At 45.0% G+C, this 139,871-nt stretch overlaps 15 protein-coding genes and 2 long non-coding RNA genes across 18 annotated transcripts in view; 8 read left to right on the plus strand and 9 right to left on the minus strand.

The window, feature by feature from the left end:
* Positions 1,661–3,193, plus strand: LOC8066431 (transcription factor ILI5). The gene is made up of 2 exons (XM_002452507.2): positions 1,661–2,079; positions 2,312–3,193. Exons 1-2 carry the CDS (start codon positions 1,963–1,965, stop codon positions 2,465–2,467), a joined length of 273 nt encoding a protein of 90 aa, XP_002452552.1. The 5' UTR covers positions 1,661–1,962; the 3' UTR covers positions 2,468–3,193.
* Positions 14,172–18,300, plus strand: LOC110434646 (AP2-like ethylene-responsive transcription factor AIL1). The gene is made up of 9 exons (XM_021459174.1): positions 14,172–14,615; positions 14,755–15,383; positions 15,534–15,616; positions 17,097–17,105; positions 17,191–17,279; positions 17,351–17,424; positions 17,498–17,548; positions 17,656–17,732; positions 17,817–18,300. The coding sequence occupies exons 2-9, from the start codon at positions 14,830–14,832 to the stop codon at positions 17,975–17,977; spliced, it is 1,098 nt and encodes a 365-aa protein (XP_021314849.1). The 5' UTR covers positions 14,172–14,615; positions 14,755–14,829; the 3' UTR covers positions 17,978–18,300.
* Positions 19,326–22,779, minus strand: LOC8075708 (HVA22-like protein a). The gene is made up of 6 exons (XM_002454235.2): positions 22,521–22,779; positions 21,579–21,605; positions 21,364–21,486; positions 20,849–21,089; positions 19,722–19,873; positions 19,326–19,573 (listed from the first exon to the last, which is right to left on the minus strand). Exons 1-5 carry the CDS (start codon positions 22,580–22,582, stop codon positions 19,748–19,750), a joined length of 579 nt encoding a protein of 192 aa, XP_002454280.1. The 5' UTR covers positions 22,583–22,779; the 3' UTR covers positions 19,326–19,573; positions 19,722–19,747.
* On the minus strand, positions 30,796–33,050 carry LOC110434410 (transcription factor TCP14-like). The gene has a single exon (XM_021458380.1). It carries the CDS (start codon positions 32,454–32,456, stop codon positions 31,260–31,262), a length of 1,197 nt encoding a protein of 398 aa, XP_021314055.1. The 5' UTR covers positions 32,457–33,050; the 3' UTR covers positions 30,796–31,259.
* LOC110434835 (serine/threonine-protein phosphatase 7 long form homolog) lies at positions 69,129–70,443 on the plus strand. Its single transcript, XM_021459580.1, has 5 exons — positions 69,129–69,389; positions 69,476–69,670; positions 69,763–70,150; positions 70,241–70,292; positions 70,409–70,443. Exons 1-5 carry the CDS (start codon positions 69,139–69,141, stop codon positions 70,441–70,443), a joined length of 921 nt encoding a protein of 306 aa, XP_021315255.1. The 5' UTR covers positions 69,129–69,138.
* LOC110435100 lies at positions 70,151–71,181 on the plus strand. Its single transcript, XM_021460465.1, has 3 exons — positions 70,151–70,333; positions 70,409–70,807; positions 70,887–71,181. The coding sequence occupies exons 2-3, from the start codon at positions 70,487–70,489 to the stop codon at positions 71,043–71,045; spliced, it is 480 nt and encodes a 159-aa protein (XP_021316140.1). The 5' UTR covers positions 70,151–70,333; positions 70,409–70,486; the 3' UTR covers positions 71,046–71,181.
* On the minus strand, positions 71,599–73,824 carry LOC110435087. Its single transcript, XM_021460452.1, has 6 exons — positions 73,716–73,824; positions 73,379–73,579; positions 73,026–73,298; positions 72,738–72,959; positions 72,312–72,648; positions 71,599–72,227 (listed from the first exon to the last, which is right to left on the minus strand). The coding sequence occupies exons 2-6, from the start codon at positions 73,577–73,579 to the stop codon at positions 71,686–71,688; spliced, it is 1,575 nt and encodes a 524-aa protein (XP_021316127.1). The 5' UTR covers positions 73,716–73,824; the 3' UTR covers positions 71,599–71,685.
* On the plus strand, positions 74,939–78,018 carry LOC8066432 (cullin-3A). The gene is made up of 2 exons (XM_002452508.2): positions 74,939–75,301; positions 75,772–78,018. The coding sequence occupies exons 1-2, from the start codon at positions 75,132–75,134 to the stop codon at positions 77,810–77,812; spliced, it is 2,211 nt and encodes a 736-aa protein (XP_002452553.1). The 5' UTR covers positions 74,939–75,131; the 3' UTR covers positions 77,813–78,018.
* On the minus strand, positions 78,714–91,581 carry LOC8075709. Of its 2 annotated transcripts, none has more exons than XM_021460064.1 (8): positions 91,444–91,581; positions 82,288–82,372; positions 82,165–82,217; positions 81,409–81,764; positions 80,960–81,171; positions 80,077–80,333; positions 79,806–79,984; positions 78,714–79,417 (listed from the first exon to the last, which is right to left on the minus strand). In XM_021460064.1, exons 2-8 carry the CDS (start codon positions 82,368–82,370, stop codon positions 79,292–79,294), a joined length of 1,266 nt encoding a protein of 421 aa, XP_021315739.1. In that variant the 5' UTR covers positions 82,371–82,372; positions 91,444–91,581; the 3' UTR covers positions 78,714–79,291. The 2 variants fall into 2 exon arrangements, with proteins under 2 accessions (XP_021315739.1, XP_002454281.1); XM_002454236.2 differs by lacking the exon at positions 91,444–91,581 and adding an exon at positions 83,004–83,417.
* LOC8066433 (sphinganine C4-monooxygenase 1) lies at positions 84,813–92,071 on the minus strand. The gene is made up of 2 exons (XM_002454237.2): positions 91,444–92,071; positions 84,813–85,678 (listed from the first exon to the last, which is right to left on the minus strand). The coding sequence occupies exons 1-2, from the start codon at positions 91,675–91,677 to the stop codon at positions 85,136–85,138; spliced, it is 777 nt and encodes a 258-aa protein (XP_002454282.1). The 5' UTR covers positions 91,678–92,071; the 3' UTR covers positions 84,813–85,135.
* On the minus strand, positions 94,720–99,630 carry LOC8066434. The gene is made up of 5 exons (XM_021459901.1): positions 99,523–99,630; positions 98,638–99,338; positions 97,167–97,283; positions 96,706–97,070; positions 94,720–95,252 (listed from the first exon to the last, which is right to left on the minus strand). The coding sequence occupies exons 2-5, from the start codon at positions 99,334–99,336 to the stop codon at positions 94,961–94,963; spliced, it is 1,473 nt and encodes a 490-aa protein (XP_021315576.1). The 5' UTR covers positions 99,337–99,338; positions 99,523–99,630; the 3' UTR covers positions 94,720–94,960.
* Positions 101,984–103,885, minus strand: LOC8066435 (probable galacturonosyltransferase 9). The gene is made up of 2 exons (XM_002454239.2): positions 102,625–103,885; positions 101,984–102,515 (listed from the first exon to the last, which is right to left on the minus strand). Exons 1-2 carry the CDS (start codon positions 103,822–103,824, stop codon positions 102,237–102,239), a joined length of 1,479 nt encoding a protein of 492 aa, XP_002454284.1. The 5' UTR covers positions 103,825–103,885; the 3' UTR covers positions 101,984–102,236.
* On the plus strand, positions 105,032–106,023 carry LOC110434517. Its single transcript, XR_002452019.1, has 3 exons — positions 105,032–105,453; positions 105,535–105,689; positions 105,776–106,023. It is a non-coding gene; the product is annotated as an uncharacterized LOC110434517 (long non-coding RNA).
* LOC8066436 (putative NAC domain-containing protein 94) lies at positions 105,609–110,114 on the minus strand. The gene is made up of 3 exons (XM_002454240.2): positions 107,881–110,114; positions 106,881–107,185; positions 105,609–106,548 (listed from the first exon to the last, which is right to left on the minus strand). Exons 1-3 carry the CDS (start codon positions 108,065–108,067, stop codon positions 105,874–105,876), a joined length of 1,167 nt encoding a protein of 388 aa, XP_002454285.1. The 5' UTR covers positions 108,068–110,114; the 3' UTR covers positions 105,609–105,873.
* On the plus strand, positions 106,466–110,245 carry LOC110434516. The gene is made up of 5 exons (XR_002452018.1): positions 106,466–106,600; positions 106,905–107,126; positions 107,824–107,968; positions 109,978–110,042; positions 110,110–110,245. It is a non-coding gene; the product is annotated as an uncharacterized LOC110434516 (long non-coding RNA).
* On the minus strand, positions 127,451–131,372 carry LOC8066437 (aquaporin NIP2-1). Its single transcript, XM_002454241.2, has 5 exons — positions 131,038–131,372; positions 130,656–130,880; positions 128,709–128,903; positions 128,543–128,604; positions 127,451–128,085 (listed from the first exon to the last, which is right to left on the minus strand). Exons 1-5 carry the CDS (start codon positions 131,182–131,184, stop codon positions 127,821–127,823), a joined length of 894 nt encoding a protein of 297 aa, XP_002454286.1. The 5' UTR covers positions 131,185–131,372; the 3' UTR covers positions 127,451–127,820.
* Positions 135,736–139,871, plus strand: part of LOC8066438 (ATPase GET3) — a 5,715-nt gene continuing 1,579 nt past the window's right edge. Inside the window, exons 1-6 of the mRNA XM_002452509.2 lie at positions 135,736–136,140; positions 136,244–136,306; positions 138,940–139,050; positions 139,160–139,234; positions 139,322–139,390; positions 139,476–139,541. Of these exons, the coding sequence (XP_002452554.1) occupies positions 135,760–136,140; positions 136,244–136,306; positions 138,940–139,050; positions 139,160–139,234; positions 139,322–139,390; positions 139,476–139,541 (765 nt within the window). The 5' untranslated portion in view covers positions 135,736–135,759. The remainder of the gene's footprint in view (positions 136,141–136,243; positions 136,307–138,939; positions 139,051–139,159; positions 139,235–139,321; positions 139,391–139,475; positions 139,542–139,871) is intronic.

Below are 139,871 nucleotides of genomic sequence, written 5' to 3' on the forward strand. Positions count from 1 at the left end.
GAAATCAAACTAGCTAAGTCGGTTTTGGGGACTTTCTCATATCACAAATTGGACTTCACCATTAAATTCCTCATGTTGTGCGAACAAACTTCATATAGAAAAGCCAAGTTTGGATTATGGGAACACTGGCTTAGGCCAATTTCCAAATTGGATTTGCTAAGTAGGATTTTGGGAATTCTTCGTAATACAGATTGGACTTCACCATTGAATTCCTCCTATTGATACGAACAAAGTTCATATAAAAAGCCAAATTTAGAGTACGAACAAGAGAGTTACGATTTCCGGAAGATGCATCCTAGAAAACCAACCTAGGTTGATTTTCAAAGTCGCCTAAGCCGGTTTTGGAAACTTCTTAAAATTGCAAAATGTACTCCCCTATTATGATCCTCTCGTTGAGATGATCAAAATTCATATGTAGAACAACTTGGAGTCCAGATTAGGAAATTACGACTTTGCAAAGATTCAACCCACACAAAACGACCTAGCTAGATTGGTTTCCGAACCAGACTGAGTAGGAGTTGTTTTGCACGGATTAGGAAGGGACCCCCTCAAAATGGGATAAAAACACCCTCTTCTCTCTATATATGAGAGGGTCACAACTACTTGAGTCATCCAATCGATAAAAACAAAAACAATATACTATTTTAGCATTTCTAAATCCTATTTGTTCTAGCCCCATTTTTGTGTGTTGTGCTATGCATCTCTTTGATGAGATTTGTGGATGAACTAAGTGGGCTTTCCAACCCTAGGGGTACCCTAATGCGTATCTTCATGAAAAGGTCTTCCAGGGAGATGTTTATGGGTTTTTGGATGAAGAACACAAAGAAACCGCCTTGTGCTAGTTATGGAGTCAGCCTAGGCTATTTTTCCTGCCTTCGCTGCATATTTTGGTTGTTTGAAGTACGTGCAATCTAGCACTCATGGTGTGTGGCCAATATTACGTCATGCAAGAAGGCGTAGTATTATAGTTCATCACCAATGGGTAACGTCTATCGAATTACAACATCAATATTATCAATCAACACTCGACACTCAACATGGGTAGCTAGGGGTTGCTAGCTCGATCAAGCGAGGGCAGAGGACAACCTCTTCTTCTCTTTCCGTTTGTAGTGTACCCTCTCCATCCCAATAAAAGTATCACTATAGGATTGATTCGCTTCTTAATAAAAAGATCAAATATATAAAAACTTTAATCGAATATATATATATATATATATATATATATATATATATATATATATATATATATTCGATTAAAATTAGTGCGTGTATATATATATATTATATTCGATTAAAGTTTATATATATTTGATCTTTTTATTAAGAAGCGAGAATATCACTTTTTATGTATCCAGTAAAAAAACACATTCAGCACCGGAGCTTGGGCGCGTGGCAAGTGGCGGGTGGTCATAGCATATTATTATAGCTATCTGGGGCCCACGGGCGGCCTACCGGTGGGCCATGCATGCGAGAGAGGAGCTGCCGCGGTGATTAGACAGAGAGAGACATCGCGGCCCGGCCTCCCTCGTTGCAGTCGAGCGAATCGACTAGTCTACTACACAGTAGTACACACCACCACCATTGCTTCGTCTCCGATCCCTCCGCTACACACAAAGCAACCAATCTGGATCGATCCACCCCGGAGCCAGCTCTAGCTCGCTATAAAGGCACCCTCTCCCTTTCTGTCTCCCTCACAACTCACTCCGGCCTCCTCCTCCAGCTTTAATTCGCAGAGCGACCCCCAGTCCAGCGCGCGCGGGTAGTCCACACACACACACCTTCGTTCCCAGTTCCCACCAATACACAGCGATTGAGCCGCGCGCCAGTGGACGCACACACGCGGTAGCTTTAGCTTCGTTCTCAAGCTTAGCCCGGCCGATTCTACGCGCGCGGAGTGTTCGTCTCGTTCGTTCCGGCAGCAGGCGGCGAAGTACGACGACGACGACGAGCTAGAGAGCGAGGATGTCGAGCCGAAGGTCGTCGTCGTCGCGTGGCAACATCTCCGAGGACGAGATCAACGAGCTCATCTCCAAGCTCCAGGCCCTGCTCCCCAGCTCCCGCCGCCGCGGCTCCGGCCAGGTGCGTCGTTGCTTGCCAACTGATGACCGCTCAACTCGCGTTTCGCGTCATTATTCATTTGCTCGACTCGTTAACCATGCACTACAGCTAGCTAGCTTCTTAGTCCATAAACAGTGATGTTAGTTAGGTTGAGTTAAGTAGGTGGTTTCCGGGGCTGTGCCTGCTCTGTTTAACTGTTTCCTGTTTAAAACGAAACCTCTAATGCGCGCGGCGCGGATGAAATGTAATGCAGGCGTCGACGACGAAGCTGCTGAAGGAGACCTGCAGCTACATCAAGAGCCTCCACCGGGAGGTCGACGACCTGAGCGACCGGCTGTCGGACCTGATGTCCACTATGGACCACAACAGCCCCGGCGCGGAAATCATCCGCAGCATCCTCCGCTCCTGATCACGTACCTCCTACTGCGGCGCCGGCGCCGGGCCGGGGGCTGCGCGTGAGAGCTAGCGAGGTCAACGCCGGCCTCGTCGCCGACGACGACGACCGCAACCGTTCTCCGCCTGATCCGGCTGGCCACGTGCGGGAGCTGAGCTCAATTAGCTAGGGTATATATATATCTTTCTCTCTACAAGTATGTGTATCTTTCTCTGCCTTTTACCTGTCTCCCTAGATCTGAGATCATGTGGCTAGCTCCATATCAAAATGTACTAGCTACACGCACACGTATGATGGTCTCTGCTAAGCTTCACACTGGGTAGGGTACTACTAGCGCACTAGGGCCTAAGCAAGCTTATCCCCCGGCCTCCTCACTTTAGCTCCTCGCACTCTCTCGATTCTCGTCGATCTTCTCGTCGTCGTGTCCTCCGGTCGATCCATATGCATGATGGCTAGCTCCATGTGATCTCTCTGTGTATGTCCTCCTCCTAGCTCGCACGTACCGCCTCACCAGCTTCTTATTTTGATGTTCCCCTCACTTGTACTGTTTCCTTGTAAATTTAGTCGGTGGCTTGGATCGAGTTGGCTAGCTCTCTCTCTACAGGCAAGAGACAACCGACCGACCACTACTACCCTAGAGCAAATTGATTATCCATGCATCATGATGATGTACTGTTCAAGCTTTTTATTAACGACTTTAATTACTTGCTACGTACAGTACGTTGTACGTCCTTACGAGAATTAAGTGCTTTATTTTTCACACTCACCATGCCATTGTTAAGAAATGCAACCGACCGCTGTGTATGTACTGTATCTGTATGCTTTCATGGCTGCTTCCTGGCGCTGTCCAGTTTTTGTCCGTACGACTGGACACCTTGAAGCGCCGCGTTTACTCTGGATAATCGATCGGTTCAGACGATGCGGCACAGTGCCTCGCCTCTACCTGGCAAGCGGTATGCCGGTATGCATGGCGCCCATGGCCCCCGCTCTCGGCACCGCGCCGTGCACTGTCACACTCATATACTTGCTGCGTACGTCCCCGGCCCGCCGCCAGGCGTCGATCCATTGTATATATGTTGCGATATGCTACTGATACTAGCTATAGTAGCGACTAGCCGATCCAGTCCAGTAGCAGCCGATGGACGACTGTGTGCGTGCAGGCTAGCGAGACCGATCGGTGCATGGACGCCGACGGAACGCACGGCACCGTGACAAAGCTCTCTGAGCGCGCGCGCGCGTCGACCTCTCCCCCCACTTGGACTTGTCCCTTCTTTTAATTCTCCACAAGCCTGAAAGGAATCGGTGAGCGGATGAGGAAAAGGCTCGCGACCTCGCGTCAACGACTGAGTAGCTAGCTATAGCTACCTACCTACAGCGCAGTATATAGCGCTGTCTTGACATCGATCATCCTTAGCCGATCGACGTCGATCACCCGTCATTGCCCTCCGCGACACGCGCCCCCACATGCCGCGGTCGTCGATCGATCGATCGGCGACGGCGAGAACCCCGGCCGGGACGAGAACGAAGTCGCGCACGCTAGCTAGCTCCAGTACGTGTCACCAAAAAGGCGCCCGGCTTCCTTGCCGTCTTAGTGCTATAGGAGCTGTCCATCGTGTCTCTGCGACGACTGCGCGCCCCCCCTGTGTGTTTAGTGTTTACTGTGTGAAATCTCTGGAGAGTTTGGCTGCGCACCAGACAAGCGCGCGGCTAGCTAGCTCTAGCAGCCATATCCATCGTAGCAAAGGAACGTGCAATTGGCCAGCCCAGAATGCACACGACTCTTTTCGTATGTGTGTGAACAGTGCCTCTTCTTCTGCAAAGTGTTATTTATGGACGCATGTGAGCTACCTCGAAAGCAATTATGTCCGTTTACTTGCTCAGATGATGGCCGTTCACGCACTCGGCCGGCCGGCCGGCCGGCACCATGGCTAAGGTCTGCAAGGAACAACGCCCCATGCCGCTAACAGTAGTACGCGCGCCGAGCAGGCTAGGGACATGCATGACGCGAAGCAAAAAGAAGTAGTAACACTAAACACCTCTGTTTTCAAAGTATATGAGATTCTTAATTTGTCTATAGAGTGTTTGGTTCATTGCCAAAACACGCCACGTGTTGCTATATATAGATCACGACGCCTAAGCTAAGCCTATGTTTGCATCCTGTGCCGTGCACCGAGCCTTTCATAGTATCATTCGGTTAATTTTGAGCGCCACGTCTCGCCAAAAGTCTAGTGACGGATTCATTGGGAGCCTTACAACGTGGCTAGAAGATTTGGGTGGACTATTATTGTATTATACACTAAAATTAGTTTATATACAATAATATTAACATCTATTACATCAAATAGATAAACTATAATTTGTATCGTAAATATTGCTCATTTGAAATGGTTGAAAATATCCTATGTATAACTATTTTAGGTTTAACCATCTTAAAGAGATAAATTATAACCGACATATATTGTTCCTTATTACTAATTTAAACTTAAGCTTTTGATCTAGGACAGCTCACATCAATTGGGGACTGAATGAGTACCGTCATTTCAATTTCTTTGAGGGGCCATCGAGCACGTAGTACGTACTTGGCCAATGAACGGCCATGGATGATGATGAATCCCCTCTATCTATCTATCTATCGGGAATTACTATTAGTCTGTTGCAGTGTTAGTTGAACCTAGGTAGGGTACGGTGTAGCTAAACCTATAGTAGTGTGGTAGCGGCAGTACTTTGCGTTTGGTCGATCTATGTAGAGGCTAGTAGCGAGCTAGGGAGCGGTGCAGTAACTACCACTGCATTGTCAGAAGCAGTGGCGGACCTAGGATTTAGTGAAGACTAGGACCAAATCTTAGCGGCCTAAATCCAAAAAGCTATAGCCTAAAGTGTAGTCTATTGAATAACACTGCGTATGTGTTCATACTTGTTGATCGATTTGAATATATTTATATACTCATATTCTAGATCTTACCACGCGAAATTTTTTCAAAGAAATCCATATTTGTTTTAAAAAAATATTACTAAAATGCCACCACTGTAGTATATAGAATAAGTATAACCACATACTCTATGTATGTATGCATACTTAATATACATATCATCCTAAATGGTCTAGTATAATCACATACTTTGTCTACATATATTTCGTCCGGTCATATGCACCCTAAATATACAGATATAGACATAGGAGTAACTACACGCTATATCACATATTAATAGTTCGCGATTTTTTTTGGTTTTTGCTACTATAGCACTTTCGTTTGTATTTGACAATTATTGTCCAAACACGAACTAACTAGGCTCAAAAGATTCGTCTCGCAAATTACAGGTAATCTGTGCAATTAGTTTTTGTTTTTGTCTATATTTAATACTTTATGTATGTGTCCAAAGATTCGATGTGACGGAAAATCTTGAACAATTTTAAAAACTAAACCAGGCCTCAAGAATTGCTCCCAAAATTTTTTGGCCACGACTAGGGCCATGGCCCTACTGGCCCTAGTCCTGGGCCCGCCCCTGGTCAGAAGAGGTCCATCCTCGATTCATCAGTGACCATCGTTTCTGATCGACCAGGGGCAGCATGCATATGCATGGCATATGTGTACTCCTAGTAGCTGCACCAGCCTGTGAATAAAAACTATCGGGCGCTCGTACGGACGCGCGGTCAAAAAAATTCGAGGACCATCTGCACTGCTCTGCGGAGCCTAGTCAAGATCTGACCACTCAAAGCTAACGACTGCCAGAGGCATCTTTTCACATGAGAAAGTGGCATTGTAATCTCTGTCTGGACCATCCTACTCTACTCCACTCCATATGTTGCCATCGGGCGCATCAACAGTGCCCTCCGTGAAAGTTTCAGGCTGCAGAGGTATTTTCCCAAAACTTTCTTCGTGCACCAGTCCTCCTCGTCCTGGTCTCACATCACAGAGGCTCACAGTCACAGCTTTAGGCCTTGTTCAGTTCGCAAAAACTTGCGAAAAAGGGCATCGTAGCACTTTCGTTTTTATTTGACAAACATTGTCCAATTATAGAGTAACTAGGCTCAAAAGATTCATCTCGCGGTTTACAGATAAACTGTGCAAATAGTTTTTGTTTTCATGTATATTTAATGCTCCATGTATGTGCCGCAAAATTCGATGTGACGGAGAATCTTGAAAAATTTTGCGAACTAAACAAGGCCTTATATGTTGAAGCGAAGAACGAAGATGGGGACTCCCCGTTGCAGATTTGCATGTTGCGTGTGTGTCATCCGCTGCTGGGAGTATACCGAATCCGCTTGCATCTGCGAACGATATTCCTGACACATGCACCTCTTGCTCTGCAAAAGTCTCGGCGCCAGCTATCCCTGCAGCTTTCCAACATGCACCTCTTGCTCTGCAAAATGATTGCCCCGTTCTTTGACCCAACACGGCACTAGCACACGTCCACGATCGACGCGGCGCGCGAGAGTACTTGCGCCTGCTGTATGCAATGACAAAACTGCGACGACCTGTGTACAGTACCTGGTAATCATGTACGGATTATATACACGTTCTAACGCAGACGTGCAGCGCTGCATCTGCATGCATATGCATGGCAGCATGGGCGTGTCGTGTCCGTGTCCGCCTGTGCAAATCCACCGCGCGGCTACCTCTAGTACTCTATCGGATGCAAGGACAGCGGCATGTGCCGCGCGGCAGTGGTTGTACGCGGGGGCGGGGGCGAAGGTGTCCAGCGTCCCGCGTCTGCGGTTCGTGGAAGTGGCCGGGCCGGCGCGCGCGTCCCTGCGCAGGTGCAGCAGCATCGTGGGGTGGGAGCAGCCAAGCCAGCGGGTGGGAGTGGAGGAGAAGGACCGGGCGCTTTCGGCGGCCCCACGCCGGCGGAGGGGACTCGTCTAACGGCCGGCAGCCCCTGCGGCCAACCAGAAACCACCGCCGGGCCCCCGCGGCGGTCACAGTCACAGCGAGCGGTTGGGTGCCGCCGAGGCGACGGTTAAAAAAGGCTGCGGGCAGACACTCGCGCAGGTTTGGTTGACGAGTGCGCAATGACGGGGTCGCCCCTAACCGGTGCGGCAACAGCATCGGTAAAAGGCTACTTGAGCTCCGTAGGGATAGGGGCGGAACTGCCAAGCGCAGCCAGAAACGACCAGTGGAAAAACTAGCGCGCGGCAGTTGCGCTGACGCGATGGCAAGCTACCTAGCGGGTCCGGTAGGAAAGGCTACCCTGATAAAGTTCCGCTGCAGTAGGCAGTAGAACGAACGGGTACAGATTTGCACGTACGGATGACCGGTAAGCTGCCCAAAAACCAAAAAAAAAATTCAAGTTTCCATCGCATCAAAATCTTTCATCATATGTATAAAACATTAAATATACATAAAAATATAGATAAAAATAAAACTAATTGCATAATTTATCTATAAAATCGTGAGATAAATCTTTTATGTCTAGTTAGTCTATGATTATATAATAATTATCAAATAAAAAAGAAAATACTATAGTATTTTGAACCAAAAAATCTAGGAACTAAAACTAGCCAAATGGCCTGCATAAATTGTGTGAGTAGGTACCCTCACTATGATAGTAAATTTTTCATACTTAAAAAATATGTTTTAAATAGTTTTGTTTCTTTCGCCTTGTTTAGTTGGTAATTTTTTTTTGGTTTTGAGTACTTAGCACTTTCATTTGTATTTGACAATTATTGTTTAACCATTGACTAACTACACACAAAAGATTTATTTCACAAATTACAGGCAAATAGTGCAATTAGTTTTTGTTTTTCATCCATATTTAATACTTCATGTATGCGTCCAAAGATTTGATGTCACAGAGAATCTTTAAGTGTTTTTAAACTAAACAAGGCCTTTGTTGATGAATCCATCTACATGAACTCCATATGTAACTATCGTTGATGAATGTTTTTTATTAAGAGAAAATTCATCGGCGGTCCCTTAACTTGGCTTAAAGTGTCATCTAGGTCTATGAACTTTAAAAGTGATATCTATAGGTCTCTAAACTTGCCAGAGGGTGTCATTGAGGTCCCTAAAATTTCAAGGTGATCACCGTAGGTCCTTAAACTTGGCAAAAGGTGTCATCTAGGTCCCTAAACTTGGCCGACAGTGTCATCCCGGTCCAAACGTGATCTAACCCACTCTATATTTTTGTTGATGTAAATTATTTTACATAATTATAATGTCATGATAAATATAATATAAATAATGATTGATGATTTGACACATGGTAGATATACATGTAACTTACAATCAATATGACGCACCAACTTATAGAGTGAGTCACGCCAACTTATAGAGTGAGTTACACCTTAGTGGACTGGGATGACAAAACTAAGTTTATGGACCTATTATGATCACGTTAAAAGTTTAGGGATCTAGATGACATGCTTTGCCAAGTTTAAGGACCTACGGTGATCACCTTAAAAGTTTAGAGACCTGAATGACAACCTCTGCCAAGTTTAGGGACCCACATATATCACTTTGAAAGTTTAGGGACCTAGATGACACCTTGAGCCAAGTTGAGAGAGCGCCAGTGAATTTTTCTCTTTTTTATTTAAAGCTATTTTTGTATCTATTTCCCTCCGTCCCGGCCTCTTTCATCTTTTTTTATCCCACTACTATCTTAGTTGTGTAATTTCTATTACTGCCGAGTTAATGTAGGTTTTAGGTCCATTCTAAATAAAATTATTGTTCAAGACTCTTACAGATTGTTTAGTTACTTAGCCCTGTTCTGAATTTAATTTTTGTGTCTCACCTTGCACCACTGATGATGTGTGATTTTCAGCCCTGCTACCCATGCCACTTTACCATATTATCTTGATGTGATCACTTCATTTCTACTCGTGATCAGTTTCCTGCGAAGGAAAAAAACCGAATCATATCTACTGCTGTGTTATGACCATTCTCACGATGGAATGCATGGTATTAAGGGCCAAAAGTGTGTTTTGTGACTTGTCCACGAGAATATGTTTCTCCTCCTGGCCACTGTCATGAAAGTCGTATGATTGGAGCCATAATCGTTGGAATCGACACATTCTTTTTAGTTGGCCCATCCATCCATGTCCGTGGAGATTCAAACCTTTTTCACCACAAACACAAGGAAAAAATGACTTGTTCAGCATAAGGCACTCTCAATACAGAAACTATCATAGTTTGTATAAACATTAAATGTAGTGTCACCTTAGCATTTTATTGATGTGACAAGGTAGTTATAGAAAAGAAAGAACAAAAATCATAGAAACTGGATCTAAGTTAAAAGGCATGTCTACACGAGAACCAAGACATGAAGTGATATGATTGGTTGGGAATAGAGATAGAATAAATATAATTGGATAAAAAATATTATGTATAAATTATTTATTGGGACTATGATATAATGACTATGGAAATTAATAGGTATAGAAACTACATATAGTTTCTAGCATTGAGACTATCCTTAGAGCCATACCAGGAGGGCATGTTGGAAAGGCGTAGAGCACAGGTGAGGAGAAAGAAGTGGCGTGTGGATTCAAATTGCTTCGATGATTTTTCAGCTTCGTTCACTTGTCTTATAAGCCATACTTTTTTTGACAGCCATGTTTTTCTCTCGTAATAAATTAGTGAATAATAGAGTATTTTTTGTGTAACTTTAGAGTATTTTTTTAATAGCAGAGGTAGTTTTTTTTTCTAGGAAAACAAAATTAATAGTTGTATTGGTAGAGAACTTGTTCCTTTTTTTCATGTTGTTAGAGTTTTCGTAACTTTCTTTTTTTTCTAATACCTCTTGTGATAATTAAGATGGAGATTTAGTTAGGATTATTTATTAGTAATAGCAAGAATATACAGTATTTTGTGATGGGAGGGAGTATGTACAGCCAGCAATCTTGAGGATTTTTAAAGTTTGAGTAGCAAACGCATCTTCTCGTCCCTTCGCCTGCAGTGTTCGATGACCGAGAGGCTAGTCGTGCTCGTCGTCAAAAACGGTACACTGACGCGTAGTTTGTCACGTTCTCTTGTGGCTTGTCACTTGTCACAGCACCACTACATTACCTTAAACCCAAGCCCTGCAACGGCAATGGCAACGGCAACGGCCTGGAAGTTCCATGCCCTGCTGCCCGCCCAACCACGACCTGAGCGTGACCGCTTCTCGGGAGATCCGGTTGTCAGATCCGGCACCAGGGGTCAGGGCATCACCCCGAGGAGATCTTTGACCGTGCCTGCCAGACTCGGGTCTTGTTTAGTTCCGAAAAGTGAAAAGTTTTTGGTACTGTAGCACTTTCGTTTATTTGTAACAAATATTATTCAATCGTGGACTAACTAGGATCAAAAGATTCGTCTCATGATTTACAGCTAAATTGTGTAATTAGTTTTTATTTTCGTCTATATATAATGTTACATGTATGTGCCACAAGATTCGATGTGACAGAAAATCTTGAAAACTTTTTGGTTTCAGGGTGAACTAAACAGGCCTCGTTCTGGAGAAGTGAACACAGGTGCCACAGGTTCTCTGGTTTCTGCCCCTTTTCTGTGCCTCTCGCTCTGGGCCGCTTCCGTGCAGCGCAGCGCGGGGGCGAGCAGCCGGACATGGGCGGGCTGCTGCGGTGCTTCCGCACGATCCCCCTTTTGACTTCTGGTTTCCTCGCCCGTTTCGCTCCGTAGCGTCCTAAACGCAAGCAGGGACATGTGCCCCTGGACGAACCAAACTGTCCTGCTGCTTCTCTGCGTGTTTGTTTGTTGGCCGGCCGGAACAGAGGGAGTGACCACTGAGGCACCAAACGAAATTATACTCTCTTTTTTTTTCAAAAAAAGGGAAAGAAATTATACTGGGTGCAAAGAAAAACAGAGAGCGAGAGTGGTTTCGAAAGCACAGAATTTTTTTTTAAAAAAAAATGATTAGAAACACGATAGCAACCACTTGGGTTTCAGTTGCAAAACTCACAGCTGCATGTGCTGTATCTTCTTCCCTGCGTTCCCCGCAAGCCGCATACGTCGCTGAGGGCCTGAAGGGGATAGCGTGGCCATCAGCAGTCCGTCGTCATGTGGTTATAAGGGCCTGCGCGGCTGCGGTCCGGCCCAAGAGCTGCATGGACCAGATTCGCCCCGCGAGCATCTTTCCAAAACCCAAACTGATGTTTCTTTTATACCATATATTTATTATATCTGCTTCCACCTTTGTGCTGCTCAAAAATAAACCTATAAATAAGATATAAGCAAAATACTCTATTATTATTTTCTAAATACTCAACCTTTTTTTTTCATCCAAATATGTATACCCTGGTGGTGTCTTGTCTTAAAACTCTATCGAAAGAAACACAACGGTGAAATAATGATTCAGTTTTAGATGATCGGTTTGAAAACTATAGTTTTTTTTATAACTTTCTAGTGATCTGTTTGGATATCCTAAAGACTGAGAATCTAACTTTTATTGTTTTTGTAGAATTTGGATTTCTAAATAAAACAGTGAGGCATGTTTGAACTTTTGGATTTGGATTATAGCCACAGATTATAATCTATGTACCAGATTAGGGGTTGCGAAAGGGTCTGTAGATTAGTGGTTACAGGAGCTTGAGGGCATGAGTAATATTCCAAGGATTTATAGCCCTAGTGGCATGCATGATAGAGAGGAATGAGAGGGATAAAGGGGGCATGGAGAGAGAAGAAAGGAATGACCAAACAAAACAAGAAGAGAGAGAAAGAGTCGACTAGGGCTTTGGTTACGCGAAGAAAGATTCAACTAGGGCTTTGGTTGCGCAAAGAAAGAGTCGACTAGGGCTTTGGTTGCGCGACAGAGGGATTTGAGTTCGAGAGACGGATGAAATAGATAGGAGAATTGCTCAGGTACATCATTAGTACGAGAAAAGTAAATTTCAAATATGTCTATTATGGGTGATATGAAGTCATTGGTTTTGCCTTCATCGAGTTTATCTTCGTGAGTGCATTTTATCTTCACAAAATCATCAAAACACCTACTTGAACATTGCTACTAACCTTGGGTATGGCACTAGGAATTAGGTCCTGTTTGCATCTCATGGTCTAAATTTTAACCATTGAACTTTAGTAGTCAACTAAACTCCAGGCCATGAGATCCAAATAGGGTTTGCGTCTGATATAAGTCTTAGATACCGATTTATATATCATTACCCCCATAACTAATCTTGTCATTAGGCAAACTGTTATACTTTGATGGTATATGATATTTATTCAGTTAAAAAAAACTTAAGAGAATGATCAATACAACTATACAAGGATTTATATAATCATTCTCAATTTTACGTTTTATTGCAATCACATGCATTTAATAATTTGAAATGCTGCTTTTAAAAAACATTTTATTCCAAAAAAAACACTATACATAGTGTTATTTTACACGTTGAACGGTAAGTTCATTTATCATTTAGCCATTATCTAGATAAAATGACCGTTTAAATGGGTAAAAATACCCGTTTAAAAATGATAAAATGGATGATTATATATAAAAAAACATACTGCTATGTACCATTTAAACATTGTGTAAACATGCTAAAACAACTGCTTCAGAGAATATGAACTATAGAGCGTCTTACGCATAAGTTACACTATTGAAAACAAGAACCAGTACACAAAAGTTTATTCAAACAAGCAAGAAAGTTACAATCAAATTTGTCGAAGGCTTTACCTCTGTCGCGTTTATCGTAACCATGGCAACACTATATTTTCCTCCATCATGTCGCCGGCACAAATGAGTACAAACGATTAGCCAAGTAAGATCTAAACAAAATCGGCTGGTTTTCGAAGTTTGGCAATGGTCGCTCTCGGGATCGTAACCATATGACCGCGCTACATGTCCAAAATCAGATCCGCTCATGTGCCGCCATCCATTGAGACAACCCATAAACCACACACTAGTGCCAACTGGACCACCATACTGGCGTGACGAAGCAAGCGCTAGAGGATTATTACTCCAAAAAAACGTCGCTGACAACACAACTCCTTTCCAGGTAAACAACACAACCAGGAGCGAAGTCGAGTAGAGACGAAATTGGGCTCCCGCCCCCTTGCGCCGATAGTAATTTTCAAGGCCCAATGACTACCGAGCTCCAGCCTAGAATTCTGAAAGAGGCCGAGCAACCAGCCTACTACAACCACCAGCTAGCAGCAGTCCACTCACGTTGTCACGCACGCACTGGCGAAGAAAAGAGATGTTGGGAGAGACGGAGGAAAAGAAAAAAAAATATTTCAATTTTTTAGTACTTCTTAATTATTCACAAAAAATGTTACTTCTTAGTTTTAGCTGACCTATTATTTCTTTTAATTAACCTTGCTCTCCGGGAGTCGGAGGGGTTCGCCAAAACAAAACGGCTGCTGGCGGTGTTGGCAAGCGGCAGGATCACGCACTCACGCACGACCCCTAGAAGCGTCCGCCGCTCTGAGCCGTTAAAGGTTGATGAAAACGTTGCCTCGAGATACGGTCTCGCGCATGTAGAACGTTCCAGTCCGTCCGCCGTTAGCAGGCCCGTCATGACATCCAATCCAACGGCGCAGATCGACCTGGCGAACCGGAAGCCGCATCCTCACCGTGCGCGCCCTCACGACACGAGCCACTCCGTCGTGTGGGGCCTCCGGGACAGCCCCATGGCACGGGCCGCCCGCCCGTCCCTCCCCCAACAGGCTGGCACGCATCACGAGGGGCGTCGTGCACGAAGCAAACGGCCCCGCCCTCAATTAGCTCACGCTTAATATCCCCCGTTAACGCCAAGGAAAGTAGGAAACAAATTATAAACACCCCTTAATTACCTATTGCCTTACGTCCTCTGCAATAGCCCCAGTGCCGCGGCTGCCCTCAGCAGCTATCCCAGATTGTGCTCTGCTGCCGCGGGGCGATTAGATAAATCCGGCGGAGCAAGAGGGGGGGGGAAATTATCCTGCGATTTTTTTCTTCCTTCCTCTCCCTCTCGATTTGCCCGAGAAAATTTTTCGTTGTTTCCCGCATCACTCTCCACTAAGCCGCCGCCTCCCCCGCTGGTGCTGCTCGTCGCTTCCTGCCCAATTCGGCGCCATTCGCGTCGCCCGGCCCCCTATTAATTCCCTGCCTCGGTAGTCGCTGGCCGATTGCCTCGTGAAATTTCCTGTTTCGTTGCCTCTCGGGGTGTTAAATACCCACGCTGCTAGGGTTCAATCGTCGTCAGGAGGCTTATCACTGCGGCCTACGGCGGCGGCGGCGGTTCGAGGTACTGGTTTTCCACTGCTTCCTTGGTTTCTCCGATTCTGGATTATACTTAGGTGACTTTGTGGTTTGTCCTCGCTTCATCGGATCTAAGTATGTGGTTTTTGTTTGTAATAATGTTTTTGCCATCCCCTTTCTTGCAGAGTTTGTGGATAGTTTGCGAAGAGATAGTTAGGGTTCTGCGAATTATTATTATTATTTTTTGTCTCCCGTGTCCGATGGAGGAATCGGACGTAGGAGTTAATCCTGGGAAGCAAATGGAAGAGGATAAGGCTGCGGGAGTATCGGGAGATGAGGGTAAGATTGAGAGGAGTCACTCTATCAATCTGAATAGGGCGCCCACAGTTGCTGTGGAGGCGAGGAGCACTCAGGGGAATGTTGAGACGCACGGCGCAGTGGTGTCGGGAACTAAGGATGCAGGCACCGGAAAGGCAGAGCAATCCAGTGGTGATGGTCAGGAGAAGTTACCCAAGTGTGAGCAAGTCGACTACGAAAGTGAGATTGAAGGCTGTGTAGATGATGAGAACCCTGTCAAGAAGGCTGCTTTAGTTACTTTGGTTGGAAATGAATATTGTGGTGGTGATGATGATGAGAGAGTTCAAGTGCTCACCATTGTCAAGAAGGATGAACCTGCAGATGACATTGGCGACTGTATTAATCCTGGGACAGTTGCAGGGTACAGTGAAGTGAAGGGTGCTGTAGGTGCTTCTGCCGCCACTTCTGCAGTGCGACCTGCTGGCTCCCGATCATCCAGTTTCCACGGTGTGACCAGGTGAGTGTGGTGTATGTCCTTGTAATTTGTAATAGCTGCTAACGGGAGACAAACAATGCAATTGATTTATCACTTTGGTATCTTAATTAAATACACCTTGTCTGCTAAGCATACTGGGACAATTTGCCAAAGCATCATCAATTTGTGCAGGCATAGATGGAGTGGGAAATATGAAGCTCATTTGTGGGACAGTTCTTGCAGAGTAGAGGGACGTAGAAGGAAAGGGAAACAAGGTATCCATTTATTTTTAACCATCTAACCATCAGTATGAGAACTTTAATCTAAATGGGATTTACTGTTTATATACCGAACCATTACCTTTTCTTAGTAATATTGATTCCATGGCATTACCAGATATAGAAATATGGTCATGTAAAGAAAATAGGTTTCCTTGGGAGCTAATATTGTGCATTTATTTCTTTGCCATCTTCTCATTTATTGATCATTGAGAGAGAATCTTGGGCAATATTTTCTGTAGCAGTGAGAGAACAGAACTAGATTCTTGTCCAATTATAGAAGAGCTACGAATTTGATAGCTCTCTCCTGGCCACATTTCATTTAGTACAAACTATGCCCTTCTGAACCAATACTAAAAATTGTATGTAGTTATGTATGCCATATCATTCTTCAGTTAGTGTCATGATTCTTTTGTTGTCAGTCAGTTTTTATTTTTTTTATTTTTTTGTGTGCATTATATGACTTTATCATTGTCCTAGTTCAACACATGCGTGTTAAGATATTTATGTGCCCTATATTGGTTGCTTCACTTACTATTTCTGGCACTGCACACTTGAGCTGCGATTATTGGATTAGCAAGCTCCTGCAAAAGTAGGTCAGCTTACATTTAGATGCAATAGGCGAAAAGTATGTGATGTGCCTAGTTGATCTCACATTTTGTCACCTTCTAAACATCAATTAACTTGTACTGTTGATATACATTGTCTTGTAGTGGAAGCAGCCAAATATAGCTACAAAATTGGTTGCATCCTTTATTAAATTCCTCTAAACATTAATTAACTTGTACTCTTAATAGACATTGTCCTGTAGTGGATCAGAATCATTTTGTTGCTAGTTATTTAAATTGTTTTTACCTAGTATGTCATATCAACTGTTTCTAGTATATATAGCTATTTTCCCCCTGGATTGTATATATACATTAAGAAACATCAGTGATGGTACCTACTGTTTTTTTTCCTATATAGTGGTTACCATGCACGTGCTGTATATTGATTCAGTAGCAATGGAAAAAATGATATGATAGAGCAATTTATCAATAACTGTGAACAAAAATAAACAAGTAAAGCCTTATATTTTAAAAATAGCTCAGAAATTGACAAACCAAAATCCTATGCGCAATAAAACCTACGAATGCACATATCTAAACCGATAAGGCGATAAGGTACATATTCTTATTTGTTTGCATCCATTCATCGAATGCTTTATTATGAGAACATAAAGTATTTAGAAATTACTCAGCCCTGTTCTAAGGAGTGCACTCTTCAATGAATCTGCCCTATGAACTAGTAAAGCACTAAAGCTAGTACTTCCCTGAGACTTTTTCCATCGCTGAAGAGATAAAGTACCACCGTCAAAGATGATACTGTTTCTATGACAATTTATTATTTTATTTCATTCTGTGTGATGTGTATTTAGTTATCTGTGACTTATACTAACGGTTTCTTGCAATGGTGTTCTGATGTGGCGGTGCTTCAGTTTATCTAGGTAACTATTGTTAATTCATTTATCTTTGTCTTGGTTCTTGTGTTTAAGGTTTTGATTATTTCCCCCTAAATTCTGTACCTTGCAGGAAGTTATGATACTGAGGAAAAAGCTGCCAGGGCCTATGATGTTGCTGCTATTAAATACTGGGGCGGAAATACCAGACTAAACTTTCCGGCAAGTTTTTTCCTTTGGCTTCAGTGATATCTTTCAGTTACATGGTCTTATACATGTTAGAATTGTTCCAGATTGAACAATATGGAAAGGAATTGGAGGACATAAGGGATTTGTCTCGAGAGGAATGTGTAACATACTTGAGAAGGTATGTTATCAATCTTCCTCATTTATTTCACTGTAGAGAAAAGGCTACAACAGTAATTTGTCTCATCCTGCAGGAGGAGCAGCTGCTTTTCAAGAGGAGCTTCTATTTACAGAGGAGTGACAAGGTTACCTGTCTTTTATTTGTTTTGTTGAGCTTGCTGAGACTTCAAATCATTACCTTTTTGTTCTGTATGCTATACTGAAATTAAACTAAAATCTTATCCTATGGCAGAAGGCAGAAAGATGGGAGATGGCAAGCACGCATAGGACTGGTTGCTGGAACTAGAGACATTTACCTGGGAACATTCAGTATGCAACACATGAACTGTGATTTACACATGCTGTTGAAAAGTAACTAATTTGAGTTCACTGATGGTTTTTATTTTGTTTCAGAAACGGAGGAAGAAGCTGCAGAGGCTTATGATATTGCTGCAATTGAGATACGTGGCAAAAATGCTGTGACTAATTTTGACCGAAGCAACTATGTCGACAAGGGTATGCACTGTATAGAAGGAGAAGGCTTGAGGCTGCTCGCATCCAAGCCAGAAGAATGACTTCAAGTTCAATGCAGTGATTGTTGATGGAGCAGATTTGGCCAGACATATAATGGAGCTTAGTTGGTACATACAGATAGAAGAACTGGTTTCAGTTTGTCAATATTCCTGCTTTACAAGGCTTAAGATTACAGTAAATCGACCCACTAGCAACAATTGTGCCAGGAAGATTTTGAGCTTGTGTATCATAAGGCTTTGTAGCATAGATCTTTCTGAAAATGTTAGCAAGTCCATGTTTACTGTTTGATAGCATCGAGTTATCAAATTGCACTTTCCAAATCTTTCTGAAGAATGGTCCTTGTGTATGATCAAGCGTTTTACCTCGGCGTTTGCCACTGCTTTGCACTTTCTTCATAAAAAAATGCCCCACAAGCAGCGTTTATGTTCGTTCAATGTTCACGTTTACTTTTCTTTCAGCGGCTGTTTGCATACCCACCCATGCTACCTGGCGATGGCTTGTCCTATTTTGCTGGCACGGGGTTGGTTGTTGGCGGCCGGTACGTGAGCGTTTTTGTGGAAACAGCCAAAGCGGACATCCAGGAGCGCGGTCCGCGTGAGGAGCCAGGGCCCAGGAGAGCCTGTGGTGCTGGTCGCGGGCCAACGATATGGAGTGCACCGATGCCGTGACCTCGAGCTGAATTTCATGAGCGATTGGTTGGATAAACCGGATGCTGGCCACGACGTCGGAACAGACCGAGAATTTCCATGATTCCATTTCCATCATCAATTCACCGCCACTTCCAACCAGAACTACTGAACTAGCGATTTCACAATGCACAAATCGGATGAACCAAAAAACCTGCATTGGTTGATCTCTCCAGCGACCCTGTGAATCTCTTTACGACTTCGGGAGTTTCTGCCACCTACTCCCAGCGGAAAGTTCATGAGCTTCCGTGCTTCCGCACCCCAAAAAACACGTAAATAATCACAAAAAAATACAACAAAAATATGGATGGATAATAGATCTTGCAGAGTTGCACCGGAATACCAAATCTGATAGGAGTACAGGATACGCTGTCCCTACTCCCAATCTATTGAGAGCCTTGTCTCAGAACTCAGATGGTCGTTGCTGCAAGCTTGATGCTGGATCTGTGACCTCTCGAACAATTAGGATTGTGGACACCTTGTAGCTCAGTGGTAACTCTGGCAGGGGCCACTGGCCAGGCTGCCCACCTAAGATCGACACTTGGATGTCACACCGTAGGCAGACTGCTCCGACAGCCTCATCCACGTTTGAGCGCACGGTCAGTGCTCCTGTCAGCTTTAATAAAAACATAACACCCGGATAGTCAACCTCCCATGGCAGTGCCACATGGTTTACACCTATATCAGATAAGAGACGAAGAAATACCTAGATCAACAACTACCTTCATGAAACCATTGAGGCACATAACTAGAGTCCAGTGTCACGAATACATAATTTTGAGCAACATGAAATATTCATGACATGACCATTATATGAAGGAGTTCCATCGCTACAACATATTTACAACAATCATGCATGGTTTTACAGCTACACAATATTATCGACTCGGTAGGTGCAAAATGCAGTGCTAATATCCAGACATCTTCCTCCAAACTGATCCTAGCACATTCCTGCATTGAGTATAAATTATCAAAGCACAAATACTTAGAAAAGTTACCTCGCAAAGGTCTGAACGAACACATATTTTTTTTCAAGAAAATGGGACATACAAAACTTAGAAACATTGATGGGGGGCATAAATGACGCAGCTAAGCTCACCTGGAGAGTGAAAGAAAACAGGTTGCCTAGTATTGATATTCTGGATTGAAGAAAGGATTCACCTCCCTTGCTTCAGATTCTCGTTGAATCCTGGCTCTCCTTTCAACCTCTACCTCCTCCAGAATTGAGCGCTTTGGGTTTGAACTCTTAAACTGCACATGTGAACAGTGAATATTTATGTTCCTAAGACCCTTTTTTTTCCTTCAGATGAACTCTAAGATCTCCTTTTTTTAAATAAAGATCCCTTGATTTAAGGAAAATATTCGAGGAAGTAAACCAAAGATAATAAATATTAGCTACAAAACAGAAAAGAATTAAGGTAATGTGCCATGTGCCACACAGTTTTTTTCAGTAAAAATTGGACTAGGTCACTGGATACTGAAAGCCTTGTGATTCTATAAACAATAAAACGATGTTTCCACATTTTGGGAAACGGGATAAAAGAGCGCCTGCTAACTGCTAAGGGCTCTTTGATTTTCATAAACTAACTTAATTCAGTTTTGATGCCGAGGCTGGAAGTTAGACTTCATGTATCTTAAAAAAAACACTTAATTCAGTTTTGTGCTAAACTCTCCAACCCAACTTTTGTTCAGTTTTGTGTTAAGCTCAACAAGCAAACTTAATGAATAATGCCCAAAAGCTTCAGAAGTGAACCTAGCTCATAAGAGCACCACAAGCTGTCAAACTCTATGTCAACTCTCATTTGCCCTCAGCTTTGTCATAGAGAGTTCTTACACAATTTCTGCAAGATAAAGCCCAGCTATTTCATCCCGATTTAAAGCTCATTCTGGTAATATGCCTTTCAGTAAGGTATAAAGGCCTAAGAATGTGGAAAATGTGCAAAACCATGGAGGCAGTCTCTCTCCATCTGTCAAGTTTTTTTTTTCTAGAACGTAGGAAATCACTAAAACAATATTTGATAGAAGATAACGACAGTTGTTAACTGAAATTCCGTAGTATGCATAACAAAAACCACACTGCAATATCATTAATCATTAGGGCAGCACATCACTGTAGACTTGTAGAGTCACTTTGCTGTGCTTCTAGCACAAACAAACTAACTGCTGCCAAGTGGCCACCATTTTCACAAATGAGAATGGTAAAATGTAACAGGAAACAGATAATACCTTGTTAACAAGATTCTCAAACGCTTTTGATCCATTTTGCTCAATGTATCTCTGTGCAGCTGAAATTACATCATCAGGCCTGCCTGATTCATCCTTCTTTGGAATATACCAGATGTTTACAACTTGCTGATTTACAATCATTGGCCTCACAAAATGCTCATATACATGTGCAGCTCCATTGAACTGTGGCAATACTAACCAGCAATTGAAAAACAGTTTCGCATAAGACCAGAATGGGAGCCTGCAAAGTGCAAAGTGATGCCTGCCATGAGCATTTTCCATTTATCTCATTATGTATCCAAATCCAAGAATCTTATCAACCAAATCATGAGATAGCGGTGAATCATGAAGTGCAGTACTAAACCAAAGAAGGTCAACAGCAAGAAAATCAAGGAACTATTGTTTATAGCCCTAAAAAATATTCCACATATGACCATCATGGTAAGTTCGAAGATGCACACCAAACTAAAGCTAAGATGAAATGTGCATTTGTGCAGAAAATTTGTTGTTTTTACCATTCGAGTACTGGAGCAAAGGTGAGCTCGAATAGAGTGATAAATGAGTACAGCACCCAGTATGTGAGCCATTGCTGATCATCCACAGCAGATTTTGTTTCAATTGCTCTAACAGAGGCATACCTGTGGAAAATGTCCAATGAGGTAAGAGAGAAACAATAACCATCAAATGGAAGACAGTTAGCGTCTATATGAAGGTTAATGGATTAACTTACAGAGGATATGCAAGTGAAACTAAAGGCCTGCAAAGACAAACAAATAGAGGATTAAAAATTCTTCAAATTGCAGCTGAACATTCAGTGATGTTCAAAAACCATAACTGCACCTAATTTTTACTTGATTGACAGAAAGTAAACACACAGGTAAAAGCTATCACATTTAGCAACCAACAGTTAGGCAATTTGGCATATTCTCTGGATATCACGTGCTTATGTATTATCATGTTCTATAAGGAGAAGCTATCCTGATTATGATACTGATATGCAATCGAAGATACTAGTAATTCTGCAGAAGTTGTAAAATCATATAAGAAGCTAATAGCTTAAAATTCCATCCTTATGGGGTCCGTCCATCAACAAAGATCCACTAATCTAAAAAGAAAGAACATCAGCATCACTAACAGAATGTCAACATCATAGGGTCCATGATTTGGTCAAATCTTATTTGCTAAATGCTAACCATTTTTTCACATAATCTTAGTCGTGCATGGACATAATCATTTTTTCCGTCTTCGTTCCTTTTTGGAAATTTAACACGCTACTTCCAGGACCAAAATGCTGAGGCCTAATTTGGAAGGTTACAGGCATTTCACGATTTATTAATCATGCTCAGCTCCACATCAGGTCTTTGGGTAGGTTCGCACTCACTCGCCCTTTGTTTGCTGATACTACTGGTACGAACAACCTCCGCTGAACGAAAAACCCTGAACCCAGCCATAACATACGCACCGCAACCACAAATTCCCAGCACCGCCGTCCACAAATCACGCAATGATTCGAGCATGCTCCGTCTAGGTGACTTGACAGAACAGGATAACGCTGCATCTCGAATGAAATAGCAGCACAGCCAGCACTGCTCACGAATCGTACTAGAAACGCAGAGACGAGCAGCTCAAGAGCTAAGCATCTGAAGGGGGGAATCAGATCAGGAATGCGTACCCCGCGAGAACATCCATGTTGTTGACCAAGACCTTGAGGAAAGATCCGGATCCGCCCCCCATTCTGCAGTCCGCCCAGCAAAACTGCGAAATCTGTGGAGGAATGCGAGAGCCGACCTGGGATGAGCGGAGCCGCTGGGTTTGGTGGTCTAGAACCTGCGACTGCGAGTGAGTGGCCGCCTTTCGTTTTCTTCGCTCCTTCACCAACCTTTCCGTGTCTTCGTCGTCGACCTGACGTGACTGAAGAGAGTGTTTCCGGCTAGTCTCTCATCCAGTCATCCTTCATCCATCCGATTACGACGCGTGGACCAAGGTCGTGTCACGCGGTAGCAGAGGCCCATGAAGTATACCGGACTGGGCCGGATCCAATGGGCCTGTAGGATACAGGAACCACAACAAGTCACAAACTCGCTATCATCATCTGATCGAATCAACTTCCTTTGGATGATTTGAGGAGATAGAGTGATAGATGAATAAAAATATAAGAGTATAAATTATATACCCTAGCCGCTACATAATGATAATGCGTTAGATGTTATCGAAACAGCTTGTGTGGAGGGAAAAAAAAGAATCCTCTTCTAAACGATTTCAGATCATTAAAAAATGTTTGCAGTCTCGTATAATAATACGCAGGCTTTTTGGGTGGTCGGAGCATAAGGCAATTAAAGGTAGAGGTCATGGTCATATATATCTATAACTATATCTTTATACCTCTCGTAAAGTTAATCTTTCACTACAAGTTCTATCTATCTTCAACTAACTATATCAATATCATCTTCCACTAATAGTCATTTCATGCCACTAATTTTCAACCTCTTAATGCGAGTTATCTAGTCATCTTCTTTACTTAAGTTTCAATCCAAATCCTTTGAAATTCTCACAACAAACCGCGGAATATCTTCTAGTATATGGAGCAATGGGATATGTACATGCATTGTATGAATATAGAATGTTGTCTTTGTTCTTTTTCGTGACTATATCTAAGCATTTTTTTTTATTAAAAGGAAAGAGAGTTTACAACACACATCTCAGTAAGTCTAGGCTTACAAAGATCAACACGACCCTTGCGAGACGAATCTCACAAGCATCACCAACAAAGCTCAAAAGCTGCTGTTACACAATTTTCTCGAACTGTCCCTATCACACAAGGGAAGAAATTTTCTCGAACTGCAGAGTCGAGAAATCAAGAAAGGCCTTGTTTAGTTCACCTAAAAACAAAAAAACTTTTCAAAATTCTCTATCATATCGAATCTTGCGGCACATACATATAGCACTAAATATAGATAAAAACAAAAACTAATTGCACAGTTTGTCCGTAAATTAAGAGATGAATCTTTTGAGCGTAGTTACTCCATGATTAGATAATATTTGTCAAATAAAAAAAACAAAAATACTACAGTATCTCGATCTAAAAAAATTTTGTGGGCTAAACAAAGCTAAAGTCTTATACCGGTAAAGTAGACGGTCTGCTGACCCAACACGTTGACTACTGACTCATGTAATGGCGCCGGTCGGGAGAATGCGTGCACGGATTTGCTCACCCAACGCTACCGTAAAGAAGCGGATTCGCACGATCGATGGAGTGACAGCGACTCGCGCACCCCAGCCCCCGACCCGCTCCCGGCGGGCCGCGCTAAACGACTCGCCAGAGCTTTCGCGCAAAAGCCGCCGGGTTCCGCACGGGCGCGCGCCTCGGCCCAACAGCAGCAACAACAGCCTCGTTCGTTCTCTCGCGGTCGCGGGGCACGTACGATCGATACGAAGCAGGCGCGGCGGATCGGACGGACGAACCCCGAGGCGCGGGCGCGGCCGCGGGCCGGACGCGACGCGACGCGAGGCTCGGCTCGTCCCCAATCCCCAGGTGGGGAGGTAGCACAGCACAGCAGACGGAATGATGAGCGCATGCGTCTTGTGCGCCGGGCGGGAGGAGATCGAGGTCGTTTCGGGAGGACACGAGCACGGCAGCGCGGGCTGGTCTGGTTGGTCTCCTCCCGTCCGGGAACTGTTCGTCCTTGACCTCAAATGGCAGCCGTCCTGTCGTTGTTGGCCTTTGGCGGCTTGGCCGTGGCCGCCATCCCAATCCCAAAACCTGCAGCCTCGTGCTAGCCCGTCCCCGGTTGGGTACGGTCGACCGCGACGTGTCTAGCTACCTACTACCATCTCGCTAGCTCGATGTAGTAGAGATTTGTATATATGCGTGATCTCCATGGACGTGGACCGAGAGCGACGTAGCGCATCCATGTAGCTATATAGATTGATTTGTAGTACTATATATGCCGGTCGGCATGGTGGTGATGAACAAACGACGGCAGATTGGACCCAGATATGCCAGGCCGAAAGGCATCATCCTCGGCCGTGCAACGTGCATGCATGAATCTCCCTCCCTCCAGCTACTACTAGTTCTCGCTGCCTGCTCGATCGAGATGGATGGATCGCGCGCGCGCGTTCGCGCCAGGGCGGCACAAACTACCCGTCGTCTTTTGCTTTTGCTGCTAATAATCATCGTGTTCCAAACTCGGCAAAGGGGGGCGGGGTAATGATGCCGCTTTTGTTAAGTGCGCGACGTGCGTACGACCCAGCACGGCCGAGCAAAATTAAGCCTTTCTCCCGTCTTATAAACCTGCATGCTTTGTGACGGCTCGAGTGACCCATGCACGGCAGGTGCATGTCGCCCATCTGGTGTCCTCTCATGCTTCGTCATGCATATAGCTTCATGAGCTGCCGTCCTGTTCTAAAAATATATAAATAAACATGCATCACCTTGCATTGAGCTGATGTACACATGATCATTCGATGCTACACTCTTAAAATGACAGTTATTATATTTCAAAAAAATGATGACTTTTTATGCTTTGTTGTTAATAATAAAGCGGGAGAAATCTTTTCTCCAAAAAAAATAATGATGACTTTCTCGACAACCAGCCCTGAGTATTGATGGGTATGTGAAATGGGCATAACAGTTGATGGGTTTGCATTGTGATTATTAGCCTTCAAAGTGTTGCTGGGTTTGTGAAATTCAATCACTCGCTCTCTCTAAAAAAAACCCAGGCTGATGCATACTGCAGATTTGACTAAAGTCACATGTGCATGCATGGGGTCTGTTTTTCAAAGAAAAAGACATATGCAAGAGGCCAATATAATTCATAAAGGACTGATTAAGATGGGGTGTTAGCAAAAAGGTTAAGCCCACTTATTGTTGATCCAGCTGGATTAGCTAGCCCCTGTTTCTTCTTTTAAAAAGTTGATTAAGGACATATTCATGATCTGGGGGGTAATGATTAGTTTTCATAGAAGGAAGCTGCTTTAGTTGAAGCCATATTATCTTCACAATTTAAAAACATCATATCCATGTAATTGGCTCAGATTTAATATACATTTGCTGAACTCAAGTACTAAGTACTACCTTTGATTGTACAAAGCTGGCTTTGATGTTTTTTTCTTCTTAAAGAGAAAAATCAAATAAAAGAAATTTCCAGTTCAAGAAAGGACTTTTTATCGGTTGATGGACCTTGTAGTAGAAAGAGAGTGATGTGCATTATACTGTGGTTGTTTTTTTCAATCTATAGATGTTCTAATTAGTATAATTCCATCTACAAGCTAGCTTAATTAAGATATTCTATCTACTACTGCATGATCATCAGTTGCAATTGGCAAATATATATGTCTGTCCCACGCAGGGGTCAAGATTCTTCTCTCGGTATATGAGTGCATGCGTAAGCAAACATATCTTATGTTATGCATAGCCCCCTAATATTCTTCACATAATTTAAGCTCTCTATTTGTAGAGTATATATCAACGGCGCACCAAACGTCAAAGCGACATGGACCACTGAAATCTAATTAAAAACCATTAGAGCCTTCTACTCATTATAATGGCCTAGAGGAAGACAAATAAATCTGCCTACTAGGAATGTTAGAATGCGGCCAACAGCCAGCATGACATGAATTACTATAATATAATTAATGAAAAGTACATCTAACTACTGCATATGAGATTCCTTGATACCATCTGGTTTGGTACTACCATGCATCACTGCAGACCTTCGTTATTCTTCAATCAGCAGCACTATTAATTTAATTAGTCGATGTATCGTACCGGATGTGCATTCCTTCATATTTTTTTTTGTCGAGAACATGTCTTTTGACGTGTGTTTCATTAAGAGGCATTCCTCCTCCACATTCAAACTTACCACATGTTTTATGTCGTTTGCTATAAGTCCAAAACAAAAATAAGGTAAGCTGAAATATAATGATGATGATTTGAAGGAGCTAGTAGTGGTAGAATTCTGCAATGAGCGTTGAGCAGCAAACCATCGATCATCGGTCCATCAAATGTAAATCATGGCGCAGTCAATCTCGAGGAGCAGAAAGGAGATCGAGCGAGGGCAGGAGTGCGACAGGCGAGCAGGATGAAAGTAGAGACACAAAAACCTTTCTGAAAAAGGGGCTACAGAGAGAGGGGAAGGGGAGCAAAAGAATTATAAGCATGCACTGCGAGCGAAAAAGCAAGTAATGTGCATCTATCACACAGACACTACACTATGCTCAAAATCTGATCGCACAAAAGCTGCTGGTGTTTTGAGGGTGAGGACGAAGACTGCTTCATTCCAGCCATATAAAGTGATAAAGAGGGGAGGAGGTCCTAGCTATATCGAGTCCTCCTCTCCTGCCTTTGCATTGCAAGCAGCAGCAGCAGATTCCTCCTGCGAAGAAATTGTGCAAGAGAATGTGAGTGGTAGCAACTCTACTAGCTAGTGAAGAAACCGATGCAATGCGATGAGTTAGTTGCTGCTACTTTACGCTGATCATGATCCCTATGAATTGCTTGTAATTTTGCTGTCACCTCGACAAGCACGCATACATACAGCTGCGCCTTTCGAAAAGAAAAATATGCGCGCGCAGCCCTGACAAAAGCGAAGTCAAAATGAGAGCTCGTTTCAAAAGCTTTGCCACCCTCATCAGTACATGTAGCTAGTAAACTATTGATACATCGCTGAAATACATGTATGCTATGTATAATGACATTGCAGCAAAAATGACGAGGCAATGAGGTAAGCACGCAGAGGTTCCACTAGTTAGCTAGAGGTACGGTGCGTGCATTCACCACAAAATGCTTTCGCATGCCCCTACTGCTAATCATGAACAGTCATCTTAATCTGTGCGCCTATCAACTTTTTTCTCTGCTGTTTCCCCGTCATCTCCTTGTTTACCTTGGCTTTTGAAGTGGGTAATAACAGAGTGATAAAGCCCGACCAAACCGTCTGGAGACAACTACTACTAGACTGTAGACACACACACACACGGCAAGGTGCTTGAAATGACTTGCATTTGCTTTGCATATTACGTTGCGTCCACCAAAAACATATGTTTCCCTACCTGCTGATGAGAACCAGGCTGCAGTGTACTCCTCTCTCTCTCTCTCTCTCTCTCTCAATATATGTCTGTGTTCACGCATGCATGATATGTACGTGTTTGGCGTGGACACTAGACTAGGTAGCTAGTGTACGTACTCCGTATGTTGTAAGGAGATAGGGTAGACACACGCGGGTATATATGTAATATAGGAAAACAACAATAGTACTGGTGCTACTGCTAAGCCTGTGTTCACGCATGTACGTTTGCGTAGTCGTCCGGTCGATATCGGCCAGAGCCTCTCTCGATCAGTATGCAACGTCCAAAATAAACAGGACAAGGGCACATGTGTTTAGGGTCGGAGGAGCGAGGAGCCGCCGCTGCTACTCAATGCACCCAATCAGCTCAACATGTGACGGCTCCAATAAGGCACAGAGAACAACCGACAGCGCCTCCAGCACGGTGTTGGCCTCATCCTCGTCCTCCCTCTCTTCTCCTCTACTACTCGACTGGACTCGGCATATATGCAGCTGGGTCACTGTGCTGACCGCAGTCTGCCTCGCAACCTTATCATGCCGCGCACCCGTCACTGACACGTGTGTCCAGAACAATAACGTTGCCCACTCACGTGTGTCCACTTAATTCTTAGCAGATGCTTATTACTCGAGATCGGTTTTTTCAAAAAGCAAGCAAGCTAGCTAAGCCGTATAAGTAAGCAAGAGCTCGACAACCTCATACGGAGCTACAGCTAACCTTGCTTCACATCACTGACACCTGAGGCCAGCTGAACAGGTTTCACATATACTACTACTGCTGCTACATGCTTACATAAACATTCGGCAGGCACACTTACGTGCAGCTAGTAGCAATGTAATTAAGCTAGCTTAGCTAGTAGTACCAGTACGTCCCCACACTTAAATTTGCAGTACGTAACACACGACGGTCTCATCAGTGGCTCAGAGGCTGCTCCCAGCTCCAGCCAGCTGCAGAGATCACCGCGCGCGACAAGCTCATATGCAGCTACAGCTCATCTGTCAGCGACCGATCGAGCGCATGCACAGAGAGCATCGAACGCGCCGAGCCGGGGAGCTAGCTACATGCCGTCATGCCCTGCCCTGCGCGCGCATGCATGATGCACAAGGTGCATGCCTATCGCTAGCTAAGCTAGCTATATACTAGAGCAGCTACGCCTACACTACACTAGACACTGCCGGCCGGGGATCGTCGGAAGCGGGACGGCGCGCGGTCGGCGGCGCGCCACAGTTGCTCCGCGCGTCTCCGATATCCAACTGGGACTGCGAACACGAGCACGCAGCAGGCTTCAGTGAGTATCCAATTCCAATCCCCTCCATGATAATTCAGAAATTTCAGATCATCACACAAGCACACTCATCACGACGACGCGCTCTGGCTGGATGGCTGGCAGCAGGGCAGGCAGGCAGGCAGCGGCAGTCACTCACGCCCATCCATCCATAGACCATAGTGGCATATAGTGCCAACCACCAACCAGCTACGTAGCCCCCTGGCCTGCCCCCCCAGCAGCAGCTAGGAAACAAAGCGCCACACATTGATATGGAAACTTGGAAAGGCACGCACATGTGATTGAAAAACACCACGTCGAAACATCGACCAAGACGGCAACCCTGGAGCGCAGCGCCGCAGGATCATGTACATGTACGTACGTACACGCGCGGCCCCTGCCTAGCTAGCTTCCTGCTCGCTTGCTTTATATGGGTGGCTAGTTGGCATGGCATTGGCACGGCCGCTGTTCCCGCTGCCGGGCCGGTCGTTGCTCGTGGTCGACCGCCTGTGGCCTGACTGATGACACAGCACAGCGTACACGTGAGCATGCAAAGCGCGCAGGCGATCGAGATGTGCATGACGACGCATCCACGCCGCCCCGGAGCGCCGAGAGAGGGAGGCGGCCGGCCGGCCGGCAACAAGGCCGGGCACATCAATGCACCCGCCTGCTCTTCCCCGCTGCGTTGTGCTCGCTGCCGCTGTAGCCGTGCGGGCCGGGGCCTGTGCCTGTGGCTGTAGCGGCACGAGGCAGGCTCCGCGCCTTTGCGCCTTGTGGGCATCTGGCATGGCGCGGTTGGTGCGAGATGGATGGCTGCCTGCCTGCCCCTGCCCCTGCCCCTGCCCCTGCGCCGGGCGGGGGAGACCGCGCCATAACGCGCGCGCGTGTGTGAAATCATTGACGGACGCCTCGCCATCCAACCTTTTATATAACCAAATATTAAATTCTACGGTGCGCGCGCGGGCGTCGCCTGATCTCGTCGTCGTCGTTGTCGTCTCGGCACTGTTGGTGGACTCGAGTCCGCGCCAGAGCGCGCGCGTCGGTCTCCGATCCGCGCGATCGGCGTCTCGCTCGCCCTGTTGTTTCGCTCTCCCGCGCGCGCCCTGGCTGCGGCCTGGTTGTGGTTTTGTGGTCCTCGATCGATCGGCGACGGTTGGTTGCTAGCTTGGCGCCGCGGCAGATTGTTGGCTTATCAGATGACAAAAACCTACGCCCGCGCAGCTGGACTGGACTGGACAGCCGTGCTAGCTCAGCTCGTCGTCGCCTACGACAACTCATTTCCGAAGGAATATAATGGATCGCACATCGCCGTCCGCCTGGCTAATGACTAGTTTTGAGACATGTTTGTACGCCCCCAACCAACCTCTGTGCACATTTTTCTATTCCATGATCAGACTAATTTAAGATGCATGGCACACATATGTACTATACTACTAGCAGAAAACGAAAGGAACCGGTCGCCGCCGGATCAAAAACCCTAGCGGTAGTTGCTGCTGAAACTACGCTCCAACATTTGTTACTAGCGAAAAAAATAGTATGTAGTTGTATAGATATAGACATATTATATTATCAAGCAACGAACTCCCCTCAAGTAGTCTGCAAAATGGAAACAGTTAAGAGTGGCTGTGCTCTGATCGAACTACTTGAATAATGTTGCTTGGATGAAAATTTTTTGAACCGTACGTCACGGCAGATGAATGATGCCATGCTTGATAAAAATCTCTTCTGCTCGCACTTGATCAATGCAAACCCTAAAACTAAAGAACAAAATGAACAATCTCTCTCTCTGCTGCTGCTGAATGCTGAGTTTCCTTCCTCCTCTTCCCATGAGAGAGACACACCCTCGCTCGCTCACTCACAGGCCACAAGCAGCACACAGCTCACGTAAATGGTGATCCTACCGCATGCCATGGAGTGCAGCTAAGTAAGTGTAATCCTCGCAAGGGTGTGACTCTAGCTCGGATGAGAGAGGTATGAAGGAAACCACAAAAAGGAAGGAAAAAAAAAATGAAACCAAGACAAAGAACAGATCAAAGCCACACCAGAGCGCGCGATGCATGCGATCCTCGGAGACCGGCCTCCCGTCGGCTACGAGTCGCTGGTGCTCATGCTCTCATGCCGGTCGCCGCGGCCGCCACCGTGCTGCTGCTGCTGCTGGCCAGACCCGCCTCCTGCACCTCCTCCTCCGCCCTGGCTGGCCGCGGGATCCGTTGCCGCCTGTGTCCGGTACGCATTGAGGGCGGCGAGGATCCCCATGTGCCCCTCGGCGCCGCCTCCTCCGCCGCCGCTGCCTCCCACGGTGGGGCCGAGCCCCAGTTGCTGCCCTGGAAGCAGCGCCACCGGTGCAGGGAAGTTCATGAAATGTAGCCCGCTCGGCACGCTGCCCCGGTACACGGCAGCCGCGGCGGCGGCGCTGCCCATCTGCGGGAACGTCCAGATAGACTCGCCGCTGCCTCCGCCACTGCCACCGCTGGAAGGTGCACCACCGCCCTGCGTGTTGTTGCTCGGCACCATCCACACGGTGCCCGGCATTTGGCTCTGCGTGTACCCCGCCATCTGCTGCTGATATTGCTGCGCCTGCTGCTGTTGTTGTTGCTGCTGCTGTTGCTGCATTTCTTGTTCCCACCGCCTCTTCCTAGACATATCGGCGGCTGCGGTGGCGGCAGACGGCGACGGCTGCACGTCAAGGCCGACGCTGCCGGAGTGGAAGTTAAGCAACAAGGGGGACGGCGACGACGACGACGAGGCCGGGCCTTCCGAAGGGAAGCCAAGGCCGACAACCCGGTCCCACGCGTCAGCACGGCCGAACCGTGCGGCGGCGGCGGGGCTAGGCAAGGCGGCGCGGAGGTGGGCCGGCGCCGAGAACGAGGAGCCCGAGGAGCGGAGGGAGATGTTGAGGGAGGTGAAGTTGGCCGGGATGGTACCGGTGCCTGTGGCCGCGATCACCGCCGGCTCGGCCTGCTGCAGCAGCCACTCGATGGTCTCGCCGTCCGTCTTGTGCCCGAGCTCTCGCGTCAGCTGGAACACCCGGGCCGCACACAGCGCTGGCATCCGGATGCGGCGCCCCCTGCCTTCCACCTTGGTGTGCCGGTCCTTGGTGGAGCTCCGCTTGGGCGCCGCCTTCCGCACCTGCATCTCTCCTCCGGCCCCCGATCCATTCCCGTTGCCTCCCGCCGACGTGCCCACCGCAGCCGAGCTGGAGCACGGCTGCTCCTCTTTCTTCTCAAGGAGCTGCAGGGGAAAGTTGGGGCGGCGGCCGCCTCCGCCGTCACCGGCGACGTCCATGGTCAATTAAGCCATGGTATATATACACATCGACAGAAGTATGTATCTTGGCGTGTATGTTTTCTAGCCGGCCGCGTAAATGGAGCGGTTTAGTTGTTTGGAAGAGAGTGGAGGAACGGATTTGATGTCTCCAGCGTCTTCTCTCTTGCTGTGGGTCTAGCTCCGAGAAGGTTAGGTGTGGTGGTAGAGAGAGAGAGTCCAAGAAAGAGCTGGCTGGCTGGCTAGCTATCAGGGAAAGAAGATTGTAGGTTGGAAAGAATCCTTGCTCATATGATATGATGAGAGAGAAGACGGGTTGATGGATGGAAGGCGGGGTAGCGGAGCTTGTGTTTGTGTGTGCGTGTGGGAGATCACACACACTATTTTATGGCCTTTTGATGTGCTTCATCTGTGATTTCAGGAGGGGGGGGGAGAGAGAGACAGAGAGGAAGCAGGAGCAGATGACCCTAGCTAGGAGAAGGCCATCAGGGGGGAGAAGGGGGAGCTGGCGGCTGGAAGAGGATGGCGGTGTACTTTGTAGGGCTTGAGGAGAGAGATGGACGGATTAAATGGAATCCTGGAGCTCGGAGAGAGAGTGGGGAGAGAGAGAAGCCGGAGAAAGAGAGAGAAAGAGACCGCTAGTGGTACTGTGCTGCTACATGAGTGTACATGGACGGAGAGACCGGTGAGTCAGTGAGTGTGAGGAGGAGGATAAGCAAGACGGAGGAGAGAGGAGGAACAGCTAAGTGCCTGTTTAGATTGGAGATGAAAAAATTTTGGGTGTCACATCAGAAGGATGTCGGGAGAGGTTTTTAGGAACTAATAAGAAAACAAATTACATAGCTCGTCAGGAAACTGCAAGACAAATCTATTAAGCATAATTAATATATCATTAGCACATGTGGGTTACTGTAGCACTTAAGGCTAATCATGGACTAACTAGGCTTAAAAGATTTGTCTCGCGATTTTCAACCAAACTGTGTAATTAGTTTATTTTTTTATCTACATTTAATGTTCTATGCATGTGTCCAAAGATTCGATGGGATGGATGAAAATTTTTTGGGCGGGAAACTAAACAGGGCCTAAGCTAGCCGGCCGGTGAGCGGAGCGGGGAGGGGAAATTATTAGGTTCACCTAGCTAGCTAATCCCATGCACAGTGTGCATCAGTACTGTGGCAGAGAACGTAACGTGGTATGTTCTCCTGATGCTAACAGACGAATCTCCCGTTTAGCCAGCAAAAGAATGGCACGCCACTATTCTCTCTCTTCTCTGTCGTTCTCTCTCACGAAGCGGCTGAACTAACTCAGGCAAATGGAAAGCATTGCTTCCTTTGTGGACTGGCTGCTTTTGAGAGCGGAGCACCCCTCAGTCGGTCTCCTAATTTTCCCTCCCGGTCCTTTTTCTGTTTGAAATGTGTTTCTTTTTTTTTCCTGCAAAGCTCCGATCTTCTCTTTTATTCTTTTTTTTTTGGCAAAACGAAAATCTTTAAACTGTGAAGAGGCAGTCAGTGGCTGTGGCTCAGACTCCACGTGCGGCGCTCTTTATCATTCAATCCCCAATGACACTGCACTTCACTGCACGCTGTAGCCGCCACTCTCCAAGTCAAAATACTACACAAGGAAAAATTGTTAGCACGCATCAACTCGATCTCTTTTCTCTTGTATTATACCGGGAAATCTTTCTGTTTTCGGCCAGTAGCCCTCCATATTTCATCATTTTTATGTGTATATATGTAGTACACTAATTCTAAAAAAACAGAGTAGTAAACTTCTATATGTCTTCTTACAAATGAAACTTGATCTTTAAAGAACATTGTTTGGGGGGAAATCTATATGGGAGCAAGAACAGCAAAGAAAGGCATAATAAAGTAGGGCCAGCTCAACAAGTAATCATTCTATTGCCTTTTGTATTAGCCTTTGCTACATCCTTTGTTTGCCAGCCTTAGAATTCGTGGTGCCCTGCCGTGGACCTGGTGTACACAAGCATTCCATAAACTGAGACAGAACTGCTACATAAAAGGCAACAGCACAAAGGAATTTATGCCCTGCGCTCTGCAAAGTTTTGACTTTGAATTTGTGGCAATATGATTTTAATATAATAGAAATGGCACCAAACCTACTTCTGTGTAGTAGAACATTTTCTTAAAGAATAACAACCGGCGTGTGTTTCTGAAAGGCAGTCGAAAAGAAACTACAGAAATAACAAGTAAACAAATATGTCATGTATCGAAACAACTTTAAGAGCAAAGTTAATAATACAGTGGCTGTAAATTTTTTGTAGCCTTCTTTCAGCCTACCCATACTCTCTCCTCCTTTCTCTCCTTCACCTTAGCATTTAGCTGGCTTATAGCCCACTACAATATTTGCTCTAACAAATCAGACGGAGAAGTGTAAGCATGGATCCGGCCGCCGCTAAGCATGACAATGGTTGAGTCATATAAGGGCTTGAAGAAGCAATAAGAGCAGCTCCAATAGTTCAATTTGGGATGGACAAAAAATTCATCGAGCTAACTCGTGGCTCGTGCAAAAAAGTTCTAATTGATATTTTACCTTAAAATAAAAATTAGTTTTGACTTCCCACCGGCTCATTAGGCTTGGGTCTCAAACAATTTAGGAGACCAAGATAATAAAAATATCTCAAGTTCGAAAAAATACAAACCGAAGTGTAGTTGCCACATTATCCACCGCCTAGGTTGAGTCAACAACTAACTTATAGTTTGCCACATCATTTAAAAGACAACACATGAGACAAATTCCAGTAATTTAACCCTACATTGCTCCTTATGTCTTTCTTCTTCTCACCCACCTTCATCCTCGTTATGAGCAGCATAGGCCCCAACCAGCCCTCGATGTCGCCATCCTTACTAGACCATCGTCATTGTGTGCAACCTTCGTTGTGGGGCCACTGCCACCGTCCATGGTAATTGATGAAAACTTAAAGTACTAACCTCTATACTAAGTATGTAGATTAGATGAGGTTGGTACATGTCAAGTGATGGAGTAAGAGATTATCATGGTGATGATGGTGATGACCACAAGATGATTAAGTGCTTAACTTGGAAAAGAAGAAAGAGAAAAACAAAACCCTATGAAGATCAAGGCAAAGGTATTGCTTAAGGTTTTGGTTTTGATGATCAAGACACCATAGAGGGTATGATCACGTTTAGGATAGATAGTCGTAATATAAAGAGGAGAAATCTTTGGTTAATCGGTCTATCGAGTGCCACTAGGTGTCATTAATCATGTGCATGGCAGCCTGGGAACGAGAACATGACCCACGTTCCCGTTCCCATGTTCCATGTTTGAGGAACCTCTACGTTCCGGAAACACGAATGTTTCTGTTCCCACATTATAAAATGGCACCCTAAGTTCTCGTTCTTGTTCCTGTTCCTGTTCCTGAGACGGGGACAGGGACATGGTTGCTATGATCATGTGCATGTATTTAGAATCTAGTGTACTAACTTAACCCTTGAAAATGTTTGTGAAAATATGCTAACAAAAAACATGCACAAGGTGGTACACTTGGTGGTTAGCACATTTGAGCAAGGGTTGAAGAGGTAGAGAGGGGTTTGAGAAAAATAAAATGCATATTTTCTATTGCGTCGGTGGAAAGTTTGGAGAAGTCGTGGGAGTGACGCTGCTGCAAAGGTGTCAGATGCTGGCCCAGCGTCCGGTGCATTGTGACTTAGTGTCACTCTTCTAAGCAGCACGTCGGCGCTGAAGGTCGAGATGGCAGACTAGAGGGGGTGAATAGTCCTTTCTAAAACTTTAACATATCGGCTAACAGAAACTAATGCGGAAGTACAACTATCGGTCTAGCCAAGACTACACCGCTCTATCTAAGTTCTCTAGCACCTTGAAAAGATCCTAATCCAGTAATCAAGGTGCTGCCTTAGCAAGAGCTCGCCTAACCAATCCTAGGTGCAAGGTCATACAAACCTATACCACTAGTACTTTGCAAACCGGGGAGCTCCTACACAACTAGAAAGCAAAAGTACAAACCTCCTAAGCTCACTAGCAATGCTCAATAACATGGCAACCAATGTTAAATTAGAGAGCGCAAATTACTTAGGTACACAAACTAAGCAATGTGACTAGCAAGGCTATCCAAACCAAATTAGTCACGCAAGGAGAACTACTTCTAGCTACATAAGCAAGAAGATAACTAGCAAGCTACACAAGCTAACTAATTACAAGAGCAACTACACAAGCACAAGTATATGAATGTAAATACAAGCTTGTGTTAGGGACTTGCAAACCAACGGGAAGTACAATGTTGACACGATGATTTTGTCCTGAGGTTCACTTGGTTTCCACCAAGCTACATCTCCGTTGAGACAAGCTCCAAGGTTGCCGCCGGTCCTCTTGCTAGTGGTTACCCGCAAGTCACACTCTCCCACGTGGAGTGCTTACCACAAGCTCTAGCACTTGACCCGGCCAGACCACTTGTCGCCCTTCACGTCTCGCTCTACTAGAGTTGCTTTGCGCGATCCCCGCGGGGTGAGCACCGTACCCCTCACAATCTCTTCTTTGGAGCACCGCACAATCTCCTTACGTGCTTTAACAGAGTCACAAGCCACCAAGCCATATAGGAGGTGGCATCCTCCAAGAGTAACAAGCACCACCGGCTTGCAACACGAACACCTAGTGCCACTCGATGCAATCTCTCAATGCAACACACTAGAATCGCTCACTCACATTATCGAATGATCACTATCAAGCATATGTGAGTTAGAGGATTCACTAGCACTCCCCAAGCATAGATACTAAGTCCCAAGGGTGCTCATCACCAGCCAAAGCCGGCCACTACTTCTATTTATAGCCCCAAGGGCTGAACTACTCGTTGCCCCTTTGCTGGGCAAAAGTCGTGGGCACCGGACGCGCTGCAGAGAGCCACCGGACGCTCAAACCCAGCGTTCGGTGCTTAGACGATAGCCACGTGCACTAGCCATTTGAACTCGACCATTGTCGCCAATAGCTAACGCACGCGCGCCTACACCAGCCACACCGGACGCTCTGCTGGTCCACACCGGACGGGTTCGGTGCACAACGAACCCATACTCACCGAGGGTGTTTAACACCCAGGGTCACCGGACGCGGGCCACCGGACACTCTTCTATGTCCAGTGCAATGGGCTCTTCTCATACAACCACCAGACACTCAGCACCAGACTTGTTCACGTTATTGTGCGTCCGGTGGGTTTACCTCAGCAGGTTCAGCAACTGACAGTACACCAGACGCTCTGGTCCAATGTCCGATGCCTCTGAGGTCAGCGTCCGGTGAGTGTTTTTCCAGTGAAAAACACTCCTGCAACTTCTCTAAACTTCCCACCAACGCAATAAAAAATATACACTTAATTTTCTCAAAAGCTCCGAATCCCGCCTCGCAAGCTCAGCGGAAGGGAGAGAGGAACCCAAACCCCTCTCTACCATAGGAACTCCACCTCCTTTGCAAATGTGCTAACACCATTAAGTGTACTCCACCAAGTGCAAGTGTGTTAGCTTTTTCATAAATATTTTCTCAAAGGAGTTAGCCTCTCAACTTGCCACGCCACTCGATCCTAACATGTATGCAAAGTTAGATCGCTCAAGTGGCACTAGATGACCGATATGCAAACAAGTTTACCCTTCTTGATAGTACGGCCACCTATCCTAAATCTAGTCATAAAATTCTCTACACATCTATGACTGGTGAAATGAAAATGCCCTAGGTTATACCTTTGCCTTGCACATTCCATTCCATCTCCTCCAATGTTGATGCAATACATGCACCAACCAATCACCAAATGATATGATCCACTTTATATCATCACGTGACCGTATTGGTTCATCAATCTTGACCTTACTTACTCTTCACCGTTGCCTCGGTCCATCGGCACCAAGTCTTGATCAAGCTTCACCATCACACGCGGTCCCTCGCTTCAAAGTCTCCGACTTGCCCTTCACTTTTGCAACCGGTCCATCGAGTCAAGCATCATATTGGTCTTCTCCACCTTGGTCACATGACTCCATGTCATGTCTCATATGCAATGAGCTCCTCCATCATCACATAATCACTTGTGGACTAATCTCCTGTGTATCTTCCATAAACACTATTAGTCCACCTAAGTTGTCACTCAATTACCAAAACCAAACAAGGACCTTTCAGGCGCGTCCAATGGATTCATGTTGGATGCTAGCCAGACACTATTCGAGCATCCGGTGAGTAGTGATGTCAGTAGAGCCACAAGCGAGGGCTTTGTGTGTCATGCACATCGAACGTTGGTTGTGTCCAATGGCTTATTGTAGGACGCATTTGACATCTCCCCAAGCAGTTTATGAACTCTGTGAGTAGCATCCGGTGTGAGGGTCGTGCTTCTAGTGCGTAGCATCTAACATGTTTGATGCTCACTAACTGTGAACTTAAACGTTTAAGTAACCGTTAGGAATCAACAGAACACATTTGACTAAGGACACGTGGCAGCAATCCAGCGTGCTGTCAGGCGAGCGTCGGACGCTCAGCAGCATCGGACGGTGAGGCATTGGCGCCTCCAATGCCCCCGATAGAGGCAGCCTCGGGTGCATAATGACTCTGTTTGTTGAGGGGCTTACAAATACTTGTTGGCTGTCTCTTGGGTGTTCCGCCACTTGGCACTTTAACATACTTGATATCCTTGTGAGCCTAAGCGAACACCTCTCACTCATCTCCTTCAAAGATTCTTGATCTTTTGTGAGATTGGGAGTGATTCCAAGTGCATCTACGTGAGTAATTGCATTTAATGGCACTTGGGATCATTGTGGTTGTAGAGTTCTTGTTACTCTTGGTGGTTACCGCCACCTAGATGGCTTAGTTGGTGATTGTTTTCACGTGCTTAGAGTAGTGAAGAAGTATTGGCATGAGTTGATGATTGTTTGTGGCCATCTCACGATGATTGTGAGGGATTCTTGTGCCTTCTCCGATGAAGCACCAAAGACAACTCTAGTGGATTGCATGTGTTATTGAACTACCTCACTTGTAGGTAGGTTCTTGCGGTGTTAGTGAGGATGAGGTTCGTGCTACACATCTTTGCCACTGAACCACTAAGTGTTAGTTGATACAATAGGAACTAGCGTGCCAGCAAGCACGTGAATCTCAAAAAAAAATCTTGCATCTCCATTGTGATTGCTTCATTGGATTTCTTTCGGTGATTGATTTGGTTGTATCTTGGTGATTGGTTCATCCCCTACACGTTGGTATAAAAGTTCACTCATACTCCTTTACATTCTGGCAAACTAGTGTAGCATCTTTTCTTGCATAGAAACTTTAGGTAGCTCACTAGTGTAAGTAGTGACTTAGTTATTGATTGAACCTAGAGATTATAGCAACTAGAATTGTTGGATAGGTGGCTTGCAACCCTCAATTAGAGCTAGAGCAAAAGGTTTTGCTTTGTCATTTACTAACTTGTGGCTCTAGTGATTTGTAGATTTCTAAAAAGACTATTCAAAACCCCTCTAGCCATATTAGGACCTTTCACATGGCCCACCATGCCGATTGTCACCATTGTGTACCTCGCTCTGTAATGGGCATCATGTGCTTTGCTCTGCGTCGGGCTACCACCGCCTGTTTGTGCCATCTGAAAGATTCTTGTTTGATTTTGGTAATTGAGTGACAACCTAGATGGACTAATATATATTTATGTGAGATACACAGGTGATTAGTCCATAGGTACACTTATATGAGCAACACAATGGCTTGGAAATGTTGCAAGGCTGACACATCTAATGAAGGAGCTCACTGACATGACATGGAGTTATCTGACTAGGTGGAGAAGATAAAGATAGATGAGGCTTGGCTTGATGGACCGTTTGCAAGCGTGAAGGACAAGACAAAGGCTTTGAAGCGATAAATCGCGTGGTGGCAAAGCTTGAGCAAGACTTGGTGGCGATGGACTGAAGTAACGGTGAAGAACAAGTGAGGTCAAGAACAATGAACCAATAAGGTCACATGATGATATGAAGTTGATCATATTATTTATAATGACTGTTGGTGCATGTGTTGCATCAACATTAGAGAAAATGAAATGGAATGATCAGGGCAAAAGTATAACCTATAGGGCATTTCATAGGTGTGTGGAGAAGTTTAAGACTAGGTTTAGGATGGATGGTCATGCTATCAAGAGAGGTGAACTTGTTTACATATTGGTCATCTTGTGCTACTTGATCGATCTAACTTTATATACGTGTTAGGACCGAGTGGTGAAGTAAAAAGAGTGATAATTCTTTGAAAAATGTTCACTATTACAAAAAATGATTTTAGGTGATGATGTCCAAACATTAATGGAGGCGGGCAGAAAATCCAACCGCCTCCAAAAATGTTAGGCTATTAACGAAGGCAGACAAGTTTGTTTACTCAGGCGGTGCCTTATAAAATTAATTAACAGAGGCGGTCGAAATTCAACCGTCTCCTAAAATCCATTTACGGATACGAGCACCTTAAGACAACTACCGCCAAAAAATTGCTTATTTACGAAGGTGGTCGACCTGTCTCCTAAAATGTTGGAGCCCAGCAAAAGCCCAAGACCCACTCTCTTCCATTCTCACGTAGCAGGCCGGTATGCCTCGCCTCCCCCGCGTGTGCCTCCTCCCCCACGCAGCAGGCCGGTGCGCCTCCCCTCCCCCGCGCGTGCCTCCTCCCCCATGCGGCCATGCAACAGGTTGACGTGCTTTCTCTTCCCATTCCTCTCTTGCCGCAGTAGTTGGTGGCAGCGGTCTCTCTCTCTCATCGAACGCTGGACTCCCTGCGATAGAGGGTAAATCCGGACGCCGTGGGTAGCGCTCGCCCCGCTAGAAAAGTGCCTAGTGGCGGCACGCCTGGAAATTTAATGGAAACTTCCTTTATTTAAAAAAAATTACAAATACGGTTTCTCTATTAGTGTTGTATTTTGGTGATTGCATCCAGCTATAAATCTTACATAAAAAGTTTTAATAATTTTCCATTAGGGGCTGAAACCCCTAGTTTTATTAAAAAAACAAATATTACATCAGGATGGGTGGGCCTCGCTTCTCTCCTAGTGGCTTTCGGTGGCCCCTAATAACCTGCTAGCAAGGTCGTCTGCCCCTTGCATTGAGCACAGCTTCCATTCAAGGTTGGAAATGCTAGTACGGTGGTGATAGACATGCATATGTTACCAAACCACATGTGAGTTGCACACACCGACTAATATTGAACAAAAGAAAAAAAAAACTCAAGTAGTTGATGGAACAAGTGGACAAAAAACTACTTTATACTTAACGTTGTTCTCCCCTCGCGTATTAGCTCCTAACACAGGCATCAGACAAGAAAATAAATCGGTATAATTATTTTATTTAAGTGTGCACTATATTAAATAGTTTTATTGACCAGTTTAATCAAGCTTAAATTGAACGGAAATTGATAAAATGTGGCATCTCACTCTATACTTCAACAATTTTCCTACTCTAATCCTTTGAACCAGGTCCACGTTACAGGGGTTGTGCTCCTCACTCCCCAGTGTTCAAACTGGTGAACCAACCATTGTTGCTAATCAGCATTAGGTTATTAGTGTGTAAGAGGAGCCAACGTGGATGAATGATAATTGATAAAAGCAAAAGTTGTTGGTTGTTACAGGTAAGACAGACAACAATGCTCCAAGTACTCAGCCTTTCCTTTTCATGCATATCTTCTTTTCAGTGCAGCTCAGCCACACACAACCTTTTGTATGCACGCATACAGTTCTATCAAAATATATATCATATTAATTTGGAACAGTATAAAAGCCAGCGAGTTTGCACGGGTATCTATTTGCAAATTAAACGTATCACCTTTTGGCAGTAATGCACAGCATATATTCCATCATATTATTTGGTACATATAGCAACAATCAACTTTTCTTCTGTTTAAAGTTGCATGGCACCAATCGCCAAAGACATAAAGCGTTGAATTTGGGATCACTATGTGAATAAAAAGGCTGTGGAAAAGAGTGGAGTGCAGGCCACTTCCCAACCTTTTGAGACCTAGTAGTAGCAACAAGGTGAGTGTGTGGATAATTAAAGTGCACTCCTAAGGCTTAGCGGCTTAGGTCAAGCACCTCCCAGATAGGTAACATGAAAATGTGCAAACAAATTTGAAATATATATATATATGTGCTTTATGATTATTAATTAATTAATTCGTGATAGTTAGATATTGCTAATTAGAAATAAATCTGAGGACATATTTTATTTTATACTTTAATAATGCTAGTGGTATGTAATATAGATGCAAGTTTAAAGGTACTCTGAAAGCAAAGGTGTCCACAATTGTCAAGCTAGCAAAGAAAATATTCGCTATATCATCCATGGGGGCATTTTTGGAATAAAATAAAGCTTGAACTTCTGATAGCAAAAAATTGGAAGCAGTTTCGATACAATAATGGGAACCAAACTGGAGTCAAGTGGTTCCCCAGCCCAAGTTTTTCAAACCAGCCTTCAAAAACTCCAACTAAACCTCAGAGCTGTACACTTCACCCTTTATAAACATATACAAAACATAAAAAATGATTTTCAAGTTATTTGTTCTGGCGACAGCTTAATAAATCGCCAATGTAAACACATCTATACAAGTGTTTTCTTAGTCCACCACCAATATAGATATTGGATTTAGACTGGCCTTCCCTTAAGCCAACCTTCAATATGGATATGTTTACATGAGCAGTTCATAACCATTGATCCATGCTTTTATTTTTATTGATGCCCTCTCTTTACGAACCGTTATTGAAAAAAACATGAGGCGAAGATAAAACCATTTCAGGACTCCTTCCTTTCCAAAAATAAGTCTTGATGTCGCTTTTGTGGAGTTCGACAATCTCAACTTTAGTCAAATTTATGTCAAAAAATAATAATGATTGTGATATCATATAAGCATCATTAGATTAATGATGTTATATATTTCTATAGTAAACTTATTTGGAGATACAAGTATTGATATTATTTTCTTTAAACCTAGTCATGTTTGATTGGTGGACGGGGCTTGCAGTGTATATTCTGGTTGAGGGTGCAGACTGAGTGAAACCGTATTTTAGAAAAGACGGTGATGTTTGGTGAGGTAACATGAGCAAATGAAAAAACCTAAGATGTTGGTTGGTTGCCTATATGAATGGATGCAAATTACCTAACTTGTGAGACTCACATGTGGGTCGGTCACCTTTTGTCATGTATCCACTCATCCTACCCCAACACTAAAGCTCGATTTAAGCGTATTCCTCCTGCTTGTATCCAGTCATGTAGGCATGCAACCAACCAAAAAGACTTCTCCCTCAGCTTTATAAGGCTCCACCCAATGCAGGATGAGTGAAGCAGACCAACCAAACACACCCTTTGAGACAGAAAGAGTACAAATGTGTTGATTTTCCCTGTAACCTATGAGTACTTCCTATGCCCCAAAATGTATGCCTTATAGCATTCAAATTTTGTCCCAAAATACTTGACCTTCCGACTTCCTAATGTACAATTATTTATTTTTTCAACACATTTTTTCCAATACAAATTTCTCTTTACTCCTTGAGAGGCAATTTGGTCTTCTTGTTTCAGCGTTGGCTTTGATGAGAAATTCTAGTAAAATATCATCTAATATAGGACAAATGGCGTAAGTATTATAGAACAGATGCCTCAAACAAACTTAGAAGAATATCGAGACTGTTTGGATGTTGCTTCCCAACCTAAGCAACAATTTGGACCGCAAGCAGACAAAATTTTTTGAATTTCAAGCCACGAACCGATCACATCATTGTATACTCTCTCCGTCCCGAGACATCAAACATTAGTATTATTAGGAAAACATGCTCGTACGTTGAAACGGGATGTACATCTTGTATGGTCAAATTAAAAGCAATTTATAGCTCAAAGATTTAATGACAACATCGTACATTTCAGTTAGTTATATAGTTTTTTTTATATCGTAGTTGAACAAGTGCTAATTGTCTGTTTAATTCTACACCTTTCCTATATGTATTAGTTGTTGAAATTCTTCTTTTGTGCAGGTGACATGTGATCCTTCTTCAAGATTTGTGTGCCACGAGCGATGTTTATCAAATCCGACAATGAAATTCATCGACTATACAATTATTATTTTTCAAACACTAGAAACATAGGAGATCCTTTAAATCTTTATTAGCGATCTTCTGGTCATGTCATGTCCTACGGCTACAAAGCGAGCATGCTCATTTCTTTCAATTTTTTCCATGGCAGGTCAGTTCCTTGGTCGGTGGAAAAAAGAAAGAATTCCTTGAGGAGACATGTGGCTCGACGGAGTAGTACCGTTGTTTGCTAGATCCTCGAGATGTGCTAGCAGCATGGGCTAGGCCTCCACCATCCTTGGTCCACGTTTCCTCTCCGGCCCCACAGGCTACTGTTGCCTCGGCGTCTGCTAGTTTGCACCCGCGGCCCTCTCCCCCCATGTGGCGTTGGCGTGGCCCCCTCGTCTCGGCTCCGTCTTGGTCTTAAAAGCCTCAAGCACCATCACTATCTCCACGGCACCATCTCAGGACCATCACCGCCGCCGACCACGCCCGCTGCCTGCCCCATCCTCCTCCCACCCGTGTCATTGCCTCTAATTCCCTCCCAACAAGAATTGCGCCTCCACCTCCGCTGCCTCCTTCAACTTGCTCTTTGACTCTTTCAAGGGCCTCACCAACGTACCAAGCATGCCGCGCCTGCCCCTACCCCTGCCCTCGTGTACGACGACATCTTTGACGCAATCGCGGGGCTACGGTTCTCCAACTCTGCCTTGTCCGGGCCGCAGTACGACGATGACGTGTTCGACACTTCGCCCGCCCTAGTAGGGGCTAGACGCGAGAGAGTAAAGCGGGGCAGATGAAAAAATTTCGAGACAAAAAAAAGACTGAAATTTTACCTCTTTATTATTAGATATAGATTAGATAAATTACTTAATGTATTTTAAAAATAAATTTATTTGAATATACAAATGTTGCTAAAATTATTTTCTATAAATTTAATCAAATTTAGTAAAGTTTGACTACCCTACGTGACAATTCGAAGCTCATGCATGCATGACTCCGAGACCGAGAGCGGCCGCTGCTGCAGTGCTGCTACTGCCGTACTACATGTAGGAGTTCCACCAGGTCCAGGTCCAGGTCCAGGTTACCAGGGAGTAGTACTCGTAGTAGTCTGGGCCGTAGGGAGAGAAGGGCTGTGGCCTGTGGCTGTAGGACGGAGATTGGGATTGGATCACTGGATGGGCCTCGCCACGTCATCCAGACAGTTGGAATCTTCCCGCCTGGATCCCTAGGCCATGGCAATCAATCGCTTTTGCCTGACGTCACCCCGACATGTAGGCCCTGTGGGGTCCATCCACTCCCTGCGCCGCGGGCCCAGCCCCCGTATTGCGGACGGAACCAGCTACCAGCAGGAGCCCGGTAGCTGGAGCGCCAGACCCCCTTGATCCTCTTCTTCCAAAGTTGCATGCATGAGCCCAGCTCCCTCCTCAATCCGATCCACACCACACCGGCACACACTTTACCATGCATGCACATGTTGCCTGGAGCTAGCGGCCTTTTGTGACTCTCGAAGTTTTCTTGTTTTCTTCGGTTCTTGCGCGCGCTTTTGTGATCGTGTTGGGATTTGAAATTTGGGTTGATTTGTGTGCATCGCTTTTGTGCGAGAAGGTTTTTGAGTTGCTTATTTGAAGTTGGAGGTATAACTATCAGGTGCACATTGATTCAGAGAAACGTATGTACTCTACGCATGATTAGGCCATTGACCAAAACTAGCAAGAGTTTGGTACTAGTGAGCTTTCATGTCGTTCCCGTTGAAGAAGTGGTTACGCTATTTTAAGATTGTTATTATTGCATATCAAGATAATGATCAGTCCGGGTGCGGTTGCTGTTATCTTTGCCTCTACTTTTTAAATCACTGATTTCTAAAAGTATCTTTAATTTGAAACTCATGTTGTTCTTCGTCACATCTTAGGCCTTGTTTGGATTCACTATCTATAATAGTTAGCTAGCTAATAATAACTTATTATCTGATAGTGGGATAGTTGTTAATAATGGTCCAGTAAACAATTAGATAACCTATTATTTATACTTGTTTGGATCCAAAAGAAATAATTATTAGTAGATAACTAGTATCTATAGGTACTCGACCAGAACAGGGCCAGAATGGTTACAACCATAATTCATACTCTCTCTTGTTAAGAAATGTGTCTTTTCCTCTCGTTGGATGTCAGATTAGAGCATAAATAAATTCAGTATCACTACTTGTGGGATGCCCTCCGTTCTAAATTATAGTTCACTGTTTTGATTTGTCTTAAATCAATTTTTTGAAATTTTGACCAAGTTTTTAGAAACAAATTTGTACATCTATAGGAATATATATCAATTCACTAATCTGGAGACAATTTTTAGGTTTGAACTCAACCTGGAGACAGAATTTCGGAGCGGACGGTAAAAGAGATGATAAAAAGGAACGGTAAAAGAGATTTAAGTGTGTTTTGAGAGTCAAAGGTATCGAGGCAAGGGAGAGGGCGGCAGTTTGTTCCGGTCTGTTGTGGACTTGTGGTCACCTTGTTGCACGAACAAATGGGGAGGTGTTCCTTTTCGTTCGCGTCAATTGCCTTTTTCCTTACCAAAATGCAGGCCAGCCGGCTGCTGCCACTTTCATTTGAGATGGTCCAGAGAGGGTCGGATTTTTTGGGTGTAGTGCAGGCCGGGGTCCTTCCCCACGGACACATGTTGCCACGTACACCTGATAGTAGGTTAGCTCCCTCATCTGGCAGTGGCACTGGCAAAGGTGTGCGGTCTTTGCATGCATGGGGGACGGACGTCCGATGATCCCAGCAGCTCATAAATTCAGGGGCCTATCCATCCATCCAACTTGGCCGGCCGTACCCATCTGGCCATCAAGTCACTGTCCTCAAGCGATTTCTGGAATCTGGCCATCTGCCATACAACTTTGCACGTTCTACACCCTGCGATCCATCGACATCGACATCGACGCCATCTACAGAAGACCATATGCCGATCGCCAAGTGGTTCGTCGGCCACACAACCTAGAGCCCGCCGCCGGTAACTACATACGTACTCTCAGGCTATCATCTCAGGCGGCGGACGCGGCGGATGAGGATATATCCGGATATGCGATCAGTACGGTACTGCACGACGGTCAGGGTGGGAGTCGTCGTCAATCGTCATCGTTTGGCACCCTAGCTACCGGCCGAAGTGACCGGGCGTCACGGGCCAGCCAATGCAAACAGGGGTCGATCAGCGCGCGGGCCGGGGGTGGCACTGGCAGCCACAAAGACAGCGAAAGAGACGTGACGAGAGCCCTCCCCTCCCCCTCCCGGCCGGGTGGCCCGTCCGGCCGGCGCGTCGCCAAGCACCCCCACCGCCTCGATCGCCTTGTCTGGGTGGGAAGTGGGATCGATATCGCTCGCGCGCGCGCCACAGAATCCGTGTTGCCCAGGTGGCGTACGCCGCGCCCGAGAGTGTGTGCGCGCGCCCCACGATCCAGCCAGCGGCATGGGTGCGTGCCGCGCCCGCGCCCGGCCGGGTGGGGCGGGGCTCTCTCCCACGGGCGGCGCCCGCGCGCGCAGGTGGTTGCGCGCTGAGTCAACTGGATCGACCCACACACGCGAACCACCGGCCGGTAATGATCCCCACACCACTCGCCGATGGCGGCTCCGATCCGACGACGAGGGGCAGGCAAAGCTAGGCAAGCGCACGGGTCTTTGTTGTTGCCCCGCCGCACCCGCACCCGGCCGGACGTGGCCACCCCCACCTGGGCGCTTTCCAACAGTCGTTGGACGAACGCGCGCGCGCGATCGCGCCCGCACTGAGCACTGATTTGACCGGGAGACGAGGCCTGCCGGCCTCCGCCCGCGTGGACGGCGCCGTACGCGCCCGCGCAGCACAAGGTTCTGGCGCGCGGCCGTACCTGCGCAGGCTTGCTTTACGCGGCTTTCAGATCTGTATACCTGTTCCGTTCGGCCCGAGCCTCTATTTTCCGTGTCAGGACTGTGGTCGTTCTTCCTGCTGATTACCTGTAAGGGACACGGTTTTTTTTTTTTTGCCTTTAAAGGCATATGTTCTCACTCTCCTACCTATTGGATTCGCTTTGAGAAATGTGCAAACACACATCTCAAAGCAGTTTCGTATTGAGATATGTGTTTGCACACTTCTTAAAGCGAATCTAATAGATAGAAGAGTGAGGGCACATGCCCTCGAGGGCAAAGAAAACTTTACCACCTGTAAGCGTAATAGAGGCTTTGCTAGTGTTAACAAGAAAAGTCCGAAAAGATTCCTCTCGGTCTCTCGGGCGTCGTGCTTATAGTGCAGGCGTGCATGATGCTTACAACATGTTTGTGCTCCTGTGCATTAGATCATGCATGCTGCAACAGTTTTCCGGAACCGGGCTGGCATTGTATACTGTTCCTTTTTATCATGTTTACTACTCTAGCAGAGTAACATGCAGTTAGTACTGTACCATTTGGCGTCCGGAGATGCGACGATTGGCGCGCGAATGTACGATGAACCCGAGAACGGAGAACTAACGTAGTAGTATACGCGTCGTTTTTTGGTCACCGATCGAGAAGCGGTAATCGTAGGTCCGCGCGCGCTGCCAATGACAGCCACACAAAACAGAACCATGTGGTTCCCTGCATCGTCTCTTAACTGCATGCATGCAGATGCGCCACACATCAGGCCATTACATGTACGTACCGAATACTCTGTATGTATCTGAAAAATTTCTCGTCGCTCGTCAGGAAAACAAAACTCCAACGTGGACGAGCTAGTCATATACTATATACGGGTACGGCCATGCATTTCATATATACCCGGATTTATTTAAATAAATAGATAACGTCTAATCTAAATCTTGATGATGGGCTCTAGCCGTCCGGGTGCTTCTAGCAATTTTTGCTTTTTCTATATGCATGTATAAAAAAGAAAAACATGATTACCTGGGCTTCAACGAATGCAGGAGTCAAGAAGTGCTATATATACCTCACACAAATTCTGGGATACCTGTGGTGGCATGTGAATACATCACAGCATGCACATACGGAAAGTAGAAAACGTATGTATATCACAGCAGCGCGCGCAGCTATGCACACATCATCCTATGTTTGCATAGTTTGAGAAATAACTTCATTCTAAACGAGTTGGTGTACTAATTATTATCTTATGACCTCATAAGGTAAACTTAACACTACACCACAGGATAATGGTCGCTAACAGAATTTAACGTTTGTTGGTATAAATATTAGGGTCCAACTATCGGTCGGTATAAACCCTGTTGACCACTACAAATTTACAACGATGCCGCCACTTACTGCGACCGTTACATCAGTCAGCATATAACAACTTATAGCAACTCTTTTGCAGTCCCTACAAATTGGCTATGGTATGGTGAAACCAAACAAAAAATGAATGAAAATATGAAGTGCTAGTGTACCAATTTGCCGGCTCAGTCCTTCGAAGGTGCTCATAGGGGTAGGGTTTGCGTACGTGTGTTCATAGGGGTGAGTGTGCGTACGTGTTGAGTGTATGCGTTGTACTGTGTAATCTCAAAAAAAAAACATGCATGCTCAGAAAATCGATGGGAAGAATAATACGAAACCTCTAACGACCCTTTGTTTAAAAAATTTGTATTTCTAAGTTTCAAACAAATCAAAATTTTTAAGTTTTGATCAAATTTGTAGCAAAATAAATAATATCAATATCTTTGTCTCCAAAGTAGTTTGCTACGAAAATATATATTTCGTAACAAATCAACTGATACTATTTTGGTGCCATAAATGTTAGTAGTTTTATATATAAATTTAGTTAAACTTTAAATTATTTGGATTTTTGAGAAGTGAGAATTCCACTTTTTAGGACGAGGAAGTTATATGCTAGTTTTTTTCAGCTAACAGCGCCATGTGTTGGCGTCTGTTGTTATCAATTCAGAGGCCCCACGTGTCTGGTAGGATATCTTGTGTGGATGTGATCCTGATGTGGTGGGTGCCATGGACAACCCGACAGGTGTGCTCAGATCAGTCTGAAGCTCACCATCAGTTGGACGGTTTAAACGAACCTGAAATTGGCTTGAGCTTTGCGTTTGAATAATCCCGCCGCCCATACATGGGTGGATAAAAAAAAGGTTTCCTGTGTCTCTAATTTCAACAGTTTAGCTAAGTTATATACCCGGGCGGTCCTCTAATTATGTATATAAATTTACTCCAGTCTGTCTCTGTGTCAAGCTTTGGAAGTTCTACGTACTGCTTCTTCATGGTTATCTCTGTCGTTATAAGATTCGTTCTTACGTCACTTTCGCCCTGATTTTCATCAGTAAATTAAACGTACTGGCCGTTTCTTCTGGTCTATCATATCAGCCTATATGGTTGGATGGTAAGAAACGCCATTGCACACTTTTTATCCGCCAAGACTTCAAACTCTATCCTTGGATGTTTTTTTTTAAAAAAAAAAATGAACAAAGCGAGGTCAGAGATATACTATCTCAGCAGATATCAGGTTTCGCACTCTTAACCGCTGTAAAAGCGATAAAGGAGTGACTGATTGATCCCATCAACGTAAAAAATACTAGTATATTCGTGGATCGTAGATTCGTAGCCCATATAACCCAGTAAAGTGGAACTTATTAACGTGCCAATTTGAGCGTGTCATTCATGCATGGAGCCGATTTATACATACACCAATCGATGAAGGTGAAATGTCAATTATATATATTCCTAACCGGAGCAATCACATTGCCTTTTTCTTTCATAAAAAATGTGTTTTGGACTTTTGGAACCTAGAAATGTCCACCAGAACAAGCTTATTATGCTAGAGTTTCGTATAACTCACTCTTTATCCAAACATAAGCTCATGATGGTTAGCACTATGAGATATTATTATGGCCACAGCTAGTTGGCAGTGAGATCGACATGCCACCTTATTAATCCATATATATACTATGAAATTAAACGGGATAGCAAAAAATAAACGGGATAGCAAAAAAATAAACAGGATAGCAAAGAATTAAAGTTGCTCCTTTACTAGTAGGAGGAGGCAAAAGGAGGAGCAGTAATTACGTTACCGTCTTACGGACTGATGAATAACGCGTGCATGCAGGAATCTCTGCTACGGTGCGTCTGCTGATCGACCGCCTGGCCCGGCCGAAGGCCGAAGCAAAGCGCCTGTGGCGGCTGGCGCTGTATGCATGCATGCTTTCGAACGCTGACTGCCACTAAAATTCGTCATGCATGCGGACACATGGCACAATTCATTGCATGCATGCGATTGGTTCGTGCATATTGTACATTAAAATGTCGCAGTAACAAGACCTCTTGTATTCCTAGAGCAATAAATTGCATCCCTGGGGCCGTTGTCTCGACGATTCACAGTTAAAATGGCACTCCCGCCGGTATTTCTTTGGCCAATATTATCTAGTTAGGTCTTGTTTACTTCACCCCAAAAACTAAAAACTTTTCAAGATTTCTCGTCACATCAAATCTTTAGACACATACATCAAACATTAGATATAGACAAAAATAAAAACTAATCACAGTTTGCCTGTAAATCATGAGATGAATCTTTTGAGCCTATTTAGTCCATAATTAGATAATATTTGTCAAATAAAAACGAAAATGCTACTGTACCGAAATCCGAAATCTTTTCGGAACTAAACAAGGCCTTAAACTTTCAAAATGTTAACCATCAATAGCTTTGAAAGTGATATTGAAAACATAAAATTCGTATGTTAAAAGTTAGATTTTCATATGTTAAAAGTTAGATTTTCATAATCGCATATACAATTATATGACCCCAGCCATCAAATTAACACGCGTACGCACACACAACACACCCAACCCATGATTTCTGGTCTCTGACGAGATCCGATCTTACTTCTCCACACTCGAGATGACTGTAGCCCATCTTCTTCAACACAGGTGTAGAAAACGGTCCAATACATTTTGTGGTGGTTCAAGATAGACGATGAGATGCAAGATCGATCAGTGGAGGCCAACACACACTGGCGGAGCCGTGTCGAGGTGATCGATCAGTGGCCAGTGCTGCGAGAGCGCTTTGTTGCCGGGAAACAATGGCATGGCCATGGGAGTGTTGAGAGGAAGCGGCAATTAGACAGTGGCACATTGGAGATGAGTTAGCGTGATCTCCCTATATATATACGGGGTCGGACTCGTGCGGGCTGTGCAATGGAACTTGGTCTAAGTGTCCTAAGTATATATAGTAATATTGGGCTTAATTTAATTAGTAAATCAATTACAGTCTTAATAAACTTAGCCTGCTACCTTCTTCGGGAGAAAAACACCGTACATTAATTGAGTCCACGATCGTGAGTGGCCGGCAATTCTTCTTCATGTAAGTTCGTAACACTTCGTGAGTTTGTGGCTTCATGACCTGGACTTGTTCCTTAACGTAACTGTTGTTTGTCGCTCGAGAGTCGAGACGACCCAAATCGGAACGCCAGATAGAGATTATTGTCTAGTATAAATTTCATACCTAACACATATTTTATTTAGTTAATCTTTTATAAATTATCTTTGTATTATATTGATATTTGTTGTTATCTTTTTTTTTACTTCGACAATAGATATTAGGTCTCTGCTTGTTATTTTGAATTGGACCTTGTATTTTCGCGGGACGCGACTGAGGAAAAAAAGAGACTGGTCCACTGTCCTAGGCTTTTTGGAGCGCTGGTTACAAGCGGGGCGTGAGATCCAAAATGCAACATCCTTTGTTCAACACGTACCATTCCTCGTAGCACTCTCTGTTTGTCATTAAAAGAGGGCACTGTAGACAAAGTTTTGTTAACGGGCCCATCTACCGTTTTCCACGAACTATGTCCGTACGCGCGCGGGCATCTTTAATCCTACACAGTGCAGTCTGAGATGCATGCATGCATGCCTGCCATCCCTACGCGACCTGAGATCGATCTCCAATCAGTTTAGGGCTCGTTTAGTTGGAATCGACACTGTAGCACTTTCGTTTATATTTGACAAATATTGTCCAATCATAGACTAACTAGGCTCAAAAAATTCGTATTGTCAATTCTGACTAAACTGTGCAATTAGTTTTTATTTTTGTCTATATTTAATACTCCATGCATGCGTCTAAAGATTCGATGTGACAGAGAATATAAAAATTTTTACAAAATTTTCTAGGAACTAAACAAGGCCTTATAGGTAACATGCATGTGACTACTAGTTTTTTTTTCAAGTATACTGTAGTACATGTCTTGTGGGCTAGGCGCCTAGGCTGTTGCCCCCAGAGCGCGTTAAGAGGTCCACCAGTTCCTCCGTGCGCACGGGTCGAGTGCGGATTACCACAAGGAACACCACCACCTGCGTCACGGACACACTAGTAGAAACGCACTACGTACAACAATTCACGCTTGTGCTGCTACGCATGCATGGCGTCCCGCAGGTTCACTTTGCAGCAGGCCGCTCTGAGCCTCGTTCTGCCACCAGAAAGAGGCCGTGAGATGGAAATAGATAGACCACACTAGCACTGTCTGTGGCTCAAGCTAGTGCTGGTCCACGCAAAGAACAGGGGTGGGCTGGGTTTGGATTTTAGGCCTCGTTTAGATACAATTTTTTTAGATTTTAACATTGTAGCATTTTCGTTTGTATTTGATAAATATTATCTAATCATGGACCAACTAGACTTAAAAGATTCATCTCATTATTTATAGATAAACTGTGCAGTTAATTATTTTTTATCAATATTTAATGCTATATGTATGTGAAGCAAAATTCGATGTGACGAGAAATCTTGTAACTTTTAAGTTTTAAAGTGCATGCCCTTAGGTCTTGTTTAGATCTCTTTTTTTTTGGATTTTGACATTATAGCATTTTCTTTTTTATTTGACAAACATTGTCCAATCATAAAGTAATAACTATACTTAAAAGATTTATTTCATGATTTATAGGTAAACTGTGCAATTAGTTTTTGTTTTGATCTATATTTAATGCTCTATGCATATACCGCAAGACAAAAAATTTCGAAAAGTTTTTAGATGTTAAGTGAACTAACAAGGCCTTAATCTTGGGCAGTAAAATATCCAGCCAGAGAGGGGCCAGAGGTGAGGCAAAACGGGCAGAGCTGGACGTTGACATGTGCAGCGGCTGCCACAGCAGCCAGCTGCTCGTGTCTGGACAGTCTGCCTTGTTTAGTTCCTCAAAAATTTTATAAAAAATTTTAGATTCCATGTCATACAAATTTTACGGCACATAAATAAAACATCAAATATAAATTAAAACACTAAATAGTTGTACAGTATAATTTACAAGATGAAATTTTAAACTTAATTAATCTATAATTAAATAATATTTATAAAATACAAACAAAATTACTATGATGTTTATTTTGCAAATTTTTTTGCAACTAAATGCCCCAATTTAACTGTCCGCCCGGCTCAGGGCTCGCGGGCCCCTGCAGCCGTTGGCTCTGCAGCAGTTACCACTTACCACCACCATCATATGTGCACGTAGAGTACGTATACCTACATAGTAACAACACTAACAGTGTATAGTGTGGCGGTGGCTGTTGGGCCCCGCTGCCCTTTAAAAAAAATATTTGATTTGAGTTGTTAAAGTTTAACAGATATTATATAAGGTTGGGATGTTTCTATTTCTTAATCTAAAAAATATATATTTTCGTTTTATTTATAATTAGTGTCTAATTATAAATTAATTAGTTTTAAAAAATTTATTTTATAAATTACTCTGTAACCATGTTTTTAGTTTTTTTAATAGTCTTCATTTAATATTATATATATATACCCTAAACTTTACCGCCAACAGGCAAGCGCCCCACGCTGTCGCGTCCTACAGCGTACCAGTTCCAGGGCTGATGAGGGACCCGGCGTCCCGGCCCAGCGCTGGAGCTCCGGCCGCATTGGCCCCCAGGCCCCAGCCCGGCAGCTCTGCGCGCGGCTAGCGAGCGACGTCAGTTGCAGGCTTGCATGGATGGGCGAGTGGGCGCGCATGCGGCCGCAGGCCCGCAGCTGATGGCGGTCCAGCAGCAGCCCGGTACGGTGCATGTTTGTCAGTTCAGTTCTGCAACTGCATGCTCCTCTGCTGCCGCCGCTGCTCCATTGGTGCAGCCCGCATGCATGCAATTCGCTGGCGCAGCCGCGCAGGGCCGCAGGATGCCGCATCACCATTCGTCCATCATCCGTTGCCCGGAATTCCAGGCTTCAGAGAGGGCTCGGCCGCTCAGGCGCTAGCCATATCCGCTGGATCATGCGTGGCTACCCTAATATGCCTATGCACTCTGTTGGTACGGTATATATATCTAGCGACCAGTGGTCGCCGACCGGCCGGCCGCGGACGCGCCATGTCCCGCGCGGGGCCGGGGGCCTGGCCGGCGTTCGGGGGTCGCCGGGATGCGTGTGGGAGCTTCACGTACGTCGTACTTGCCCGATCAAGGAACCTCCTCTTTCCGATTTGATTCACTCATGGACCAATCCAAATTACGCTCTCCAACATGGGCATCGAGAAAATGCGAAGTAGTAGTATGACCTTTTATGTAGTGTGTCTAGACAGGTTTGGCACACAGCTTCATCAACATTTTCACGAGCTATTTTTTTTACCATAAAATAGTTCTTTTAAAATAGGTTAATCCATGAAACTCGTTAAATCGTACTGAGCATCCAAATAGGGTCTAAATAGTCCTATCACATGAGAATAAGTGGAATAAAGGTGAAAATTAGTAGTTTTTCACAACTTTACCTTACTTTTATGAGCCCACTGCGTATGAATGCCAGATTTGCCCACTCACAATGTATGCAAGAGTGCGGTGAGGATGGACGGTTGTTGAGCACGCCATCAGGAAGCGCCATTGTCGCGCACCCAAGGCTAGGAGACACGGCTGTGAGAGAGGCATGGCCGGCTACTGCCTACTGGGCTTCTGGGTGTGTGTGTTGGGAAGAAATACCATGTGAGAAGAAGATGGGAAAATAGAGGAGAAAATAAAAGCTAAGAGTACTATAGTTTTTTTTGTCCATCATGTGAAGCTTTTGCCGGACCGAGTCACGGAAATGGCTCAGTTTCAAGAATGAAAAGTCACTTGGTGAGCTAAAAATCTAAAACAGTTTTACTAATAAAGCTGAGCTATGCTAGATATGAAATATTTATGCTGACATAATAGTAGTGGTATATACGAAGGCAATATGTACGTGGCTCCAGTGGCGGAGCCAAGGGGGGGGCCATGCCCCCCCCCACATGTGTCAACAAATATTTTTACTAGTGTAAATTTATGATTTTTATTTATATTAAGAGAGGAATATAATAACTTATTAGTATCCTCTAGATAATAAAATCGTACTTCCTCCATTCTAAATTATAAGTCATTCTGAAAAATTTAGAGAGTCCAAGCATCCTAAATGTAGCCAAATTTATATGATAAGATAATAATATTTATGATATCAACTAAGTACCACTAGGTTCTTCATTAATTATATTTTTGCAGTATACTTATTTGATGATATAAATTTTTACGATTCTTTCTACTTTGATTCTCCAAAATTTTTAGAATGATTTATAATTTGGGATGGAGGGAATACAAAACATAACTAGATAATACTATGAAGCACCTTAGAAAAATTGAGACACGTCTCTCAAGTTGGTTTACGAAATCATCTCAAACATATTTCTATTAAGGGTTTGTCGTTTACCACTGAAAGAATAACAAATTTGATCCTAAAATACATATAGCAAATACAAGCACCTGTGTCAAGTCATGAATTAAACTAGGCAGTCATCACTTATACTTAGTTTTGACAAGTTTAATTTTTACTTGGCCTCGTTATATATACTTTCTGGCTCCGCCACTGCGTGGCTCATATGAAACTCAATCCCTATACTTAGCTACGATAGTACTTAGTGTAAATAATATTCCAATATGATGACAATGTCGTATATACACTACCAAAAAGGTGGATTCTTCTAATATTTTTAAGTAGTAATAATAAAATATTATCACCAGACATAGCACATGAGATCTTCACTATGAGGCATTTAGTAGGTAAAGTTTATATTAAATTTTGAATGATAAAATACTAGAAAAAACCCCGCATTCTTAAAAGAAGAAGAAAATTCTGGTCGTAATATATATGGACCTTCCAACGATCTATCAACAGGAGATGGACGCGTATGCGCTTGAGAAGGCACTGCACACTGTGGCGGTCCGTGTTACTACTGTGCTTATTGAAACAGCAACAGCATATGCAGATCGTGCCGCGCGAGGGCCGCGTGCAGGCCAAGGACGGAAGCGGGCGCGGGAAACCGCAGCGTCCAGCGAGGCATCCTCCATCACTTGTTCAATCCTACTCACCTTGTTTACTTGAGAAATTTTTTAGTTTTAGCTACTGTAGTATTTTTTTGTTTGTATTTAGTAATTATTGTCCAATCATAGACTAATTAGACTTAAAAGATTCGTCTTGTAAATTATAAATAAAATATACAATTATTTTTTTATTTATATTTATTGTTTCATGCATACGGTCAAAGATTAGATGCGACGGAAAATCTTGAAAATTTTTGAAAACTAAACAAGGCCTCGGATACAGTCCACCATCACTTTCGACGGCTGCTACAAGGGTTACCAGTCGACTCACAATTGCTGCATGCAGCATTATTAAACAGATCAAACATGTGTTGGCATTGGCACATAACATTGCTGGTCGTACCAACAAAAGCGACGATAGTACAGAAAGGACATGCTCAAACTTAGGGATGAACAGGACCAAAAATAGAGACAAACGTTTATACAACGACAGAAGAAAGCTGGAATACGCTCTCATGTATAATGGGGTCAAAGCCACACCGTACCACACATCACTCATAACCAAGTATACGATATTATCAATTTGGATTGACTCATTCAAATCTATAATGAATATTTTGATTCCTAAATAATCTGAAAGGGGGAAAATAACTTTTTTTTATATTCACTAATGTTAAGTTTCTTCAGAGACGGTCAAACATCACTTTTAGAGAGATCTAGGCAGCTGCCCCTGTTGGTAGGTCTATGGAAACCAGTATTAGTAGAGGCAGAATGAAAGAACGCATATGAAATGATATTTTCAGAGATTAGTCTCTTAGCCGTGGGAATGATGACGATGATGAGGAATGCACTGCAGTTGCAGCAGAGCATACGGCTAACACCTGCACGCACTCCATTAACACGACCGACGCGCGCGTTTATAGCCTGTGCTCCGCGAATCTCTGACGGCGCAGCACGTACGAGCTCGTATAGTAATATGCATGTGTCCAAGTGATTACACGATGATCGACCATTCGTTAGAGCTCACTAGAGCTGTGGGTGCTGAACCGGCCGGCTGATGGCAGTGCGTGTCAGAGCTAGCGATAGCTGCAAGAGAGCCACACAACAAACGACATGCGTGCAGTCAGTGCAACAAATTTACGACAGGTACGACTGAGGAGTGAGTGACGTACTACTGATGAGCCGGCCGGCATATCCATCATGCTCACTGCTGCGCTGCGCAGAGGATCGGATACGTATATCATCTCATCTGTATATCTTGCCAGAGCTCTGCTCTGCTGACAGAGCAAGTGTTAATACTACGAGAAAATGGATCCAGGGCAGCAGGGCTAGCTTAATTACTAATTACTACGTACTCTCTAAAGCAAACACGGATTATCTTTATTAATATTTGGGAAAAGGTCAGGGGCGAGAGATGGATGCATGCATGCAGCTGTCGCTGGCAGGAAATAATGCGGAGAACAAACAGCTTAGAGCTAGCTGTGCGCGCGCGGTGCTCCTTTACAGGCGGAAAGAGAGAGGACATAGAGCAGGGATCGAGAGCGCAAGCGTAATGGATCGGAGCCGCGTAGGATGAGCAGTGCCGACTGCCGATGGCCAACGTGGCCACCATGCAATGTCCAGGGCGCGACGTCGCCATCAGTGTCAATGCATATTTTATAGGAGTGTCATGCACATTAAATAAGGTGCCACATAAGTAAAATTGCTGACTTGGCAGAGTCATTAACCGAAGAAGTTTCATCAGATGAGAGAGGAGTTTCATCCCCATGAAACTCTTGTGGCTCGGTTAACTAGTTTATAGTCTTGGTAACTGTGCCATGAAACTATGCATTGAGACTGGCCTCATAGTTGGCCATGCAGCCCGTGGCCCGTTGGCACGGCCCGCGGCACGGCATTTTGGCCCGGCACGGCCCGAGGCACCGGGCCGTGCCTGGGCCGCCACCGTGGCCCGTGACACGACTCAGGCACGGCCCGACGGCCCGGTGCTTAATGACCCAGTAAAAAATATAGATTTTTAATTCTAAAAAAGAGAAAATATAGGTTTGTTGGCCTATCTATCCATCCTAATTGGCCTGTTAAGAAATGTAGCCTACTAATTCTAAACAAAAAAGAAAATATAGGCCTGCTACTGGCCTGGCACGACCTTGGCCCGGTGGTCCACCGTGCCTTCGGGCCGGCCCGACGGCCCGCGGGCCGTGCCTTGGGCCATACCCCCGGCACGAGGCACGGTGATGGCACGGCCCGGCCGGCACGTCGGCACGGCGCTGCCCGGGGTAGGCACGGCACGGCACGACACGCCGGGCCGGGCCGGCACGGCCCGATGGCCATCTATAACTGGCCTCAGGGTATCATACGACAATGTGCTCTCTGCGGCCCGCCGCTGGCCTATACTCCATCATGGACGGACCTACAATTGTGGCCGGGTATTCCCGGGTATACCTACATTTTTGGAAAAAAAAAATTAATAGGTATTTGAGATATATACATGTATAATATACATAAGATGTTAAAACTACGTTTCTCTGTGTTTATGGGTCATTTTATTCAGCAATTCACCTCTAACTCAAAAGCAGTCCCATAAGCCACGTGAATCCAGACGGTCCATGACTCATCTAACCTTCTCACTCACTTCCCCACTCTCCCAAAATCCCAAAATCATCAGGCCTAGTCCGTAGGGGTAGGGCAGTCGCGCACTGACGCGCAGGCAGGCGCTGTGGCCTGTGCGGACACTCACGTTGCCGGCGTCCCCGCACTGCCGCTTCGGCGGCTCCGCTCCCCGGCATCGGGCGTCCCTGTGCCGCCGCGCGGCCAGTCGGCCACGGCGCCCCCTTTGCTTGGACTTAGATGTAATAAAACTTAAATCCCTTTCCTTTTTCCTTTGTTGGTTCTATTAAATATCATTTTCAATTACAAAATAAAATTTATAGATATGTAATGCATTTGAACTACATGTATCTTTTATCTAAGTAGATCTAAACATTTTGTGTCGTTCATCCAATTTTTTTTTACTATGGGCCTGCTCCCAATTCCTGTGTCCGCCACTGTACTCCATGCGTGCCTCGGTCTCGCGCGGGCGCGGTCGTGCTCGCACTGTGGCAGAGGGCACAGTGTGCATGCAGAGTATGGTGATCACATGCGAGTTGAGGACTTGAGGCTGTTTGCTTCTGCGTATGCATGCATGCACCTTTGTGAGCGTGTACTGAGGGTGAAGGCGCATGCATGCGCACAAGAGAAAGCGAGGGATTAGAGCAACTCCAAAAGAAGAGCTATCCATGTTATGTATTCTATATTTGGTTATTTTGAGAGAGAAAAGAGAGTCCAACAGCTATTGTATTTGGTTTGCTAAAATAGCAAGTCATCTATCCCGGAGTTCTCGTATGGTAAATATAGCATGCATGTCCCGCTAGCTATATGATTTGCTGTATAGAAAAACTATTGGAGATTTTTGTTTTTTTACATAATTTTCTATTTTAGAGGTTGGCTAAATCTTGAATTTAGCTATCCATTTTTACCAACTCTCTTGGAGTTGCTCTTATACAGTACTTTAGGCTGTCTCCAATAGGAGACCTATTTGGGAACCCAAACCCAAAATGGGTCTCCAACGCAATATCTATAGCCTCCAACAGAGTACCTATACAGAAAACTCATTTTGGGTATCAGGAGAGGCATAACCCAAATTTGGGTATCCTCTCTCCTTAAGACCTATTTGCAGAGAGTGTTGTCTTTTAGGTCTTGTTGTTGGAGAAGACTAAAAATATGTATGGAACCTTTTACCTGTAGCGCTACCCAAAGGACAAATGGGTATTGTATTTTGGGTAACAATTGTTGGAGATAGTCTAGAAGAGAAACTTTAGCTAAGGCCTTGTTTAGTTCCCAAAAAATTAGCCTTGTTTAGTTTTCAAAAAAATTGTAAAATTTTCAGATTTCTCGTCATATCGAATCTTGCGGAACATGTATGGAGCTCTAAATATAGATAAAAGAAATAATTAATTACACAGTTTACCTGTAATTTGAGAGACGAATCTTTTGAGCCTAGTTAGTCCATAATTGGACAATATTTGTTAAATACAAATGAACGTGCTACAGTATCCATTTTGCAAAAAAAAATAGAACTAAACAAGGCCTAAGAGCAGTCCAGTCTAAAAACTATGGGATGATTTTATTCAATGTCTTCACTCTCTCCTATCATATCACTCATCTATCACATTTCTTTATATCCCAGTTCTTATATAGACATAGTTTCTTGTATAAAAAACTATTTTCTTCTCACTTTTCCTTCAAATGGCATATCATCATTTAATTTGTTTAGTTGGTATCTAATTAGTGCTAATAGAAACCACCTTGTTTTTGGGTTGGAACTCCCCCTGCATGCACCCCGAATGTGTGAGGAAATGTATGTACTCCATCCCGCGTACGTCGTGAAGCCTGATATGCATGGGAAACAAAGGGTCCAAAATTTGTTATTCACATTAGAATTACATTGCATTAGAGGTTGTGCATCATAGTCTAAATCTGAACAAAGGCAATGCAAATTGTTGTTTGGTTTGCCTTGATAGAGAGTTGTTGTATAGTGTAGATGTAGTGTAGGCTAAGTTTTCTTTGAGGATAGTAATAGCTTACATATATCATATATGAGCCCTAACCAAATAGGGAAAGACCCGCCCTACTGAAGCCTCTAGCCTGGATAAGACCATATCTCGCAGTTCCTTAGTACCTCCCTCTATTGCCATAAAACTATCATATTGGAGATAACTATGTTTTTTTCTTTTTTGCTCTAACCGTTTACCAATATCTCTCACTCTCTTTTTTGTGGTCACCAGTATTTTTATCACCTCCCTTCAAATAAAGGGTGACTTGTATCTCCCCTAATACCATGGGGCGGCTCCAACTACCACCTTTTGGCCATCTTTTCTCTTACACTTCTATAGGACTCACCTCTATGTGAGTATTTAGGGAGATATATATTGGTGCACTCACTGTTAAAACAACTTCCCCAATATATATTCAAAAGACTAATATTTAGTTACCCCAATACATACATTTTGATGATAGATTTATTGAAAAAATGGTCAAGATGCTCTAAGGGTAATATTTTTTTAGACTCTGCTCTAAGGGTAACAAATAGACCTAGTATAAAGTAGAGAAGGGACCGCGGTGCCGCACGGCAGCAAGTAGCCAAAAACAGTTTAGGCCAGTGGGCTCGTAGAAACATGCCTGCGCAAATCGTTTCGTGGGCTGCATTGTTCACCTGGGCTGGGCCTGCTGAGCCCAGCGGGGCGCTACAATTCTGTCGTCGCCAAAAAGTGGGGAAAAAAATCGATAACTCCGCTGCGCCACTACGATGGGTTGCGATAGCATGGTGATCTATTTAGCGTTTCTTCATCTTTATTGAAAGAAGTAAGCACAAACATTTTGCATGTTTGGTTGTTTAATTGACTAGCAAGTATATATGTGGCTGTAACGGGGCGTTATGCTTATTGCATGGTTACCTAGATAATTTGTGTCTTGAGGATTTATTTAAGGATAACTTTATGCATTTTTATTTGTTTATACAAACTCTGTAATATGTTTGGACGCGTTCTCTTCTAGGTCGTATGTGTACGAGAGGTTTAGAGCGAGATTTATCAATGATGCTCCCACACATTCCAATTTATTTTATATCGAACTCCGTGTCATGTCTGAATACTTACTGCCTCATATGGATATGTGAGTGTTAGACCATAGAAACACTTTGTAATTTAATTTATTTTGGAATCGGACTCGGCACCTTGGCGATTGAGTATGTAAGATCTCATCAAACGGTTGTGAGCAATGGAGAACAAAAAGAAAAGAAAACTGTCGCACTTTAAATCGAGATATATTGCTAGATTAACGTGGCATGCGATCATATATACATAAAGTCAATACTAAAGGTTCTCCTAATTAAGAGTCTAACTCTGAGGGATTAGTTAAGGTGGCCTTGGCGTATTTTGCTTACCAAATGTCACGATGATATAATTATTGTTCCCAGACTGGGTCGTGGGTGCAACTAAACCAGAACCGCTTCTGTCACATATTATTTATAGTATATATATTAATCAATGATTAGTTAGTACCAAATCCAATGATTCTCGGCCAATATGGTGTGCTGCAGGCTGCAGCCAAAACCACGTTTTTCAGAATAAAATTGGGTGGACACCATCCATCATCTACCCCATGCGACCCAACTCCGATGAAAATTTGTTACGGGTTGGAAGTTGGCAAGCTGCATGTGCACTAGAGCCGAGCTACAAGACAGGCCCGTTAGGCCGACGCAGGCTCGGTCCGAAAAATGTGCGGCACATCACAGGATCCATATATAGTGCCAGCGAGCACGACATAAAAATTAGGCTAGAACAGTAGCGGTCCGGTTGTTCTCAGCCGTTTAATTCATTTAGAGAATTTCTCACCGTTAGATCCTCAAAACCTACATATATAAGTAAACTCTCACCTCATTTTCTCTCGTTCTCCTCCCTCCCATCCCTCACAGCCGTCATTTTTTTTCACTTCGTGGCTCTCAGCAAAATGCAAACAGCAGAGCAGGAGGCACTTGGTCGGGGTTGTGACGGTGTGCATGGCCAGGGTGCTTCCTTCCGGCGATGGCGAGGTGAGTCCACGAGCACGTCCTCACGCAAGTGCTAGCGCACGATCGGCGAGGCGTGGTCAAGGCCGCGTCCCCGCTGCGGCGTCGTGTCTATGACGCGTCCCCGAGGCGACGTCGCGTCCTGCAATGGCGTCATGTCTGCAGCGCGTCCCTGAGACGGCATCGCGTCCTGCGTCAGTGTCAGCGGCGCAGGCGCAGCCGCACAACTAGAGCATGTCCTTGCGGTGGCGAATGATGGCGACAACGCATTCGCGGTGACGACGAGCGGCTGGGGGTGCTTCCGCGACGGCAACAAAGCACGGCGGCACAACGACCCGCGTGTGGCGGCACGACACGACACGGCTAATGGCTTGTAGTACTATGCCTGGGCCACGACCACGGCACGGAGACACGATACAGCACGACACGACAGCACCGCCGTGCCTGGTAGTGCCGTTTTACGACATGTCGTGCCACATCATGCTAGTGTCGTGTCGTGATCGGACGGCCGTTTGACCTTCTATAGGTGAAGTCGCCTCTTCTGTTTGCTCCATGAAAGATCGTAAGATGAGTTTACCACCTTCAAAGTGACAGATGTTGTTAATGTTTTAGGAAAGGTATGTCTAGATGTCCTTTTTTGATTCTTCAATACTTTTATGATTAATGTCATTTTATAATTGACTTGTCTATTACTGATAATTCTATTATTAAAAGGTAACATCTTGATTCTTGCTGGTTGTTCTACATTTTTTATGGAAACACATACATGTTGTTGTTGGTAGCCAAAAGTTTATAGTACAAGTCCGCCCAGGTCATTTTTGGCGGCTGGATTCGCCATTGCTTCCCATGGCAGACGAGTGGTGCGGTGAGGTATTAAGGCCCAAGTAGAATCAGGGCTAGCACCGAGGCGAAATCTGGGCTAGCGCAGTGGGACCAAGGCGGCACGACAGTGGCGAATTTTTTTTTATTTTTAGCCCATTTTTAAAACAAATTTCAATTTTGACACGTTTTTGAAAAAAATTTCAAATCTAGGCCGTTTGGCCCCGCCACCATGCATGGCGGGGCAAAATCACTGCACCCCGCCATGCATGGTGGCGGGGTACACCCTGCCACGTGGCATTTGCATGGCCCTGTATGCCGACGTGGAACCCGCCACGGATCATGGCGGGGTAGTGAACCCCGCCGTGGATCATGGCGGGGTGCGGCCTGACAAAACGGCCCTCCCCCTCGGCTTTCAGTTGAGTCACCCGCAGCCCCTCCCCACGCCCGGCCGCCGCGACCCGCGCCCGCACCGCCGCCGCACCTCGCCCCGCGCCCCGCGACCCGCCGCGCCCCGCGCCTCGCCGCGCCTGCGGGCAGCCGTGCCGCGGCCCGCGCCCCGCGCCCCGCGCCGCGCCCCACGCCGCGCCCCACGCCGCGCCGCGCCCCGGCCCTGCGGCCCGCCACGCCCCGCGCCCGCACGCCGCGGCGCGCGCCGCCGGTGGTTGGGGCGCCGCCCGCGGCCTTGGAGGCGCTGCCCCCTCCCTCGGCCGCTCGAAGACCTCCTTCCTCGGCCGTTTGACGGTATTTTTTAATTTTGTTTAGTTAAATTGCTAGTTATTTATTTAACGATTATTATTAGTTATTTAGTTAGTTAGTTTAATTTTAGTTAAATTGCTAGTTATTTAAATTTTAGTTAAATTGCTACTTAGTTAAATTTTTTGTAGTTAAATTATCGAAATTACACTACTTTGAGTTAGTTTATATAAGTAGAGGTGATAAATTAGTTAGTAAGTTAGTTAGTTAGTTATGTTAGTAATTAGTTAGTTAGTTAGTTAATATTAGTAGAGTTAATAATTTAGTTAGTAAGTTAGTTAGTTATGTAGTAATTAGTTAGTAAGTTAGTTGTTTATGTCAGAATTAGTTAAGAATTTAGTTAGTTCATTAGTATTTCGTACTACCATATTGGTTAGTTGATGATCGGATGTCAAATCGTTTTGTAGATGGATTACGGTGTAAGAGTTTTTTACGGAGGAATTGTTAGGAGAGAGGATTGTCAGTTTGAGGATATGTCTGAGGATTTGGAATGGTTTGATGGTCCCCCCAGTTTTAGTGATCTATGTGAGCGTTTGAGTTTGAAGTTTGGCGATGCTTTCACACTAAAGGGTAGGTTTGATGTTGGAAAGAATAGGGCACACTATGTGATGATGGAGTTGTGCAACCAAGCTGAGTGGTCCCGGTACAATAGGGTCATCCAAGGTTCGAATGTGGGCATGGCTGAGTTGGTGTTGGAGACTGTTGAGAATGAGGAGGCGTCCTTCGACGACGATGGTGATTGTGGTGTGCAGGTCCAACAAACTATGGAGAGTATGGACTTGGATGGTAATTGGACGCAGGAGCGGGTTCAATCTCCTCCAGTTGGTCAAATAAGAAATGATTTTGATGTAGACGAGTTTGAACAAGAGGAGAATGAGGCGGCAGAGGATGAAATGATTGGTGATGATGTTTGCTCTGATTCTGAGGAATCAGAAAATGAGGAAGTAGGTTCACCTGGCATGTGTGCACCGGTTCGTGGCATGCCCTCAGGAGTTCCGCTTGAGGTACTTCATGCAACGCACACTCACGGCAATTTAGCCACAGGGTATCCAGTTGATGGAGAGGAATACGAAGGATGGGGTCGGGTTCGAGTGGCGGAACCTTACGTTGCACCACCCTCTTATACATCGGCAGAGCTTAGACAGCTGAGGGAGGCTGGCTTGCCCTTTACCGGTGTTCCTAATTATATGGATGTCAGCATGTCGCATATGGCGGTTTGTGACACGGGTTTGCAGATTTGTAAGGAATCATTGTACAACCATGAAAATTTAATACTCAGGAAGGGAATGCTTTTCAATACGATGTCTGAGATGAAGTTGTTCCTTCAGGACTATGCTGTGTATCATCATAGGCCGTACACGGTTCGGCATTCCGACAAGGAGGTAAAATTTCAAATAGTATGCAAGGCAGGTTTCCCGTGCACGTGGAAGTTGAATGCACGGAAACGGTCGAGTGATGGGAAGTGGAAGGTAACTTCAGTGGAGCAGCCGCACAGATGCCAGACTAATAAGGGCAAACGGTACCATCCCCAGTTGACGGCTCGGTACCTTGCTCGCCGTATATTGGGTCTTGTAGATGCGGACAACGACGTATCGGTGTCTTTCTTGCAGGAGACCATAGCCACTTTTGTTGGGTATGAGGTAACATATGGAAAGGCATGGCGGGCAAAGCAAATTGCCCTGGCAATTCGGTGGGGTAGTTGGGAGGAAGCCTATAACAGGGTTCCACGCATTTTGTGTGCAATGCAACACTTCAACCCTGGCATGAGATGGTTCATATACACAGGAGGGTTTTATCTTCAGAACCCGTTGAGGCATATTCTGTACCGTGTGTTCTGGTATTTTGATCAGTGTAAGCGTGCATTTCAGTATTGCCGGCCAGTTGTTCTAGTTGACGGCACATTCCTCACCGGCAAATACAGAGGTACATTGATGATGGCTGCTGCTGTAGACCCTGAGAATCAAATTGTGCCACTGGCTTTTGCTTTGGCAGAGGGGGAGAACAATGATTCGTGGTCATGGTTCATGCGTCTGCTCCGTCTTCACGTCCTTGGTCCTTCTCGCACCATTTGTTTGATATCGGACCGTCACATTGGAATTCTTAATGCTGCCGGTGAACACATTGATGGGCACCCACCCCTAGTGCATCGTTGGTGCATGAGGCATTTTGCCGCTAATTTCTGGCGCCGTCAACGGAAGAAGGAGGTGGCAGACAAGTTAAAGGAACTTTGTAATAAACGTACGGAACACCAGTTTAAGGAGACAATGGCGGAACTACAGAAGATGATGAACCGAGCGGGCAAGGAATGGTTAGATCAGCAGATGGAAAATAAAGCGAAGTGGGCATTAGCATATGATGAGGGTGGGTTTCGGTATGGCATAATGACAACAAACTCCTCTGAGTCTTTCAATCGTGTGTTCAAAGGCGTTCGATCTCTACCAGTGTCCGGTATTGTTGAGTTCTCTTTTAAGAAGTGCAATGAATATTTTGTTACGCGGTATGGCCTAGCCCTGAGGAATGAAGAGGAGCTTGGAAGATGGGGGAAGGCTGCACATGAATATTTGCAGGAGGCTGAGGAGTTGTCCAAGCAACAGGTTGGTGAGCCCTATGGACGAGAAAGACTTGTTTTTAGCGTACGAGCTAGAGGGGGCACAAACCTTGGCGGCGAACGATTTGGTGGGCGAACGTACCGTGTGGATCTCGAAAAAGTAGAATGCAGTTGCAACGTACCTCAGATCATGCATGCCCCTTGCTCACACATGATTACGTCTTGTCGGCTTAGAGGTTTTGACCATACAGCTGATCCATACATGTCACCCTTGTATCTCCGTGCCAACACCCTAAATGTTTGGGAGAAGAGTTTCGAGCCGTACCTTGACGAGTCGCAGTGGCCTCCATATTATGGTGAGGACTACGTGCCTTATCCGGATCTAAGAAAGGTAGGGAAGGGAAGGAGGAAGAAGAAGCGACTGAAAGGCGATATGGACAATATGAAAGGTTATGGCGATGACATGTATGGTGGCGGTGACTTCAACGAAGAACGTGCGCAGAACCTATGCAGCATTTGCAAGAAACCTGGTCATAACGCTAGATTTCATAGGAGGGGTAGACAAGAGGTTGTTTATTAATCTTTGTGCTTATCAAAATTCTTAGTAATCATGCATTTATGTTATTTGTCTTCAAATGTACTTGCTTTGTCTTATTACTAATGTTAATAATTGTACTAATGTTGTTTATTTCATTTTTGAAACAGGCGGGCTACGATGGCGGCGCGGGCACCTCATCCCCGCTTTAGCCTCATTGAGGCGGACTACGACAAGGACCACCGGGCCAAGGCCTTGTCGGAGCAGCAGAGGCCGTTGTGTGTGCTTCGTGGTCGCACGCACCACGTACACAGCTGGAACGAGCGATACGCGCCGTACATTCGTCGTGCAGGCTTTCTTGAGATCGTCCGGGTCTACAACAGTGGACTTCCCACTCTAGACCCTGCAGTTCTTACTGCTTTTGTTGACAGGTAAAATAGCATTTTACATTACTTTAATTTGTTTGTCAAATATGTGACCTCAAATAATTGATATACACAACATTATAACGATGCAGGTGGAGACCAGAGACGCACACCTTCCACACACCTTGTGGAGAAATGACTATCACATTGCAGGATGTGAAGATGATATTGTGTTTGAGTTTGTCTGGTCATCCGGTGACTGGGGTCGTCGATGAGTCTACTTGGCTAGACTTGGTACAGGAGTTTTGTGGCAGGCGGCCATCAGATGCTGAAGTTAAAGGCACCAAGTAAGTTCATATTTGAGTCCCATTGAAATTACTAATACAACCGTTTTAGATACATCTATATTTATACAATATTGGTTTACTGGTAATTGCAGGAAGACCTCAGGAGTCTCGACGTCTTGGATTACGCAGAACTTTGGTGCAGGACCACCGCCTGATGCTCCAGATCATGAGGTGGAGATGTATGCAAAGGTGTGGTTGTGGCACTTCTTGGGGGGTTTCTTGTTCCCTGATTCCTCAGGAGACAGCATCAGCTGGATTTTCCTGAGGATCCTTATGCAGCCACTGGACAACATTGCCGGCTACAGTTGGGGTACCGCGGTGCTTGCATGGACATACCGTCAGCTTTGCCAGGCCTGTCGTCGCCAGTCTTCGAATGGAAACCTAGGTGGCTGCTCATATCTACTTCAGGTTTGGATTTGGGAGCGTTTTCCAGTTGGAAGGCCCACTAAACCTCCGGGTTTGCCTGTAAATAGATATGTGGTAAGTACCTTGGACTTTCATGTATTATTTGATGTTTATGGCACAACAGTTGTCCAAATGATCGAGTTAATGTTGTGTGTGATGTTGTAGTCACAACAGTTGTCTAACTACTCCGAGGAAGCTAGTAGGCAACTGTTCCGGAGTAGAGACGACAAGAGCAACCCTCTTCGCAGCTTTGTGAAGGTACTTTCGATAAAAAAATTCATTATTACAAAGCAATTACAACTGAATAATGCATGTTGTCATTTTAACCTGCAGAAAATCAAAAAGGGCTGCAAGAAGTTAGCGGCTAAGCTGAGCTGTGCAGACACGACATATGCGCCTCCGTTGCACCCCATGTTGTCTAGGAGCCAGACGGCCTCGATGTCCACTAGAGCTACTTCGGCTAGGGCCGCGTCCTCCTCTGTACGTACTCCGCAGTACACAGGGAAGGGTCCAGCGGACGTGGACGATGACGACGAGGCCCTTCAGTACTCCACGACTAGTGGCGACGACGACGACGACGAGTTACAGTGGGAGTTCACCGGTCACGAGGAGATGGGTACCTCACAGCTAGGCGGTGCTCCTATTGGTACACAGGGGGTGGAGTACACACCGGAGGAGTACACACAGGGGGTGGAGTACACACAGGAGGAGTACACACACGTCGAGCACCAGGTGCCTATGCTGTGCTTTTACTTTTCTATATTTGCATGATTCAAAAATTAAAATTGCTCATTAGGGTGCTTGTTTGCAGGGTACTTCGTCCACACAGGAGATGGAGCGTATCCATAGGCGGCAGCGCGAGAGGCAGCGGCGAGACCGCACGGACGTGGGGTGGACAAGCAACGTGGTGCCTACCAATCCTAGGAGGCGACGGAAGCCGCGAAACCGCTACACCCCTGGCGATGATTAGATTATACCTGTTTAGCAGTTGGGACTTGTCATGTAGTACCTGTGACATATTGTTATTTCCAGCACGTTGGTAACTGACATATTTCTAGATATTTGATGTACCTTTTTTAAGCATTAGTGAGAATTATTTAAGTTGTTCGTTCTAAAGTATCTTTGGTATTTACGTAAAAATCTCAGTCTTGCCAAACCAGCTGCGAACCAGGACAATCGGTTAACAAAAACCGAACAAAGACACTGCAGCAACGGTTCTGGCCAATTTCTGGCTACCCCGCCATGGCTGGGGGCGGGTTAGGGGGTACCCCGCCATGGACCATGGCGGGGTACCCCTAACCCGCCCCCAGCCATGGCGGGGTAGCCAGAAATTGGCCAGAACCCCAGGTACCTATCATGGCACTAATCAAAGTGACTTCCTCTATTGCTTTTTAAATATTACACAAAAAAATAGCACCTAAACACGCAAGAAACAAAACTTTTAATTGTTATATTAGTTAAACATATTAGAAAATCTTTTTAAACATTCTGACAGCTGTGGACTTTGGCGAGGAGCGATCAAATTGAAATACGTCGGAGTACAAATTATTACATGACAAGTTTCATAGTACAAAAGTCTCATCCCTAAGCCACTCACATACATTACCACATCAATCAAACTGCGTGCACCACTGCGTAAGCAACTCGTCCTCGGACTCCCAATCGTCCACTACAGCCTCCTTACCCATGCTCGCCTCCGCTGCCTTGGCCTCACTAGCCTGTCTCTCGTAGTAAGCTGCCTCCGCCTCTTCTGCCGCCTGAGAGTATAACTGTCCCTCTTCCTCGGTCATGTCTGTTGGCCACCATGAGTGGTAGACCGATGTCTTCTGGTTGTGGTATGCAGCCTCACCCTCCTCTGTGGCACCGACAGGCATCGGCCCTGACGCCTCACCCTCCTCTGAAAGACGAAGTAGGTCGCATATCCTTCCCATTTCATAGTCATGCTTCTCCTGAGGGTACCCCAATTCCTCGGCAAGACGAATGAGGTCGCCTATCCTTCCGGTGTCGTCGTCTTCCTCCGCCTCGGCCTCCTCTTCGACCACAATCGGACGGCTAGCAGTGCCACCAACTGCACCGTCCCGCCCTAATATCATATTCTCCGCGTACTTAGCACGGCCCACATCTGCTTGCCAGTTTCCGGTGCATCCAATCTCTGTAAGTACAATATTTAAAGAATTAATAACATATTCATTTCAGAGAAACAAACAGTTTCACTTTCAAAAATTAAATGACTCACTAGCACATAATGAGGCAATAGTATCGTTCAAGCATTGCATCTCAACTCGCTCAGCCTCCTCCGCAGCCTTCCTTGCATGCTCTTCAGCCTTGCTTGCACGGTACTCCTCTATCTCCTTTTCCCTCTCCTCGGACCACTTCTTCCATGCAATACTCGCAGGGTTACGAACACGCAACTCCTGGGCGAATGCAAGCATTTTCTTCTTATGGTCCTTCACAAAATCAGTGACGTAGTTTGCAGGATAACCTCTCGTCTTGCGAACTGCTACTCTTGCCTTATATTCATCTTTGAACTTAAACACATCATCAGATGATTCCCATTTGCATTTCTGAGTGCTCTGTTACGGGAAATATATGAATACAAAGTTAGCGTACAAAAACAAATATATGAGTATAGTAGTACTAAATGTGCACAGTCCTAGCAAACCTCATCATAGTCGATCATGTGGCCACAGAAGTGGCCAATCCCAAGACCTGAAGGAACTAGGCCGTAGCTAGCTTCAACACCACATTTGCACATCACGGGAGGCGCAATAGACCTCCGCTTCTTCTTCCACTCTACAACCTCCTCCTGCTTCTCAGGCTCTGGCCAATGGCTCTTTGGACCATAGATCCACTCCTTGAAACGGCACTTTCGAAAACCACGATCCTACAAAAAGAACACATTAGAACACACATATACGAACTGAAATTTTAAGATTGAATCAAAACTTACTTCACGCCGCAGAGGACAAACAAACTCTAGTTCATTCTGTGGATTTATCACGGCTTGTTCTCCGCAATGACACTTCGGAGGATCCTCGAGCCGAAGTGCAGAGGCGACGGCCTTCTCTTCCTCCGTCATAGGAGGAGGGTTAGGGGGGGGCGGAACCCAGCGAGTAAACAACTCACGTTTGCAATGATCAACGCCGGGGTAGAAAAGCAGAATTCTTGGGTCAAACTTGTCCGGCCCGTCGATCCATTGGAAGAAAAAGCACCGGAAGTAGGGCTGCAAAAGAGTTTCAATTGTCTCATTGGGAATAAAAACATAAAAAACCAATAAGAAAAATAAAGGGCACAGTGACTTACGCTATAACTATAACAAGTATAGAAGCAACGTGCCGCAGTATCCGGATGTCTCGACTGGCTCACGTGTGCCGGATGTCCACAATCACAGTTAGGAATAGGTTCCTGTGGAGGCACGGGGGCATCCTTGCAAGACACATCGGGGTACAACTCTCTAGGACGACCCTTTTTTCGCCAAATCGACTCACGATACGAGTCCTCCATCTAAATTCGCGAAAATAATTCAACACAAATCACATAACTAAACAAAGTAACGTAACAAGAGACTTACTAAACATATTAAAAATAAACAATTGATGTTATTTAAACTATGAAAACGTAAAGGTTGTAAGAAATTTACCTTCTCCAAACGAGGGGTGGCCGGAAAAACAACCGTGGAGAACGACGAGGTGGGGAATACGCAGCGGAGAGGGACGCCGAGGCGGGGCAATGGGGGTGAAGGACGACGCGGAGGGGCACCGGAGAAGAGCGGAGCTCGGGTGTGAGAGAGGGAGAGAAAGAAAGACCCTCGGGCTGAGTGAGGGAGAGAAATGAGAGAAAGATGGCCGTTCGGCCGGCTAAGTAGGGCGCGGGCATACCCCGCCATGATCCACGGCGGGGTAGGGGTACCCCGCCATGATCCACGGCGGGGTCCACGTCAGCCCACTTTAGCCACGAGTGCCATGCAAATGCCACGTGGCAGGGTGTACCCCGCCACCATGCATGGCGGGGTGCAGTGATTTTGCCCCGCCATGCATGGTGGCGGGGCCAAACGGCCTAGATTTGAAATTTTTTTCAAAAACGTGTCAAAATTGAAATTTGTTTTAAAAATGGGCTAAAAATAAAAAAAAAATGCACAGTGGCCAAGGAGGGGGTCAACGCAAGGAGGGTGAATAAGGTTGTTGTGTGAGGGAAAGACAGGAAGAAGGTACTAACATGTAGGGCCCACTTGTAAAACGATATTGGGGTAGATGTATTGATGATCTCGTGCAACATCTTCTCAAATGAAAATAAAAAAAGAGCAATATTGGTTACGTATTATTAATATAACTATACTGTGAAGATGGAGATGCTCAAAGCTCCTTCCATTCTTAAAAAAAAGTTGTGCTGCCTTATTTAGTTCACCTTAAAAACCAAAAACCAAAAACTTTTTAAGATTTTTTTTATATCAAATCTTGCGACGCATGCATGAATCACTAAATATAGATAAAAACAAAAACTAATTATACAGTTTACCTGTAAATCTTGAGACAAATCTTTTAAGCTTAGTTACTTTATAATTAGATAATATTTGTTAAATAAAAACAAAAATATTATATATCAAAATAAAAAAAAAGACCTGAACGAGGCTTCCGCTGCGCACGGCCTGCAGTGTGCGGCGCAGTAGAAGACAGTCGACGGCTTGAGATCTTTTGGTGACGCAAATGGACATTTTACAGGTCGGCCCGTGAAGCAATTGGAGCTAATCCTCATGAATGATGAAGGCAATTAACTGGTTGCGGTAATTAACCTGACAAGGTGGAACTGTGGAAGTGGAAGGCGGACATGCGTGATGCGTCATCAGTTCATCGAAGAAAGGGAAAAAAAAGTGAGAAACTGATAATAAAAATAAAAAGGAGGGGAAAAGAAGAGAGAGAGGAGGGAGGAGCCGTCTGGTTTTCCCCATCGGGTTTCTTCCCCGCCGCCGCTCTCCCTGTGTCCAGTGTCCTGTGCCCACCCCGCTTCGGCCCGCGTCCACCCACCCGCCTCGCCCCCCGAACCCTAACCTCTGGCGGCGATGAGCGGCGGTGGCCCGCCGAGGAAGCGCAACTTCAAGATCGAGGCGTTCAAGAACCGTGTGGAGCTCGACCCCAAGTACGCGGAGCGGACATGGAAGGTCCTCGAGCACGCCATCCACGAGATCTACAACCACAACGCCAGTGGCCTCTCCTTCGAGGAGCTTTACAGGTTGGTCCACACCCCCGCAACCCACCCCGCGCAAATCACCTTACCTGGCCATCGCCGCCTTTCGGCCTTCCGCGGCCGGTGTGTTTCTGGAGTAGCGACTTGTGCAAATTCGGGCAAAATTGTGTCTGTTTGGGATGATTATTAGCGGAACACCAGTTCCTATGGATCCTTCCTAACCCTCTATACATATTTTGATAGCTAATAGATGTGATTATTCGGGACTGAGCTGTATGTAGGAACTTATGTTGCATTGCACTATGTGAGCAGTAGATTTGTGTTTGATTTATTAGAGTCTCTCCAAATCTGTGCCTGTTGAACTTTTTTTTTTTTTGCAGAAAATTAGTTAGCAAATTTACTAGCACTAATTGCTGTATAAAAATATCTAGTGTGGCGCTTAGATGCAGGTGCACTACATCAAGCTATAGTGTGGCCTAGCCTGATTGTAACCTTTTCTCTCTCAATCTGTGCAGGAGTGCCTACAACATGGTGCTTCACAAGTATGGTGAGAAGCTGTATGATGGCCTTCAGAACACAATGACATGGCGCTTGAAGGAAATATCAAAATCCATAGAGGCTGCACAGGGTGGTTTATTTTTGGAGGAGCTGAATGCAAAGTGGATGGATCACAACAAGGCGTTACAGATGATACGAGATATTCTTATGTACATGGACAGGACATATGTCCCTACATCTCATAGGACACCTGTTCATGAGCTTGGTCTGAATTTGTGGAGGGATCACATAATTCACTCCCCAATGATCCATAGTCGGCTGGTTAACACCCTTTTGGATCTTATAAAAGGGGAAAGAATGGGTGAAGTGATTAACAGAGGCCTGATGAGGAGCATAACGAAGATGCTGATGGATCTGGGTCCTGCTGTGTATCAAGACGATTTTGAGAAACCATTTCTCGATGTTTCAGCCAGCTTCTACAGTGTGGAGTCTCAAGAGTTCATTGAGTGCTGTGACTGTGGGAACTACCTTAAGAAGGCCGAGAGGCGTCTAAATGAGGAAATGGAGCGTGTCTCACACTACTTGGATGCTGGCAGTGAGGCAAAGATAACTAGTGTAGTGGAGAAAGAAATGATTGCCAATCACATGCACAGATTGGTTCACATGGAAAATTCGGGGCTTGTTAACATGCTAGTAGATGACAGGTATGAAGATTTGGGTCGGATGTATTCCTTGTTCCGAAGGGTTCCTGATGGGTTATCAACAATTAGAGATGTCATGACTTATTACCTGAGGGAAACAGGGAAGCAGTTAGTGACGGATCCAGAAAGTTTGAAAGATCCAGTCGAATTTGTCCAACGTTTGTTAAATGAGAAGGACAAGCATGATAAGATCATTAGTGTTGCTTTTGGCAATGACAAAACCTTCCAGAATGCTCTGAATTCGTCTTTTGAGTATTTCATCAACTTAAACAACCGATCACCTGAATTCATATCATTATATGTTGATGACAAACTCCGCAAAGGACTTAAAGGGGCCACAGAAGAAGATGTGGAGGTTATACTGGACAAAGTCATGATGCTGTTCCGATACCTCCAGGAGAAGGATGTGTTTGAAAAGTACTATAAGCAGCATTTGGCTAAAAGGCTCCTGTCTGGCAAAACTGTTTCTGATGATGCTGAGAGAAGTATGATAGTTAAACTGAAGACAGAATGTGGATACCAGTTCACTTCCAAGCTAGAAGGCATGTTCACTGATATGAAAACCTCCCAGGACACCATGCAAGACTTCTATGCCAAGAAGTCTGAGGAACTCGGGGATGGCCCTACACTTGATGTCCACATTTTGACAACTGGTTCTTGGCCAACGCAGCCCAGCCCTCCTTGCAACCTTCCAACTGAAATTCTTACAGTATGTGAGAAATTCCGGGCATATTATCTTGGGACTCACAATGGCCGGAGATTGACATGGCAAACAAACATGGGTACAGCTGACATAAAAGCCACATTTGGAAAAGGCCAGAAGCATGAACTGAATGTATCCACTTATCAGATGTGTGTTCTCATGCTGTTTAACAATGCTGATGGATTGACCTACAAAGACATTGAACGGGATACTGAGATACCTGCCTCAGACCTAAAGAGATGTCTGCAGTCCCTTGCTTGTGTCAAGGGGAAGAATGTTCTCCGTAAGGAGCCCATGAGCAAGGACATTTCGGAGGATGATACATTCTACTTTAATGATAAGTTCACAAGCAAGCTTGTTAAAGTGAAGATTGGGACAGTGGTAGCGCAAAAGGAATCTGAACCAGAGAAACAAGAGACTCGACAACGGGTTGAGGAGGACAGGAAACCTCAGATCGAGGCAGCCATTGTCAGGATCATGAAATCACGGAGGGTGTTGGATCATAACAGCATTGTAGCTGAGGTTACCAAGCAATTACAAGCACGTTTCTTGCCAAATCCTGTTGTCATAAAGAAGCGCATCGAATCTCTAATTGAGCGTGAATTCTTGGAAAGAGACAAAGTAGATAGAAAATTATATCGTTATCTTGCATAGAAAGCTGTCATGTGATAATTCATGAGCGGTTGGCATCCTTCTGCTCTTGTAAAACAGTTTTCTTTATGCTCAACTTCTGTTTTATCAGTTGGATTGGCTGCTGGGTTCATAGATGTTCAAACATTGGTTATTGGTTGATGGTGAATTGAAGTGGGGATTGTATTGAATTTTACTACAACACTTTCCCCTTTCGTTTGATGGTGCTATGACAGGTCTGTATAAGAACTAAAGAAGCCGTACTTATCTGTTTCCTGTGCTGCATGCATACTTCGATAGTTTATGTTTCCTTTGGATCCGTTTCACCTTTCCACTTTTTCTAGTGCCGTGTATGCTTCTATGCCTTCCACAGTTACACATCAGTATTTCATCGCAAGCTACTCCCTCTGTTTCAAGTTTGAAGTCATTCTGACTTTTCTTGGCGCAACTGGTCAGCACAACACGCCAAAAAAGCGGTTGGCTGAGCCAGTCCGGGTTCGAGTCATGGCACCAAAGAAAATCAGGGGGACGTCTCTCCCCTTGGTTGAGTTTTTTTTAGTGACTTTTCTAGGGATTTAGCTTTTGTTATACATCTAGATATCATGCATAGTTTTTACTATGCTATACATCTAGATATCATACATACTTTTACTGTATAAAGAAAAGTCAAATGATTTATAATTTGGAATGGAATATATCCAGTTGTCGTTTGTTTATGTGGCAACCTACATCCAGATGTCCTTTTAGTTTTATGTGGCAAAGTTGGCCATAATACAATACCAATTTGTTAACAAGATTTGAAATGTTGCTTGAAGTACATCAAATGAATCCCTCAGTTTACAGAGAGCGGTCATCAGAGTATGCACTGGGCCATGAGATTGTGCAATGTCGAACGAGGAAACACACATCATTTAAAAAATTCGGAGATACAACAATAGTGCACAATATATGAATAAAAGATGCAAAGGTTACTCTACGGATATGTGCTTACAAAGCCAGAAAATGGTACACGTTCGATGAGCTTAAAAAGGAACTCCCTCTATTTCAAATTAAGACGTTTTGGCTTTTCTAATACATAGCTTTTGCTATTTATTTAGATATACATTGTTTATAATAGAAACAATGTATTTAGAAAAAAGTCAAAACATCTTATAATTTGGAATGGAGTATCATCATTCTAACACTTCAATTTGTTCAATGAACATTTTTACAATACAAAGCTGCACTCGAAATGAATTTTCTAACGAAGTGAGACCAGTGGCATTTCTACATGTCTACTGCCAACGGCTGTGAAAAACGTTACTTCATTTCTCTTCTCTACAAACAAGCATCTTAGGCACATTGGCGCTGTTCTGGACCTCTATAAACAATAGAAGACGATATCACTTTGGCTGACTGTCCTGCATGATTGGATGCAGCAAGGAGAAGATCAACATGTACTCTGAATGCAAGAGCTGGATGAATGGTACACACGGTAAATTGAAGTCACATTGCTGTTGATCCTCAAATGGCAGTCTCAGCCTTGTATGAATGACGAATCGTGTCCAAACGAAGATTAGCTGGTGGTGGATCTGTAGTCTCGTTAGTTCGGTGATGGAACAGTTTAGCTATCGCTCTTCTTTCGCAGTCCTGTTTCGATAACAAATCGACATCCATAGTATTAGATAGTCTATGCAAACCTGCTAATAAATGCGATGGTAATTACTTGTTTCTTCAGAATTGGCTTTTGGGGACCCTAAGAAGTAAACGGTAATTGTCTACTATATATGGTCCTAGCAATTCAATATGCAATAGCATGGTTTATTGCACCCAGTTATTGCCTACAGAGAAGGAATTCAGGAAAAGAAACAGGGCTTCGCCAGTAACTCTTACATACACACTAGACCCCTAATTTGATGGTGCTGGGTAGCCATATGGTGTCATATAGTTTAGATACATAGGTCCGAATGTCCTCAACTATTTAGACTTATTGACTCGGTCTCTGTACATGCTGAAATGCAATGATTGTTGCTATTACCTTAAACATATTTAGGTGAAAAGGTTTCCCTGGATTCGTTCTCCTGAGCTTCAAATAAGTGTATGTAAAACTCAATTGATCACGTGAGGTAAAACGGTTTACTTCGTTAAACCAAAGGCATGAAAACAAGTTAGATATTGGTGTATGAGCACGCACAATGAATGATCCTTCAGGTACATCTGCAAAAGTTCATGTACAGGGTCAACTCTTGGGCCAATCAAGAAATATATACTTCTAAGCCATTAACTAAACAATATGATAGGATACATACAGCTTGGAAGAACAGGCAGTTGGCCAGAGTTATTAAACTTGACAAGACCATCAGACCGGTAAAAGTGAAATTGCTCATCAATAGCAGTATGATTGTACTTGTTCAGCCGCTTGTTTTGGAGTACTTCCTCCCATACACAAGAGCGATCATAGTGCATTGAGATGGCATATTCTGCTTTCTTTCTCCATAAGAAATACTCAATGATAAGCATTGGATCAGCATGGAGGCGCAGTTTGCTATCCAACCATATAGAATACCTAGAAAGAAAAATACCTTCAGTTAACCCAGGTGAGAATATACTAACTCATTTCACAAGAGAAAAAAGAGAAAATTTCTCTAGCCACAAAACAATGCCATTTTGTGATAGAGCACTCCTTTTTAGGCTACTGATGCCTATATGAATAATAGCATTAAACTTATAAAGATTACGTTTGTAGGTTTTGAAAAATACTTCAGAAATACTACAATTTTACAAGGCTTTATAACTTTGATCAAGAGTTCATAACTACATTACTACAGAAATTAATGTTCAAGGTTGCATTTTGGACAATATGTCCAAACAACACTCTTTTGTGATCGCAGTGTCCAGGGCATACACATTATTACTAACAAAATAGGAAAAATAAAATTTGCTGCAACATAAAGCAAAGTAAGAAGCCCAAGTTACAATCAGAGCTGGTGGGATGATACGCACTAACCAGTTAGTAGGCAGTACTTGTAGGAATTTTTTGATTTAATAGAATTTATTGTTAGAGCAAAGACATTGCTGGCAATAAACAAATTCACTGTGCAATTAAGTACGATGACACACACACTTCCTTAAAGACTTACATGGCAAATGGGAAGAGTCGATGAGCTAGAAATTTTGGCACCTAAGACTTACATGGCAGATGGGAAGAGTCGATGAGCTAGAAATTTTGGCACCTTCCCAGCTCTTCGCATATCTTTATATGGTAAGTTCTTAACTACAACACTTCTCCATAAGCCTATGAATCCATTTCCATCAGGCATGTGTCCTTCAGAGGAAAGGGTTGCCATTGTTAGCTCATCCATGAACATGACGAAGCACACATTCTTCTTAGCGTAAGAGCCAATCTGTGAGAGTTTATGGCACATTGTACAATTACTATAGAACTTACAAAAAACAAGAAATATTCATGAAATAAAAGATTGATAAGGAGTAAAGGCCAATGAATAATTTACCATCATGACATAACATAAAATCAACTAGAAGTATAAACCTTATACTTAAGCCACTTCGCTACTGGAAAAAAAGCTATTTGAGCACACGGACAATCAAGCTCATCCATTCAGAAGAGATTAGAAAATCACCCTGCTTTTAGTTGGTCTCCTCAAGTAATCAGAGCTTCCAAAAATACATGATGATACAGCAACATGGCAGGTAGCCATATACCTTCTATCATTTTCATCCAAATCAAATCCGGTACTAGGGTAATCATCTGGTCCTCTAACAAAACCGCAGTGGAGGGTTTGGTCTTTAGCATGGTATGTCTCTTCTCTATCCCCAAGACTCTGGTGTCCACCAAATACTGGTTCGAAGAAGCCATTACCGAGCAATACTTTTTCCTTCAATATATAGCTCAAAGAGAACTGTGTAAAATTCCCATAGTGAGCAGGCTCCACAAGATCATCAACTGATGGCAAAAACTGAATTTCGCATGGTGCATCTGCAATGTTGTATTTGGTAAGTAAACAGAAACCTCTGTAACATATGTTTTTGTGCAATGATTCCTATAAAATATATAAAGTAGGGCCCTATCGGATTTTTTAATAGTAATTCGTAATAAACAACACTTTTTGTGTGCAATGATTCATGTAGCATATACAAGGCGTAATCAGATTGTTTGATACTAGCTTATAATAAAATACATTTGTTACTCTCTCCAGAAAAGAGGGGGGATATCAGCTAGAAGATTATATCACACTTCATAAAAAAAACGACCCACCTTTTGTTCTAATGCATTTAGGGTAAAAAAATCTAATAAAAGTTATTTGTTGCATTTGAATAAAAAAGGTCCATCTTTGAAAAGTGCACCCTTTGCAGAGTGTAAAGAGAAGATCTCTTACAGCGCTTGTGTGGTTTCTTTCGACTTTTGGGGGTTTCCAACTCAGCTTTAGTCCTGGCAGAAGAAGTAAATCTGATGACTTTAACACAAACAACTGAATTTATACATATGAATTTGAACTCACATAGAGATATTTGTAACATCAGGGCTGTATCCCTGACCATTCCACTTCAAAAGGTTCTCCTTATTAGATAGGCCATGATGCATTGCTGCAAAGCATAACATCAAATATCAGAGTTTTTTTCTGCGGATAGAGAGTATTTTCTTTGGAGTCATCCAGAGAAAATATAAAGAACATAATCAACAAAGTAAATAAATCTTTTTAACTCGTGACAAAAGGAAGTGATTCAGTTCTTGTGACCAAACACCTCTGGAACACACAATTTTTTTTTCCCAACAAACCAATTGGGGGCAAGGAGCCCACCTGAAAGTAAATTCCATTCAATTGAAAACAAAACAGAACCTCTAACACACATTTTAGGCCCTACTCACTCACTTCTGGTGACAATGCTGATGCTTGTACAAAATCTCTACAGTGGGGGCCTCCCCTGCTGTATTTAATGTTCAAAAAAAATGCTGATGCTTGTATCCCTAACAATTGGAACTGTAGAATTTACGTAATAGGAAATAATCACCAGGACACATCTGAAGATTTGTGCACCCTGAAGAAATTTTACGCGATGATAGTAAATGGCAGTACGCGGAGGCCACCAGCCCACTGCCCGCGCGCACATACAGAAAACAGATTGTGGTCGCCTTTGCCAGTTGCAACTAAATTGCTACTCCAAAGCAAAATGATAGTTCTGGATGGAAAAAGTACCTGGTTATTTGAACGCTTACCGTGGATTGGGAGGTTGGCATGGGAAGAAAAGGAGAGGTAGGCGAGGGAGAGGAGGGCGAGGGAGAGGACAGGGAGGAGGATTAGGCGGCAGCGGCGCCGTAGCCTCCGGGAATGGCGACGGGACCCGGCCGCTGCCGGGGCGATTATCGGTAGGCGGAGCTCCGGCATGCCCCGTGCAGCGCGCGCGCTCCGCCGAGGCGCAGAGGTGGGTCGCAGCGACCAGCGAGAGAAAGCGGGCGAAAATTTGTCCCTACTTGTGTTTTTGGCCTTATATTATTTCGGTGTGTGAAATGCGAAATTTCTTGATCACCTTGCTATATAAATTTCGTGTAATGCCACTTTACATGTGTATTTTTGTGTATTTGCCTTGAATTGATTTTAGAATGTACTCTCCGTCTCTAAAATAATATACACAGTAGCCGACTGCCATATCACATCATCTCTAATACTCCCTCCGTCCCTGAAAGAATCAATTCCTAGGATCCGTGCCAGTCAAACTTTTTAAAGTTTGATTAACTTTATAGAAAAGAGTAACAACATCTATAATATAAAATACACATTATATGAAAATATATTTTATGATGAATATAATAATACTAATTTGATACTATAAGTCTTAGCATTTTTTTCTAGAAATTTGGTCAAAGTTTAAAAAGTTTGACTTAGGACAACTCTAGAAATTGATTCTTTCAGGGACGGAGGGAGTAAATTTTAATTCATTTCACTAAAATTTTAATGTGTAAACGTAAGATCTTTAATCGCAGAATCCAACTTATTATGTGAGGCCCACATGTATATATAGCAACACCAATTTACACAGTTTTGTCAAATATTATACCAATTTCAGTCAATTTTGTCAAATTTTCAAGATGTGAATAAGGTTTTAATTATAGGGTTCAACTTTAAACGTGGAACCCACACCCACACCCATTTGCATATAAGTAATCTTAAACAAATTTTAGTCAATTTCATTAAATCTTTAATGTGTAAAAGTGACAATTGAACATGTAGGCATAGTACTTTTGCTATTATTTGGATCCTCCTGGATGGATTTGGACATCAAAACAAATTGGATTGAACATTAGTCATGTGGAATTGGATTTAGATTGGATGTTATTTATTTCATTAGATTTTAATTAGACTTCTCTCTTTTAATTTGGATTTAAATCCATTTCAACCTTTATTCATATCCTTGTTACCTTGTTGCTGTAAATATATTCCTCTCTATTAACATTATTAGTACAACCCCACAAACTTATTGCCAGTTGCTTTTAATGGAAAATTCAGTGTATATCAAACCTCCGGCAGCGACATATAAGTCATAACCTGACAAAAAGAACTTCAGAAGACTAAATTAAAGCAAACCAATAGAACGCAATAATCTGCTGGGGTCAATTAGCAAATCAATGACAAAATGCACCACAAGTTAAGAGGGAATGAGTAAAGGCCATATTAAGATCTTGTTTGGCACAGCTTAACTTCATTAGTAAAGTTTTTTTTTTTGGAAAAACAACTTTATGAACAACTTTTTAGGTGAAGTTGAGCTATTTTGGATAAGTTATTTGATAAAATAGCTTCACCAACAATTTCATATATAGATAAGAGAAAGAAATGAGAGAGAGAACTAGGATAAGCTACTTTTCAATTTTATCATAACTCATGTTTTTGTGAAAGGAGCGTAAAATTGTTTTGAAAATGAGTGTTTGGTAAAAAAAAAATTAAAAAAACCTAAGTGTCATGTGCGGATGTGCCAATATCAACTTTCTTAAATAAAGGAGGGATGAGCAAAGGCTATATGAAGTGTCATGTGCCAATATCAACTTTCTTTGTTAACAACACGACGGATGGAAGAACAGATCAATCCACAGGACACAAATCTAAGTGGTGTTGAGTATTCTTTGGTACATTACAATACTTTACTCACTGTATTTTGTTACAAGATAGAACACCCCAAAAATACAAACCCAAAAAAATGTAGAGAACAAAAACAGCCTCACTATATGAAGTTATGAAACAGGGCGAGTTTTACATAATTTGTGCAGTCAGCAGTACCACAAGGCCAGTATTGGACAAGTCAAAACAAGAATCAGAAACTATGCATGCATGTACTAATCAGTCTTGTATCCTCAGCTCAGTCGAGTTTAGCTGGTTTTGATTCGACCCCTCCTCCTTTTCGTTGTTCAATAGAGTAGGGCATGTAAGTTCCGAGTATCTTGTCCCACATCACAAAGAAGGGTTGTGAAAAGTTGTACTTGGTACCATAGAGCTGATGGTGAATGTCATGATAAGCACTGTTATTGCTGAACAGCGCCTGGAGGATGTTACCAGGAAGCCACAGCCCACAATGATCATCCACAGTTTTGATGGTTGCAAAGGAGAAAAAGAATATGGATGTCCGTGGAGTCATACCAGAGACAAGGAATGAGAGTGCACCACCAATAGTGTCCAAAATAAGGCCCTCAAGAGGGTGGTTGTATAGAGCTCCAAAGGAATAAGGGACTACAAGAGTGTGGTGCTTGGAATGGATGTGTTTATATAGAAACTTGTTAATGTGCATGTATCTGTGCATGAAGTACTGCCATGTGTCCATAACAACCATTGCAGCTATAAACTGCAACGCTATCACAAGAGCAGGAGGTTGCTTCTGTCCAGTACCACTCTCATCACCAATAACCTGTGTGTTGAAGGAAAATGTCAGCATGTCAACAAACCTATCTACATAGATGATGTGTATCGAACAATTCACTGATGAACCACTTTTAGGAGCCCAAAAGAAACATTATGATGCTGTCATGTACGGGCGCACCTATAGGCGCCGTCGTGATGCCAGGAGGGCTGCAGGGCGCGCGGTTATGGCAGGGGCCACCGCCAGTAGCTCAGTTTAGAAGGATAAGAGATAGTTTCCTTTTGCATGCCTAAATTATAGGAGAGATTAGTTGGGCTTTTGGCTATATATGCCGTGTAACAGACTTGGAGAGAATCAAGCAATATCAATTACCCTAAAGCTGCTTTCTCTCCCCCTAAACCTCTCAAGCCGCCGGTGGGATCTCTCCCGGTGAAGGCCTGGAGCGCGACTACGAGTTACGTAGTCGCGGTCCGGCGTCGTTGGGCGCTGAGGCGCTTGACAACCTGGTATCGGTGTCGCGTCGATCCTCCTCCACCCGCTCCAGCCCCCCTCCATCCCCTTCCGCGTCCACTGCTTCCACCGGCCACTCCACCACCATGGCTGATCCCACCATCAAGGACCTCATGGAGATGATGAAGTCGTTCCAGACGGAGCTGTCCTCCGTGAAGACCGACCTGGCCACCATGAAGGACAAGTCGTCCTCGTCGGACAACGGCGGCGGCGGCCGTGAATACCCCCCTCGTGATCTGGACAGACCACCGAAGTTCCAGAAACTCGACTTCCCCCGCTTCGATGGCAAGACCGACCCGATGCTCTTCATCAACAAGTGCGAATCATATTTTCGCCAACAGCGCACCATGCCAGAGGAGCGCGTCTGGATGGCCTCCTATAATCTGGAGGACGTCGCGCAGCTCTGGTACATCCAGTTGCAGGAAGACGAGGGCACACCGCCATGGGGACGCTTCAAGGATCTCCTCCACCTTCGCTTCGGCCCACCCCTTCGTTCTGCACCCCTGTTCGAGCTGGCGGAATGCCGCCGCACCGGGACCGTGGAGGAATACTCCAACCGATTCCAGGCGCTGCTGCCGCGCGCGGGACGGCTCGACGAGGGCCAGCGCGTCCAACTCTTCACCGGCGGCCTTCTTCCTCCATTGAGCCACGCCGTCCGCATCCACAACCCAGAGACGCTCGCCGCGGCCATGAGCCTCGCCCGGCAGGTCGAGCAGATGGAGTTGGCCAGGCTCCCCCCACCCGCCGCCCGGGGCGCCCCTCGTGCACTGCTTCCTGCACCGGCGCCGAAGCAGCCCCTGCTCGCTCTTCCTGCACCACCAGCAGTCGCACCACAGCCGCGCCAAGAGGGGCCGCCTCTCAAGCGGCTGTCCCCGGAGGAGCAGGCGGAACGACGTCGTCTCGGCCTCTGCTTCAACTGCAACGAACCTTATGCCCGCGGCCACAACCGTGTCTGCCGCCGCATCTTCTACCTCAACGGCGTCGAGATCGCAGCCGCCGACGAGGAACCAGCAGGGGACGCCCAGCAGGAGGAAGCCCCTGTCTTTTCCCTCCGAGCCGTGGCCGGTATGCCCATCTGTGATTCCATGCAGGTGCGGGCTTCCCTGGGCGCCACCACCCTCGTCGCGCTCCTGGACACGGGCTCCACGCATAATTTCATCGCCGAGGACGCCGCCCGCCGCACGGGGCTAACGGTCCAGCCGCGCCCGCGCCTCACGGCCACGGTGGCTAACGGCGAGCGCGTCACCTGCCCGGGCGTCATCCGCCGCGCCCCGGTCATCATCGAGGGCGACACGTTCTTCATCGACCTCTTCGTCATGCCACTCGCCGGATATGACCTCGTCTTGGGGACGCACTGGATGGTCACCCTTGGCCGGGTGGTGTGGGACTTCGTCGACCGCACCGTCTCCTTTCAGCACCAGGGCCGGCAGGTCTCCTGGTCGGACGTCGCCGTCCGCCGGCCTCCTCTTCTCGCTGCCACCACGACACCGGACGCCCTCCTCGACGAGCTGCTGCATTCCTTCGCAGGGGTGTTCACTGAACCAGCAGGGCTCCCACCGCAGCGAACACGGGATCACGCCATCGTCCTCAAGCCGGGCTCTACACCTGTGGCAGTTCGTCCCTACCGCTACCCGGCGGCGCACAAGGACGAGCTGGAACGACAATGCGCCGCCATGCTGGACCAAGGCATTGTACGCCGCAGCGACTCGGCGTTCTCGTCGCCGGTGCTGCTGGTCAAGAAGCAGGATGGGGCTTGGCGGTTTTGCGTGGACTACCGCGCCCTCAACTCCCTCACCGTCAAGGACGCCTTCCCCATCCCCGTCGTCGACGAACTCCTCGACGAGCTGCATGGTGCGCAGTTCTTCACCAAGCTGGACCTCCGTTCCGGCTATCACCAAGTCAGGATGCGCCCAGCTGATGTACACAAAACGGCGTTCCGCACCCACGATGGCTTTTATGAGTTCCTGGTGATGCCGTTCGGATTATGCAACGCACCGGCGACATTCCAGGCGCTCATGAACGACGTGCTCCGCCCCTTTCTCCGTCGGTTCGTCCTTGTCTTTTTTGATGATATATTGATTTACAGCAAGACTTGGGCAGATCACTTGAGGCACCTCCGCGCTGTCCTCGCCGAACTCCACCGCCACGTTCTCTTCGTCAAGCGCTCCAAGTGCGTCTTTGGGTCACCTTCCGTGGCATACCTGGGCCACATTATCTCCGCCCAGGGGGTGGCCATGGACCCGGCCAAGGTGCAGGCCATTCACGACTGGCCGGCACCTCGCTCGGCGCGGGCGGTGCGCGGCTTCTTGGGCCTCGCTGGATACTACCGCAAGTTCGTCCACGACTACGGCAAGATTGCAGCGCCCCTCACTGCCTTGTTGAAGAAAGAGGCTTTTTCCTGGAACGACGACGCCCAGGCAGCCTTCCAGGCACTCAAGGCAGCCGTGACATCGGCCCCGGTGCTCGCGCTGCCCGACTTCACCAAGCTCTTCATCGTGGAGTGCGACGCCTCCACGCACGGATTCGGTGCGGTCTTGCTGCAGGAGCAGCACCCGATCGCCTATTTCAGCAGGCCGATCGCGCCCCGTCACCGCGCCCTGGCAGCATATGAGCGCGAGCTCATTGGGCTGGTGCACGCCGTGCGCCACTGGAGGCCGTATCTGTGGGGGCGCCCGTTCCTCGTCCGCACCGACCACTACAGCCTCAAATTCCTCCTCGACCAGCGCCTCTCGACGATCCCGCAGCACCATTGGGTGGGCAAGCTCCTCGGCTTCGACTTCTCGGTGGAGTACAAGCCGGGCGCCACGAACACCGTCGCCGACGCGCTGTCCCGCCGTGACACCAGCGAGGAGGGCTCGGTCTTGGCGCTGTCCGCGCCTCGCTTCGACTTCGTGGATCGTCTTCGTCACGCTCAACACCAGGACCCCGCCCTGGTGGCTCTCAGGGAGGAGATAGCCGCAGGCACCAGGGGGGCGCCGTGGTCCCTGCTGGACAGCATGGTGGCATATGCTGATCGGCTGTATATTCCGCCCGATGCCCCGCTACTGCTCGAAGTGGTGGCTGCTACGCACGATGACGGCCATGAAGGAGTGCAGCGGACTCTCCATCGCCTCCACCGGGATTTCTACTTCCCAGCCATGCGCCGTGTGGTCCAAGATTTTGTCCGCGCCTGCCCTACATGTCAACGCAACAAGTCTGACCACCTGCACCCAGCGGGTCTGCTGCTGCCCCTGCCCGTTCCTCAGGCGGTGTGGACAGACATTGGCTTGGATTTCATCGAGGCGTTGCCTCGAGTTGGGGGAAAATCGGTGATTCTCACAGTGGTGGACAGATTTAGCAAATATTGCCATTTTATTCCGCTGCCTCACCCCTACAGTGCAGAGTCCGTCGCCCAGGCGTTTTTCAGAGAGATCGTTCGCCTCCATGGGATCCCGCAGTCCATGGTGTCCGACCGGGATTCCGTGTTCACTTCAACTTTCTGGAAGGAGCTGATGCGACTCACCGGGCCCAAGCTGCACATGACATCCGCCTTCCACCCGCAGTCGGATGGCCAAACTGAGGCGGCCAACAAAGTCATCGTCATGTACCTCCGGTGTTTCACTGGGGATCGGCCACGGCAGTGGCTGCGCTGGCTGCCATGGGCTGAGTATGTCTACAACACGGCGTACCAGTCCTCGCTCAAGGACACCCCCTTTAAGGTGGTCTACGGCAGGGACCCTCCCTCCATCCGCTCTTATGAGCCTGGAGAAACTCGGGTGGCGGCAGTAGCCAAGACGATGGCTGCACGAGAGGAGCTCCTAGCAGATGTCCGCTATCGCCTGGAACAAGCGCAGGCTGTCCAGAAGAAGTTTTATGATCGCCTGCACCGACCGGTCTCGTATGCGGTGGGTGACTGGGTGCTGCTGCGCCTTCGCCAACGGGCAGCTTCTTCCCTGCCTCAGGCGCCCAGGGGCAAGCTGAAGGCGCGCTTCGTCGGGCCTTACCAAGTCACTGAGTGCATCAACCAGGTGGCTGTTCGCCTAGCGCTGCCGCCCCGGGCCAAGCTGCATGATGTCTTCCACGTCGGCCTCCTCAAAAAGTTCGTCGGCGCACCACCAGCTACACCACCTCCTCTCCCACCCACTCATCATGGGGCGGAAATTCCAGAACCGGAGCAGGCTGTTCGCTACCGGCTGGCAAGGGGTGTTCGGCAGGTCCTCATCCGCTGGAAGGGACAGTCCGCTGCTGATGCTACATGGGAGGATGTTGCAGACTTCCGCGACAAGTTTCCACAGTTCCAGCTCGAGGACGAGCTGGCCGTCGAGGGGGGGAGAGATGTCATGTACGGGCGCACCTATAGGCGCCGTCGTGATGCCAGGAGGGCTGCAGGGCGCGCGGTTATGGCAGGGGCCACCGCCAGTAGCTCAGTTTAGAAGGATAAGAGATAGTTTCCTTTTGCATGCCTAAATTATAGGAGAGATTAGTTGGGCTTTTGGCTATATATGCCGTGTAACAGACTTGGAGAGAATCAAGCAATATCAATTACCCTAAAGCTGCTTTCTCTCCCCCTAAACCTCTCAAGCCGCCGGTGGGATCTCTCCCGGTGAAGGCCTGGAGCGCGACTACGAGTTACGTAGTCGCGGTCCGGCGTCGTTGGGCGCTGAGGCGCTTGACAGATGCCAAGCTGGTTCCAAAATCAAGACTGATCATAGAACTAGATATCCCCTAGATCAGTGAATTCTCATGATCCTATATTGATTTATATTCAAATTCTTAGTTTTATTCCAATCAGAATCAACATGGTTAACCCAGCAACCACCCGCTATACTGACACAAGGATTTTAATCCACTTCACAAGCTACATGTGTATTGAATGTTTTGTTCAGCTTTCAAATCCCCAAAGCATGTAAGTGAGACATGTTTGCTAAGAATCACCAAAAGTCTTCAATGACCAAAACTGATGACTTTCTTTAAACATGATCTGGTTTGCTTCTGTTCGTTTTATACTTCATTGGTTAGGATAGATGCCCAGGAACAAAGTCCAGAAGGAAATAAGGAGGGTGTTGAGCTATATGCAGTAATGGGATGCAAAAACAATCCAGGAGGCTTGTAAACCAATTTGTGCTTCAGACTTATCAGGTGTCTTGTCTCTATCGAACATTTCTGTTCAATTAAAGACACCAAGTTTGCTTCGTTGCACAGAATGATAACGCCCAAAGGAAGCACTAATTAAGCATGGGGCTCATCTAAAACCAACTAAAACAATCCTGGAATCCCGTGGTACAGATAAGGGAAAAGATGGGCGCTGAGGAGGAGAAGATTACCGCGAAAAGGGTGAGCGAGACGGCGACCTGGAAGACCTGCTGGAGGAGAACGCCCCTGACGACGGCGGCCTTAGAGACGATGTTCTTCGTGGCGGCCTCCTCCCTAGTGTGCAGCCGGTATCCGTCGAGCCGCCCCACCCCGTCCAGCGCGACGTAGAGCCCCGAGTAGAGCCAGTACACGGCGATCGGCACGAACGTGCCCAGCAGCTCGTCCGACACCGCCCCGATCCCCATCGTCCCCCCTCCACCACCGCCTCCGGCGCCGCCTGTGGCTCCCGGCGGTCGGGTTAGGAGGCGAAATTACGGGAGGCACGAGAGCGAGGGATGGATTACCGGGCGGGCCAACCCGGATCTCCCCGACGGCGGGAGAGGCGGAGGGAGGAGGAGGAGGACTGGAGTTGGATTTCCCTGGGTAGGTTGGTCGCCGCGGCGGGAAGGGAGCGGGAGATGTATATATATATAGCGGTGGCGCGGCGCGGCGCGGCGGTCGCCGTCGGTCAGAACGAGGTTGGGGGCGAGTGTTGGTTCCAACGCGAAGGAGGGTTCGGTCGCTTCCCGACGAACCCGGCCGGGCGATGCTGGCCACCGCACAGGCGGCGGCCCCGCTGTGGTGAGGACACCACCGGGTAGCGTAGATTGGCCGGCCTAAGCTCCTGGCCGTCTGATTAGACGCAACGGACGGCTCACATCTGATGGTACCTCTTTTATTATCTTTTTTCATTAACAGAGTATCACATCAACATATTTAGTAACCATAAAACTTTTATAAAACTCTATTGAAGTTGACTTTATCAAGTCACGACCACAATTTTTTTTAAAAAAAAAGATATTCTCTTTAACCCATAATAAGTGCACCTATAGAGTTCCATTTTTTCCTAAAATAAATGCACATCTAGATATAAGGCAAACTATAACTTCACTTGTTCTTTTACTCTCTCTTCGCTAGGCGCAATAATTACACCTTTATAAAAGCATATATGTAATTCCTCATTAGTCTTGATCTCTTCATCATTCTAGAAGTACGTTTATTTTGGGACGAATGGAGTACTAATTTTAAGTTAAAATACTACTACATTTGTCCTAGATAGAACTTAAATTTCACTTTTCATGATAAGATTAGTGTGGTGTGAAATTGAGTATTTACCCATCCTTTATTTGGTAAATGTTGTTTAATCATGGACTAACTAGGCTTAAAAGATTTATCACGCGATTTACAGACAAACTGTATAATTAGTTTTTTCTCGTCTATATTTAATGTTTTATGTATGGGGAGTGTATGTTATGCAAACCGGCTAGCTATGCAAACTACGCAAACTCTAATCAAGTTCACAGGATTCTAATCTGATGGCTTTAAATGAAGGTGGGTCAATTTAGCACTTAAATCCTCCCACCAATCACATCCTAATTTTTTTTTACAAAACAACCATAGCTTCCGGATTTATGTGCCGCAAGATTTGATATAACATAGAATCTTAAAAAAAATTAGTTTTTGGAGTCAACTATGGCCGCGTTCGAGAATGGCAACGGCAATTGGCAACCATGTGTGAGCTGAAGCTGACGAGACCTTGTGACGTTAACGTCTGCAGTTTTTTCCCCCCTGCTTGATGCCTCGACCAACGTCGTTTCCAGATTTTTGGAGCACCCCATCTTGAGCCGGCCGGAGCTGCCGCTGCAGTTATGCTGATGCTATTCGTGGATGGTCTCCGGGTGGCCTGGCATCACGCAGCGCAGAGCGCACCAACGTTTGCTTATGGCAAAGGGGAAAACTACTGCACTAGCCTGTGAGATAATACCAAAAAAATAAAATAAAATACTACTAGTAGTTTTTTTCCCCCACGAGTCGCGGTGATTAGATATTTTTTCCCTCATTCTCACGAGTCACGGCGATTAGATTTTTTTCCACACATTCTCACTAGTCAGCTATTTAGTACTCCCTTCATACCCATAAAACAAGTCGTTTTGAAAAAGATTTGAGTCAAACATTAAAAATATAAATCATAAATAAATTTTAAGTTGTTGAGTTTGAAAATATGAAAACCATATGAATAGATTTGTCTTGAAAAATACTTTCATAAAAATATATCTATACCACTTTTTGATAAATATTTTTATAAAAACAAGAAGTCAAAGTTAGATTTTGGAGACCGTGTCATTGTCCAAAACGATTTGTTTTATGGGTATAGAGGGAGTAGTGTTTTTAGTATTTTTAATCATAACTTTTTAGACAGACGAAGATGTTTTCCTAGTAATTAGATATTTTTTCCCAGAAGAAGACTTGTAGTTTGACATTTCGTCTGGCTTAACAACGCCTTCCGGAATGGCAACGGCAAAAAAAAAAAGAAAAAGAAAAAAATCCAGAAGAAGAAGACTTGTAGTTTGACATTTCGTCTGGCTTACTTGTAGTTTGACTTTGACATTTCATCTGGCTTAACAAAGCCTTCCAGAATGGCAACGGCAAAAAAAGATTCCACAAGATGACGACTTGTAGTTTGACATTTCGTTTTTGTTTATTTCCTAAAATTTTTAAGATTCCCCCTCACATCGAATTTTTAGATACATACATGGAATACTAAATATAAATAAAAAATAACTAATTGCACAATTTACCTATAATTTACTAGACGAATCTTTCAAACTTAATTAGTCCATAGTTAAATAATAATTATTAAATACAAACGAAAGTATTATAGTAGTCAAATTTAAAAAATTTCGCAATCGCAACAGCAATTGGCAACCATGTGTCATGTGTGAGCTGAGACCTTGTGTGAAGGTTCCTGCTTGATACCTCGACCAACGTCGTATCCTGACTTTTTTTAGCACCCCATATTTGACCCGGCCGGAGCTGCCGCTGCATTTATGCTGATGCTATTCGTAGACGGTCGTGGCCTGGCAACTGGCATCACGCAGCACACCAACGTTTAATTTGCTTATGGCCAAGGGGAAAACTACAGCACTAGCCAGTGAGATAATGTTGTTAATAAAGACGACCAGTTCGGAACCGATTGAGACAACTGGACCAACAGTCTACCCGCAAAACTTCAAGCAAAAACTGACCTAGCCAACTTTCATGTTTTGCTTGTAAAACATCCTATCTGCAGGACAAGCTTCTGAAGTACACGTCGACCGACCTTTTTTCTTCTATAAGCCAAGCAGACACAATGGGCCATGGCTAACAAAACAGGTCATGATGGGAAAGCGCCCGAACGATCTTATGATCCACTGTCTGCGACAAACTACATCAAGATTCACAAAGACAAGACTTCTGGCAAGGCAATCAACGAAAAAAACACCTGCGAATGGACACAAAGCCATTCATCTCTTTGCATTTTTGTTTAAACAACTTGGGTCAAACGAGGCCCACATTTCATTTCATACATTTATCTTGCAAAAGAAACCAAAGGCGATAGATAAACTGCAAAGCTACTACCATCAAGTTCTATCCTGGCTTCCAACAGTGTACAAGAAGCCGTTGCCTGGTAAAATGGCTGGAGCCAAGTTGAGTGCATCTGGGTGATCATCAATATCCGAGTGGGCCAGCAAAGGAATAACGGGTGGACACAGGCACGCTTGAGCCATTGACCCTTGTCAAAATTGGCCTCTGAATGCCTTCACCATAAACACTAGTCGGGTGCTCATAAATTGTCTGATAGGAGTAGGATGCTCCCGGATTGAGGTCCATTGCGCGTGTAGAGAGTTTGTAGGAACGGTACAGCTCATCCACACGTTCAGACCGTGCAGCAAGCTCTCCTGGCAGTGCTCGGTGATCTCTCACCAGAAGTGGATCCCTGACAGTAGCCTCAGCTGCAGTTCTGGAAACAACAGTGAAGTTCAAGAATTTGAATATTTTCATAAAAGACAATAGAAATACAACTTTGTGAGGAAAAATGGACTCTCCATAAAAACATTGAATTCAAACAAAAATATCACCTAAAAGCGACCGACAAAACTTACAAAGTAAACCAACTATAACAGAAACTAAAATGGCTATGGGATGCCCACTTAAAAATAGACAGGTAAGAACTATACAAAAGTTAAAATCTAAAGCACTTAGTTCAACACCAAACTCTGCATGCGAAACCTTCTTTTCTTTTCTTATATTTCTGAAATACGGTCTCTGTTCCAAATTATAAGATGCTTTGACTTTTTTGGTACGTCAGTTTTGCTATGTATCTAGATATACCTTGTTTAGGTACATAGCAAAATCGATGTATAAAAAAAGTCAAAGCATCTTACAATTTGGAATGGAGGGAGTATATAACAACCAATACACAATGCTTTTAAGGTTTCATTCCTGATACTTTAATCTCTTGCATAGCAAATGACATTGAATCACTGACTATTAAATTATGCTGTATAATGGAACTTTGGATTGTTGCAGAATCACTACCTCTACAAGGATCATTTAATAGTGCAACAACAGTATTCCAGATTTACATACCAACTGAAACAAATTTCCAGCATATTTTCAAACTGGATTCTGGAAGCTAAAATACATACCATATTCAAGGCTTCCTTTCATGAATCACACTTCCATTAAGCATGTTAAGGATCAAGCTGAACTAACACACAGCCAACACCTCAATTGAATCGGCTGTCACACTACAATTGTTTGGCAAGCTTTGGCCAAAGCATAGGGCAAATCTCTTTTGCCTATTTTGTTCGTTCTTGCCACAAAACAGACTAACCAATGATAATATACCCAACTCTTTTTCCTTCATCCCAAACATGTAACCATTACTTAAAAAAAATGTAACCATTGAAGAGCAATCAAAATACAATATGGTTTATATGTTAGCTAACTGCAAGCCAATAAGTGAGTGAGCTTGGCTTTCCTAGTGACAAATCAAAAGGCAATGATTGAACATGGTTGTTGACATAGTTGAACTGCAAAAGAGAAAACAATAAAAGAAAAGGCAATGCAATGGAGTACTAGTAAAAGAGGCAAGACAAGTATTTCCTATGGTTGGCATGAGAGTATAGTTCAAAAGATACGTATATAGCAAATAAAGGAAAGTAATCTCTAGACAAAATCTGTTTCACTCCTATTCCGATGAGAAACCCAAATAGCTCAACTCTAGAGGAATCTAATTATTTTGTGGCTTCAAGCTCAAAAAGGAGCTTAACGTCGCCAAGTAGATATAAATGAGTCAGGCATTTAAATAGAAGCCCTCAATAAGCTAGATCATTTCGGAAAAAGGGTTAACATTCACATAACCTGACCGAGCACCCAAATTAAGAAATCAGGTTCAGTTTAAAGACTACCTTTCATGCATAATATCCATATGAGGTTGATGGTATGGAGACCTAGTAGCCACTTGGTGATAGTAACTAAGAGGAACATGTTGAGGCTCTTGCATGTGATAAGGATCTAGCACCACACCACGTCGAGGCTCGTCAAGAAGTGGAGGATTTAATGATCGTGTGATCTTGTACTGATCTTCAAGAGGATGTGCATGGACATTAATAGGCGCACCCCTTTCTTCAATATGTTGCAATCGTCTTCTTTCTTCATAATCACTCGGTTTTTGAATATCTTCAAAGATATGTGATCGTCGCACTTCCTCAATATGTTGTGGAGCTGGGTGAGAAAGGCCAATAGGCTTGAACATTGCCAATAGCCTTTGAACCTACAAGATAGTTCCATGACTTAAAACATGAAACAAAATTGTGCCTTTTATTTTGTATACACAACATTGCAATATAGAACATTCTCCATGACTCACTTGTTTAGAGTTGAGCTCCTGGCTGAACCTGCCTTTTGAGGAGTAGTTCTCCTTAATGGCATTCTTGAAACTACTCTCGGGAATAGGTAGACAATCCATGTCAACGCTAAATTTAACCTACATCAAGGACACAAGTTAGTTAGTTAGTTAAGCGATAACAATGACACCATTCAAACATCATCCACTTTGGTTGGCCATCCATCTACAATTAAAAATCCATTTAATGGCTAGAAAAGCAAAGTTTGCATGATAATGTGGAGGCCAAACCAAGATAACAACAATCACCACCTTCCTATATTAGGTTAACACAAAGTGCCCTAATTAACTCACCAAATCATCCTTCCGCCCTCATTAGTCTAGCAAAAAGTATTGTGAAAGGTAGTCATATCATAGAAACTGTAAAAGCGGATGTCTAGATAAATTGAACAATGATAGAGATAGTAAAACCATAGGGATATTTTGGGTGATGAGGAATTAAATGATCATTCAAACAAACAGATTTTTGTGAATCAATTGATGTAAACATATTTATATGGACATATGTTAGGGATTTAAATCTTGAGCATGGATTTAGGATATGGCATTTGCACTAGGCCAAGCAGCTAAAGAACCAACCGCTCAACATGAAGCACCGAGGAGGGGGGATGTTCCTTGATTAATGGCTTTCATAGGAGGGTGTACCGCTAGTTATCATCAAAACCATGAGGAAAAACAATCCTTGCTCTCTATAATATCTAGACAATTTCACTGCCATTTGAAAAAAAATTATTTTCCAGGCAAGTCAGGCAGCATACATCTAAGGTGGTAAACAACATTGTACGAAATTGTATTTTTGCTCCATGAATCTCACATTGTTGACTGTTACCAAATGTATATATTAGTTATAATATTTGAAGGGAACACATATAAATAGAGACATTCAAATGCTTGCTGATTGAGGACAACACATATAAATAGAGGCATTCAAATGCTTCCTGATTTCTCAGACAGGTTTCCACCCAAAATAATAATACAAAAAAAACAGAGCCGGACAGATAGGAGTGTGCAAGGCACAGGATGATGAATGATACAGTATGTTTTTGTTCCTTTTTGAGAGGATGGGGGCACTGGCTAGTACAATTTCTTAAGGGTAACAACCCATGGTCATTAGTTTAGATAAGGGCACTTGATAAGTCAGAAGAAGAAAAAACTGCCAAAGGCTACGCATGTATTAAAAACAAGACATTCCTAGTTATGTCCCTTGAATGCCTTGATCATGAACACTATAGCAGTGAGCCGTTGAGCAAATAAACCGATAAACTAGTTTGTCGTATACTCCTATGGATGACAACAGTCATAAACCTACAACACGTGTCCTCACCACCTCGGTATTTCAATGTACTATTTCATTAACTTTGTAAAACTGACTGAACAGAATTGCAGGACTAAGTTTACCGTACAAGCAAAGCAAACAATAAGATACAAGAATCACCTGTGCAGGGAATTTCCCATCAAAGGCATGTCGCACAAGATCCAATCCTCCCCTTGTATCTGCCTTGTACACCCCATACATTAGCTTGAGGTCAAAATCATACAAGAAGAGTTTCGCCCCTGGCCGGATCTTCTCCACCACATCCATCTTCCCCCTAGGCAGGCCAAACACGCCGTTCCGGTAGCACTCTGGCTTCGTCCTCGCACTGCACATGAATATGAATCCCGAGCCACTTTGTTCCTCCTTTTCCTTCCCCGTCGTCTTCCTTCTCTTCTGTTCCCTCTTCACACGCTCCTCTTCCCTCCCCTTCATCATCTCCTTCCTACTCGTCGCTCTCTCTTTAGCCTCCCCCTCCGTCTTGCTCTGGGCGACCCCGTCACTGGCCCCCTCTCCCTTCTTCTCCTCTCTCCCCTTCACCGTCTCCTTCCTACTCATCTTCCTATCCTCCGTTTTGCTCTGCGCGACCCGGTCATCTGCAGTCTCTGCTCCGGCGGCCGCCGCCGCCGCCGGACTAGTCTTGACTGGTTTCGGGGCGGGTGTCTGCGCCGAAGCAGAGGCCTCAGAGATGCCCTTCAACTTCTCCGGATCGGTTTTGACCCCCTTCTTCTTAAACTTGTTGGGCTTGGTCGACCCAGGGGCGGCGGCCTTGGGCGGCGGCGCGGAGGAGGCGTCGCCCTTGCGCCTGAGCCTCTTCACCATGGCTGATAAGAACGAGGGAGAATCGAATCCCCACAATCAGTTGCGCTGAATTGGATAGAAATCAAGCTAGATCCATGTGCTTCCTTTTTAGTACGATAATCGAATAGCAATCGACGGATTTTTTTTTTCCTGAAAGCGTTAAACCCTAGATGAGGATGGAAGGAGGACGAGGAAGAGCGCACGGACCTGCGAAGCGAGGGAGACGGCGCGAGTGGTGAGGACGGGTAAGCGTTACCGATTCCGGATGACCCGAAACCTCTTCAGCTTTTCGTCCTCGAGTCCTTATTAGGGATGAAAACGGTACGGCCGACCGTCCGAGACCGAATTCGTTTAGAGAGGTTTAGATTTGTCCGTATCCGAGTCTAAATGTTTAACATCCGATACCGTATCCGTATCTGAATACTTAAATCGTATATTTATGATGTCGACATCCAATCATATCTTATCCGATATGATTGACATTATCCGTATTCGAATTCGAATCCGACCAGAAATATGAAAACAAATATGATATCGGTGCCGTCCGTACGTTTTCATCACTAGTTCTTATACGAGGTCTGGCGGTCTGTTGGTCGGCGGCCTCGACCGCGGCCAAGCGCGGAAGCGCCCAAGCGTCAGCATATATATCCTAAAGGCAACGTATCAAATTAAGCATATTTTTTAAATTAATCATGTGCTTCCTCCATCTCAAATTAAGCATATTTTTTTGTTTTCCGTAAATTTAACTCAAATTATAAAAAAAATGTGTAATATTTATATCTCTAAATAAATTTGTTAAAAAATAGATTTAAAGATCTTTTCAATTATATTAATTATGTAATATAAATATTAATATGTTTAATATATATTTAATCAAAGTTATTTTTAGTAGCGAGAACGACAATTGTTTGGGACGGAGGAAATATACTCTTTTGGTACTAAGAGCATCTTCAACAGCTCCCCAATCCATTTCTCCCAATATAGTTGTATTGGTGGGCACCAATACTGTTTTAAAGTTTTATTGGAAGCCTGACTCTAGCAGTTCCCCAAATTTCATCACTGATACAGTGGATCTCCTATATGTCAGGTTATTTTTTCGTCCTTTCCTCTCTCCTCAATCCTCCACGCCCACGCATGACAAGGCCATGCCCGTTGTGGGTATGCCGCCGCCGACAAGGTGCTATAGGCGCTAAAAACAACGGTCCATGGCCCTGACATGACGCCCTTCTACCCTCATGCGGTGGCATGTCGATGATGTTTGCCTCCCTCCTCCTTGCTCTGCCTTCTCATCCTTCTTCCCATGAGATCTGCAACAAGCTTGGTTGGGGGAGACAACGGCCATGGCCTTGGCAGCGCACAAACTTAGCCGAGGGCGCTGTCTTCCATGGCCACAGCAGGCTGGGGTGAGGTGTGCGGGCCTAGCTAGGGACGGCGGCGGCCATGGCCACGGAAGCGGTGCTCGACGCCATGGCACAGAGAGAGAGAGGCGAGAGGGAGGACAATGACATAAATAGTGGGCTTCAATATTGGGGGAGATGCAACTCCCCCTCTATTGGAGGGGAGATGCAACGTTTTTGGTGGCCACAAAAAATGGGGGACTCTTGGAGGAGAAAAAAGTGAGCATCTCTCCCAATATAATAATTTTATAGGGATAAGGGATTATATTAGGGGACTGCTGGAGATGTTGTAAGGCCTTCTCAGCTCAAAAACTTTTCACCTATCCCATCAAATCTTTCACATGCATGGAGCATTAAATATAAACCAAAAAACTAATTGTACAGTTTAGTTGTAAAATCACGAGACGAATCTTTTAAGCCTAATTAGTCTATGATTAGCTATAATTGCTATAGTAACCAACATGTACTAACGATGGATTAGTTAGACTTAATAAATTCGTCTCGCAGTTTCTAGACGAGCTATGTATTTTTTTTATTAGTCTACGTTTAATACTTCAAGTATAGTTGTGGTTGTAGTTGATGCAAGTTTGCAACTTGATGAATATATTGCTGTTATAGTAATCTTATAGATGCTCTAAAAAGAACTTCTTACATCTACTGTTGATTATATTGAAAGAGTTGACCATTTGGTCATCTAGTTTTTACTCCTCATATTGAGAAGGTTTTCCACGTAAGTAGTTATGACAACTGCACATGTGATTTGTTAAATTTCCGCTGATGGTAGATGTTCTTTTTATTGTCATCACAAGACGAAAAAAATTGTGCATTGTTGCTCCCTGCCACCCCAATAGTTTTTTTGTGTGTTTTTCGCTTACTTGTTTCGCAAGGTCCCAGCATCCTAGTTCGCAAAGTGTTGTCACATAAATATAAGAGCATTTCTAATAGTTTGGCAAATAACTTACTATCTATAATTTTTTAGCAAAATGAGAAAAAAACCTATCTAACAGTTTGGCATCTCAATTTCCCATCTCTTCTAACTTGGCATATCTCCCTATCTAACGTGCAAATATGCGTACGTGCTTTGTACTTGGCATCGGTCTTTCTTCTCATGCTTGCTCTTCGTTCGTTTAGCGGGGCTCTTTGTTTCGTTAGCGGTTTTGGGGGTTTTGAAAATAAAATTTATCAAACTATCGAAGATGATATTTTTTTCCTCCCCATATTATTTTGGGAGTTGACAAATAATAAAATTTTATGAAACAGATTTTGCCAAGGAGTTAAAGATGCTCAGCCTAAGGACATTCACAGGCAAAACGCTGCCTAGCAGCGAGGTCGCAACTCTGCACCAGACACTGTACTAAGTTGCAGCAGAGAACCGGTAAGCTGCAGTAAATCAGAGCATACTCGTGCTGGCCGCATGCTCGGCTCCGCAGGCAAAACAAACATGAAGCATCAACCAGGTCACATGAGCGCTGAAGATGTTCAGACGCAGAGCTACTCGTAGTATGTTTGTCTCTCGTCAGTCTTTCAGAGGCCAAAGTTGCAGAGCGTTAGAAATTCCATCTCAGTGTCGACGTACTTGGTCCAGAGATGTTTGTACTGGTTGAAGGCGACGTCCAGCCATGGCTTCATGTTCCCGTTGAAGTGTATCACCGCTGCTCCACCGATGTCCTCGGGTCTGATGTGTGGGTTGTAGCCGAGCCCCATCACGTGCCACGACTTGTCCAGCGGCTTCGTTTTGCCGTAGAATGTCATGAGCCCGACTGGAAGCACGGACGTCGGATCCCAGAGCGTGCCGTTCTCGTTCTGCCACGAACACAACATATTTTGAGCACGTTAGAATCCCGTTCAGAACACTAGAGTTTTGTTGGTTGTAAACGCGGCAATGGTAGAGGCAACAAATAAAGCAGCTTACCATTTCCATGAATCGGTGGAACTGCTGGGTGCATTGCTCCCGGCGCCACCCCTGGAGGTCGAACACGTTGACGCCGTAGGACCAGGCGCAGGCGCGGTGGCTGAAGCTCTCCTGCACGACGGGCTCCGAGAAGTTGAGGTACTTGCCGTACCGCCGGAAGCCTCCGAAGCAGGTGTGCAGCGCGGCGTTCACGTTGGCGCCCATGTCGACGCGCCACAGCCCCGCCAGGTCCCTCTGCACCACCACGTCGTCCTCCAGGAGCACCACCCTCCGCAGCGCCGGGAACATCTCCGGGAGGTAGAACCGGAGGTAGTCCAGCAGCGCCACGTCCCTGTTCCCGTCCTCGATCTGCCTGAGGACCGGCGAGTAGGACGCGTTCAGGAACGGGAAGTCGGCGACGGACAGGAGCTGCACGTGCGCGCCCAGCGGCGGCGGGCGGCGCGCGAACCAGACGCGGAAGGCCGGGAGGTACATGGGCGCCGTGACCACGTGGAAGACGTGGCGCGAGGGCTCGGCGGCCGCGCGCGCCGCGGAGGCCACCACGACGGAGACGGCGAGCACGTTGTCGGAGAAGATGGCGTAGTGGTAGAGCGACGGGTCGGCGAGCTGCGGCGGCGGGACGGCGGGCTCGTCGGGGACCGCGGAGGCGTTGGCGAGGCGGGCCTCGAGGAGGCGCATGGCGAGGCAGTGGAGCGACTTGGGCGTGGACCACGCGGCGATGCGGGAGTTGAGCACGCCCGCGCGGCGGGCGCGGAGGAGCTGCTGCCCCACGGCGAAGACGGTGTCGGAGAGCTTCTGGATCTTGGACTGCGTGTCGAACGCCTCCTTGGCGCCGCCGGCGAGGGAGCGCGCGCGCTTCACCTGGGCCTTGATCTCCTTCTCCAGCGCCCCCACGGTGGAGAGCGAGAGGCGGGCGGCGAGCGCGGAGAGGCGCGAGGAGATGGAGAGGAAGGCGTCCGTCTGGGAGGCCGACGCCGCGCTGAGGTGGCGCGCGTGCGCCGTGTAGGCTGCCAGGACGGCGGCGTGGTCCTCGGCGTGGCGCTGGACGACGGCCAGGCGCAAGGCCGGGGAGTTCGCGGTGGCAGAAGCAGAGCTCGTGGCAGTGGCGGACAGGAGGAAAGACACGGAGGCGAGGAGGATCAGGGTGATGACGGCCGCGAGCGCCGCGCGACGACGTGCCGAGGCCCGGGCGCCGGCCATGGCGAGCGCGTCGTGCGAGTTCGAGAGGGCCGGGACGAGGAAATGGCGCGCAATGCTTTTCAAGCAGGTGGGTTTGGTTTAGTGGCGCCGTGGCCGATCAGATGTGGACTTTTGGAGGTGGGTTTTCTCCGGCATGTCCGGTTGGCTCGCACTTGCTGGCCTCGGAGCACTTGGAGTTAGCTAGTGGTCTCGTCGTCTCGAAGTTGACTGTGCGTATGTGCCAAGAGCCCAAGATGGTTAGTGCGGTGGAGTTCAGACTTGGAGCCGATGTTGCTGCGTCTGCGCGTCACGTACCGCTGCTAAGTGCTTAGATAGTGTATTTGACAATGGACATTACTAATCAAATCAGTATGTGTTAAAGTATTGGGGAGTAGTGAGCCAGTGATTCTGGTTTGGTTGCATAGAGCAAGTTTGCTTGAGTTTAACTATCGAATCTACCAGACATTCAGTAGTGTTTTTCTTAGAAAAAAATTAACGAACAACTTTCAGCTATGACTTTTCAGCCAAACGAATAAATCATAGGGTTGGGCCTGTTGAGGGTTGCCTAACAGGCACTCTCAAACAAACTGTACTGCTGGACTGCACATGATCTGCCCCTCGTGTTGCCCCTTCTGCTAGAACAGAGATAGGACGGAGGTGCATTCTCCTCAAAATGATCCAAAACGAAGCAAAATCCCTCCAGCTTTCTCACCTGTTTCTTGCTAGTTCGTGCCGCTTTATATGCACTAGCAGCAATTCCTGTCATCCCTTCCTGTGATCTTTGTGAATGAATCTGCCACTTCTCGGCTGTGCGCTCGGCAGCACCAGATGCTCGAATGCCGGATGGGTGTGCAGGCCTGCGCGCGCAAGCCATGCGAGTAGGCCGGCGGCCCATGCGCGCAGGTTCAGGGCAGTGATGCTAAACTGCGTAGACGACAGCTACCAGGGGTTAAAACTGTCGCCTATGTTACAAAATTATTGGCATCTAATAACGGCGATAAAGATTCCAACTGGAAAATGAACGCAGCGGCATGTAAATAAAGGAAAACTAAAACCATTGGTAATAAAGTGAGCCTGTATTTTTCGATATAAAAAAAGGAACGGTCTAGTTTCTAACTAATGACATATAGAAATAATTTTCTCTCTCGCTTCATCATGTGAACTGGGCCCCTCTAAAAAAAACTCTTATTCAGGGGGACATTTAAATGCCATCATGGGTTCGGGGCTTCGGCCTTGCTTAATTTTGTTGGGCGAGGCCGGGGCAGACCAACGCTGAATTGGTCTTACTTGCCAAAAAAAAAAAAAACCGCTGAATTGGTCTTGGTCCTACTACACCCTCAATCCTCATCCCAAATTTAACCGGCCCAAAACAAATCTGGCCCGAAACAGATCCTAAAGAACAGTCTCCCCCCAATTTCCTGCGCGGTAGCGACCACGGCGCCAGCCGAGCCAAGTAGCCAACAGCTCCACGACCACGAGATTTCGGTTTTCGGTACCAGATTACCAGCAACTCCGCGACCGCGAGGCAACGCGGCGGCCGGTGCTAAAACCTGAGCCTTGGTGGAGGATACCGAGTCGATGGCCTGGGCGTGCGCGCCACCCGTTCGGCCAAATGCCCACGAGAAACCTCTCATTTACGCGGCAAGTAAAGTAAGCTTTCTTGAGTTATTACTGCCACAGTGCCATACGAGAGTTTGATCCATGACAGTTGCTCCCATGTTCTGAAACCAGAGTAGAGGGGAACTGGTGGCCGGGTCTACTTCATTGGGCACGCACAACTTCAGTGCATGGAACTATGGACAAAACTGAAGCTAAGTTAGACTTGCAGTCTTAGAGAGTTACACATGAAACATGAAGATCAGAACTGCTCCTACGTTACACAAAAGGTACTAACTCACACAAATGCATCCTAATAACTCTGCTAGCTTCGCTGTTAACACAACGAAATTCTAATACCCCTCCATGATAACAGCAATGCTAGCAGATGGAGGTAGAAGCTCCAAAAGGTGAATTAGGTACTACTGTCTGCTGCACTATAAAGCCAAAGCCTACATTAGTACAGAATACAAACTAAGTATAGCACTTAGTCGACTGGTAATTTGTTGAGACCTCGGTTGTGCAAGGGAGAGAGTCCCAAGGCAAGGTCATCCTCCAGTCATCTGGCAGTGCTCCTTGCAGGTTGAATGGGAAGTTGATTGATCGTGGAGCGGCGGTGACACTGTTGCCAATGTCAGGCAAATCAACCGTGCATCTGTTGGCCATGCTGCTGCTGCTGTTGCTGGGGTGGTGTAGTTGACCAAACTCAATGTTTGTGGGGATCCTATCTAGGTTCTGGAGTGTAGTTGGTGATGCATTGAGGACCATTGATGCAATGTCCATCCCAGCTGGAAGATCAAGCGGGATTGCTGAGAGGACACTCATGGTGTGATGTTCTGCACCAGATGAGGGGAGCACAAGTGACGCAGCCGGCCTGCTGCTGCTGTCAATGATGCTTGCAGGGTTGCGGCAAGAGGAAACTATTGAAGGCATGTAACTGCTGCCAGTGAACTGGATGGAGGAGATGATGTCTGTCATCGTAGAGGATGTGTTCTCTGAGCTGTGATGACTTCTCTGTGTAGCCTGTGAGGAAGGCCGAATGTAGTTTTCATTTGTTCTGGATAACGGAGGAGATACCCAGGAGTGTGAGAGAGCTCTCTGTGCTGTTGAATTGGTTTTCTTGAAAATCCTGCAGATCGCCCAGGAATCCTGTTCATACAAGGAAATTAAGTAGGGCTGGTTAGTGGTTTTCATATACAAGGTAATTTATATCTTCTATTTCGGCAATATACACATGCAAAAAGTACAAATAGACTGCATCTCATTGTCCTAAAAGTGCTATGTTTTAACCATGTCTAATGCTATTGACACTTCATGCTGCAAGTTATCTCGATGAAACTTTTGCCGTACATGTAGAATCCATTGATTTTATGACTGGTTTAGAGAGCGTACCCCACAATGAGCTACACCCCTAGCTTTGTATTAAGTAAATAATTGGCTAGTGTTTCTTTCTCAAATATTACATCATGCAAGTTTCTTACATTTGGTGGAATGGTCTTCTCCAGTGGCTTCTTCTGCGGCAGTGATGGGTCAGTGAGTGATGGCAACCTGAATTCATGCATCATCCAGTCGGTTTTGACACCTTTGGCTGCTCTACCTTTGTAGAAGACGAGAGATTTCTTCAAGCCTATGCACTTGCTCCCATCAGAAGAGTAGATTGGCCTGTCAGTTCCAGTGGCCTTCCAGAAGCCTGCTCCAGTTACCCTGTTTGGTCTTGTGCTGTTCCGGTACTTCCTATCCCTTGGACAGTAGAAATACCATTCCTTCTCTCCAGTACTCGCTAGTTCTTTTTGGAGACAAAAGAGAGAGAATATTTTGTAAGTAACTTTATGTAAGATTCATGCTGTCTTTACTAGTTACGACCAAAGATCCCAAACTTAGGCTTCAATATTGAAGCCGAGGTGTTTAACTGATAAGATGCATTACACATCATGTGTGCAAATATAATCTATGTCCAGCCTACATGCACTCTTAACTTTGATATCTGAAGCCTGAATCAGTTAAACAGCACAACAACATGCAACTGAAAGCATTAGCTCAGCAAGAACTTACAGGTTCGTATAGGCTCAGAGCTGGTTATGTGATCACATAAAGTTTCTTTAACACCGAGACAAAACATGGTAAATACATTAGGACAGCTAGCATATATTATGTTGGTTTGTGCATACCTTACTATTCATGTTAATGGTATTTAACTCTAGGACCAGTTTTACCTCATCTACAAGAATGTTGTATAATGCCCAATATTGCTAGTAGACAAAACCTCAAAGATACAGACGAAGTAACAGATGCATGTAAAAGTTTTTGAAGATTGACTAAGATTCATAGTATCAAAACATGTCTCATGTTACTTGTACAGAAAGGAGCATCATGTAGCAAACCTAGGCTTATCTTAAAACAAACAATTTTCATAGCTCTTTAAAGATTTGTGCAGAGAAATATAACATTGTTAACAAGGGGAAGAGATGCACAGAAGCTTACTTGGGAGATCCCATGGATCATATTTGTAGATGTCTAGCTGCCTGATGAGCTCAATGGGGAGAGACTTCTGCTGGATTTTTCTTTTAAGGTAAAACCTGACAAGCTCTTCATCTGTTGGATGAAACCTGAATCCAGGTAACATAACTTCATCTTGCTTCTCTATGTCATCACTTCTGATCTCATCCATATGTTTACACAGTAAAACAAACCACTGGCTGTATGCTGTATATCTCAAACAGTGCTCACCTGCTTCTAATCACAAGAAGTTACCAGCTACAAACCCTAACGATTAATCTGTATGGTCAAACTTCACTCGATGGCAGTAGCTAAATGATTTTGGTTTCTGCTGATTACTGGAGCTAAAACGAACCCTTTCTTCCACTCAGTGTGGGACTACCATATATTTCTACGGAGCTAAACAATGTGGGTCTCTAAGCACTGGCTCTGCTCTTATCAAAGACTAGTTAAATTTGGAGAAAAGCTAGCACAAAAGCTCAGAGAAGAAAGAAGCGAAGCTTTAAGTTGTAGACTTATAGTCTTAGCTCTCTTGGTTGCTTACTTTGTAGGGTTTCCCTTCCTACTATTTGGCCAACTTTTTGCACCCTTGTGTGCACTAAACTGCAGATACTTATAGAAGAAGTTTTAAAAGCCTCACCTGTTGTAACTCACGTAGGGTCTCCATTGTGAGGATCTCAATGAGATGTATGTATTCTGCAGTATGTTTGGGATTAGCAACCTTGTGATCTAATATACAATTCACTTAATTAATAAACTAACTCAATGTCAAGTACTTAGCATCTAATGTATGTCGTGTTTCCTATAATTAAGCCTCCTCACAGAATAATCTAGATCTCTAGATGGCTACCTTAGGAATTTTTAATTGTGTTCCCTTGGATTTTCTAAAGGTGAATTATACAAGTACAATTCCCAAGACACTAGGAGATTAGAAAATTCCAACTAAGTGCAGTACTCTATTGGAATAATGAGAGTCTAATTCCTTTCCACAGTACATATATCTTACATCGGTATGTGCATATATACCTTTGATTCTCTCATGATCCCAAAATCCTTTTTGGACAGACTTTCCTCTTCATTGGTACCTTTTTTTGTCTCACATGTTTATTTGAATTTGAAGGGGAGATTAGCAAACACAAAAAAAGAACTTTAAGACCTTCTTGAGGAAAGTATACATAATGCTTACTCATTATTGAACTCCTGAGTTGATTGATTAACAAAAAAAAAAAAGTTTTTTAATTATATAGCAGATCTCTGTATTCTGTGACATGGCATAAGATATAATTTTCCAAACAAGAAAGGCCTCTTTTTTTAATCTTGGTTTAAATTTCTAGAATCAGATATGGGGAAAAGCCACCCAGTTATGAAGTGCCAAGCTGGCACACTGCTCTATTTTCCACCTATCCAAATGAAATTTAGCTAAGCTGAGGGAAGTCCCAGTTTCACATCCCTGAGTTAGAGCTGAAATCCTGAGTCATGTCGAGCAAAAAATCTTTATCATTCTTTTATGGACGCATGTTGTTGTCTGTGACTTTTGTAAGGTTGTGATTAGTCAAACTAGTATGAAATCTAGCATCATTCCTCAATAGTTATTTATCTCCATAGATAGTGACATGTTCGCTGATGATAAGGTATTACAGACAAAGGGTCTGTCGTATGTACCGTATGTGTTATAACTTGAGATGATGCTTATCTCTAGGTTATTGTTCTTTTTTGACGGAAGCTAATCTCTACATTATTCCTCTATCCTAGGCATGCAATGTGCTGCCAACGCGCGGTTGTAATTATCATCTAGTAGTATTAACTACCTTTGTCGTTTGGAAATAATGTTTTGTATCCGTTTGGTTGTCGATACTCTGAAATTTCTGGTCTTCCCCATCCTTGATAAGAATCTGGGATGCACACCTTTCTTGACTATTGACAGCCTACTGCTTGCTTCAAATAAGTATTATTGGCTTGACAACTTTTATATGTTTTTATTTAAGTATTGTCTAGTAGTGAAGAAGTAGCCATAAAATTTGTGTTCTCCTGAAGATTTTTTTCCCTGACATGAGACTAGTTTTACACGCTTCATGTGTGCAGTGGACCATGGTGCCAGGGACGAAACAGGCGGACGAGTTACCAAGAACCGTGTGAGAAAATCCAAGGTAGCTCACTGATCACTAGGTCACCATCATAGTCACATAACCATCATTCTTTAACCAAAGCTTTCAGACTTGCCCATTCGTGCATACTCCTACGGTGGTGCTGCACTGCTGCGTTGGGCTCGGCAACAGAGCTTCCACAGACATTGATGCGAAAAACCTGCATGGATCCAAGTGCTGCCTTCTCATTCCTCGCTTCCAGCCAGAAATAAAAAATCAAGGTAAAAAAAAATGCAACCCAAAATCCCATGGGCCATGTTTTCCAAACCCTGTCCTCCAAGCACCCAACAGTGCAAGAACCTTAGGGTTAATGAAAGGAGACTAATAGCCTCATAGGGGTTTATAGAGGGTTCTAGGGTCAAATCTCTGGGCACGTAGGCTAGTGGTCGGTTTGTGTCTACCGACGCAATTTTCAATTGAGAGTTTATACTCATTCTTGTGTACTACCATAGCTTCTTTAACCATGGTGACGGGTTCCATTTGTCAGTAGTGCTGCGGTAAAAGAATAGTATTCAGATTATTTTTATGCTAATTCTCTTTTTCTACAAACTACTGTATAACGGTTCCAGTGGCGTGAACTATTGAGTACTACACAACTCTGAAGCCCGAAAGGCATGGAATGCAGCTGTTCTTCCCCAGGCCTCTCCTAGAACTGCACACAGTGGCCTGTCTATTGCTTGCTTGACCTCGATCGGGCTGTGCCACTGCCACAGCGCACGTACGGCCACACCACACCCGCTCGTGCGGCCTCTGCTGAACTGCTGCTGGTGCTGGATCGGGTGGGTCAAACGGACAGACCCTTCCGTTTCAAGTTTTCTTCTTCTCATGCGGCGTCGCATCGGCGTGCGCGGCACCTCGCATTCCCTCCTCTGCATCCAGGATCCCATGTTTCCAGGGTTCAGACTCTCCCCTTGTACTGTTGCCGCGGCTAATCGATGTGGGCAAGCGTGTTTGTTCGTGCAAACACGCCTGGCGCATCGGCATTGCGCCCGTGCACGTGTGCCATGGGACAGTGGCTCCTAGGGCCCAATAAACTTGGCGTCTCACCCAGAGCTCAGCAGCATCCTTTCCAGGGTACCAGTTCAAACCTGCTGCTGCCGTAGTATTAGGCGCGTATTCATCGGAAGCTCTTTTTTTTTTAAAAAAAAAAATATGGCGTATTAGACTTGAGTAGAATGCGCAGGCCTCCAGCCGCATTTCTATGCTGAATATTTCTACCATATAGTACTACCTCTACCGATGAAATGACACTGCAAACTGCACTTACTGAAAACCGGAGCATATGTGCTCTCTTTTTTTTTCTTCATTTTTTCTCCCTTGTTTCCATAGGTCTGTTGACTCTAGATTCCAAGGGTTAACCAGAATTAGTACTACTACGTAACAGGTACAACATGATGTGTCATGTGTGCATGCATGTAAAACCAAGTCACGCTACGCTCTCTGATTCCCAAACTGGGGAAAAACCAACGAAGACGATGAGTAGTCCGCACTCCACACTTGTTACCAAGAACAGCAGCGCCATGGAAACACGGATGCCGGGAACCAATTCGCGTCGGCTGGGAACGAGGCGAGCCAAGGGAAAAAGATATACGCTGAACACGGAACGACACGAAGATAGCGTGCCAGTCGCACCCTCACTGTGCTTATTACCACGCATGCATGTACGATGCAATGGGACGCTGTGTGTGTGTGTGTGGCTGCTCTGAATGGGACTTTGTTGTACGCGTCCCTTATGAGTAAAGCAAGTGTCCCTGACTGAGAGGCCCTGATTCTCGTCTCTACTATAGCCACCGATATGTATGTGTGCTTGACTTTAGAGTACTCGTAGGTGCTGTACGTTTTGCAAGATTCCATGCAGTCAAACTTCCATGTTACTCGACCTTTCTTGGTCAGACCACGCTACGCCGAGCTCAGGCCTTGGAGAAATTCAGAATTGTACAACTTCTCAAGTCCATTAAACTCGGTGCTATAGTTGTAGTACTGCATGAGGTCAACTGGAACAAATTCTGATTTGAAAAACAAAATAAAACATCCTACTCAAAATTGCAAAACAGATATGAGCAGTTCATCCGAGGCCTGTTCAATCACGGGCTGGAGCGGTTTCAGCTAGTTCTCCAACCCAGACGGGGGAGACCAGCTTGCTTGGGTTGGTCCGGTTTTTATGGTGTGCAGGGGTGGTTGATTAGGTTGAACGTATTATGGGTTTAATGTTTGAAACCAGCTAGGGCAGCTCCAATGTGTAGAGTAAGGGGGTGTTTGGACAGCTTCATAAACTCCACCATGGAGCAGCTTTACAAAAAACTGGAATTTGTGGAGTACCTCTTTAGGTACTCTCACAATTCCACCCATTTTTCTCGAACTGAGTGCGTGGAACTGAAACCGTTTGGCTAAAAAACATGGAGCGGAGCTGAAAAACGTGGAGCACAACAGTCCCAAACACCCCCTAAGAAGGTGCAAAGAGGAGGAAGAACAGAGTAAAAGAGGTGCAATACGTTGGAGGCTTGGAGCAAAGGTGCTAGCTTAGAATCTGCAGGCACTATTGGAAGAATGAGAAGTGGATGAAGAATGTCTCATGATAAATTTTATTGTTCAATGAGACTATACTAGCATCATGACAAGCAACTATATATTGGAGCAAATTTGCTAGTATATAATTTGATGACATGGCTTCTTTTACACCTTGCTAAGAGAATAAACGTTAAAATTGTCCTTAGATGACTACTTTGTTCCAAAGTCCTTCAGCTCTACTGCTCCATAGATTTGTAGGACAGTGATCAAACATTTGATATTCTAGATCGCAAGAAAAGCAGATAGACTGCACATTGTTTCTGCTCGTGTTTCAAAAGTATTAACTATTAACCACAACACCTACATACATTTGTTTGTTCATATACTATATTATACCTCTAAGCAGGATGGCAGCCATTCTTGTGTTTCAGAGGATTAGTACTAGTATGTTACTACAATATTTAAATCATTATTTCTATCATGTAGAAAATAAATCCGAGCACAATTTAAATCCTTAGAATGCTATTTCCATGTATAAAGATAGAGAATTCCATTCTGATTTTATCAAGCACATCATGACATGAAAATGAAAGAAACAAGGTTGACCAAAGATTTGAGCTTCTGAGTCTATCTTTCAGCTTTTAATAGGACAATATTCATTATTCTAATGAATAATATTAGAAGAAACCATGTCATAACCCCATGAGCATAGCTTTTAATGTTTCTTTTAAAAAACTTGCAAAGAAAGATAACTTCATGAAAACCTAACATATGTTTGAATTAAAAAAGAGAACATTTTGATTGAAGTAAAGAAAGTTGAACAATAGTTTAAAATCGAAGAGGATTGAAATGTAAATGACACCAGTCGACACAAACATGAGAAATTGGGAAGAGACAAGACATTAGACATAAAACAATGAATTGTAGTTCATAAATGAGCAAGTGAATATGAGGCTTCCAATACAAGTGAAACACGTATATATTTTGAGCATGGATACTTTTGGTGAATGTATTAGATTTTGAGCATCAGAACCAGTGTAAGTCCTCAAGTTGACAAAGATGAATACATCAACGCTATTGTGTTTTAACATTTAACGATATCTTTAAATTTAGAATCACTTCGACAATTTTGTTGTCTCTAGCTGTAAGCGATCTAGAAGCCAAATGCAAAATTACCAATGTATGCCGGTCACCCTAACATACTTAGCACATGATCTAGATAGAAATGCTACCCCTAACTTGTATAAGTCTATTAATATTGGCATTCTTAATAAAAAGAAACACAACCTTCCCAACAAAAGAAACACAACCAATAAATTGTTCATGTTTGAAATCCATTCATAATCATGTAGAGAAAAAAAGCAATGCATCTCTTGTTTCAAATAGAGACACGCAATTCTAACCTCCACAATCCAATTACGCAAACTCTAAAATTAGACAAATAGTACAAGCCAACTAGTCTAGAGCATGGCGTTTGAATTGTCATATCTTGTTAGAAGTGTTTGGAGGAAATAAGTGTCATTTCTAACATGAGATGAAGTATTAGTAGCAACTTTAACATAAATAAAAATCAAATAAGCGAATCAAGCATACTTCAATTGTTTTGGTGAACTCATTTGCCTTCACTCTAACATAAAAAACTTTAGAGCTGAGATCTTAGTTGTTTAGTTTGTTCCTTGGGTCTAAAGCGATAGCCATAAATAATAATGGTTTCAAAGCGGTAACATTTATCTATAGTATTTATCAAATTTCTTTTTCTTATGCCACATGCCTACATACTCCTAGTGTGGTATGTTCATTGAGAAAGTTTGACAGGCTTGTCATGGATGGAGATAAAATTATGAAAAAAACATGCTTAGGTGTCACATATTGTGATCCTCAGAGTCATATTGTCACATTACAAAAAGGATGTTTATTATCAATTGCAGTATAAGAGAAGCATGCATGGATGATGCATTGCCTGGTGCCAATGCCAACACACCATGGTAAAAAATATTACCTTCAAACAACCTCATATTTGTCATATATTTCAAGAAAATTATATATACTACTCGAGTGGTGCACTAGGTTTAATTTATCACTAGCTTCACCCCTAAATAGAAAGAAAATTTCTTGACAGAAAATGTTGCCTGATGAACAACCTGGATAAATCAATCGTCCGTTTCGACGCCACTATTTCACGAACGTTCAGTGGAAACAAAAGCAGCGGTTAATTTCTGACAGCCATTTTCTTTCCTTTTTCGGAAAGTGCATATGTTACTTTCAATTTTTGGACAGAATAGAAATCGTTTCTCTTTCTCTTTTGAGGCATTCGATTCTCTTTTTACTTTTTTTTGCTAGATCACCCGCCCTTTAATATTTTTTATTTTTTAATAAGTATGTACTCATAACTTATAAAATGGAATTAAAAAGCATAACTTTTACGATAAACTTAACAGTACTAACTTAAAAGTGTTTCTAGATAACATAAGTTTCGAGAAATAACTCAACATTGCTAACTTAGTCGTTCTCAAAAAGTTATAGTATATAACTTATGTACATAAGTTTACTCCCACTATTTCAAATTATAAGGCATATTGACTTTTCTAAATTGAATTTAGTATGTATCTAGACACAACTATATATGTATACACATAGCAAAATCTATACATGTAGAAATATCAAAACATTTTATAACTTGGAATAGAGGGAGACATAAGTTACACAATACAACTTATGTACATAAGTTACACAACTAATACACTAGTGTATATAGAAAGTTATACAATTATTATATACAAACAGAAGTTATACAATACAACTTAGCAGAATAGGTTAGCAGTATAACTTAGCATAATAAGTTAGCAATATAACTTATATGTTATAAGTTAATATATATAAATTGCTACTAGAAAAATAAAAATCTTCGAAACATATAGAAGTGGGGTCTAGTTTTGTTCGCCTCGTCACGTTGAACACAACGATGAAGACGGAATTAAAAATAGATACATCATTCAAAAGTTATAGTAATTTGAAATAAATATTTTGTTTTTTTCATGATGATGTCAAAAGCAGAGGGAAAAGGAAATGAGGGGAGGAGGGTGGGTGGTTGGCGAGCACTAGGTGTCGGATCGTTCGCTGAATTAAAAACTACTGAACGACCGTGAGAGTAGAACTGGGCAAACCGCACCATCAATAGTTGTGGCAGCCTCCCTTGGAAGTAAGGTTTCGTGAATTTGTCTTCCTCATAATAATAAAAAAGAAAAAAAATAAAGTAAGGCTTTGTTTCAGAAAAGAAACCAAGCATCTCGAGGGCCGTAGGCTTAATGGGCCAACTCAACTGCAGCCCATCTGTGCCGAAAAGAAACTGCATGCAGTCCACGAAGGCTGCAGACTAGTCCAGTACTGTAGTAGACAATTTCCCAGCACGCCTACAGGAAGACCGCAGCAATTGAGCAAAATACCTGCAGTCCTGCACTCAGCACTACACGTGTTTAAAACAGCAATTGTGCCTACATTCTTGTCCGTATCTGAGAGCTTTTGGAACCCAGAAAGCAGATGATGCAAGTCCTTGGTGTACTTTATGTCCAACACAAAAGGTGACATGATCATCTGAATCTCATCCCTTTATCACATTGACAAATTTGTCGCAGCAGAAGATATGGATGCACTCCAGTGACTTGAGCTCGCAGTTAAAGATCATTAGTCCCATCTCAATCATGCGCAGGCACAGACGTGTTGGTGCGTGTGGTGAGATTCATAAAAGAACATCAAAAAATGACCACCCAAAACGCATGGCCATTCTAACTTCTAGACAAAAAAAAGGTGCATGCATATATGATAGATACCACATCAAGCATCAAAGCAGCTAAGAGTGGAACAAGTGATGCTATTGCAGATGCAAAAGCAAAATTTGCGCTGAGGAATCACGCAAACTAAGGATCTAACAGCACTGAGAATGCACCGGCAGGTGCCAGTCGTTGGAGTAATTTGCCTGATGCGCCCATTCTCTTTCACAGGACTGGCCGCACGTTCACGGCATGCCAAGGCCAATTTGAATCCTCCGATCCTCCAGTGAAGTTACCAGTCATAAAGCGAATGAAACCGTGTAGAAAGCCGTGTCTCTAACGAGTGTGCCGTTCCCCTGCTTTAGTGACCAAGTCTAGATAAGTACTGATCGTCTGATCTTTCAGGAATGAAAGTGCCGATCTTTCAGGAATGAAAGTGAATAGATTAACAGTCCGTAAGATCAACCAGGATCCCAGCCACCACTGATCGTCCTCCACCTCTGTCGTGGGAAGAAAAAGGTCCCAATAATTTTTTGGCGTTTGTGGCATCCTGTGTAAAGCGACGCTGGATACGTGCCAGTATAAACAAACAAATTAAAGCATTATACCACCACGGACGGGACACGGGAGCTGACGAGCTGTGGCTGTGCATGTACGCCGTACGTAGCCCAATGGATCTATCTATCTACCCTGCTGCCGGCCGGTAGCTAGTGCGCCAGTGACGATCGCGCACACGGCACACAGCCACAGCACCGTCCCGCCTCTCCAAAAGATCCGTCAAAAAAGTTGCTGATGACGGATCAAAAGGCGCCTGGCCCGGCCGGCCGCCTGAGGCCTGATGACCAGCCGAACCGACCGAGCGACCCATCAATCATGTGGCGCGTCTCGACGAATACTGCACGCCCGTTAATTACCTGACTACTACCGCGACCGGAAAGCGGCGGCGGTGGTGCGCCCGCGCGCGACCACGAGGTCGAGGTTAACCGATTAACCTGGGCCGATCCCGCGCACGGCGCTCCGCGATGGCGACGCGCACCTGGGGAAGCGGAAGCGGGGGGAAAATATCACGGGCCGGGGCGGCCGGCGAAATGGCTAGTGCGCGCACGGCGAGGGTGAGGTGTGCTCAGGTGCATGGCTTGCTGCTCGCTCGTCGTACTACGCGTCGCGCCCCCGGCCCCGGGCACGGCGGGTCGGCGGTCGTGCTCTGGGCTTTTGCAGCTCGGAGATCTCTGGCTCGCTCGTCGTCCGCGTCCGCGACGACGCGGAGGGTCCGTTGTCGCGACGTAGGATGGATTGGGATGATGGTATAGTACGTACGTCTCCGCGACTCCGCGTGGGTGGCCGGGTCTTCGCGCGCTTCCGTCCGCGGTCGAGGCGACGGCGACCCGCGCGCGAGGTGGTGGTGGTGGTGGTGGTGGTGGTGTGGTGTGGCGTCGTCTTTCGGCCGGCGTGCCTAGTGCTAGTGGCGAGGAGGGCCGGAGTGTCAGATGCATGTCGGCGACGTCGACGTTGAGGTGCCGCCACCCGCCAGGTGGCCGCCGGCTCATCGCATGGGCACCTGGGCTCTGGGCAAGCAAAAGCGTGCCCTTTCCACGTCCCGGGTCTCTTGAGTCTTGGCCCGATGCTGATCGTCGCGCGGTAGATTTTCGCCGTCATCTCTCGAGTCTCGACAAACTGACGTGCCTAATTCGTATGCCCATCAAGCCGACCATGCACGCGCGTGGAAACATTCAGGAGCCATGCTCCTTGCTGGTGGTCGTGGCCCTTGCATTATTATTGCAGCAAAGCGCGAGCGCGACACCGGCGTTTTCAGCTTCAGCATTGTAGTAATTCGTATGCCCAACAGGTCTAGGATGTTCAGGAACTGATGTTTAAGTGTGCGCTGGTCTCATCAGACCAGCTTTCTGGTAAAGGCAGGACCGACCCTACGTGACACATTCTGATTCAGTGTGCGTGCCAATACTAAACCATTTTCAGTTTAACCAAACCACTAGTTCATCAGGCTAGTTTAGTCCCACCAGTCACCCAAAAGTAGCTAAAATAATTTTAGCTGACTAAAATTTAGTAAGGGAAACCAAACATGACCTTAGAATATAGAAGACATAAGCATTACATGTTAATTTTAATACCTACAACTAATAAAAATACCGACAATAGTTTACATATTTTTCTGTTTATTCATTTTCTAACACATGTAGATACTACTATACTATGATAAACTTACCAGCTACTTATTTATATATCTTTCATCTATATTCATAGTTTTTTCTCTTTGCATGGCGCGTCCATGTATTTTCAATATACATTTAGCTGAAGTCGGGGTAGTTGTTGCAACCTATATGTCTTGTGACATCATAAATATAGATTTTGATTTTCAATCTTTGATCTTATTAGTTTCTACAATTTTTTTATCAAGTGAAGTTCAAACTCTATGCTTATTGCATCTTTTATAAACTCTTGTCTTGTATTTTTAACAATTATATTCATTTATTTTTATTTCTTTTTTGCTTTTACTATATTAATTATTTTGTTTGTCCTATTTTGTTTTATTTTATTTTATTTATTTTTTTGTTTTTTCTTTCCTTTTTCTTTTCTCTTTGTTTTTATGTTTTCTATAGATTTTTAATTTTTTTACATTACATCTATGGTATTTTTTTATGTCCATTCAGTGCACATGTGATGTTCTATGTTGTATCTAATGATATCAACTTAATATATATACGATGTTGAAAGCCCTAGTTTGGTTTTAGATAATTGATGAAACCCTAGTACTAACCTCTATGCTAAGTGTGTGTAGACTTAATGAGGTTGGTACATGCCAAGTAATGGAACAAGTGATGATCATGGTGATGATGGTGATGACCACAAGATGATTAAGTGCTCAACTTGGAAAAGAAGAAAGAGAAAAACAAAACCCTATGGAGATCAAGGCAAAGGTATTGCTTAGGGTTTTGGTTTTGGTGATCAAGACACCGTAGAGGGTGTGATCACATTTAGGATAGATAGCCGTACTATAAAGAGGGAAATTCTTTGGCTAAGCGGTTGTCAAGTGCCACTAGGTGTCATTGTTCATGTGCATGCATTTAGAACCTAGTGAGCTAACTTAACTCATTCGAAGAAAATGTTTGTGAAAATGCTAACACACGTGCACAAGTTGGTTTACACTTTGTGGTGTTGGCACACTTTGAGAAGGAGGTGGAGTTTGAAGGGTAGAGAGAGGATGGGCTCGGCGGGATTCGGCGCTTTTCGAGAAAATAAAGTGCATATTTTCTATTGCGTCGGTGGGAAATTTGGAGAAGTCGCGGGAGTGTTTCTCGCTGAGGAACACTCACCGGACGCTGTGTCTGAGCGTCCGGTGTGCAGGCTGCCTGGCTCAGCTAGGGTTAGGCACCGGACGCTAGGCACCGGACGCAAGCTGGAGCGTCCGGTGGTCTGAGTCCGGTGTCCGCACGTTTTGCAGACCTCTCTGGGTGTGAGTCCGGTGAGCACCGGACGCTCAGGGTGCGTCCGGTGACCCTGCGAGTTTACGGAGCTCTCTGCGCACGGGTCCGGTGTGCACCGGATGCGTCCGGTGCCAACCTGCTCAGCGTCCGGTGCTCTGCAGGTTACCGTTAGACTCTGACACGCGGCTGACGTTGGAGCACCGGACGCGGGTGTTGAGCGTCCGGTGCCCCTTTAAGAGCGTCCGGTGACCCCGTATTTCGCCCAATGAAAGAGCCAATAGCTCTATTTGTTTGAGGGGCTATAAATACGTGTTTGGCCGGCTTGGGGCTCACTCTCTTGGCATTCTTGACTACTAGACATCCTTGTGAGCCTAAGCAAACACCTCCCACTCATCTCCTTCATAGATCATACATCTTTGTGAGATTGGGAGTGTTTCCAAGTGCATTTGCTTGAGTGATTGCATCTAGTGGCACTTGGGGATCGATTTACCTGCGGTTTTCTTGTTACTCTTGGTGGTTGCCGCCACCTAGACGGCTTGGAGCAGCGGAGGAGCATTGGCACGAGTTGGTGATTGTTCGTGGCCATCTCCCGGTGATTGTGACGGGTCTTGTACCTTCCCCGGCGGAGAGCCGAAAGGTAACTCTAGTAAAGTGCTCGTGTCATTGAGCTACCTCACTTGTGGGTAGGTTCTTGTGGTGTCCTAGTGAGGACGAGGTTTGTGCTACACCTCTTAGCCACCGAACCACCAAGTGTTGGTCGACACAACGGGGACGTAGCGTGCCGGCAAGCACGTGAACCTCGGGAGAAAAATTGTGTGTCTCCATTGTGATTGTTCTTTGGATTTCTCCCGGTGATTGGACTTCATATTATTGATTGGTTCATCCCCTCTACGCGGCGGTATAAAGTTCAAACCATCTCTTTTACATTCCCGCAAACTAGAGTAGCTTACTTACTTGTATAGAAACTTTAAGTAGCTTTCTAGTGTAAGTAGTGACATAGCTCTTGTGTGCCTAGTGATTATATCAACTAGAATTGTTGGATAGGTGGCTTGCAAACACCCTATTAGAACTAGAGCAAAAAGTTTCGCTTTGTTATTTACTAACCTCTTGCTATAGTGAGTTTGTAGAATTTTTAAATAGGCTATTCACCCCCCTCTAGCCATATTAGGACATTTCAGATGTTCTATATTGTATTGAGTGATGTTTTATAGTGTATTTAGTGATGTCACTTAGTATACATGTGATATCCTATGATGTATCTACTGATGTTCACGTAATATATTTAGTGGTGTTCTATGATGTATTTAGTGATGTTCACTTTAGTATACATGTGATGTTCTATATTATATTTTTAGGATTTTGAAAAGTATCCATATAATGTTCTTTAAAAGTTTTCTCTATCATGTGTTTTTTATTTTTTTCCTTATGCTTTGCTCTATATTTTTATTTATGTTATTTGTTTATTTATTTATTTTTGTGTATTATGTAATATCAGTTTCATGAACCTAAAACTAGAACATTGTTCTTATGAATTGAGAATGTTTTTCTTACAAAGACGGAACATTTATTCTCTGAACCTAGAATATTGTCTCTACTCAGTAAAAAGAAATATTTTATCTTTATAAGATAAATGTTCGTTAGTAAAATTTTATCAAAATATATTCATGTGGGATCTTGTCCAGAAGAATTTATTATAAGGCACCCGATGGTGTAATTAGATTTTAATTTGGATATTTAGTTTAGGAGTTATAATTTTTTAAAATTTGTTGATAAAAGTAGAGAACATATAGATGGAGTGGGCCCTATAGGATGGACAACCTCTACCAACTGCAATGCTTGCTCTTTTTGGGTGGGAGGGGAGGGGGGAATTAATTGGACTATCGGACAGAGAATTCAGTCACGCTACTAGCTTTCGTTTAATTTTATTATACAAAATGATAAACCAAAATCTATTTTTTTAGAAAAAAGTTTAACATCCCTTTGTCGTCAACTCGTGAGTCGTGACGGTTCAGTCCTCGTGTTGACGTATATGGAGCTTTTTCTCCGGAAGATCGTCCCATCAATAATCTCCTACACTATTACTCCATAGATCCGCAACTTGGGCCTTGTTTAGTTCCTGAAAAATTTTACAAAAAGTTTTTCAGATTTTCTGTCACATTGAATCTGCGGCATAAGCATGAAACATTAAATATATATTTAAAAAATAATTAATTATACAGTTTATTTGTAATTTGTGAGACAAATTTTTTGAATCTAGTTAGTCTGTGATCAAATAATATTTATCAAATGCAGACGAAATTGTTACGGTGTTTATTTTGCAAAAAAGTTTTGCAACTAAAACAAGCCTTGGTATTCTGCATGACTTGCAGGCAACAGCAACACATCTCCATAATCCACAAAGGCGGCGAGCTAAGTTGACTTGCAGCAGGATTCCAACCCATCATCCAGGCCTCACCGACTCGGTCAACGACTCGCCATTCGTCAGGGGGTCGTCGTCGTGCTGGGTGCTCCATGGTAGTAACTCGCTGTCTCGGACGACCTCCAAGGAAAGGTACGTAACGTAGCATTCGGACGCAATTAGTACCTGTAGCTTGTACCAGTGTCATATTGTCGTTACCGCCACCTCGCTGTTAGACAGTGGCCAATAATGCGTAATGCGTGCGGTGCATCTATCTGCACTTTTCATTGATGCGCTGGGGCCAGCGTGCTACTGTACTACTCCCTCCGTCCACGAAAGAATCAATTCCTAGGATCCGTGGTAGTCAAAAAAGTTTGACTAACTTTATAGAAAAGAGTAAATTTGGTCAAAGTTTAAAAAGTTTGATTTAGAACAACTCTACAAATTGACTCTTTCGTGGACGGAGGGAGTAATCTTCATTTGATTTGAAGTTGAAACGGTAGCGATTTGTTGCGGTGCCGACATGTAGGTCTTCAAGCACGGTGGATGTAACATGTTTGGCTCTTCCTAAACTCGTGTGTATATAGTCACCGTGTTACAAAATGAAAATAAAGTTTGTTAAGCACACGACCGTATTTATAGGAAAACTTAGCAACCTTTGGAACAAAAGCAAATATAACATAAAAATATATTTATTTGTGGCTTTAAATAAATTTAATAAAAACTAATTTGTTGTTGTACAATATGTTTTTTAGATAAAGGAAATATTATTTAAAAATAAAGTTCCTGCCTCTATTACAAGACCGCTTATTGACGTACAATCCAATTAGAAAAAAATATATCGCTATGTTTTTCTATATAAACCGGATCAAACTAGCCAAAATAACTCCGAACTAGGTTGGTAGAGCTCTTCTTGGTTTAGTTTTTCTATGAAAGCTAATTTTCTGTGAGAAGTGATTTTTTAAATGAAATTGCTGTGCATGGAGTGAATCAAGAGAAGCTACCTTTTGTAGCTCTCAACCTCCTAGTTAATTTCAGAGAATCACTTCACAAAAGTAACAAAACAATCACTTTTCAGTTCTATTTGGCAGAGCTTCTCTTGGATTCAGCCGAGAAGCCACTCTGGAAGCTCCGCTAAATTGGTCCTCAAAATCTGGAACGGGGGACTATATACACCATGCTTATTTGTCGTTGTACACATCATGGATTATGAAAAACACACACTTGCATATAACTATATAAGGGAAATGACAACGGTTGCTGAGGCCCAGCGCAGTCACACCTGGGTGAGACAGATCGCTTGGTTGCTAACGATGTGGGTTCTAGTTGAGTTCGAGCACTTGTGTGACTTGCTGGAAAGTGTTCAGCTAACCTAAGGCGCCTTGTTTAGTTCCAAAATTTTTGGCAAAATGTGAATAGTACCAATTTTGTTTGTATTTGACAAATATTATCTAATCATGGACTAACTAGGCTCAAAAGATTCGTCTCGTCAATTTCGACCAAACTGTGTAATTAGTTTTTATTTTCGTCTATATTTAATACTTCATGCATACATCTAAAGATTCGATGTGACGGGGAATCTGAAAAATTTTGCAAAATTTTTTGGAAAGTAAACAAGGCCTAACAGCCACAGACTAAAACTACTCTGCAGCATCGACATACGGAGCCATGTTCTTAGGGTCAATGGCCCCGCTTGGCACCAAGCTCATCTGAAAGACGTCAACATCGCCGAGGGTAAGATTCTTCTTCTGGCTGGTCATGCATGGTCGATGTTGGACAGATGACAGACCCTTTCGACACGGTTTGCAAGACTCCAATATCTATATCTTCTGTGACCAAGAAGCTGGGACAATGGATCACATCTTGTTGGGTTGCACCTTCAGCCGTGAAGTCCGGGAGCTGTGGCTTAGGAGGTTGCATCTTGTGGATGACATCACAGTGCAAGAGGAAGTCACTTTGGAGTGGTGGGTTGGCAGTCGGAACACAGTTCCCAAACCTATCCGACGAGGCTTCGACTCCTTGCTTTTCCTCATCGGATGGTCATTTTGGAAGGAAAGAAATGCAAGGACCTTCAATAGAGTTGCAACCTTTGTAGCACAGCTGGGCGTCAGATCAGGGAGGAAGCTGATGCTTGGTGCCTTGCCGATTTTTTTTTTGATGTAAACAGGAGGGGAATCCCCCTACTGTGTTTTTTGTTGGCACTCTTATAGCCTTGTGTTTGTCTAGTCGCATTCTCTTGTTTAAGCGTAATTACGACCTGCGTGTGAGTTTCTTGTGTCGTTTCGGTAACCTTGGATTACCGTCGTTGTGTTTTTCCTATACCAAACTTTTTTCTGCTTAATGAAAAACGTGCTTAGGCATGATTGGAAAAAACTATATAAGGGAAAAAACCGATACTTACAAAAATGTATCTAGAGTCAGGCAAACATGTTTTTTTTTTTCAAAATTTTGATATCAGTACACTAAAAAGGAGACGAAATTGTACTAGTGACGAATAGAATGATGGCTATATTCTTCAAGCACGCTTTGATGCTCCTTTCTCTCATGCAGACATACCGCGGCATGAATTCAGTGGTAACGACCTTCGACTGACAGATGGACAGATGGTAGAGAGAGCGGCCATGGCGACCGGGTCCCGGGCGCAGAATTAAGCGATGGCCACACACCAGCAGCCATGGCGCAGAGGCCATCCACGACAGTCGCACAGGCACACTGGAACATCAGGGCAGCCAATCATTAGCGACTATCTTGAGATGCTTAATAGGGCATCTGTCGAGCATATAACGACTCGATCAGTGAGTGATTAGATTCTGCGTTCTGCGCCGTGAGGCCATGACAATATGACAGGGATGACGGTTTTGGGGCACTAGGTCACAGGCTCATCCGGCAGGATCGTTGTATTCTTTGTCTCAAGCGAGTGCTGCGACTGTGCCATCCCTCTGGAGTGTGCGATGGAGATTGGAGAATCAAGCATGCCATCTTGTTTTCGTGGTCGTCTTTTTCTCGGATCCCGTGTCCATAAAATGAGCGAGCCGCACAGTTCTTAGAAAGCTATAGGTTTCAATATAATGATTATATCTTATCAGAGCATCTCCAAGAGTCTACCAAATTATACTTGGGAAATTTTATGATTTGCAAACTCCAAAAACATATGCCAAGTACAAAATCAGCTTATCTCCAAAAATTTGACATTTTTGACTTGACAAAATTAAAAAAAACCCACAAACTAATTTTTTGGCACCCGATATCATTATCATTCAGTGGTAGCAGCTAGCATAAAAGAAATAATCACAGTTTTCATTCATGAGGGGGAGCAGACAATCTTTCATGTCCATTTAGCAGAGGAGGTGACATGGACCAGCAGAACATGATGTATGTAAAAAAGTCAAAGTATCTTATAATTTAGAATGAAGAGAGTAAGATATAAGTATTAAAGTTTAGGATCAATTCAGTATCTACATCAATTCAAAATTATTTATCTTTACCAACTTTATTTTCTAACATAATAGGTATGTTAGAAATAGAATGACAGCATATTTTAGTTTATTTTTAATAATGTTCTGTGTGCAAATTTAGACAATCTTTTATAGCATAATGTAGTAGCAAATTTAAAGGTTACTTAAATTCATAATTACATATAAATTTAGAGTGTGTTTAAATCTAGGAGCTGAAGTTTAGGAGTGTCATATCGAGTGTTCGGATAGTAATAATAAAACAAATTTTAGAAGTCCTTAAATCCGTGAGATAAATTTATTAAACCTAATTAATCCATCATTAGTAATATATTTACTGTAGCATCGTATTTTAAATCATGGACTAATTAGACTTAAAAAAATTTGTCTCACAAATTAGTCACAATCTATACAATTAGTTATTTTTAGTCTATATTTAATACTCCACGCATGTGTCCAAACATTCTATATGATATGGGCTAAACTTTAGGGAGACAAACGATCTTTTTTAAGGCATAGGTAGGTAATTTATATGCTATGCTTACTTTATATTATCTTTAGCAACGATATAGGTGGATAACTTATATGAGATATATGGCTTACTTTATGTTCTGCTGAAAAGTTTACCTTGGTTTTATTTTTTAAAATGGCATGTATAGGATATTTATTTTTATAAAACCGACTTGTTCTAGTGGTTTTTATTGTAAACAATGATGATTAGAGTTTATAGTAATTGGTGTGTAATAAGTATCACTAGGTTAATCATGGAATATATTTTCATAACAAACTTGTTTAAAGATACAAATGTTGGTACTATTTGTATATCTAGCCAAATTTATGATAGTTTGACTCATTGTGAAGTAAGTTTTTTTTGGAGGTTGCAAATATATCAGGTTACACAAGGATGACATATTTTAAGGCGCTACCTTGCTGATCCAGATCGAGGATTTTTTAATGAGTATTTTAAGTTTTCTTTTGAAGAAAGGTCATTGATGACCCCACCTTTCTCAGCAAGGTTTGCATGCTTAACTATAATGCGAGGACAATGACGGCTGGGTAACAAAATCGATAGTCACCAACACCTAGCTGCTCCCTTGGACCGGGAACGAAATTAATTTAAGCGAAGGTATCAAAGCCAAAAGGAAAATAACAAAAGGTGAGGCATAAAGAACAGACTATAATGCCTCATCTTTCTGTTAAAGATATGGTAGTATATAGGAATAGCAACATATAAAACCAATTGTTCGCTTGGTCGAATCATCGCAGAGAGAGAGAGAGAGCTATACACGTACAAACCGGTCTCTGTCATTAAAAAAATCTTGAAGAGTCAAAATATATCAAGTTTGATCAATATTATAGAAAAAATAGAAAGATTTATATATTACTATGAAAATATAACTAATGAAGAACATAATAATGCTTAGTTGGTATCATAAATATTGTTATATTATATTATAAATTTGGTTAGATTTGAGATATTTTGACTCTCTAAGATTCTTGGAATGACTTATAATTTGTGATGGAGGGAGTACTTAACTAGAGTACCCTAGCAAAGTTTTTTTCCCTTCAGATATTACTAGTGCAAGAAGTACTCCCTCTGCAAGCTTAACTCCTAGAATTTGTGCTAGACAAACTTTTTTAAGTTTGACCAACTTTATAGAAAAGAGCATCAATATTTATCACATAAAATGAGTATCTTATGAAAATATATTCTATAAATAATCTAATGGTACTAATTTATTACTATAAATCTTAGTGTTTTTTTAAAAAAAAGTTAGTCAAAGTTTAAAAGTTTGACTTAAGACAATGCTAAGAATTGAAACTTTGGGAAGAGGGAGTAGGATTTTGTCATGGAAGGCACAGTGATCTTTATATAAGCACCAACAGGTTTTGGAACAAGTGACAGCAGGAGAGGGTACATTTGGCACGTGTGTACGACTGGCTGCACACACACGCACACGGCACAGTGTTCGTCCCAAAAATAAAGCTCCAGCTCATTGGCACATTGAGAGAGCGAGCCATCCACACCGCGCCACGGACCGGACATCACACAATGCAACAAGTGCGTGCGTACGTGCATGGATCATGATCATGAGCACCGACACACACAGACCAGACATGCATAACTACGGACCACTACTCTAGGAGTATCACCGATACATTTGAGTGAGGAGTAACAAGCAGTGTGCGCTCTGCTCTGCATGCAAAGCATATCACACTTGGATGTGGTCGAGCTCGTCGTCTTCCGCGGCGACGGACTGGCTCTGCAGGCGGCGGAGCTTGAAGGAGGAGAGCTTCTGCGACATGTCCTTGTGGGTGCTGGGCGCTTCCTCGAAGCGGATGTAGGTGTAGGTCCAGGCCCCCGAGAGCGTGCCGAGGACGGGGCCCAAGAAGTAGATCCAGAGTCCGGTGTAGAGGTTGCTCGCCAGCGCCGGCCCCAGCGTCCTCGCCGGGTTCATCGATCCGCCAGACACTGCCCTGCAATCACCACTCGGTAGGTTTCCCTCGCGTCTCAGTGCATGCCCACCAGTTCATCTATAGCTCTACTACTATGTCACTATATATGTCAGCGTGGCGTGTGCTGATCCTGACGATCGTTCGGGACTGGCCGGGTCAAATTTAGTTATGGTACGAACCAGGTCAGGGCTGGCGTGTAGTAAACTAGCTACTCACGGTTTAGTACATGCTAGCTAGCTGAATTAAAGAATCGTTACTGTTGGCTAATCATGTTTTGGATTCTGCACTTGTTTACTAGTAGAAGGCAAACTGACTGGTGGTTTAGTAATCAAATGGATATTGACGTAGTCCTCTCAACTATTTTCAACTTGAATAATTAAGTATTCTACGAATTGAATAACCCGGCGTGTATATATGTAATATGTGTGTTCTCAGTCTCTAAGCGCGCGTGCGTACGTATTTATATTTATGTATTTACCCTGCGAAGATGGACGTAATGCAAACCGCGGAACCAACTGCCAACCCCGCCAACTCACCCACCTGCATCATCCACGACAGCAAAAGAAAAAGAAAAAAAAAACAGCGTCAGAAATCATCGTTTTCCACGGCGAAAAATCAACAGGAATCACTGCTCTGGAACTTACCGCTCTCGTGTCCGTGGCGACGGCGAGGGTGACGAACATCATGTTGAAGGTGACGATGATCTCGATGATGAGCGAGTGCCAGTGCGGCCCCGTCGGCGTGGTGCAGCCCAGCACGGAGATGGGGTGCAGCACGGCCTTGAGCACGAACGACGCGCAGATGGCGCCCGTGAACTGCGCCGCCCAGTAGAACGGGACCTGCCATCCATATACATGCACATGCAACGCACTAGCTCGTCAGCATCTCCCCCAGAGACGTGCGTCGCTTCACAAAAGATATAAGCAAACATGTATCGATCTTTAGTTATTCTTATTACTTAATTAAACCCTGCACCTCTACACGTACAGAGACGTGCATCGATCGGACCCGGCCGGATGCGGTGCTCTCGGCAGGGCCGGCACATCGAATCGGTTCGGGTCAGCCTCAACCTCACCCACCCTCTCACCCGTCGTGAAACAGGGCTCGCAGCCGGCAATTGGGCCAGCCAGCTGCCGGAATTGGGTGCCGAACCAGAGGCCGGCCGCGCTGCCGTTTTCGGCACATCCCCGAGGGAATAATAATACATGCATGTGCACATGCCGCAGCGAGCGACCGTGCGTGGCGCGGCCACTCCCTCGCGGTCCCTTGTCCCTCGCCGCGCGCACCACCACCACGGCAACCACACCTCTCGCCTGCGCCGCACGCGCGCGGCACCCGACCCAACGGCCAAATTAACCCTCGTCGCAAGCTTTTTTTCTGCCAAAAAGGACGGGACGGGAGGGAACACTTGTCTCCGGTCCGGCCGTGAGAACGCGGACGAGAGCGACGTGGCCGGCAGACGCCCCGGCCCGACGCCAATCTGGTCGGTTGGAGCCCATGTGGATGGCCATAGCCAGGCTCTTGCGTCTTGGCATTGGCACGACTACACGAGCTTCTGGCTGGCAGTTTCGCTCCATGTCAGCTCATCAGCTGGAACCGCCGGCAGGTCTTTCTTCACATGCCGTGTCCAAGCCCCAACGTATTATACAAGTAGCTAGCACACTCTGTATTATTTGTGTTTGCTAATGCTACTGATTGCTTGGCTCCAGCTCCAGGTTTCAGCTAGCTAGGCAACCAAATTGGCCAAGGAAAGGGACGTGTGAGGGGAATGACCAAGCTAAGGTCGCTGCTACGAGATTCTTTAATTCCGCGTGGGCACTATTTGGCTCATGAATATATGAAACATACACGATCATTATTGGTTGGTCCGGGACAACAAGCTACATGCATCATGCATGAGCATATACTAAGCGTTGTTCTTTGACTTCCTTTTAGATGAGGATAATAATACAAAAAAGCTATACTTGATCATTTGGCATCTATTATGCCTTAGAAAAAGGTGAATCATTTGGCCCATGATCACACCATGACAAGTATGTGCAGCTTAACTTAAGCCATGTATTTGCCATGCAGCATATATATGACTAGAGAGAACCAGTTATTTGGGTTTGTGTGTAATGCTAGTGTAGTTCTCAAACATTTTAGATACGGCAAGACAGATACCCTCTTGTTAATTATATATCCAAGTACTACGACCCTGTTGGTCAGAACAAGTTATCTTCATGTTAAAATATTCTGACACGCTTCTATCCACAGTTGGCATTTGAAATACATAGTGTTATATATGTTTGCCAACATCTATTTTTCTCTTAGATAGAAATATAAAATTGGCTGAATTGTTTTGTCTACGTACTAAAAAGGAACTGAAATATACTATATAAGAATGTCAAAGGAAGAAGAGCTCAGCAAAGCGAAAGGAATCGCTGGTGTGCGTTGTTATATGTCACTGAGGAGCTTAGCTGTACGCATGCCAACAAATATATCGTTATGCAACCAACTATATATGCCTCAGTTTTGATGCAAGAAGACGAGGTCTGCAGCAGGCTGCAGCTGTAATCTGTATAACAACAGTTGCGAACGAGAACGCGTACCTGAATCCAGGGGAAATGGCGGAACACGGCGAACGCGAGCGTGACGGCGGGGTTCATGTGCGCGCCGGAGATGTGGCCGACGGCGTAGATCATCACCGTGACGATGAGCCCGCCGGCGACCGACTGTCCCAGCTGCGATATGCGGTCCTTGTCGCTGCCGTAGATCCCCGCCGCCCCGCACGTCACGAACACCAGCAAGAACGTGGACACCACCTCCGAGACCACCTGTTGATGGGTTCCGCCATGGGAGGGAGCACCACACACACACACATGCTCATCAGTGTCTCCGCCGGTTAGCAACCAACGAAACGAAAACAGGATGAACCAGAGACGACGAAGCTTATAGCTTCTTTCTCTGTGACGATGATATATATGCATATACCTTCTTGAGGAGGTGGGGAGGGAAGATGTCCGCCAGCGATCGGTCGTAGTACGTGGGGGGCATCATGGTGGAGTTCTGCACCGTGCCGATGTCATGGATCTCGTTGTTGAAGTTGGCCCTGGAGTTCGACCTCGAGTTGGTCGACATTTCTGGCGAACGTACGAGCTAGCTACTACGTGCGTGCGTGAGCTAGCACACGTACTGCACTCAGGTAGAGGAGGAGGACGAAGAAACTCTACTCGCAGCTATGCGTCTGCCTCTCTTGCTTTGCTTGCTTGCTCTTGGAGGCAGTAAGCAGGGAGGTATTTATAGGGAGAGCCGGGTCCTCAAGGAGTGAGCTAGAGAGGTGGCAGGTACACAACGCCTTTTTATTAGGCCTACTTGTCGGATCCACAGAGGCGCAGTGCTACTTAGCTCTCTACTAATCGGCCAGGGGATCATTCATGGCTGCTCAAATGAATTTCCTGATTTCGTCCCAGCTAGTTTAATCTCTTCCAACATGTTGTCGGATCGCTATTGGACGGGAGGTATGAACTCTCACGTTTATATTTGCTCTAACTAATTAAGGACACGAATTCGCGTCATCGTCCTCGTGATCGCACATAAAAACAAATGGTATTTCTGTCTGCAGCAGGTAAAATAATTGGGGGTTTATCAATTGGCAAGTGTGTATAATATGCCGCGGGATAAAGCGCGACGTCGAGGTCATGACGCTGATATAGGGGGTGACGAACAAATTCTAAAATAGGGAGGGCCGGGGGGGCGCTTGATCCCAAGGGAGAAATGCTATTGTAGGGACGGATATTTTGGCTTCCACGGCCGGACTTTGTATAAGTTGACGTTTATTTAGCATATTCTGCTTGTACAGTACACGTAGCATAGCTTGAGCGAGGCAACCAGGACAAACCGTACCAAAATTTACCATTGGTTCAGGGCCATCGATCGTCGCTGTCATGGCATTGCCGCCATTGCCATATTAACCGGTGGATGGAGCTGTGTAGCGGCTGAGCAATTTTCAATTGCGTGATCGCCGACTCGGTGACCGAATTCAAATGATGAGCAGTTGTAGATTTGCTAAGACTGTACTAAAAAACGGAGTTATCTTAACCACTCTGTGCTTCAGCAATCAGCATGCAAGCTGCAGTTAGTGCTCTGCAGACTGCAGACCTTCTGAATGAGCTCAGAACCAATGCTTGCATCGATTTGTCACTGTCCAAACTGACCTGCCACTGGTTTCAAAAACGGAAAGAACAACCTGCCACTTTTGAAAATATCATCTTCGTTACTCCAACGGTTCCCAGTTCTGAGTACTCCAATCTGATATTTCTCCTCTCACCTTCAGCTTACTTCACCACTAACTCGGATAGTTTACATTTTCACCATCTTGCTCCGCTGCATAGGATCCTCAACAATTGCCGATTTGAGCAATGCTGCAAAAGTACAAACGATGTACCAATCCTAACACCGCATTTGTACCACAGTGTTGTCTCAGTACACGAATTGAGCGTTCCTGACATTTTTCAGGCCTCATTTGCTTGAGGTAGGCCCATATCATGGACCACCAATCCACCATATGTTTGTGTCAACAGTGCTGGTACACATGACGAGTGTATGGCAGTTATGCCACTTCCTTCTTTGGGCTGCAATCGCGCAAAGCTCCCTGATGGGGGAGTAGTAGAGAGACGGTAGGCACCTGCACTACGCTCCAGCATTGGATCGTGATGTCTCGCAAGGCAAGACCTTCCATTTCCATGCCGTGGCACTGTGCTTTTCAAAAAGGAGCCGTCTTTTATGATCACTACAACTCGTTTCAAGTCAGCCACTCGACTTGGGAAAATCCGAAACCTCCAGAACTCTGCCAACCTAGCTTTGCAGGCCGACTGCGCACTCTAAGAACTCACTGTTACTATCAGTTAAGGACTGATTTTTTTTTGTGAACGTGTGCAGAGATACTGTACAGAAAGAGAAGGCGTACAAGAAACAGTTTCTGGTATCCATACACGTGTGGTGTTTGTGTGTAGAGAACAGGTGATTTTGCTCCTGATTTTGTTAAAGGTGAAGCAGACGGCTTCTGCTGACCTGAATCTAACTGTGCGTTAGCATGAAGCCACATGAGGAAATGCTTCTCTCGTCCACGGGAACCGAACCATGATAGCTGACGAGAAATCGATCAGATCTGCCGAAGATGCATCCTGACACACACTAGTATTATTGATATCTTTGCTGATCATTGCTTTGCTTTGTCTGCACATACACTGCACACGCACCAGAGCTTCAGAGATCGTCACTCCAGTCCATTCAAGCTCGATCTTGCAATTAGCCTGGCCCTGGCCCTGCAGCCATCCATATCACCCGTAATTTCAGAAACAAACACACAGTTCAGGTTCCACTCTGAAACTGCTTTGAGCTTGAGCTCAAGTCCAACCTAGCCACGACACCTGTGTCAAGTGTCAACTGTCAACTGTCAAGGCGCGCCATCCGATATCTGCTTAGGTCACTGTTAGTGTCCTGGAGACCTGGACGGCTGGACCCCTGGCCACCAGTTCAGCACCTGGTGGTGTCTGATTCTGAAGAAGCATCATTACTTGTAGTAGAGAATCACCATCCATGGTTTACCTGCTTTACCCAGGTCCAATTAGTAGGAAGATATAGATTCTTGCAGCTGTGTAGTGCTGTCCTGGCTCACGCCTGACCCCAGAACTTGGATCTCAACACTAGAACCGTATCAACTTCCCCGTCAAATCAACCTGAAATCGTGGCCTCAAGCGTCTTAGCGCACTGCTAGTAGTGTTCCAACTTCAGGCACGTAAGCATATAGGATACCCATTGGCTGCCGGAACTTCTCTGTAGCAATGGCATCTCCCGATCCTGGACGTGCGTGGTGCTCCGATAGTCCGATGCACACCTCCTTGTTAGTACCCTCAACTAATTGAGCTAGTAAGTGATCAGTCCCATCACCGTGCCTATTAGCTTCCCTTGGATTAGCTAGATTAGAGCAGTAGAAGCATCGGTACATGTTGGCCATTGCACACTCTGACGCCCCAGCCGTCGCCATAGCTGTGTGTAGGCGTATATGATTCTCAGCGACACGAGAGGGTGTGAGCTATGTCGACATGCGATAGTGGACGCCTGATTGCGATTTGCGAAAACCTTGCTGGTTTTTTACCTAAATGCTAGCCTATCTGTCAGGCTGTGAACGCATCCATTGATCGGCGGCTGCAACGAATTACGGATGGAAAAGAAGAGTCTTCACTCTTCAGGGCCGGACTGAAGAGGGCGACACCTGCCTGTGCTCCTGACGCCGTCTCGCGCCCGTGGAGGGCTGGCGGCTGGCCGCACTGATCGCTTCATCATTCGTGTCAATGATGATTTCTCTGGAGCTAGCTCGGGTTGGCTGCTCTCGCTAGCTTCCAGCCTACTAGTGACCAGTGACCAGTGAGTGTAGAGGACATTGTCAAGACGTGTGTGCTTTTTATGGTACGAACGCAGACTTGCCTCATTTCTGAACTCTTTTCGCTTTGCAGCAGCTTGCTCTTGTGCCTCTGCATTATTCTGCAAGTATGCCAAGCCAGTTCTTCTTCCTGAAGCACCTGTTGGTTAGTTACAAACTGTTTCGTGATACAATTGTTGTGTACTTGTGTATCTGAATTCTGAAGGTCCAAAGTTTCTGAACTCTGAAGATCCTTATTTACAAGAAGAATATTCTTTTTTTTGCTGAAAAATAAGTTGCTACCAAAAAAATAAGTAAAAATCAGATATGACTATCCTCTGTCTCTGTGTGCTTCCCTGCAATTCTCTGACGTAGCATCGCGCTTGCGTGTAGCCATTATCCAATCAAGAGGAGCCAGAAGCCAACCTAGGTCGCCTGTGAACATGACAGGAAGCCATCTTTAAAAGAGCCTGTCAGTTGACTAAACTAGGCTTACGACTTCCATTCCAAAAGGAATCGACACTTACGCGACAAGGAAACCTTCACAAGCTAGTCACCAATCCCGTCAGTTAGTGATGATGGCGGAATGGGATCCGCAATTAATCTGTAGGCAGCGGTGTTTTTACCTCTGTCCGGACGAGTGCCAGCCCCCAAGTGGATCAAGTGGTCGCCTGCACCTGCACTCCACTCAACCGTCCATCGCCATTTCTCTATTCCCCGTGCTTTCGGCTAAGCACGCACGGCTGCACCGTGGTTTAAGAATGACACAATCGCGTGATTACGAAAGGAGAGCGGACGCGAGGGTGGTTAACGGAAGCCTTGTAAACAATTAGCGGCGGACAGCTCGATGAGCTTGGTCTTGGATCATACGGAATGGCGTCACCGATGGATGTGAGGCGGGCGCGAGGTACCGTTTGAGTTTGACTAGCTACAGGCTGAAAACAATGGCGTCATTGATTTGATCCGGTAGTGAGCCCACTCTGAGCTACTGTTGACAGTTGCGACGCCTGGGCTTAGTGTCATCCTTATGGGCCACCATTTGCTCCGTGCAGAAATTCCAGCCGGCCCAAACTCTTGGCCTGCCACGGACGACTGCGCTATTTCTTCCTGATGTGGGCTCGTGACACAGCCCGGGTGGCTGGTTGGGCTGCCTCGGGCCTTGCGGCGTTGGCGTGGCAGCTCGTGGCTGCGCCGGAGCCCCGCGGTGGTGCGAGACCGAGAGCCGAGAAGCGAAGCGAAGCGAAGAGAAGAGAAACCAAGCAATCCGCCGCCTCATCCCCGGCTCGCCCACGATGCTCGCGACCGCCTCGCCGCACCTGCAGGCGGCGGCCGCGCGCCGCCTCTCTTTAGCGGTGCCCGTGAATCAGGGCTGCAGCAGCGTCCGCCTCCCGCGCCGACGGCCCGGCCGGTACGCGTCGGTGCGCGCGGCGTCGGCGTCGGCGTCGGCGTCGGCTTCGGCGGCCGCCCCGCCAGCGAAGGAGGGGGCGGAGGACCTGGGGTTCCAGGAGATGTCGTCCGGGACGCGGCGGCGGTACTACATGCTCGGGGGCAAAGGTGGGGTCGGGAAGACGAGCTGCGCGGCGTCGCTGGCCGTGCGGTTCGCCAACAACGGCCACCCGACCCTCGTCGTCTCCACCGACCCCGCGCACTCGCTCAGCGATTCCTTCGCACAGGTCGCTCATCCCGCTGAACGCCTCTGCTTTTTGAGACATGCTTGATTCTCTGGAGTATCTTGTTCTTACTTAACTGCTTCATTTTGCTTCCTCGGTGTTTCAGGATTTGAGTGGTGGGACGCTCGTGCAGGTCGACGGCCCTGATTCACCTCTGTTTGCGCTTGAGGTTAGAAACATCAGATTCTGAACTGTGACAAGGAAGAACATGCATTTTAACTGAGCAGTAGTGTTGCAAATGCAAAGCACCGTACGTGTTGTGGTAGAGTCATAGGTTCACTGACTCTATCCACCCTTCATCTAAACAATTTTTTTTTCTGGAATACGCAGGCGAGCTGCTTATCACTGAATTAAGATAGGCTTCATCTAAACAATCTAAGCAGTAGTGTAATAGAGTAGTTGTTAGTGTTCGATTTGGATAATATAAGCACTTAGGGATATTGATTTCCATTGTCCACGAGCAGCTTTTATCCTTGCAAGATGAAACTCTATAGTTGGTTGGCTGTTGCTTCCATTCTCTTGCCGCAATTGGGGACTGAAACCAGTAACTCCAATTAGCTTCGCTGCAAGAGACTGACTGACGAAAGTATGCGAGCTGCCCGAATCCACCAGAATACGAGCTGTGTGCCTCTGGACATTCCCCAAAAACTGAATTGCATTGATAGACGGAACCCCAGAAGAAGCTGTCATGGAAATAGCCAAGCAAAGTTGAGCAGGTTCCTGTTCCTCATCCGGTTCAGACTCAGCATCCACACAATCAGCAGCATGATACACTTCCCATAACTCCTGCAGAACATGTAGTTGTATAGCTTCCGGGTACTTGTGGTCCCTTGACCACTTCTCTCCACACCTGATGCAGAGACCGCGGGCGCGTCTGTAGTCGCGCAAGGTGGAGAGCTTCTCTTCGACGCCGCGGCCACGGCGATCAGCACCTGGTACCACCGGTCGGTCCCCCCGCTCAGCCCAATGTGGAGGTGGATTGGACGGCAGGGGACCATGAACCGGTATCTTGGCGAAGTTGAAAGGTGCAGGACGATGCACCTCCAGTTGCGTCGCTGGATCCACCAACTCTTCCTGCAATAATGCAAGCACGCAGGCAGTATCTAGAGTAGTGGGACGATGCATATGAACTGCACTACGAATATCGGCACGCAGGCCATCAACAAAACGCATGGCATAGTATATGGGATCTGTGTTACGACCATAAGCCAGTAACTGATCTACGAGGCTTGTGTATTTGTCAATGTACTCTTGCACAGCCCCTGTTTGGTGAATGTGGAAAAGCTGCGGAATCAGCAATTCATGCTGATCCTTCCCAAAGCGATTCATGACTAGCTCCCCAAATTGTTCCCAACTACTAGAGCGAACCTGTTCCTCCATGGCCTGCAACCAACATGCTGCGGCCCCAGACAAGTGCATGGTAGATACCTTGACCCAGCGGCGACGTGGCACAAAATACATCTCGAAATAGTCTAAGCATCGCCCCAGCCATAGCTTGGGATTTGCACATCGAATGGGGGAAATTGATTTTTGGCAAATGATGATTTCCCCCATTCCCATCCTCATAACAGCGGTGATCATGTGCTCCATTCACCCCACCTGAACCCCCAGGATTACCCGCATCGAGTGCCGTACTGGAATATGATCGATGTAACTTAGGCTGGGAATTGGGATCGGGCGGGATGAACGTACCCTTGACCGGGGATTGAGTTGAGGACTCGAATCCCCGGTGGCTTGATTCCTCATGGTGCCCTAACGGGCGGAACTGAGTCCAGCCGGCGGGAATCGACGCCGCGGACACCTTGGGCGGTGGGAGAACGCCGGACGGCGCGATCTGCGTGGCGTCGAGAGCGGATCGGCTCACTGACTTACGCAGCGCGGTCATCTCCTCCCGCAGCATCTCCACCTTCTCCTCTGTCTTCCACAACGTGCCAATCTCGGTGCACAGCTCCGCAACAGAGGCATCCATCTTCGGCTTCCAATCGTCGAACACCTTGGCGGCGTCCTCCAGGACACCGACGCGGGAGCCGATGGAGTGCTCCACCACATCGATGCGGTTGGTGAGGTTCGACTGCACCGACTTGAGTTCGTCGAGGATGAGCTTGGTGTTGGGATTCATGGCGCCTAGCTGCTTGCGGAAGTGGGTGAAATGGTTGTGGTCGATGTGGTGGGGCTCCAGGGTGGATGGAATGCCGGCGAAATTATTCCTTCACCGACAAAAATCAGACCGAGGAATCGATGCTCCGATACCAATTTGTTACGAACAGATGTAGGGAACAGAGGAATTGGAGTATGGGGAACAGCAGCAAAGCATAGGCTGGGGACTAGACGGGTTCTTCTATAGGTTCAGTAAATATTTGATTACAATAGATTTGATATCCCCTTCCTCACGCAAGCTCTCATACATATAGATGTACTCATGCCTTGCCAGCTAGCTATGCGATTACTCCGTCGCCCACTTGTTGCCGGTCACCAACTTGTTGGGCACCCTGGACCGGCTGGACCTCCTGGGTAGCGGCCCATCTTCTCCTTCACTTGTTGGACGGTCAGCAGTGGAGCCTGGAGGCGTAACATCCTGTTACCTCAAACATTTTATTTTGACTGGTTACAACCTTCTGTCAGGGCTATGCCGTTGGAATGACAATAAGTGTAATGAGTTGACAACTTACAATGTTAAATTCATAATGCCTAGAATAGATAATTTTTTTAGCGGAAACAATAGGAGAGTACTCTAGTGTGAATGCCTAGAATAGATTGATGTACATCATTCTTATGTATGACATGTTCTGAGTTTTGATGCAGATAAATCCTGAGAAGGCCCGGGAGGAGTTTCGGACAGCAAATCAAAAAAATGGAGGGACTGGGGTAAAAGATTTCATGGATAGCATGGGCCTTGGTGTGCTTGCTGAGCAGGTGCATCATCATATTTATGTATACTTTGTGTTCAGTCATCTTAGGATCAGCATAAAGCGTTTTGTCCCAGTTCAGTTCAGTATTTGGCTAATGCCATCTTTCAGTACAGCTTGGAGAGCTGAAATTGGGGGAATTGTTGGACACACCACCACCTGGCCTGGATGAAGCAATTGCAATTTCTAAGGTAAGAAGACATGTGCACAGCTTATGGTATCCCTGCTTCTCATTCTTTTGATTGTAGTTTGTGACCTCCATTTTGCGTGTCACTCAGGTTATGCAATTTCTCGAAGCACAAGAATACAGCATGTTTAGCCGCATTGTATTTGACACTGCCCCTACGGTAATAACGCTACCACTGTGTATCGAATGTTGAGTCAAGATACCCAGTTACACTATCAGATATTATTTGCTTCCTTTTTTGACAGGGCCATACACTCCGGTTACTGTCCTTGCCAGATTTCTTGGATGCATCCATTGGGAAAATCTTGAAGGTATTTGTTAGCTTCCATGCTTTTGCACTAGTATGCTATGATTTAAGGCCCTTAAAGCCTTAGGGTCTGTTTGGATACCCTCCTCTAAATTTTAGAGCTCTAAACTTTAGAGCTAAAGCTCCAAACAGGTGGTCTAAAGTTAGCTCTAAACTTTTGCCCACCTCACATTAGAGCATTAGACCTCATAACTGATCTAAAGTTCTCTAACGTTTTTAGAGCTCTAAAGTTTAGGGGAGAGGATCCAAACAGGCCCTAATATACACTGATTGCTGAATGAAGAAGAAAAATGATTATATTGTAATCTTCTTACAACCCTTTATTTTGTTCTGA

This window comes from Sorghum bicolor, chromosome 4, assembly GCF_000003195.3.
Source record: "Sorghum bicolor cultivar BTx623 chromosome 4, Sorghum_bicolor_NCBIv3, whole genome shotgun sequence".
NCBI lineage: Eukaryota > Viridiplantae > Streptophyta > Magnoliopsida > Poales > Poaceae > Sorghum > Sorghum bicolor.

Bases quoted from the DNA above. Each gene is read 5' to 3' on its own strand.
- LOC110434410 (XM_021458380.1), bottom strand. From the start codon at position 32,456: ATGGACGTCGCCGGTGACGGCGGAGGCGGCCGCCGCCCCAACTTTCCC.
- LOC8075709 (XM_002454236.2), bottom strand. From the start codon at position 83,172: ATGCCGGAGCTCCGCCTACCGATAATCGCCCCGGCAGCGGCCGGGTCC. The intron at 80,334-80,959 runs GTAAGTCTTAGG...TTTTCTTTCTAG, and splicing joins CGACTCTTCCCATCTGCCAT to GTATTCTATATGGTTGGATA. The intron at 79,418-79,805 runs GTAATAGCAACA...TTATCGAAACAG, and splicing joins TTCACCTAAATATGTTTAAG to GACTGCGAAAGAAGAGCGAT.
- LOC8066437 (XM_002454241.2), bottom strand. From the start codon at position 131,184: ATGTCGACCAACTCGAGGTCGAACTCCAGGGCCAACTTCAACAACGAG. The intron at 130,881-131,037 runs GTATATGCATAT...ACCCATCAACAG, and splicing joins CTCCCCACCTCCTCAAGAAG to GTGGTCTCGGAGGTGGTGTC. The intron at 128,605-128,708 runs GTAAGTTCCAGA...TGGATGATGCAG, and splicing joins TCGCCACGGACACGAGAGCG to GTGGGTGAGTTGGCGGGGTT.
- LOC8066434 (XM_021459901.1), bottom strand. From the start codon at position 99,336: ATGGTGAAGAGGCTCAGGCGCAAGGGCGACGCCTCCTCCGCGCCGCCG. The intron at 97,284-98,637 runs GTGATTCTTGTA...TCCTTGATGTAG, and splicing joins ATGGGAAATTCCCTGCACAG to GTTAAATTTAGCGTTGACAT. The intron at 95,253-96,705 runs GTAGTCTTTAAA...TGTTGTTTCCAG, and splicing joins ATGGATATTATGCATGAAAG to AACTGCAGCTGAGGCTACTG.
- LOC110435100 (XM_021460465.1), top strand. From the start codon at position 70,487: ATGTTGTCTAGGAGCCAGACGGCCTCGATGTCCACTAGAGCTACTTCG. The intron at 70,808-70,886 runs GTGCCTATGCTG...GCTTGTTTGCAG, and splicing joins ACACACACGTCGAGCACCAG to GGTACTTCGTCCACACAGGA.
- LOC8066432 (XM_002452508.2), top strand. From the start codon at position 75,132: ATGAGCGGCGGTGGCCCGCCGAGGAAGCGCAACTTCAAGATCGAGGCG. The intron at 75,302-75,771 runs GTTGGTCCACAC...CAATCTGTGCAG, and splicing joins TCCTTCGAGGAGCTTTACAG to GAGTGCCTACAACATGGTGC.
- LOC8066433 (XM_002454237.2), bottom strand. From the start codon at position 91,677: ATGGGGATCGGGGCGGTGTCGGACGAGCTGCTGGGCACGTTCGTGCCG. The intron at 85,679-91,443 runs GTAATCTTCTCC...TTCAACACACAG, and splicing joins TCTCGCTCACCCTTTTCGCG to GTTATTGGTGATGAGAGTGG.
- LOC110434835 (XM_021459580.1), top strand. From the start codon at position 69,139: ATGGCGGCGCGGGCACCTCATCCCCGCTTTAGCCTCATTGAGGCGGAC. The intron at 69,671-69,762 runs GTAAGTTCATAT...TGGTAATTGCAG, and splicing joins GCTGAAGTTAAAGGCACCAA to GAAGACCTCAGGAGTCTCGA. The intron at 70,151-70,240 runs GTAAGTACCTTG...GTGATGTTGTAG, and splicing joins TGCCTGTAAATAGATATGTG to TCACAACAGTTGTCTAACTA.
- LOC8075708 (XM_002454235.2), bottom strand. From the start codon at position 22,582: ATGGGGGGCGGATCCGGATCTTTCCTCAAGGTCTTGGTCAACAACATG. The intron at 21,487-21,578 runs GTAAGTTAATCC...CATTTTCCACAG, and splicing joins GTTTCACTTGCATATCCTCT to GTATGCCTCTGTTAGAGCAA. The intron at 19,874-20,848 runs GTATTATCTGTT...TCACATGTGCAG, and splicing joins TTGAGAATCTTGTTAACAAG to TTTAAGAGTTCAAACCCAAA.
- LOC8066431 (XM_002452507.2), top strand. From the start codon at position 1,963: ATGTCGAGCCGAAGGTCGTCGTCGTCGCGTGGCAACATCTCCGAGGAC. The intron at 2,080-2,311 runs GTGCGTCGTTGC...AATGTAATGCAG, and splicing joins GCCGCCGCGGCTCCGGCCAG to GCGTCGACGACGAAGCTGCT.
- LOC110434646 (XM_021459174.1), top strand. From the start codon at position 14,830: ATGGAGGAATCGGACGTAGGAGTTAATCCTGGGAAGCAAATGGAAGAG. The intron at 17,425-17,497 runs GTATGTTATCAA...CTCATCCTGCAG, and splicing joins TGTGTAACATACTTGAGAAG to GAGGAGCAGCTGCTTTTCAA. The intron at 17,733-17,816 runs GTATGCAACACA...ATTTTGTTTCAG, and splicing joins CATTTACCTGGGAACATTCA to AAACGGAGGAAGAAGCTGCA.
- LOC8066436 (XM_002454240.2), bottom strand. From the start codon at position 108,067: ATGGATGAGATCAGAAGTGATGACATAGAGAAGCAAGATGAAGTTATG. The intron at 107,186-107,880 runs GTAAGCTTCTGT...GTCTCCAAAAAG, and splicing joins TGATCCATGGGATCTCCCAA to AACTAGCGAGTACTGGAGAG. The intron at 106,549-106,880 runs GTAAGAAACTTG...TTGTATGAACAG, and splicing joins AGAAGACCATTCCACCAAAT to GATTCCTGGGCGATCTGCAG.
- LOC8066435 (XM_002454239.2), bottom strand. From the start codon at position 103,824: ATGGCCGGCGCCCGGGCCTCGGCACGTCGTCGCGCGGCGCTCGCGGCC. The intron at 102,516-102,624 runs GTAAGCTGCTTT...TGTTCGTGGCAG, and splicing joins TCCACCGATTCATGGAAATG to AACGAGAACGGCACGCTCTG.
- LOC110435087 (XM_021460452.1), bottom strand. From the start codon at position 73,579: ATGGAGGACTCGTATCGTGAGTCGATTTGGCGAAAAAAGGGTCGTCCT. The intron at 73,299-73,378 runs GTAAGTCACTGT...ACTCTTTTGCAG, and splicing joins ATACTTGTTATAGTTATAGC to CCCTACTTCCGGTGCTTTTT. The intron at 72,649-72,737 runs GTTTGCTAGGAC...TTCCCGTAACAG, and splicing joins ACATGATCGACTATGATGAG to AGCACTCAGAAATGCAAATG.